The sequence below is a fragment of the Phyllostomus hastatus genome, unplaced genomic scaffold (assembly GCF_019186645.2).
Source record: "Phyllostomus hastatus isolate PE091 unplaced genomic scaffold, TTU_PhHast_1.1 phas_contig_38, whole genome shotgun sequence".
In the NCBI taxonomy this organism is placed as follows: Eukaryota; Metazoa; Chordata; class Mammalia; order Chiroptera; family Phyllostomidae; genus Phyllostomus; species Phyllostomus hastatus.
This window is the reverse complement of record NW_025333869.1, coordinates 16,601,073-16,745,251: the sequence shown is the minus strand read 5'-3', so window position 1 is coordinate 16,745,251 and position 144,179 is coordinate 16,601,073. Positions and strand designations below refer to the sequence as shown.

Genomic DNA, 144,179 nt, shown 5'->3' with positions numbered 1-144,179 from the left:
ATTACCTGTTTTTCTTAAATTTTAGTGTGGACAAGGAGGGAAAGATTTATGGAATTTAACCTGGAAGGGTATGTTGGTTCCAGAGTTATAAAGTTTTCTTCTATGTTATGCTATGGATCTGTAACATCAATGAATGTTTTTAGAGAGTGACTTAATGTTTTGTGTTAAAAATTCTAACAATTATAAATTTGGAAGAATTAATGCTTATTGTAATTTAATGTTCTCAGTCCAAATATTTAGAGGTAGTGCAGTATAGCAATACATTTTGTTTTTTGACTCATTTTGTCACTCATTTACACATTCAACAAATATTGATAAACATCGACAATATGGCAGATATTCTGCTACTCACTGCTAAGTAAATTTTAATAGGGATTATTTAACTGGGTGAAAAGCACCATAAAGTAAAACAAATTTTAATAATAGAAGATAACATAAATTATGATGTGGACCTCGGCTCGAGGAGTCCATGTGTTGTGGATGCGATGAACAAATTCACACAGACTGCAGAAGTCCTATGGAGAAAAAGGGATGGTATGGCCACTCTCTGAGTGAGAAAGGGCCCTGTCCCCTGCCTGGTCAGGCTTTTGTTGCTTTTCTGGGCACATTAAATTGAGTATGGTCCTCATTTAATATGCACAGGTTGCCTTTAGGTGGTTACCTTTTACAGACAACAAAGGAGAGGATGTTGCTAATTACATCAAAGAAGAAGGATATTTGCAAATGCAAAGGGAAAAGTGGTTGAACTGGTTACACTCCACACTTGGGAGGTTTAGCACAGATTTTAGGAAGTTACTATAAAGATATGCAGTAAACATTTGTGGCCTCAATTCAGGGTGAGGGAGTTTTAGCAAAAGCAAGACTCAAAGCAGCCTAGGTATAATGCAAGCCTGATTCCACACAGGAGAACCTATTCATGGCTGTGGGTTCTGTGTGCCCACCTTGCTTCCCACTGGTTTTCTGAATCAGGGGCTGGGCTACATTCTCCACACCACACAGAACAGTCCCCTATAAAATAATATTTTTATTTATTTATTTATTTTTATTTTTAAAAGATTTTATTTATTTATTTTTAGAGAGGGAAGGGAGAGAGAAAGAGAGAGAGAGAGAAACATCAATGTGCGGTTGCTGGGGGCTGTGGCCTGCAACCCAGGCATGTGCCCTGACTGGGAATTGAACCTGCGATGCTTTGGTTCGCAGCCTGAGCTCAATCCACTGAGCTATGCCAGCCAGAGCCCTATAAAATTATAATCGGAGAACTGAGTAATGAGAAAGAGTATGTAGGTAATATTTGTGAGAGGAAGACATTAAGCAAATAAACAGCAAATTCAAAGGCTCCATGTGGGAATGCACAAAGCAGGTTTAGGGAAACCTGGAGTAGCTGGAGCCTAACAAGAAAGTAAAACAATTGTTAGTGATCAAGGAGCCTATGATGAGATGAAGCTGGGTCATGACCATGATAAAGAGTTTGAGTTTTGTTCACACTGATGCCAGGCCATCGGAAGATTTCAAGTGGTAGAAGTTTTTTTACTATATGACCTACATTTTAAAAGAGCACTCTGGTTTCTTTGTAACAAATGGATTGTAGGAGGGTATGCAGAAACAGGACTCATTTAGGAAGTGATTTCAGCTACCCATCCATGACATGATGGTGACTTGGATAAAAGTAGTAGTGATGAAAATAGAAGTGAGTGGCTTCAAGCATAAATATTTTAAAGAACAGCTACAAGACTGGAAATGGGAAACTTGAGGGGAAAAGATGTTTAAAGAGAAAAATCAGGATTTGATGTGATTTTGCATTTGCGGTAATGTGGCAAAATTTGTCAAACTTCTCAGTTAGGATGTTTTATCTTACATATTGTAATCATGAGGTTCACTCACAAAAAATCAATTTCTCCTTTCATTTTAGGGAAAAGGTAAGATTGTGTCTTCTACCTTCTGTAATATTATGCATGGTCATATAATTTAATTTGACAAATGAATTGCAAACAGGGGTAATATGCATTACTTCTAGGTGAATGTTTTAAGGACCCTTTCACAATTTACCATGCCCTTTCATTCTGCTTTTGTGATCATACATTGAGTTTGAAGCCTCTGTCAGCCTAAATTCCAGAATGTCCTGGATGCATTCCCTCTTCACTTGTTTTTAAGCCATTGAGATTTTTGTCATTAGTATGGTACAATCTAGACTACCTGAATGACATACCATATTTAGGGAATTTCCATCTATATGAGTCCTGATTTTCCAGGCAGAAGTCATAACCCTCTTCACTTGCAGAAAGAGCCCAAGTGTGTGATTTAGGCATTGCCAATCAAATATACCCTCATATTTAGATCTGAAAGAGAATTATCTGAAGAGGGTGAACTTGTCAATATCCATTAATGACAAGAGGCAATATTGGTGTTGGTCCATGAAACAGTGTCTGTAACTAGCAGCAGACCCAGCAGTAGTGCTGCCCAGTGATAGCAATGGCAGAGTAGTCCAACTGTGAATATGTTGCTGATTCCCGGCTTTGCAGTTCTCATGTCTGATCCTAGAGCCCTCAAGAAGATACTGTAAGATACATTATATCTTTAATTCATTTCTGCTGATGTAGCTACAGAGGTTCTGTTTGTAACAAAGACCCCTGAGTGATACAGATACCTATTAAAAATATTGATAGAAATGCTAACTGGACAATTACATATACAAGTTTAGACTTTGGAGCATGATATATAAACTTGGCATCTGTATTGCAAATATAATATTCAAAGTCTTGGAACTGGGCGAGATTAGAAAAAAATGTAGATAGAGATAAAAATGGGGGTTCAAGACCAAAAACTTAAATATTCCAATTGGTCAAACAGGGGTGAATAATCTAACAAAGATGTCTAAAATGGAATGTTCAGTGTAAGTCAAGGAAACAAACCAAAAAATAAAACTGTCAAGACAGTGGATGATATGGAAGCCATAGAAGAAAGTAGTGTTTACAGAAGCAGTGAGAAGCAAAGTTTATGTATTGAGGAATAAGATGAGGAGAGGAGTTCTTTGGGTTTGGCAAAATATAGGCTGGTACTGATATATATTTCAACAGAGTCATAACAGGGATGGTGCTGGTTGGGAAGAGACTTGGAGGACTTTGACTGCATTCTACGGACAAGTTTCTTAGAAGAATTACCCATTACATAAATTACATTGTCTTAGATTTTGTTGTTTAACAAACAACTACAAAATCTCAGTAACATAAAAAGATAAACATTTACTTCTAACTTGTGAGTGTGTGGGTCAGCCAAAGCAGTTTAATTTCAGGATACAGGTCAACAAGTTGCCTGCAGTCACTCTGCCCCACATGTTCCCTTCTGGCAAAGACAGTGGTGTGGAAGTGATCACCTGAGGCTTAGGTCCTTGTGTAGGGAGACCAGGAGTTCCTGGTGTAGAAAGTATTGAGCCATGTAATATGAAAAATAGAGACATTTATTGAAGAAGATATAAGAAAAATTGTGCATAGGACAATGATGCCTCAGTCCCCTTCAAAGTAAGCAACTTGGGGCCTCACACAGTTCTCCCAGGGTCTCTTCTACTGGGAGGCTGCAGACTCCTTAAGCACTCCAAAACATTGCTGCTCTGTCATACTTTTCTGAATCTCACTGATGGTCTGAAATCTCTCCCCTTCCAAAGGTGATTTTAGTTTTGGGAAAACCAGAAGTTGCAAGACTCTAAATTTGGGCTGTGGTTGGGGGAGCCAAATCACCAGGGTAATCTGATGTTTCACCAAAGAACTCTGCATAAGATATGATTCATGAGCAGGCACATGGTAGAGGTGAAGCTGCCAATCACCAGCTGCCCATAGCTGTGATCATTTTTTGTTATTTGCATTTCTCAACCAATGAAGAACATCAAGGTAGTACTCCTTATTAAATGTTTGGCCTAGAGGGGTGTACTGATGATGGACAACACTTTCCCAATCAAAAAGCACCAGCAAGACCAGTTAAAATGGTCTTGATATTGCTGCCATATTTTCAAGCCTTCCAGGATGTGGATCACTTTCAACAGATTCTTGACTATCTTTGAAGCATTTGTGCCACACTTTTATTTGCACTGCACTCATTGCATCATCCCAGAAAGCCTTCTCAAACATCTGAATAGTTGGTAGTGGAATGTTCAAGCTTAACACAAAATTTGATGTAGATTAATTGCTCTACTCACTCAGTCATTTTGAGTGTGATGACCACACAGTACACATGCTCACTCAACTGCGTCTACTGCCCCCACTGACTAGTACAGTGAAGTCATCATTGTTCATGCATGTGCATTCCAGTCTACTCTTCCTTGGCTACCAGGTTTTACTGAAGCCATGCAAAGCATTCTTGTTATATTAACGATGGCTGGACTTTTTCTGGACAAACCTCATATATAATATTTCTTAAGATTAGACTCAAAATAGGCCTACTGTACTTCTGCCCACCACCTGTTAACCAATAGCAAGTCACCTCCAGCAAAGCTTAAACTCCAGAAAAGTTACTTGGGGAATGGTACAAATAATTGCTGAACAATAATTTCATCTACATTTCATTTAATTTACATTTATATTTAGCTTAGTAATTTAATTTGATCTGCCACAGATGTAGGCAAATGATGAATAATTTTCCTCAAGTTTTATAAATGCTAAGAGTACACTAATTACTTATATATAACTTTATTGATGCATTTGTTAATTTACTTAAATAGCTAAATATATTTATTATGCTATAACTACCAAAAGTAAAATGAGAATCAATGTAATCTAGGAGAGTTGAAGACAAATATATTTCATTTATTATGAAATCCAATGTCAGGGCAACATTTCCAACAGTGTGTTCTCAGAAATGTCCATTCTACAAGGTGATAGGTGTAATTCTACAATAGGTGTCCATTTTACAAGGTAATAGGTGTTAAAAGATAGAAAGTTTCAATGATCCAATAAAATTTACAGAAACATTCATTTTAAAAAATAAGCTTAAAAATGTCCTATTTCAAAAGTCTCTTGGTTTATAAATGTATATTATGATCCTCCAGAATATTGAGAGCTAGAAATCCTTGAAGCAGAGCTTGGGAAGTTGAGATATAAATCACTTTATATTAAAATTTTATATTAAATTTATAGATTCTGAGATATAAAAACCTCTAGTAGTAAATAATTTGTTGATTGATAAATTTTACCATGAACCTTTGTTGGTATATAGAAACATATTTGAAAAAAATAATAAACTATATATTTTCCCTCAGAGATATAGATTCAATCAACACCACCAAACAGGATTTTTATTGTTTGTACTAGACCATGTATCAAGAAGAAGGCTAGATAAAATACAAGTTTTCTTATCAAAGTAATTCTTTTTCTCTTAAGGGAGAGTATACAAATAAATATAATGTAAAAGAGTACTCATGTCCAAAGGGAGTTAAAGTCCATTGGGATTTTTGAGTCATGAGTGTGGAAAAAAAGAGTTTCTATGCAAAGTAACCTCGCAGGGAGATCTGATTATAAATTTCTAAGTGGGCAGATCATGTTGAGTAGTCATCTAACTTCTTTAGAAAAAGGCTTATCTTTGACTTGAGCAATCTGTTCATTGTTTCTGGCCATCCAAGGTAATGCACCTTTGAAAATGCCTGCTTTCAGACCCTTCCTTTTACAGCCTGACCACCATTGAGAGAGCACGTAATCTTAACTATCCTGTAATCCAGTCTCTACCATGCTTTCTCCAACCTCCATTAATCTTCCTTATGTTTCCCCCTTAATTTCAAATGCATAAAAGGAAATGCAAAACTGTCATTTTCTGGAGCATTCTAAACAATTGTCAGTTTGGGCTCAGATACACTCCTACAAAGATTCTCTACAGGTTTGGGCTTTCTTTCTTTTTTTAACATCAACAGAGGTGATTCCTCACAGCATTGGGGGAGGGTCACCTTTAGTTTAGAAGGAAGGATTTCTGGGCAACCCCTGCTAGGTTGGCCAGCCCATGGAGCTCATAAAATCCCGTGGGCTCCTGCTCTGAAGTGGATTGGCTGTCTGCCTTAGTGAGATTTTCATTTCTCCATCAATTTATTAAAAAAATCCTCACGTGCTGCTTTTATGCTTGTAGTATCTGCATGAAATATGGCCTTAGGCCTCTTGAAAGTGTAACTAGAACATTTTATAGGTGATCATGCTTCCCAGAATGCTGTCCCCCATTTTTTTCACTCAAATTTTATGTAATATAAGCTGCTTTAGCAAAAATTGACATCTTGCAGAAATTCATTTAATCTCTGACTATAAATGGACTACTTTAAAAATATATTCATGCCAATGACAGTTTAGTGAAGATGAGCCACATTGAGGTTGAAGGGGAGGAGTTGCCTGGGGACAGGTGACTGACTACCTAGCCAAACTTCCACCAGCGACCTTCACCTTCATCTCAACCTGGTATACAGGTTGCCTGTCAGCCTTTTAAGCCTAGGACCCAAACTTTTCATGCCCCCATAATTTTGTATTTTGGCCTCTTGGATTCTGGCTTATGCTTCAAACAGTTAATAAAATATATCATGTATTTTCCTCCTATTCTTCTTCCCCTCTATTCTCATTCTGTTCTTCCCTCCCTTCCCCTACCCCTATATTTCTTTCCTTACCTGGTTCTGGAAGCTGATAGATCAAGCACATTTCTCATGTCATGAATGACACATTGTGATAATTACTCTGCTCAAGACCTTTCTGGATTTTTTAAAAACTTTGTGTTCTTAACTTTACATTGTCTTTCCCCTTTATGCCTTTATGGGAAATTTTTCTAATTTAATTAATGTTTTTCTTCTTTTGGGGAGAGAAATGGGAGTTTTTTAAACTTTGAATGAATATGTTATTTTGTGCATTCATATACATCTCACTCTTATTTTATGTAGTACTGTGTTATTACTATGGAACAATGTTTGTACATATAATCTATTGCGTATGTTATATAGAATTTCAGAGTATATCCAACATATTTAACTCATCCAAATGATTGCTACTTACTTCAGGTTTAACTCTCTGCTCTCAAGCACCATAATGAAGATTCTTGTACATGTCCCCTTCTGGACGTGTATGAAACTTCTCTGAGACATGAAGTCTAGAGAAGAATGGCTGGGTTCTATGCATTTCACACATTCTCAAGCATGATATTCCTGTCATAGCACAGGAAATGATAAAAAAGAATGCACACTTTCTGTGCTTCTGGAGCAAGTTCCTGGAGGGCTTCAGCTCTACCAGGTATCTCTACTTGAGGTAATGGACAATGGAATAATCTAGAGGTTCCTAGAGGAATGCCCATGTAATATGTGGTAGCAGGAGGCAATTTAGGGGATTGAGAGGAAGTGGCTATTAATCAATCAGAACAGGAGCATTTCAGAATGTTGGCAACAGAGACATGAATCCCAGCAGTGTGCTCATGTGTTGACTCCACAGTGACAAGTGGTTCACTGGAATGGAGGTCCTAGTTCACACTCTCACCACAGGGCAAGGGGCCCCTATAAGAGAGACTGCATTTCACTATCACCAACTCTATCCAATGCTCTATTTTTTATCAAATCTAAAGAGGTACCTCAGTATAAAGAGGTACCTCATTGTTTTATTTTATTCCTCTAATTACTATTGTGTTGTGTATTTGTTATTTAACTGTGTTCATATAATTTTCCTACTCTTCTCTGAAAGCTCCTACTTTTTTTCTGATTGATTTTTGAGTTCCTTGTACTTTGTAGGTATAGACACTTAACGTGAAAAGTATGTTTTGTCATTATATAATTTACCTGTAATTTTATTTAAGGTGTCCATAACTGAAAGGAAGTAATTATTTTTTATAAAAATAAAATTATTTTTGCATCAGTTTGAGTTTCATTAAAAAAGTTTCAATTAAAAAGTTTTCATTTAAAAAAGTCAGTTTTCTCCACTAGTTCAAAAGGATAATATCCTACATCATACCTATTATCTTCATATGTTTACCCTCTACATGTAGGTCTCTAATTCACCAGGATCTACTTTTATATATTGTAAAAAATAAAGATTCACTAATACATTTCTCCATTTATTGAGGCAGTTTTCACCATACCTGTTTTTCTAAACAGGTCTCTTTTTTCTGTTTAATTCATGGGGCCAACTTTATTATATAAGTTTTCACATATGCAGGAACCTGCTTTTATGACCTCTCTTTTTATTCTTGGTTTATTTGTCTGTTCTTATACCAATATCTAATTATTTCTAGTGCTATGTAATATATCTTCTATTATGTTGTAATGTGTCTTAATCTTGCTGGAAAATTTCCCCACACTCTTTATTTTCAAGGTTAACATTAACATTGACCAAAATTACTATAGTCCAAGCTTTTTCCTAGAGGTTGCAAGCCTTCAATAGATGTCTGATTTCCAAAATCGTTACCTCTACAGATGCTGCCAGTGCAGCTATTATCTAGACAGGGAGACAGTTCCTGGTGCTTCCTGCTCCATCATCTTGCCTCTAGTGTCACTGTTGCTTATTTCTATGAGCTGCTTTTGTGTCCTACAATTGTACTAATTTCTCCTATGTTATCACTAGTCCATGTCGACAGCTGATGTTGTCTGTAAGAGTGGGAGTTTTCTTTCCTTACTATCTTTTTAACATTTATTTATTGTCCTACTACTATTATTATTATTATTATTATTATGTTGGCTCTCAGTTTTATATTCCACACTTGCTGTGATAGCAGGCATCCTTACTTTGTTCCCAGCCTCTAAGGAAATATATCAAGGTTTCTTGTTGGGAACTGCCCTACCTGGTTCCAGAAACTGTAACCCCTCAAGGCTAAGGCTGAGTAAAAAGACCTTGGGACCATAAGCCACTTAGAAAACAAAGATTATCTCCCTGGCAGGGGTGCTGGCTCTGCCCCCTTTACCTCACCCTGCTTGACCCCTAGTGGATGACCACTTAGCCATTGGTGGGTAAGATTCCTCAAAGGAAGGACAACCTAAAGCAGGCACAGTTGTGAAGGGGCCCTCAGGGAAGGACTTGGGGGATTATAGAAAATGGGGGTGATGGACCCTCACAACCTTGGCTTTGACATAGCCTGAGTCCTCATTCTGTCTGTAAGAAGTCTCTCAATCTCTTGGCTGCCTTACTTCCCCTGCCTGACTTAAGCCTGAAACAATGCTGATGGTGGGTGCGGCCCTGTGCTGGAAATGGAGCGTTCCCTGGGGCAATCAGGCCTAAGAAAGAATGCATAAAATCCTATGAAATCTACTTTGCTAATACCCTCAATTTAAATGATAAGGGTCTAAACATGAAATGAGTTTGCTTCCCAAAGTTTTATGGCCCTTTTGCTATCTGACACTGACTCAAAATAAGAGCTCAGAGTTCTTTGAATGTTATCTATTATTTGATCATTACTGCCTGGCAATGATTGATGAGCTTTACATATACACCCTGTATTCCTATACACATTAAACCCTATAAAAGCCCATTGAGGAATGGGTTCCTGGTCCTTCTCCTTTGAGAGAGCTGCCACCTTTCCTCCTCAAGCATATCATGTCTTAGTAGACTTATTCTCATCCACAATAGATGGGGGGCTCTGTGGGCAAAGCTCCCCCACAGTTTCTTCATTATTTTATTATATAAATTGTTTTATTATTATAAATTGTTGAATTTTATAAAATGTTTATACTTATAGAGATAGTCATGATTTTCTCATTTTAATCTATTAACATGGCAAATTAAATTGGTAAATTTTTGATATGAAATTATGCTGCACTGCTAAGTTATATTCTTTTAAATAGTGATGTGTTTCCTAAAATAAACTAGTATTTATTCATTAATTATTAGTTATCTAATATTTTAATTAGAGAATCTGCAACTGAATCTATGATTCTCAGTTCTTACATTCTTTATCTTAGTTTTGAAGTGAATTTCATTAGTCTAAATATGATTCCTTAATTTTTTCTTTTCTATGCTTCATAGAACATACTAGGATTGAGATTACCTTTTCTTGATAAATTGGTAAAGCTGCCTATAAAGGTCTCTAGGAACAGGAATTTTACACAGAGACAGGCTTCTGTCACCTTGTCAATTTGCTTTAGTAGTTTTTCAATTTCAATGTTTTCTTCATTTTTATTCCTTTGTATATTTCTAAATGCACTTGTATATAGTTATTTGATATTCTCTGTTTTAAAAATTTGTTTGTCTCTCCATAAATAGCCCTCAGAGTCCTGGTGGGAGTATTAATAAGAGTAGTCAAGGTACATGTTTCTTTCAAAGTTTTTCTTTTCTCTTCTTTTCAGAGGTAAGAACCATTATTTTCATTGCTTAAAAGAAAGCTCCACAACAAAATCATGTGATGTCTTATAGGAAATAATGTTGGAGAAAGAGGTGACATGTGAGGAGGACCCAAAAAATCCAGAATTATCTTCTGGAGGGCAGGCCCCTTGTAGTACAGGCTTTCCCAACTAGGTGAGTGTTCTAGGAACCCATCTATATCAGTGTGCTAGCTGGCATTGTTGTGAGAAGCTGCATTTGGCTTTAGTGAATGTTATTTGAAGACTCTTTCAACATCTTTGCCCATTTCATGCTGGGTGATTTATAAGCATACCTGCCCATACCACACTGAGTGTTCAGCAGTTTTTGACCAAAAAACATGGGGGGGCATGACCCCCATGCCTCACATTCCCTATTCACTCAATCTTTCCCTGGGCGACTATTTTTTGTTTCCCCAGATGAAAAAAGTCCTCAAAAAGAATATTTTACTGATGTGAAAGAGGTGAAACAAAAAATGGCAGAAGCACTAAAAGGCATCAAAATTGATGTGTTCAAAAACTGTTCTGAGCAGTGGAGGAAACATCTCAATAAGTATATTGCATGTACTTAGTACTTTGAGGGTGCCTGAAGTTTATGCATATAAGAAAAAACACAATTTTTAAATAAATAAATTCCAGTTTTTGGGTGCCCCCTATAGAGAACCTATCCATGTGGCATGGTGAATGTAGCCCAGCCTCTGATTCAAAAAACTGGCGGGGAGTGAGTGGCACACAGGAATGGAGCCCACGGATCAGTTTTCTTGTGGGGAATTGGGCCTCCATTGTACCTAGGTTACTTTGAGACTTGTTTTTTGCTAAAACTCCCTCACCCTGAATTGAGGCAACAAATGTTTACTGCATATCTTTAAAGTGACTTTCTAAAATTTGTGCTAAACTTCCCAAGTATGTAGTGTAACCAGTTCAACCAGTTTTTCCTTTGCATTTGCAAATATCCTTCTTTGTAGTAATTAGCAACTTCTTCTCCTTTGTTATCTGGAAAAGGTAACCACCTAAAGGGAGCCTATGCATAGTAAATGAGGACCATGCTCAATGTAATGTGCCCAGAAAAGCAATAAAAGCCTGTCCAGGCAGGTGTCAAGGCCTTCTCTCACTCTGAAAGTGGCCATGCCATCCCTTTTTCTCCACAGGACTTCTGCAGTCTGTGTGAATTTGTTCGTAGCATCCACAACACATGGACCCCGTTAGCCAGAGTCCACATCACCCCCCTTTTAGTGTTTTTGGTAATTCATTTCTTTTTTCCCCAAATTTTTCTATACATTTTTATTGTACTTTTTCCATTGCCATTTAGTCCCCTTATACCCCCTTCCCCCTGCAGTCATCACACTGTTGTCTCTGTCCATGGGTCCTTTTTCCCTTTTTTCTTTTCTCCTCCTTCTCTTGCTTTCTCTCCCTCTTCTCCTCTTGCCTCCTTTTCCCTCCTCATCCCCATTCTCTTTCTCATTTTTTGCTTTTTCTCCTTGCCCAGGTTTTCCTCTGCCAGTCTCCTATGCTGTACACAGTAGTAAACTCTGGTCACTGCACACAGCCGATCTCCAGTCACTACCACTGTTTCTGATAGGCACTGTGCTGTTCATCATGTCGTTTTCAGCTTCCAAGACTGGAAGATGTCCTGGTTGACTCCAGCTTTCATACTTAATACTGCAGCCCCAGTGGTCCTATTGCTTCTGCCATTCGTTTATGCTGTAGTGATATTACCACCTTCCTTCAGGTGTGACATTGCCTTTTTGCCACTGTACAGCTCATTCCTTCACTGTAGTGTTCATGCTGATGGTGGTCTGTGGTGAATCCACTGCATGTGACCCTCTGGAAAGAGTAATGAAGCAGTCCCACATTTGCCCCAGTGTCTCAGAAAGAGAAATATTTTTTTTGTGTGACAAATGCTAATGCTTCCTCTGAAACATGGGGTCAGCCTTGTGTGCCTAACATTTTAGTGTGAAGTTTTTCCATTCCTTATGGACTTGGACTTTTAGTAGACTAGTCTCTATCAGTTCAGCAAACATGCCCAGATCTTCAGCAGCCCTGGGATGTACATTGCTCCCTCTCCCCATTCCACCACTCCCAATAAGAATGCCATTAAAGAAAATAGCTATCAGATGGATAAAATGTTGGCAGGGGCATATTCAGAATATTTTTGCCTCCAAGTATGGCAAGTTACAGAGTAATTCAAAGTAGCCAGAAAACAGTGAAGATACATAACAGAAAACAGAGCACAAGAATAATTTAGAATTTCTAACATGTTTGTCACATGCTTTTATCACTGGGCTATATTTGGATGCATCTTGCCAATCAGAATTTATCAATGCACCCTTCTGGGAATGATTTTGTCCCTTCAGTTTGACGTCTCATATGTCTTTACTGATCTACTCAGTCTGCATTATATACCAAAATCTCTAAGGAACCAAAATGATACTTTTTATTTTCAAGTTCTTGAGAATCTTGCCTCCATTTCCCCATATATACAAGATATATAATAAATTTAATAATACCTACCACATAACTTTTAACATTTAACTTAAAGTTCATGCTGGAAGATAAGCAACACATTCTTCAGTTTTGGGTCATTTTCCTTATGAGAGAGCCCTCTATGAAGGCTAATGAGAATTATGTTGCATTATTCTTTTCTGCTTAAAGGAGTTATTTGGAGGGAAGGAACTCTGGAATAAGACAGAAAACTTCAGGCTGAGTCCCAGGCACCAGCTCTTCAGACTATGACTATCATCAAAGTATTTAAGCATTCTGCATACCCCACTAGGCTTCTTTTTCTGTTAAAATGTAAGATTATTGCTCTTGGCTATAATCATATGGTTATTGGATAGAAAATTGGTGTCAGAGTACTTTATTGTCCCTAAATTTTATGCACATGTGATAAAATGAGTAGGATTTTGTTTTCTTAACAACTAGTAAAGGCATTTTTCTTAGGGTTGAAGTCACTTTATTGGGTCAATTATTTGATGAACATGCTAAGGGTAGAAGTTAAACCTCTATCAGGGTGTCCAAACTTTTAGCCTCTCTGGGCCACACTGGAAGAAGAAGAGTTGTCTTGGGCTACACATTAAATACACAAACACTAATGAAAACTGATGAGCAAAAAAAAGGTTTTAAGTAAATTTATGATTTTGTGTTGGGATGCATTCATACCCTTAGGACACGAATTGGACATCACTGTTAGTTGAATAGGGTAATATAAAGATCAAAAAAGTTCGAACTTTCAACACAAGACAAAATTTGTAAATGGGTGCTGAGTAGAGGGCTTTATAAGCATCCTGAATATTGTTTTGTGAGTGATGTGATACCTCCACTTGACTCTCTCACTCATGCCCACCCTCAATATTTACAATGAATCAAGAAATGTTTGAATGTTTTGTAAAATCTGGTGGAAGGAATTTTTTCCTTTTATTGAAAATCACTTCTGAAAGAGGTTAGACCTCAAGCTGTATAGTTGGGGTATATTGCTCAAGTGGCAATGGCAGCTACATCAGATATATCTATATGAAATGAACTGACTGAGAAGAAAAACACAATTGATGAGTTAAATTTCTGTGGATAAGTATTTCCCACTCTTGTTACATTGTAAAACTTATGAGCAAATTTCACTATTAACAAGTAAATATAAACAATGCCAGTGCAGGTCAGGCATTCAAGAAGAAAACTCATTTCCCTGGTATAGAAACCTCAGACTCAGGACCTAGATAGAGTGCCTGGATATCACAACGGTGGCACTTTCACATGTGACAAAAAGAATAGCTGATGGGTGGGCTACCATCGCTTAATTTGGGCTATGGGACCAGGATTTACATGTGGCAGAGAAGGAGGGGGTATGAAGACATAGGCCTAAGGCCAAGTCATGAGCCCAGGGATGCCCTGTAATTAGGACATAGACTTGTGAGCAGCCACTTGGGGTCAAGACTGTGATTTCTTCAGTGTTTAACTAATGGGAAAACTCCTTCTCCAGGACCAACATCTTGAAGTTCTCAGGAGCCTATAGATTTTGTTGGAAGTTTGGAAATGTGGCCACAGTTGCTACAAGTCTGGAACACATAATCTAGAAAGTGGTGAGGTGAGAGATGGCAACTGCTAGATGTGAACTAGTTACCAGAAACACATATGGAATATAAGCAGCAAGAAGAAAGAGGAGCCAAGTCCTGAGGCTTTGAGCAGTAAGGGTGAGAAAGACTGCTTCAGCAGAAAACACACCTTTGCCCCAAACCCCAGAGGATCACCCCTCATCACAGCACACACAGAGTTTCATGCTCAAGTATCCTAGACCTCCCCAGGACAGAGGAAAAGGCCAGGTCCACTTGCAGGGGCCATTAGGAATTGTGGGTGTCTGGGTTACATAAGATATTCTTGGTTATACTCTCTCATCTTCCCACCTCAAACTTTCACATGGAAATTCTAATTTATTCTTGAATCAGTTTAGCAAATTCCTATGTGAACCTTCTGTAATGTTACCTATAACAATAAGTGTGAATCCACAAAGTCAGATGCAAAGGTTTACAAATGTCATGTCATTGAGAAGTACCTCCCTCTTATCAATAAGGCAATCTTGACGCCAGTTAAGAAAAATTATTTTAAAAACTTGAAAATAAAACAAAAGAACAACTACATTTTTTTAGTGTTATACTAGAACATTGTTTCTTAGAGCTACTTAAGAATTGATTAATTTTCTAGGATAATGTGCCTTACCTGGATTTTCACTTGTTATTGATTAGAATCCACACAATGTAAATTTACATACAAACTTTTAGGGATGGATAAATGATACTGATAAACAGAAGTGGACAGTATGTTTTTTTTGATAGTAAAGTATAATTCCAAAGATTCACAGTTTTATTTTCTGGTAGAATACTAACCAGTTGTGTGCCTACTTTAGCAAAATTATTTCACTATTTCACTTTTGCCTTTTTACATATATCTTTGTCCTTAAATGCTCTTATCAGCTTTACAGCTGGTTATGTAGCTGGTTTATGTAGCTGGTCTACTGGTTATGATATAAATAATAAGTGAAATTATCTCTGATGTGTTTGTGTGAGAAGCATCTTTTCATTTCTACACTGAGTCAGCAGAAAAGTGTAGGAATGGAGCCCCAGTGCAGTGACTGTCTCTCCTCCCCCAAGAAACCAGAACCTCAGCCACTTCTCATGACTGATTCATCTCCTTGATCTCATCCAAACACTGGCACATACTTTCAGATCTGAAGGCATTTATTTTCTTATTTATACCCAGATAATTTGAAGAAAGGATAAGAGGCTCAAATCATGCAGAGAAAACAATACTACTATTTTGGGGCCAACACTAATTTCCTAATGCATATCTCTCATCATTTTGAGGTTTCCTATTTAATACAATTACCTCTATCTCTGTTTAATGCTAGCTACTCAATGTTTACATTTGAAAACAAATTTTTTTTTGTGTTTATATATGAGGAGAAAGTGTTTGTATGCTCAAATGAGAAATATTTTAAAATATATGTTAGTTTACATTTAATATGTGTTGTATTTTGCTCACCTTGTCTTTCTCTTGTTCTGTGGTTCATAACACTTTGTGAGAAAATTGAGAGAATCTAATGAAAGTTCTAGACACTTCACCCTGGAAAAAATGGGCATATCCACAAAGCTTTGCAAACAAAATCAGGATTTGGAAGAGCCCATGGGCTTGATCATGACACAATTGACTCTGGGAATCACAAATCAAGACCACCCTGTACCATTCAGAAACATCCTGTCACTTTCTTTTCTGTTTCCACAACACCATGTCTGAATTTTGAGACCACATTCTGGGTTCTCTTTGTAACCAGACCATTTCAGTATTTTATTTTGTGCTACTCTGATGGCTCAATTTCTTAGCATTACATTTAGTTTTTACTATAGTAATGAATATATATATTTTTGGACATGAATTATATATTTCATAAGAGATATGGTCTCATCTTAGTTTCTTTTCTGTATACATTATTTTTTGTATCTTGTACTTAAACCATTTATCCTTTTGCCCTAAGTCAAATGTTAGTTAAAACTGTAGTAACACTCACTCTTTGGGACCAAATGGACAAACCTGAGATAAAAGTTATTGTAGTCTTTTTCATATTGTGTTTAAAGGGATTGTGTTTTCTACTATACTTCATGACCTTGAAAGCATACAAACATTTTTAGCTTTGAACCATTACGGTACTGAATAGATAATTGGGCATGGAGCAGCAGCTCATAAAATACTTGAATGGACACTGAATGATCAGATTTTTGAAAGATTCTTTTTCTTCAAGCAGATACTGTGTTTTTCAGTCTATGATTTAATTATTGTTGGTTAGTTAATAAACAACCCACACTCTCTTCCCAAGAGAGTGTGATTACTTACCTATGATTATTAGAAGTGTGATTAATAATTCTAATGTATAATCATGGAAGAAAAACCTGGAATTTTAAGATATAATAAATAGAAGAAATGCAATCAAAATTTTACAAACAGAAAGGGCTCAGACCCTTTCAGATAACATTTTAAGCTTAGAAACTGATGTATTTCTTTAATTTTTTTCTATGATTAGGTTTCCAGAAGCTAAAGCAAAACAGTTTGTATAGAGAGGTATTTATTGGTTCCTCTAATTTAAGTGTCCTTTCAGAAACATCACATGATAGAGGACGAGACATAGGCTTTGGAGTCAAAAAGATATGCTTGTACAAGGAACTAACTGTCCCCTACCTATGGGATCAAGGCAGGTTATTTAATGTTTATGTCTCATTTTCATTATCTAGGAAACTTGAGGTTATAGAATGCATAAGGTTGTCCACTTATTTCATAAGTGAAGTAACATCACATCTTCAGGCTGTGGCTTGCAATGTAGGATGTATTCATGAATGGAATCTATTAGTGTTTCGTTTCTTCACAGTCACATTGCACTGGGCAACAGCAGTGTCTTGCTTTTCATTTACATAGTGCTTTGTGAAGAGGCTGTAACACTTCCCATATACACATGTGTAGATTTGTTCATAACATAAAAACAATAACATAACTACAATATGGAAAAAGGAAGGAAAAACAGTTGAAGTACGGAGAGAATAAGATGTGCAAGCAAGTCTACTGTAGTGATTGAGGATAAAACCCAACCCAGAGCTTCCTGACAGTGGTGATGGCTAAAGGAACCCGTAGTGTACAGAAACAGTTTGCATGTGCTCCTTGTTATAAATGCTCTTGTAAACATTCACAACTAACCAGTTCTGTGGGGTTTGGAGGGAGTCTTAATTTATTATTGCCTTTCTATATTGACTAAATTTGCAGAGAAATTTTTCATCTGGGTCTTATACAGTGTTAGAGTGCTTACCTTTTCAGTAGTCTTGGTGCCAGTACTTTTTTGTTAAAATCTGACTCTCTCTCTCACTTTGTCTCTATCTTCTCTCAAGTTTATAGTAAACTCTCGAGTAATCACTTTGCCAAGTCCCACTCCAGGAGCTCAATAGTCTGTTTTCTATCACAGCCTAGACTTCTTTATTTTTTCTCTTTTATATAAGGCTATTTAAGTTATCTATTTTGCCTTTAGTGAGCTTTGTATATACATTTCAAGGAGTGAAATGTATATACAAAGGTATATACAGGAGCTCAATAGTCTGTTTTCTATCATAGCCTAGACTTCTTTATTTTTTCTCTTTTATATAAGGCTATTTAAGTTATCTATTTTGCCTTTAGTGAGCTTTGTATATACATTTCAAGGAGTGAAATGTATATACAAAGGTATATACAGGAGCTCAATAGTCTGTTTTCTATCATAGCCTAGACCTCTTTATTTTTTCTCTTTTATATAAGGCTATTTAAGTTATCTATTTTGCCTTTAGTGAGCTTTGTATATACATTTCAAGGTGTGCATTTCATCTAAATTTTGAATTTATTTTCATAAAATTGACTTGTTTAAACCACATTTATTTAAGGGTTGTTCCTGGATTATTCTGTTTCCTTCCCAAGAAGGCTTTTTCTTCATATGAAATCTCTTTTTTTTTCATCTATATTGTCCCATATTCAGTGTATTTTGTAGAATTTTATTATGACTTCAGGTGTTTCCTATTTATTTTAGTATTTTTGATAGATATTTTGGAAGAAGTTCCTTATAATTTAGATGTTTCCTGTTTGTATTGTACTTTGGCTTTTTTCACAGACATTTGGAAGATGTAGAGTTAAGTAAATGTGCAAATGTATCATTTTAGAGAAACAGTCCCTTCCTCTTCTTAGCTGTTAGGCATGTTAATAATCATGTAAGAAAGATCAAAGGTAACTATGTAAAGAGACATAAAACAAAAGCCCCAAACTCTGTCCTAGTCAGCACTGCCACCCAAAGAAAGTATGCGTCTGGGGTGCATGACAGAGACTCTGGCCTTCCCATTCTGGAGACTGTTTAAGAAAATGTGTGTTTCTTTTTTCCGTCTTTAGGGAGAGTGCCTGGTACACAGATAGTAATGTTCTATTTATGAGGTTATCTCCCCTGAAGTCTCTAAGATCCTCAAGGGTGGGTCTGTGCCTTATTCACCATTTTTGCCTGGTTTCTTGCCCCTTCTGTGTTAGTCAATACATGTTCACTAAGGGAATTTACAGAAATTAATTGTTTCCAATTTCAGTCTTTCCCTACAGCTAGAAAGAGTTCTGTTTATTATCTTTGAAAATGTTCCAATTACAGTTCTGTAATATGATCCATCCCTGTTCTTTTACCTCAGGGCTATTTTTTTTTTAAGCGGACCATGATGATAATTTTCCCCTATGCTAGTGTTGAGAAACATATCAACTTGTCCTAAAATGGTTATTGTAGGAATGCTATGTCAGGCTGAATTTACTCAAGAGCATATTCCTGAATCTTCCTTATGTGTGTGTGAACCAAATTTCATCTTTGGCCATATGTTTCCAGTCTCACTTTGTTCTTCTCTCTTGCTTTATCTTTCTCCAGTTTAAAAATCTTTTCCAAATTATTTCTTTCATTCTAATTTTCCTTTTTTATTTTTTCACCTTTGGTAAGTTTTATCCATTCAGGAATGGCATCTCAACAGACTGATGGAATTGTATGGCACAAGGCTCAACTCTGGTACCTATACCACTCCACATCTTCAGCAATAACACACACACACACCTGTTATTGCTTTTATGGGAAGTCATACAGCTGCTGTCCTAAATTCACTGAACAGTACCAAAAATGGTTATTAGTTAAAGGGAAGTATCATAAAGTTGTAAGCTATGATCTATAATCAAAAGGAGCAAAACTTTACCTTAGGCATGATGGTTAGTGGTGGGGGGAGCTTCCTTGTTGCATACACTGAACTTCATAACTCATCAAAGAAACAATTTTAGTTGTATAAGAGTTTAATATACTTAACATAATGATTGCCAATACTTACTATTTCTTTTATAGAGATTGTAGCTATCATCAGTCCACCGTTTTATGAAGACAAAGAATTGAGGGTCAGGGAAGCTAAGTGAATTGCCCAAAGAATAAACAAATGTATGATCATAATACAACTTTAATTCAGAGCTTTTAACTCTCAACATCACATTTTTACAAGAAATTTCTGTGGAAATTTATAGTTTACAAAACACTTTCACATAATCAACTTATTACATTCTTTCAATATTCTATGGAGTTGATATTTTTTATATTTTACTAATAAGAGACCCTACCAAAATGCTCCCAGAGTTGGAAGTAGGACATTTCCCAGGATACTTGTCTCCAAATCTATGAATTTTTGACTTTACTCAACTTTCTATGTTATATGATCAAGAGATGGTGATGAAAATGATCAAAAGTAATGTTGAAATTCTATTTTGTTTAAGTCAACATTATTAGTGGATTCTTGCATTGTGCTCATTGCAACTTCTCATTCCCAAATGATTTACCTGAGCAGATGACAAGTATCACCTGACAATTTGACCACTAACCAAAATGGTCAGAGAAATATGTTTTTGAAAAAGTTGTCTGTGATGAGAAGAATTGTATTCCTCCCCTGCCAAAATTTGTATGTTAAGACCTCACTCCCAGTACAAATGCAGCCTCAGAATGTGAGTGCATTTGGAGAAATTAAAGTTAGGTCATTAGTGTTGGCTCTAACACAATGTGACTGGTATCCTTAGAAGAAAAGGGAATATGGACACAGATGGATGTAGAGGGAAAATGATGTGTAGACCCAGGAAAGGGGTGGCAGCCCACAAGCCAAGAAGTCTTAAAATGCATCCCTCCTTCATGGCCTTAGAAGACCCTCACTCTGTCAGCTGTTTGATCTTGTACTTGTAGATTCCTAAACTTAGACTACAAAATTTAACAAAATAAATCTCCGTTGTTTAAATCACCCAGTTTGTGGTATGTTGTTAGGGAAGCTGTAGCAAACTAAACAATGTGTAAAGGCTCTTTAGTGAAGTTTGTTGTCTGGATTCTGCTGGTATTGCCATGAGGTTCATGAGAATCTAAAGTTGTCCCCAGTGATTAACTTTTGTATTTCCTGTTTGAGAGGGAAGAAGGGACACCTTGATAAATTAATATCCCACTTTTAGGCAAATAGGTGGAAGGCAGAGCTTTTCTTACTTGTTTCTTCTCAATTGCCTTCAGCTCAAAATATCATTATGTCAAAGAGGTCTATTTTGATGTGGCATGTACTGCTATCCTTCAGAAACTCCTCTGGAAATGAATTGGTAAGGAAGTCCATATGGAATTCATAGGTTTTGAGAGCTGCAAGGAGTGTTCATTCATCCAGCTAAATAATGTTGACCTAGAGTTGTACATCATAATTAGCTATGAACTGTTTAAAATAAAATATATTTAAATGCTTCATGTTTGATGGGCCTGGGTGAGCCTTGAGTGTCCCATAATCCCCTGAGGCAATTCTGTAACTCTAGATGCTCAAGGCTCATCCCATAACACAGACATGGCACCATATACCAGTTTGTGGGCTGTTTTGAAACCTGTATCTTAGGTCTTATTATGTAAATTGATTTGCTTGTATTTAGGTTTCCTGAAAAACTATGCTTATGGTTTCAATTTATTTTCATTGCTTAACAATACTTACTAAAAGACTTTCCAATTACCTCAGTGATTGGATAGTCCAGTCTAGTGGAAAGAACATTTCCATGGCAATCTAAAGACTTGGATTGGAGTTTAAGTCTGCATGTGAGAGGAAGGCATGATAACTTAAGCCTATCAGTTTTCAACTGCAATAAAGTACTTATAAGCTTTGATTCATGAGTTATTGGGAGAATAAAATAAAATATGCAAAAGTGCTTTGTGAATTTCATAGTGTGAAAATATAATGCTTTTCTGGTCCAGGTCCATGGACTCATTCATATGCTAGTTAAAAATGACACAATTAGTTTTCAAAGGCAATTTTCAAATTTCAATTAGTCTTTAAAAATATATCATAGTATTAAGGTAATTTTCTAAGTTTGTAATTACTGCCTCTTCTATAAAAAATAATGGAAACTGAAAAACTGAAAATTTAATGTAAATGTAATTGGATTTAATTTTTTGCTAATATCTATGGTTCTATGGTTTTGTACTACTGGGGTGATTGCCTGTCTATTTGTTACGCAATCTTTCATGTTTATGAAACAATTAACAGTTCTCTAGAACCATTTAGAAAATGTTATGGTCTCTTTGCTTTTTTCATGTTGTGTCTCTCCCAGTCTATTGATGGTAATGTTCTTGCTAGGAATGCCTGAGGTGTGTACCCTGCCTTGTTACTTGAAGGAACCCCATAGACATTTCCCTGACCAGGGCCAATGTGATGTCTTGGGGCCCTTGTAGTTCTTATCATCATCACTGAGGATGTGATTCAGCAGAAAACCTTTAAGGAGCTTTGAGGAACAAGATTTGTTACTACCAGGTCCTGGAGGGACAGCAGCATGCCCATGGACCACACAATAAGATCATTGAAGGTGTCAGTTATCTAGCTCACCCAGGGTTTTTTGAAAGGGGAATTCATGGGTGTTGGGGCTCCTTAGCTTGTTCCTTACCTAGTTGTTTTGCTCGTAGCTGTGTCATACAGCTGGAAACATGTTTACTCAAGAAGGATATCTTTTGAAATCAATACCTCAGCAAACAAAAGCTTAATGTCAGACATTTTCATTAGAATTTATATACAGACAGAGGTAGAAAGGAACTCAGAGATATGGAAATTTGAGAAGGGATGGTTAGCCCAAATTAAAAAACAAAATTCAGCTGAGTGCATTTGAAGATCTAATTGGCTTTATTAGGCAATTTATGAATTCAGGAACATTTCATCTAGCAAGTAGAAGGGCACTATCTCCAAGAAAAATATATATATTATAGTGTTTTAAACTATTTTTGTATTTTATATATATGTTTATATAGATATATACACATTTTACTTTCAGATAAGTATAGATTCACACATAGTTGTAAGAAATAATTCAGGGACATTCTATATACCCCTGAAATATTTTCCCCTAACTAGGTACAAAACTATAGTATGATATCACAAAGGAAAATTAACATTGATGAAAACCACTCATGTAATTCAGAGTTCTTAAATGTTTTATAAGGATACTATAATTATTTTGAAATATTTTACATCAAGACTATCTTTGTAGTTGCCCAGTTGAAATTTGAAATCCAGAATACATTTCTCTTTTTTCTTAACTTCAAGTGTTTCTTAATGAAATCTGGGTTTTATTTCTTTAAATTATTACATAATTGTGTTTGACCTATATATCTTTAAAGAAGACTCTTTAGCCCATGTTTTTTATTTTCATAATCATATTTGTAAAACTTAGAATTATCTCTATTTTTAAGTGGTTTGAGTTTATTTCAAAATTATTACTGTGATTTCCCTGCAATTTATCTCATTATTTCAATCTTTCTTTGATCATTAGAATATGTTTCAAGAATTTCTTTTAAACTGTGGGAATACCTGCTGTGCATTTTAAGTCTTTGAATATGTGAGACTATAGTAGGAAGTGAGACAAGCATGAGCAGAGTAGAAACAATAGGCTGGGTGTAGATATCACCAGGGTGGAAAACCCTGGGTGCCAATGAACAAAACTGGGAAAACAAGGACCTTGCTCCTAGGGTGCTCTTTCCTTCACCAGCATATAAGTGGTCCTGTGGTTTAGACTTCCTGACCTTTCATATCACTGGTCATGCAGTTCAGACCCTCCCCTGACCGTTTCACTCCTGGCATGTTGCTAGTCATATGATAGATCCTTTTAGAGGAGGAGCAAGGGGGCCCAGAGAATAGCCTCATATGACCCCCATATAAACACCTGCATGACTACTCCATTAAACCATAAGTCCTCAGGATGATGAGGTTCAGATCCACATCAAATAATGTTAGGAACAAACTTCAGGTCTGTGGACCACAGGGTTAGAGTATTGGTCACGCTAGAGAAAACATCTGGGCCTCAGTGGTGTTTCAGCACCAGGCCCAGAAAAGCATATGTGCACCTTTCTCCACCCTCTTATTTCCTCAAGGCATCTCCCTCTCTTTGTAGCACACCTGTGCTTTTCCCATCTCCTTCTCTGAGGTGCATTTTCTTTGCCTTTCTTTCTCCTAAGCTCTAAGGACTCTTTTGCCTCTGTAACTTATTTCCTGAGCCTATGAAGCCCAGCTGGCTCATCTTTTCTACCTCTGTGACTTTCTAAGTAAACTTTTGCTTGTATTTGAGTCTTCCCACTGAATCCTTTCTTAGCCAGAATTCAAGTAGCAAGGTTGCTCAACTAAGATCCAATTGTTGGTAACATTCTGGTGCCATTTTGCAACTAATGAGACTATTTTTTATTGTGCTAATACTTCCCAGTAACACATTAGTAAGAGTTACTTTTTATAGCAAATTAAGGATTTGAAGGATTTTTAAACTATCAATTTTAGCTATCATATCACCTATTTTTTTATAGATTTAAGTTAAAAGATTTTTTCTCCTTACAGTGCATTAAACTTTTAGTCTAACATTTAGGTCTGCTGAACTCAGACATCATGCATTGATGTAAAATCATATATATATATCTATAAATACATATGTAGTTATTGCTTACTTTGTTTCTGGTTGACATTTTACATAGCTATCAAATTGCATAATATATGTTTCAAGTATTGTCAACCAGTAGACTACAAATAATTTGATTGCACATATTTATCAGTGGAACTCTGAGCATGTACCTCAAAAATTAAATATTTATTTAACAATTTTATGTATGCAGCAACATTAATTCACATATTAAATATTAATAACATTGAATCTCTTTTCAAATATTTTTAGAAAAATAATTATAAACACAGGAGGTTTTCCTTCTGGTTCCAAAGTTGACTGGTGACTGCACTTTGGTTTTTTGTTTATTTTTTTTTAAGATTTTATTTATTTATTTTTAGGGAGGGAAGGGAGAGAGAGAGAGAGAAAGAGAGAGAGAGAGAGATATCAATGTGCGGTTGCTGGGGGTCATGGCCTGCAACCCAGGCATGTACCCTGACTGGGAATTGAACCTGTGACACTTTGGTTCGCAGCCCACGCTCAATCCACTGAGCTACGCCAGCTAGGGCTATCTGTTAGGTTCTAAGCAGAGATCCCATCTGACCTGTTACCACTGTAACCCACTTCTTTCACAGTGTCTAGAAGCTTTTAGGTGCTCAGTAAGTGTATGGAATGACTGGTCAGACTAAGAATGACTCATAATATAGTAAGTTTATCAATGCTGAGGTAGGTATTTGGAGAAACAAATTTATTTGCTAAGGTCATACAATCTTCATTGCAGATCAGTAATATTGCTACATTGTTTCTTTCCTGCATGGCCAGAGTTGTTAAGACGGTCCTGGGAAGGATGCAAAGTTCTCTGGCTTCTTATGGTAGCTTTCACAGGAATTGAGAGGGTAGGAGGGACGGAAAGGAATACAACCTTCCAATTTAATATACCCGAACAGATTCATCTCAGTTTAAACCTGTTCTTTGTATATACAAATAAAAACAAATGATAAACACAAGAAAACAAACCAGGCTATAATGTATGTCAAAGTCATATTTTTATACAATGCTATCTCCTTTGTAAGGTACCTATTATTATCTCTAAGTGGATTCATATATTTATATATCAATCTTATTTCTTCTTGTCTTCTAGCTATAAATAAACCTCTCATGTGACATAATTAGCATATACACATAATATAGAAAGACATTTAAATTTTATATTAAGATAATGAATACATCATATTGAATAATTTTATAGGTGTTAAATGAATATTATTAGGTTTTATATTATTAATAATTGATATCTTTAGCTTTCATTTAAAAATATCATTAGGATTATAACACTCCACAACTTGGTATGAAGTGTTGAGATAGGACATTCTACTGCTGGGGAAAAATAGTAGCGGCTTCATCTATCTGAGCACACAGTATAGCTGTGGTAAATGCAGTCAGTTTTATAATGTAAAGTTACTAAAGTGTCCACAAGATGGCAGACCCAGAGTCTGGGATGATTTATTCACAGGCACATATGCCCCCCTAAGCTTTATTTTGTAACACTGAAAGGCCATATTGCAACAATTAATATTAACATGCTTTAAAAAACTTTTTACTTTTTGTCTTTATTAGAATATGCATCATAATGTGTTCTTTAAGACAACAGCCAGCCTCTTGTACAGTATATTGGTTACTAACAGTAATCAAAACACAAATAAAATTGTTCAACTTTTCCTAATTATATCAAAATGAATCACTCTGGCTTTTATTCATAACTCATAAATATAGTTATGGTGGGACAAGATTGCTTCTCACAAAATACACATGAAAGTCACTCTTTTTAGTTTTTTTTTTGCTTTTAAAGTTTTTATTGCATTTATTGGGGTGATATTGATTAATAAACATATAGGTTTCAAGTGTGCAATTCTAAAATATAACCACCCAAAGTCAAGTCTCCTTCCATCACCATTTATCCCTTTACCTTCTTCTCCCTGCCCCTACCTCCTTTAATCACTATATTGTTGTCTGTGAGGAGTTTTTTGCTGAATCCCTTCAACTTTTACCCAGCCCCTCATCCCCTCTTCCCTCTGACAGCTGTCAGTCTGTTCTCTGTATCTATGAGTCTGTTTTTATTGTTTGTTTGTATATTATGTTCATTATAATCTACATATAAGTGAAATCATATGGTATTTGTCTTTCTCTGACTGACTTATTTCACTTAGCATAATACTCTCTAATTCCATCCATGCTGTTGCAAAAGGTAAGGTTTCCTTCTTCTTTACAGCTGAGTAGCTGTAAAATGTACCACAGCTTTATTTATCCCCTTATCTACTAATGGATACTTAGGCTGCTTCTAAATATTGGCAACTGTAAATAATGCTGCAGTGAACATAGGGGTGTATACATTCTTTTGAATTAATGTTTCAGGTTCCTTCAAATACATTTCCAGAAGTGGAATCATTGCATCATAAGGCAATTTTCAACATACAATAAAGAAAGTCTTTCAAAAAATGGTGTTTGGAGAATTGGACAGATACATGCAAAAAAAAAATGAAATTGACCACTTTCTTATATCCTACACAAGAATAAACTCGAAATGTATTAAACACTTAAATGTTAGACTTGAAACCATAAAAATTCTAGAAGAAAATATTGACAGTAAAATCTTGGACATTTCCCATAGCAATATTTTTTTTCTGTTTTATCTTTTTGGCATTGGAAACAAGAGAAAAATAAAATAAGACTACATCAAATTCAAAGGATTTTGTACAGCAAAGGAAATCAACAAAATGAAAAAATAATCCATTGAATGGGAGAATATATTTTCCTAGGATACATCTGGTAAGGGTTTAATATCCAAAATTTGTAAAGAACTAATACAACTCATCACCAAAAAGGCAAACAGCCCAATTAAAAAACGGAAAAAGGACCTGAATAGACACTTCTCCAAAGAGGACAGACAGATGGTGCATAGACATATGAAAAGATGCTCAACATCACTAATCATCAAAGTTGTTTTATCTATAGAGTTGGTAGAGAATTATGTCCTCTCACAGATTGCTGTGTAGTTGATAAATTAATAGATGGTTAAGTCCTATAAAAATGTTGTAAGATACTTACCTGGCAGGGAAGATGCCATGATCATGAAGGTGGTTTTCCAAGGGCAAGGCTTATCCATTGTACTCCAGATGTGCTGACCCCTGCAATTTCCCCAAATGTGGGAAACTCAACTGCATAATTTGTGGTATTGGGGGACTGTGTTTGTGCTCTCCCCTAAAAAAAATGTTGTAAGAATAGTTTGACGAACACCCAGATGAATCTTCATCTAAATTTCTGTCATTTAAATTATGTGATGCTATACTCTGATCTTGAAACCTCCATCTATATATACATAAATATAGATACACACATACACACTCCCACTCTCTCTCTATATGCACCCCCCATGTATACATGTACGCATACATGTGTATACACACATGTATGTATATACATACATACAAGTATGTGTGTATGTGTGTGTGTGTATAAATAAAAGGAGGGTATGGGTATTTTAAAGGAATTAACTGTAACCCTGGACTACTTATAATTCACTTCTGACTTAGCTTCTTTCTGTCCCAAATTGACCTAAATTTTGACATTTGAAACTGTCAAATTTATCTCTGTGTATACCCTTTGTGATTATCAATCTGTCTGGGACACAACCCCTAGACCTTCCTGCTTTTAGGGGCCATGGGCAAGATACCTTGTTCTTATAGTCACGTCTAAGACTTTGAGCTCCTCCAATCTCTGGCTCTGAGTCATCTCAGTAGGTCCTACCTGACCTAGAATTCAGACAGGTTAATACACATTTAATTGCTAAAACCTCAAAAGACAAGCCTGGTGTCTCTAGACTTGTCATAATAGACATGGAAATACATTGTTAAATGCTCATTATGTCACTAACAATATAATCATTCTTGAATTACTAAGGAATCCTTTTTTGAGGGTATTACCTTCAAAGTCTCAATCTTGATTGTTTTGAATGCCCTTAAATATTGGTACATAACCACCATTGCACAACAGATTTAATATTTGTCCTTAGTTATGAGTTATTCAGCATCAAATTTAGGGAATAACATGTGATCAAGTTAGAAATTGCTGTTTAAATTTTTTTAAAGTATTTAGATGTGTATAAGATCTTTTCCCCTCCAGGACCAGTAAGATTACTCTGAGGGCCATGTAGAAAACAGATCTATTACAAGATCCAAATGTCAAATTGCCCTTTTTGGGCAGGAAACACGCTTGTTTGACTTCATCTAGCCTCATCAGACAAGCACACCCTATCCTGCTCCAGGCCAGGCCCACGGTGCTAACGAAAGAACAACCTGACCTGGCTGGCGTATTGAGCTCGGGCTGGGAACCAAAGTGTCCCAGGTTCGATTCCCAGCCAGGGTACATTCCTGGGTTGCAGGCCATAACCCCTAGCAACCGCACATTGATGTTTCTCTCTCTCTCTCTCTCTCTCTATCTCCCTCCCTTCCCTCTCTAAAAATAATTATAAATAAATAAAATCTTTAAAAAAAAAAAAAAAGAAAGAACAACCTGAAAAGGGACAATGCTGCTGCTGAGAACTTGCTATTCCTTAACTATGCAAAGCTCAGGTAGACTGTGGATTTGTTTCAGGAAAAATTTTAATGCATATAATGAGTATATTCCCTAGCTATCAGACAAAATGTATGACAATATACTTGCTTTTCCTATAGCCTAACATCACAAAAGAGGAAGTGTTAGGTGTAAAAGTGTGGAAGTAAGTTTTAAACTCTCTGAGATTCACTTACAGGAAATACAATCCAAGCTGTGATTTCTGGATTGGAAAATATTACTTCTTTCAGCTTTATAATTCTTTGGATTTTTATTTATCAAGGTTTCCTTTTTGCATTCTTTGCACAAAAGCTGCCCTAGAGCAAGAGACAAGAAGCAGAGTCAGAACAGAGATTTGATTCTTGAAAAGAAGAGCATTTATAAGCATGTGCTACTCCTCTACTTGGGCTTCTATTTGTGCCACAGAAGAATAAGGGCAGAGTGATTTTATTCATGGAGTTCCAGGTCACCTGCATCCTGTACATTCTGCCAGTATTGCATTGTGATGTTTTGGAATTTTAGGAGTATTTTTTTTTTTGCTTGTATAAATAGGGAGAAATGATCATTCCTGACATATAGTGAAATTTAGGTCATGTCAACATGTCAGGGGAAACTTGGGGAGTTCAGAACTGGCTCACAATGAAATTTTCAAGGCAGCGAAGTATGTCTTTTGAAATATGAACTCAGGTTGGCCTTCTCTGAAATGATCTTTGGTGCTGGGCTGAGCACAGCTCTTGTCCTTGGATGCACATTTCTTATCCCTCTTTTAAATCATTAGATCATTAAATTGATATAAGAATCTTTTAAAGAGATTAGAGTTAGGTTGAGGGTATTATTAAGAAATGGATGTGGAGAAGGTAATGAAAACTCATATAAACAGAGAAATTTAAACTATCTCTTGCAAGCTAGTGTTCTCAACTTTGTTGAATCCATTCATGGGTGCGGGGTTTTTGGCATTATGAGGTGGCAGTAGGGGATTGGGGACTGAAGAGCCAAATAATTGAACCTGACAATGCACTTTCAGTTTCAAGAACATATAAAGCACTCAGCATGGGCCTCCCTACCTAGTAACTTTTCAATTCAAATGAATTGCTATGCTTTTTATAATAATTATCATTTCTGAATGGAGTTGAAGACTTTAAAAAGGACTTCAGTTTCAAATTGGAATTTTAAAAATGAGAAAGAAGGAACTCCTCATTCATTGAGCCTCTACCTATGCCAGAGACTATTCTAGGGAATCCTCCATAGCTCTATGAAAGATGCATAATTTCATATAATTAATGTTATTTTATAAATATGGGAACTGACAGAAAGAGATTAGTATATAGCCATATTCTTATTTAAATGAGGGAGAGTTCATAATTTGACCCAGTTCTTCTTGACTCAAGTTTTATTTTATTATGCCTTTTATTAAAGATTTTATTTATTTATTTTTAGAGAGGGAAGGGAGGGAGGGAGGGAGAAAGAGAGCGAAAGAGAGGGAAACATCAATGTGTGGTTGCTGGGGGTCATGGCCTGCAACCCAGGCATGTACCCTGGCTGGGAATCGAACCTGCGACACTTATTATGCCTTTTTAATAAGCTCTAAATCACACCCAAATCAACAGAAAACACCACTGTCTATTGACCAGTGATTACTTTTACAGTTATTTTCCAGTGTGTTTTAGAATAGCTGATCACAGTGCCAATCAACTATATGTCCCAGTGATGAATTTGAGTCAGGGTATTATTGAAAACTGCTGGCTGAAAGGCATGCTCATCAGCTTTTATGATGCCTGACTGGATCAGAAAAAACCTGTTTTTATCCCTTCAGATGTGCTGATAACTCCCATTTTTAGCCTCAATTTAATGCCTTGATTACTACTAGTACACAACGTGAAGTCTTACTCCACAGGCTTTCTCTACACCAGTACTCCCACTTTACTCTTCTGAGTAAAACTGTTAAATTACACTGCACCAGTTAGATTCTTATTCTCTGGAATGGGGGGTTCAAATTTGTCTATGATGTACTCATTCCAAAAAATCTATTATATATGCACTTTCAACATATGCTAGCTTTTATTCATCTTTTGTGCAAATTAGAAAGAGGTGCCTTTCCTTTACTTCTGTGTCAGAAATTTGTTTCAGTAAAATGGTTATAATAGAACAATTCACTTTTTTTGTTATCTACTTACTGAAATAAATATATTAACCTACACTGCCAGTAATATAAATGCCTTGTTTTTTTATGCAGTGCACCACCTAAACAGTCCAAAGGGTTGGCTACAAATAGTCAACATTTATTTATTGAACATCTATGTGTTATGTTATTTTCAGTGAATTAAAAAAAGACCAAATTTCTTTCATTCATGAAGCTTAGATTTTATGGAAATCATAAGTAGTAATAAAAAGATAAATGAGGAAATTATTAAGTTATGGCAAATGCTAAGGAGAAAAGTAAAGCAAGTGAAGTTAAACATAAACATCAGTTTCCAGAATTTACATATGTTGTGTACTAATATGTTATGGGCACATGAAATATACACAAAAATAAAAAAAAAAGTTTGGATGTGTGGTAGTTCCAATATAAACCCAATGGATGATCTTGTATCCCAGTGGACCATGGCTGAAGAGCAGCACTGTCCAACAGAACTTTCTGTGATGTTGGAAATATTCATTCTCTGCCTTTGACAGATTGAGCTTTTAAAATGTGTGTGGTGAGACTGAGAAACTGAATTTTAAATTTTCTTTAAAATTTAAAGAGCCTAGAGGCCTAGTGCCTATTAGACATCATGGTTCCAGAGAAAGAAAAGTTCTGCTACAGATACAGAGTCTGAAGCAAGTAGAACTTTATCCTTGCTCTTACCCTTTGACATTCATTTTACTTAGAGACCATACATTTATCCTAATTTGACCTGCATTAATGATATGCTTTTTCCATCTAGTGGCTAGCCAGCTTCCTCCTGAATTCCAGAATGCTTAACAAATTCTGCCTAATCCTGTTCAGTGCACCCCCCTGGGATGTTATCCTCTAATTTTATGTCTATGTTGCCCCTGGCTCCAACCATCTGGTCTCATATGTTTACTGGCTCCAGACATTGCTACGTTGGCTACCTCTCTACTGCTTCACTGAGGTTGTTCTCAGATCCCCTCTGTTATGACAGTGCTGTCCCCAGATCATTCTTATTTTCAACAATTGATTCTGCAACAGTTAGAGTGCTAGCCCTGGGATGGTGTTTGTGTTGTGAACTTGTTCTGCTTTTCTAAACACTCTCCAGAGAGTAATTAAAGAAAGTCTTATATTCTGGTCTCAAATTACTGTTTGAGGACAATACGTTCTATTACACAGCCATGTAAACTTCTCCTCAGAGAGCATGTCTATGTTTAATATTGAATTAAGTAGTCCTTCTGGATCTCTGTTTGCATCTCCAGAGCATAATGGTGCTAGATATGCAAAAATTAAGAGTTTCTTCAGGAAAGGTGGGGTGACCACATTAGGTTTAAGTAGGACGCTGCCTCAGGCTGTATGAAGTTAGGCCAGGCTGCAGGCAAGTCGCCTCGGAAGGGCACCTGAAATACACGGAGTCATCAAGAGCTTCCCAATAAGGTGTGAATAGTAAACAGTTTCAAATGAGGAGCTCTATATTCCCCAATGTTTTATGCACACTTGGCAAACAGCTCCATATCAGAAAGTGTTTTATTGCCAGTATATGACCACATGCATATCACACATCCCCAACAGGTCATCCAGGAACCCTAAATATAGCAAGCAAGATCAAAACTTCTGAATTCAGCATAGAGCTTGCTCAGCTAGAGAGCAGATGAGGCCTCAAAGGTAAAGCTCAGAATTTTTTCCCTATTAATTCACATAAGCCTGGCAAGACTAATGTCAAATAAAGGGGAAGTCTAAACAAAAAATATTAATAATAATGTTGAACAAAAATGTTACAGTTGAGAAAGAGGAATGTACAAAAGTTGTTTTTTTAAATCCTCACCGGAGGATATACTTATTGATTTAAAGAGAGAAGTAGAGAAAGTGAGAAACATTGATGTGAGAGAGAAACATTGATTGGTTGCCTCCCACATGCGCCCCAACCAGGGATGGAACCTGTAGCCTAGGAATGTGTCTTGACCTTGGAGGGAAGTCACAACCTTTGGTGTATGGGACAACCAACTGAGCCACCTGGCCAGGTCCAAAATTTGTTTTATTTTGGGGAGTAAGGCAATTAAAAATTGTGCTATTATAAAGCAGAGTAAAATACCAAGAAATCAAATAACATAATTATGTAAGAGAAAACTAATTAATTAGAATATAGTACAAAGAATAGAATTTATGACTACATAAAAGAATTGACTCTTTAAATAACTAGTAAAATAGAGGAATGTTTAATTAAAAATATTCAGAATGAGAAAATAATTATAATTCTCAAGAGGATATTATATAAAGTTGTATAATAATTATAGTTTAATATAATGATGAAATGAATAGCTTTGCAAAAACATATAAATTATCATTGACTAAAAAAGAAGCAAAACTAATAAACTAAAAAAAAAACAACTCATCAGAAATATCTACAAAAATTTAGTCCAGGATAGTTTTAAAGCAATTTCTTATAACCTTTGGGTAACAAACATTTCCCATGATATTTAACAAGCCTTGAATTTAGCCATAACAATTTTAGTCTTTCTGGGACTAAAAAATGGTGTAGGTGCACCTGTATCTCTAGCAGCACCTACAGCATCACATTGGACTGAAGACAGAGACAGCAGCTACTGTCTTCAGAAACACAGATCTCCTTATTAGGGCAGGTGAAGAATGAAAACAATCTGAATATGAGGGAGACAAATATATGTCATCTCCCTCATATTGTTACAGGGTACAGCCAAGAGGGGGGCCCCAAATAGGGATTTGGAACGGGGTCCAGAACTCAGGGTGTCCAGGAAATATTAGAATGTCCTCACCGCCCCCTGCAAAGGTGTGAGTTGGGGGAAGGGACAAATGGAGCAGGGCCATTGAGAGCTGTTTTGCATAGCAACAGCTTTGCAGCTAACATCTGGCCTGGTCATTTAACATATGTATAACCTTTAGCTGGTTACATAGATATGTTAAATAGCTGTGGCCATGCTCTGAACCAGGGGAATGGAAGTAACTTCCTCCCAAGATGTAGCTGGGGGGTGGTTCCCTGAGTTACAGTACCTGCATGGGAGCTTGGAGATGATTGGCTCCATGACATGGGGCCACATCTGCCCAGATTCATGATGGTAGCCCAGTAAAGCTGGAAGGATATGAGAGTGCTGGCAAGTGTAGCCAATTGTGGGAGGAATTGGAAATGGGGCTGCAGAGCAAGACTGGTGTGGGGATTTAAACCCAGACTCGGCAGTCATTGGATGGAGAGAACCACTCAGCTTTGCCAGAGTGGGGACTCCCATGGCCCTGTGAGAGAGAATCACCATGCAGCTTTAGCAGAGAATTGCCACTCGGCTTTGGCAGAGTGTTGAGCCGCCCCCGGCCCCCCCCGCCGCCCCCCCCCCCGCCCCGCCCAGCCATTGTGGGGAGAACCACGTGGTTTTGGCAGAGTGGTGACTCCTGCAGCCATTGTGCAGAGAGGACCATGAGGCTGTGGCAATAAAGGAGAGAACCACGCGGCTTTGCCAGAGTGGGGACCCCCACAGCTTTAGAAGGGGGAACCACTACCCAGCTTTAGTAGGGAGATCCTAGCGATACAGCAAATGATGCCGGGAACAAAGGGAGGCCTACCAGCTGAGACAGATTACTGGGAAGAACCAGGGGCTGCCTGAGCCACGGACTTCTATTTCCTTTCCTGAGATACAGTACCCCAGACTGGGCAAAGAGGGGAAGGAAGGACTGTGTGTGTTTGTGGGTGTTTTAAGGGACTTTGGGATTTTGATGAAGACATTAGGTCACTACTTTAAGTTTGTATAGCATTAAGTAAACATTTCCTTTTCTTTTCGTGAATCTCTGGCATTGAGAGATGTCTTTCCTATAAGGCAGTGAACATAATGAAGCTGGGGGTTCCTTTCAGGTAATAGTATATTGCCTTTGCCCCCTGCCTTTGTGTTCTATAACAATATTACCAAAATTCTGCACAAAATGAAAATGACCAGGACATATTTCAAAGGACTGTGACAACAGCAAAACTAAACTGATGTAAGAAAGATCATGACACCCCAAATTTCTGGCCAATTGAACCCAAAAGAAGGAATTTATAGTAATTTTTAAAAGGCAGGAACTATATGATATTCTCAAAAGATATGTCTAAAGTGATAACATGTTAATTATACAAGGATAAATAAGTTTTATAAAACGTATGTAAACAATAACAAAGGTTTTTAAAATTAGAGTTTATGCCTGTTATTACTGTTAACTTTAGAGGCATAAGCAATAGACATGTTGGTGCTTTTGAAGATTCTGGGGTCAGAAATCCCAGGAATAACTTATCTGTGCTCCATGATGTCTGGGCCTCAGTTGGGAAGACCTGAATGGCTGGACATTATTCATGCCCTGGGGCAGACACCATCTTGAGGCTCCCTCACTTACACCTGCAGAGCTTGGGTTGGGATAACCGAAAGACTCCATTGGGACTGTCACTGGTGCACCTACATGTGGTGTCTTCACATGGCTCTCTACTACATGTGGCTTAGGCTTCTCCCAGTAGGATGTTTGGGCTATGAGAGGAAATTCCCAAAAGCAAGCATTCCAAGAGAACCAGACTGAAGCTGTATGGCTTTTATGATCTAACTCAGAAGTCACATAATTACATTTTTATGAAACTGTATTTATTAGTAGAAGCAGAAGTGGGTCCATCCAGATTCAAAGGGAAAGATGTATACTTGATCTTTTGTTGAGGCTTTTTCCAAACCTCCACAAAAACATACAAGATGTGCAATCCAAAGCTAAAAGCATTAAACAGGCAATCATTTTATTTACTACAGAATACCTTCGACAATGAAATTAGAACTGTTAAGAATCTATTTGTTAAAAAAGTATATCAAAATACATAATGCAGAACATTTTCTCTTTTTAATGTTTCAAATAATTTCAAAAATATAAAAGACATAATTTCCATATAAATTAAAGATATATTTAATTCAAACTTTCACAAAGTAAGAAAAATGCAGATTTTTTCATGTGTCATTTGATAATTTTAAAATTAACATATGTTAGGTCACAAAGGAAATGTCAATAAAATCTTCAAAGCATAAATTTTATGGGCCATTTTCTCTACCTCTATACTTTCAGTAATAAAGCTTAAAAAGAAAAAATAAATTTAAAAGCAATAAGATGGCAATTTAAAAAATTTTCTAAATACCATGTGCCAAAGAGGGAATCAAAACTGCAATTACAGGCTCTTTACTAATTAGAGAAAATGACAACAACACATAGCAAAATGTATAGGCTACAGCTAGCTCTGAACTCAGAAGAAAATAAGTATACACAATTTTTATCCATGGATGTTCTAGAAGGAGAGTTCTAATAATACTATAATTCTTTCTATCATCTATTTATCTATCATCTATCTATCATCATCTATCAGTCTATCATCTGTACATCTATGCAGTGTTCACTCTGCATTTGTCTCCATGTATTACAATTGACATGGCAGGAAGTAATCTAAATACTTATCAGTAGGAAGGACATCAATACAATAAACAAAACATTATTCAATATGGAACTTCCATATAATTGTATGTAGCCATTATATAAACACAGAAAAATACTTAAGTATAGAAAAGTAAGAAAGAAGACTTTTAAAAAGGATACAGAACAGAATTTGGCTTATATGTAGGAAACCTAGAAGGATGTAGCAGAAAGAATGATATTATCTATGCCATCCTTCCTTTCTTCTTTCTGCCAGAGACCTAATTTTTTTCAGGTAATTCACCACCCACATAACCCTGTGCTTCACTAACTTAAGCAATGTAATCTCATCTCTCTTCCTAATGATTTCTTTAGGGGTTTATGTGTGACACAATTCTGATAAATGATTCGAGGTTTCTGGAAAATGTTTTCTTGTTCCTAGAGGGATGAAATAATTCCCCCTTTTTATTTACAACTTTTGTGTTTGCAAGTTATATTAGAAATTGCTCTAGCTGCCTTGGAACCCTGAAGAGAGTTGAGCCAACATGTTTAAGACTGTCAGTAGAAAAGGACAAGTGGCTACTTGGAACCAGCAAATAAACCTGTTTGGGATGTGGCCTTCCTTTGGAACTGATTAACTCTTCCTTCTATTTCAGCCATTTGAGCTGCTGTAGCCTCTTATTTACAGCTCAGGTCATTTTACAAAATACATAGGATATATATAAAAAATGTACTGGGGACAAGATTATGTGCATTCCTGATTGTTTTCTCATTTTTCTATGATGTATTTTGTAAAATGTTTAGATTTTAATTTGTCAATGTCTTTGATGAAGATTTAAAAAATTTTAATGAAATCCCTGCAACTCTTCCAATTTTAGATCAATTTCTCAATCTATTTATTAGAGGAATGATGAAAGAACTTTAATATTTGGTCAATGTAGATAAGGATGACTTTCAGTACTATGTACTGTGGCAGAATTATAGTTTATTTCACAGTAGATCCTGAGTGATCTTATCCCCAGAATTATAGAGGGTATAGTGTGCTGAGGAAAAAGAGGCTTCTAATTATATATCCTACAAAACAAAGCAAAAGTTGAATTTTAACTAATGCCTTTAATTATATAAGAAGGAAAAAGTATAAAAAGTAGATATTTAAATGGAAGAGGCCCAAATAATAAGAGTATAACCTAACTCTTGAAGATATTCCTCTAGCTTTTACTGAAGATATAGGAGGCAGAAATTAAAAATCATTTATCCCTTATCTAAGGCAAGGAAACATAATATAATATTAAAGGACAGTAAAAATTATTTTAAAAATGTTAGCCCTGGCTGGTGTGGCTCAGTAGATTGAGCGCAGGCCTGTAAACCAAAGTGTTGTTGGTTGATTCTCACTCAGGGCACATGCCTGGACTGTGAGCCAGGTCCCCAGTCAGGGGCACATAAGAAGCAACCACACATCGATGTTTCTTTCCTTTTCCTTCTCTCTAAAAAAATAAATAAATAAAATCTTAAAGAAAAAGAATTATTAAGAAAAAAGTGCCATAAATATCAGCAAGTAATTTGAGATGTTAGACAATGTGATTACTTAAAAAAATTACTGAAATATTTTTGACACTTGAAGAAACAAAAAGCATATTATACCTGAAGGAAGCATAAAATATACTAGCTTAAGTGAAATAAAAAAGTAAGTCTAGAATTAGAAATAAAACAAACAAAAATAAGCAAAATAAATAAAACAGCTTGGTTCAGTTTTCAACTTCTTCATTAAAGACATGGGAGATTTTTGGGATGCCAATCAGATATTTGTAAGAATCTATTCTACCTTACCCCAATTTTTCATGCCTCAGTTCTCTATGAAGTTGTTCTCACAAGAAATAGAGGAGTGTTCTGTGGGTTATATAAACAAGGAATCCCACAAATGAAGTTGAGCCCTGGCAAGGAGAGAGCTGAGATTAGGTTATCTGGATCCAACGGTGCTGTGCTCAGGAGCCAAAAGGGAAACACCCACAGTCAGGTGGGAATACTCAAGACCTGGAAACAAAGATTCATGAACATTACCTGAAAAGGCAAGGATCCAGATCTTTGGAGTTCCTGGAAACATCAGAAGCAGAAAGAGCAGAAATTTCTGGATCAGCAAAAGAACAAGTCATTGAAAATTGAGTGGCTAGTGTGTTTTTGGGCTTGGAGTCATTCCCCACTGGTAGTCATTAGTGAGACCACTATTTTTGGCTTTTTCTGTGGTTCAGAACATGGGGAATATGTTTCTAGTTCTGGGTAAAAATCTATATGAAAATGGTGAAGTGTCACTTGTGTATGAGAGCTTTTATATGTCTACACAACCAGCAATCTTCCTAAAAGATACTGTTCTATCAGTCCAGGTCCCTCAGTGAGGATAAATCAGAGAAGATGGCCCAGAAAACCTACAATAGATTTATAGTCTGAGGGAGAAAAATTGGTTTTTAAAAAATTAAACCACTGAGAATTTGGGGTTGCTCATCATTGCAGTACAATCCATCTTATGATGAAGCTACACTGATCAATACACCTTTTTCTACTGATAGAAGCAGAGGAAAATCCATTATAGAGGGTAACTTCTTCATGGAAAGTCTCAGATAAGAGCCAAAATAATTGCTTCAGATATCATAAATACAATTGCATAAAGAATGCCAAACACATGAGAAGGCAAACCAGTTACAAGCAACAGAAGCATGCACTAGCGGAGTTAAATCTCCAAGGACTGACAATTTGGAATTTTCATGATTAAAATATAAAATATCTGGGTATAGACTACTTAAAGAAATAAACTTACAAAAGGAACTAGAAAATCATCAGGAAACTAGACTTTAGAAAACAAAATTGAAGCTCTAAATGTAAACAGCATAATTAATGAAAACATATCTGACTCCAGAGATGAATTAAACAGCAGATTAGGTACAAAAGAAGAAAGGAGTTTGATGTGACTTCTCCAAGGTAGACATACAGAAGGCACATAGACATGTAGAAGGATGTTCAGCATCACTAGCCATCAGAGAGATGCAAATTAAAACTACAATGAGATACCACTTCTCATCAGTCAGAATGGCCATCATAAACAAATCAATAAACAATAAGTGCTAGTGAGGTTGTGGAGAAAAGGGAACCCTGGTACACTGTTGGTGGGAATGCAGACTGGTGCAGCCATTGTGGAAAACAGTATGGAATTTTCTCAGAAAACTAAAAATGGATCTGCCTTTTGATCCAGGAATTACACTGCTGGGATTATGCCCTAAGAATTCTGAAATATCAACTCAAAAGAATGTATGCACCCAAATGTTCTTAGCAGCACAATTTACAATAGCAAAGTACTGGAAGCAACCTAAGTGTCCATCAGTAAATGAGTGGATCAAAAAAACTGTGGTACAACTACACAATGGAATACTACACAGCAGAAAGAAAGAAGGACCTCCTACACTTTGCAACAGCATGGATGGATCTGGAGAGCATTATGCTAAGTGAAATAACCTGGGCAGTGAAAGACAAATACTATATGATCTCACTTATAAGTGGAACCTAATCAAGAAAAAAAACAAGCAAGCAAAATATAATCAAGACCAGCAAAATATAACCAGACACTGAAATAAAGAACAACTGACAGTAACTAGAGGGGAGGGGGAAGAAGGATAATAGGGGGTAATAGAGGAAGGGCCATCAAGGAATGCATGTAAAGGACCCATGGACAAAGCCAAAGGTGGTAGGTTCCCGGGTGGCAGATGGGGATGGGTGGGGTGGGAGGGGGGAAATGGAGACAGCTGTACTTAAAAAACAATAAAAATTATAAAAAAAGAAGTTTGATGTGAACTGGCAATATAGCTATAGAGAGATATCTATATCTCTAATATACATGTATATATAAATGTATTCTATTTCATATACACACAATTTATCTAGAATGCAGCAAAAAGATATAAGTATATAAAAAACTATGGAAGAAAAGCACAGAAACATGGTGAATAGAATAGACTGACATCACAAAAGATAAAATTCAAATGGAAAATAACTTTTATTTAGAAAATTAATACTTCCAATTTTTTTCCAAATTAGTGAAATTTTGGCCCAAGTTGAATAACTGAAAAGGTACTTAAGACTGAGCTAATGGTAATGAAATGATAGATAGATAGATGATAGATGACAGAGGGAATATCCTGAAAGAAGTCAGGTAGAAAGGAGATAGAAGCACCTACAAAAGGAATAAAGTTAGAATGACAGAATATGCTTGAGAAAAAATAGGGAAATGCTATTTAAACATTTATTAATTCAACAGTTTTGTATTTAGTGTGCCTTTGTACTAGGGAGGTTATAACAGTCCCTATGTCCAAGGACATAGTGATGAGAAAAATTGAAAAGACCTCTGCTTTTGTGAAACTCACATTCATACAGGAGCAAATAAAGTTAAATAAATGGAGGACATAATTTTGAAAAATTAATAATGTAAAAATAATATGCAGAAATAAAGTAAGGAGTTAGAAAGTGCATTTTTAAAAATTTTAGATAGTGTTTTCAAAGATAAACTTAATGGTGTAGTGACAGTTGAGCTGAGCTCTCCAAATGAGAGGAAACATCTATATAATTAAAAGCAATCCTATATGCCCTGAGGTAAGAATGAATGGACACAGAGGAAAGGCTTTGAGGACAGAAAGGGGATATTGGAGTGAGATAAGGTAGCAGAAGTAGACGAGAGTTGGAGGAAGACAGGATCTTATTTTAATGGTAATGAGAAGAATCTGCAAATTTTCAGAGAGGAAATAACATGAATGGAATTATAATTTCAAAAGGTCACTCTGTCTGTCAGGTGAAAAGTTGAATATAGTCAATTATAGAACCCTGGTGAACTTAACTTTGGATTTCTCCTCAAAGCTGAGGTTGGAGTTTCTCTTTTAGGACTCTTCTAGTTTAAGTAAGAGAGTTAGGTAATTTAAACTGGCTTAATTTTAAAGGATAAAAATTTTTGGCCTCAGCCAAACAAAACTTCTCACATTTGTAAGCTTCAGGCTTGGCTTGGTATAGAGGTTTAAAAGGAAAGAAATTTGACTTTGGGTGGTAAACATATAATGCAATATACAATATTGTAGAATTGTATTCTTGAAACCTATATAGTTTTATTAACCAATACCCATCTAATAAATTGAATAAAAATAATACAAAATAAAAAATAAGTTATTCAGGTTAAAATAAAAAAATATCAGCCCTGGCTGATATAGCTCAATGGATTGAGCATGGGCCTGTGAACCAAAGGGTTGCTGGTTCGATTCCCGGTCAGGGTACACGCTTAGGTTGTGGTCCAAGTCCCCAGTGTCAGGCACACAAGAGGCAACGACACATTGATGTTTCTCTCCCTCTCTTTCTCCTTCCCTTTCACTCTCTCTAAACATAAATAAATAAAATCTTTAGAAAATAAAAAACATCATTAGAGTTCTGCACCTCCATCTCTCAGACAAGCTTCTTCTATGTGACTTGCTTGATGACTTCTGGCAGCTGAGACTTTGATTGTGTTATCACTTCAACCTTGATACAAGAAGTAACCTGAGTGGGGAGAATTCCTATTTGTCTCCTTTTGATGGCATTTCTGTTCCTTAACTATTCCTTGCCCTGGGAATTTGGGGCCTCTGATTAAGGTCCCATACATGAGATCAAAATCACATACCTACTTCTGTGTATTTGGTAGGAAGTAATGTTAGTGCCTCCTAAACCACACAGTGTACCTTACTAGAGGAAGGCAGAAGAATGTCTCCCATGAAATAAACAGATATCAACAGGAAATTTGCTTAATTCTTTAATAAAGTTTAATATAATTTAATGAAATTAGTTCTCATGACTATATTTTTTTGGTCCTCTTGTCAAGGGAAATTCTCATATGGAAAATTAGTATGATGTTTTTCATGTACTTTTATTAGAAATAATTAATTAGCCTTAAAAGGGAGATGATGGGGTAGGTAGAAAGCATGATATTTCTTTCAAGTCAGGTTCCATACACCCTTTACTAACACCAGTTGCGTGAAAGGCATCCCACACACCCAAATCCAAACAATGGCCTTCAAAGACAGGATTCTATGGGGTACTGGGAGACATGTACTTTTCCTTTTTCTTCACTAGATCAGCTTTTTCTCATACAATAGCTCAGTTGTTTTTCTTTGACTAGTATCTAAACCTTGACTGCTCCTGAGTGGTCAAGGAAGGGAGTTTTATTAAATTTACCATAGAGATTGAATATGATGCTGATTGTCACATGGAAATATTATAGCCTACCATGAACATTGGACATTTGATATTATTTCACCAGCATAAAACTCATTAAATAGAGAAAAAGTTTTAAATTATTCATACTAAGATCTCAGAAGCATACTGAGTAGGAATAAATAGTTATGAAAGTGATTTTTAATTTCTGTTCTGTATCATTTTATAGTATGTTTGAGCCTTTAAAAACTTGTTGAGGCTGCATTGTTTATAATTGGTCTGAAATAAGGCAATATCAAATAAATGGAAGGTAAAATAGATTTTTTTAAAAGAGATGCAATTTTTTAAAGATTTTTTAATTTATTTATTTTTAGAGAGGGAAGGGAGGGAGAAAGAGAGAGAGAGAGAGAGAGGGAGAGAGAGAGAGAGATATCAATGTGTGGTTGCTGGGGGCCATGGCCTGCAACCCAGGCATGTACCCTGACTAGGAATCAAACCTGCGATACTTGGTTCTCAGCCCGCACTCAATCCACTGAGATATGCCAGCCAGGCATAAAATAGATTTTTTAAAGAGGTTAATATACTGGCAATGTCAGAAGGTCCTAATTTTTAAAGCTTTATAGCAAGTTGTTAGAATTTTAGGTATAATTGAATTAAATTACAGTTGAATTCAGAGCTAATCATTTCTTTCTAGAATAGGAGAACATTGCAGAAAAATAAATCTACCCAGTGCCATGTCTCAGAGAATCTTGAATGCATTTAGCATTATTTTATTATTATTGAAATTTTACATTAAAAACCTCAGACATTGAAAGGTAGCTTTCTGAACTCACACATTGATACCCCTGTTTCTCAACTTTCCACTGAAAAATAACCAATACAACAGAGATAAATTGGACAAAGTTTGTATTAACAGGGTTGTGAGGGCCATTTTGCTGCTTAGAGAAGAGGACTGTGCCCCATCTCAGGTTAAAATCTATGATAACCAACATGGAAAGAAACCACTTTCTATGTAGGAACTCTGCCACACAACTTTCTTCATTGAGTTTCCTATCCCATTTTTAACAGAATTAAAAACCATATCATACACTGCCAACTGTACTATCCATAAAATTAGAGAAAATATTCATGTTTTCCCCTTGTCTCACATCAAAGTTTTAGACAGTAATTCATCTAATATACAAAGAATTCTCTGAAATCTGGGCATGCATATACAAGACTTCCTTTAAAGTGCTAAGAAAACTTATTTAATACACTAAAAGGTACAATAATTAGAGCAATGAGATGTCTCATGAGTAAATTAGCAAGCTTCACTCACATCACCAAAATAAACATGCTGTATGATGCAGGAAAAAAAAACCCCAGAAACAAGATAATGATGTAATAATGTACCTTGTATCCTCAGGAGAACATTATTTCAGGAAGACATAAATAGCATTTAAGGAGCAAAAGCAATAAATCCCAGTGGATAGAATATTGACTTTGTAAGAAAACCAGATCAGTGAGTTAGAAAACTGGTGAATTCTTCATGACTTTCAGAAGAAAAGATTAAGAGAAAATAAGATTAATTAAAAATAAAGAATTTTGAGGATAGACTTAGTTAACTCAATATGTGTGCATAAACCCATTCCATAGAAGAGAAGAGACTCACTGACAATGAGGGATTTGAAAATAACAAGATATTATTTCCCACTTGTATGATGGGTAAAATTAAGAGGTTAAGAGGAAGTCTTAGAATATCAGGTGGTGAAAGAAAATTTATTCAATGTCAATATGAATACTAATTAGTATAATTACTTCAGAAATCAACTTGACAATACTAGGCTATGTTTAGCTAAAATATTCATATCCTACAACCCCAAAATTCTATTGCTATGTATATTATTCTCTATGTATATTTTCAAAAGCAGAACTGAAGATTAAGATTTCAGTGCAGAGTTTATTTGTGAGATAGTTTCAGGAATTGACAGTGTGAAAGTGAGATGGAGAGAGAAGCTGGTAAAGCATAGATTACCAACAAGTTAGAGCAGTGGGCACCTGGAGCTCCACCTGACTGTAGGAGCCAGGTAGAACATACACTCAGAATTATTCAAATCAAGGGTGGATAATCTGGGGGTGTTTATCTCTCAACCTTTTGTCCATCACTAGTTGAAAACTACTTCTAGCAGCATTGACTTTGTGCATTTCCAGCTTTCCTCATGTGTTGGCTGAACATGCTCCCAATAAGGAAACTGTCTTCAGTCTCTCCACAGCAGGAATATGCCCACAGAAAGTAGCCTTCAGCATACATGGAAGGACAATAGGAACAAGGGTAGGGCACTGACAGGGTCTACTAAAATATATTAATGAAAGTAGATCATGTGTACAAGGAAATATATTAAAATATATTTAATATTTAATAATTTATAATAGAAAATTGAAAGTAACAAATGCCTATAAAGATAAATAATAGAAAATAATCTAGACACAAGGAATAATCTACATCTCTATACATCAACTTTACTAAATCTTAAAATCAGTGAAAAATAAGCTACAGAATATAAACATACTTATAATGTAAAATATTTTAACAAAAGCCTAGGAAGGTACACAGAATATTTATGATGCTTTTTACTTCTTGGAAAGGAAATGGGATAAAGATGAATAACAAAACAAACATTATATTTATTCTTAACATTTTTTCTTTTATTAAAATATCAATTCTTAGATGGACATTTAGGGATCTCTCTCTGTAAATTTATTTTGATTGCCTCAAGATAAAAAGAAAATAAACACAGAAAATGGGACATGGAGAAAGCAATAAAATAAATATTGAAAGTATCTCTGAACTAAAAAATGCATTAAATGTTTAGGTATAAAACATTATAGGCAAAACAACTGGTGACATACTTGAATTTCATAAATATGAAAAGAAACTTGATTTATTCCTGATTTTAATTTAAATGTTTCTATATATGTTCATAACCTCTTATTAAAGTACTCGCTTAGTTGCAGGGCCTTATCCCTATTAGCCCAATTAGGTGGTCCACCAGCCACTGTCTGAATTTATCAGCAAGAATTATTTATCATGGACACAGTTGGAATTTAAACTCAGAAACTAGAGTTCTGGCCAATATGGAGGAGTAGGTAAAAGTGCTTGTCTTCCTCACACAACCAAAAAAGAAGGATAACAACCAATTTAAAAACAATAAACAAACATAAGTGCCAGAAAATCAAACTGCATGGAACTCTGACAATCAAGGAGTTAAAGAAACATTTATCCATACCAGTAGGAGGGGTGCAGCCAGGCAGCTGAGTAGAGAGGATGTGCAGCAAGGTGGCAGACCATGGGCAAGAGGGTGCTGTCTGGCAGGGAAACTGAAGACTCAAGACCTCTACCTGTAAAATACTGTGGGGGTTTTGAAGGCAAGGAGAAACTCCCAGTCTCACAAGAGAGTTCATTGGAAAGTGAGGCTAGAGCAGAGTGAACAGGCAACATTGTCCCCTCTCTGACCCGAACCCCCACAGGCAGTGCCACAATAGCAAAGAGGGTTGCCTTGCCCTGGTGAATATCTAAGGCTCAACCCCTTACAACAGGTGTGCTGGGACAAAGAAATATGGTCCAAATGAAAGAACAAATCAGAACTCCAGAAAAAGAGCTAAGCGACGAGGAGACAGACAACCTATGACATGCAGAGTTCAAAACAGTGGTAATCAGGATGTTCAAAGAATTAATGGAGCTAGATTGCAAAATGAAGGAAGAAATGAAGGCTATACAAAGTGAAATAAAGGAAAATATACAGGGAACCAACAGTGAAGGAAGGAAACCGGGACTCAAATCAATGATTTGGAACAAAAGAAAGAAATAAACATCCAACTGGAATAGAATGAAGAAACAAGAATTCAAAAAAATGGGGAGAGGTTTAGGAACCTATGGGACAACTTTAAGCACTTCAACATCCCAATCATAGGGGTCCCGGAAGGAGAAGAGGAAGAACAAGAAAGTGAAAACTTATTTGAACAAATAATAAAGGAAAGCATCTCCAATCTGGTGAAGGAAAGAGACTTCCAGGAAGTCCAGGAAGCCCAGAGAGTTCCAAAGAAATTGGACTGAAGGAAGCATACACCAAGGCACATCATCATTACATCACCCAAGATTAAAGATAAGCAGAGAATCCTAAAAGCAGCCAGAGGAAAGGAGACAGTTACCTGAAAGGAGTGCCCATAAGACTATCAGCTGATTCCTCAAAAGAAACCTTGCAGGCAAGAAGGGGCTGGGAAGAAGTATTCAAAGTCATGAAGGGCAAGGACCTACTTCCAAGATTACTCTACCCAGAAAAGCTATCATTTAGAATGGAACAGCAGATAAAGTGCTTCCCAGATAAGGTCAAGTTAAAGGAATTCATTATTACTAAGCCCTTATTATATGAAATGTTAAAGGGACTCATCTAAGAAATAGAAGAAGATAAGTATAGATAGTAAAATGACAACAAACTCATAACTATCAACAATTGAACCTAAAAAACTAAGCAAACAAGTAGAACAGGAACAGAATCAGAGAAGTGGAGATCACATGGAGGATTACCATTGGGGAGGAGAGGGAGACAGGGGGAATGGGGAGGGAAAGGTACAGGGAACAAGCATAATTGGTAGGCATAAAATAGACAGGGGGAGATTAAGAATAGTGCAGGAAACAGAGAAGCCAAAGAACTTATATGTATGACCCATGGACATGAACTAATGGGGGGGGCGGAGGGGGTATAAAGGGAGAAAAAAATTGAGACAATGTAAGAGCATAATCAATAAAATATACTTAAAAATAAACGCAGGAACTAGCAAGATATTGCCTCTACCATGAAGCCCATTTTGAGTAAAGAGACACCATCTTTAGAGAGATAAAGAGAGAGATCTTGGTTAATAAACATATTCAGTTTTAGGTTTCAGTTTTTTGTGAGGTGAGATTTCACTTCCTGACATTTGGCTCCATTGGATATTCTTGCATATTTACACACATTTATATTTGTAAATTCTTTCTACCAAGGATAATTTGCTGTTTTTACAAAAATTTATTTTTATTGAGGTATGGTTGACATACAAAAATGCGGTACATATTTAATGCATATATCTTGATAAGTTTGGAGGTAAGTATAACAACTGTGAAATTGTTACCATGTTATAATGTTATAAACTTAGCCATCACCTCTAAAACTTTCCTTACTCCTTTTGTGTGTGTGTGATAAGAACATTTAACATTGTTAATTATATGTACTAAACTATAAAATAGATCTCTAGAACTTATTCATCATTTATAACAAACTATGTACCCTTTTACCAACACCCCCCCGATTTCCCTTCCCTCCAGTCCTTGATACAATCTGCTTTTATAAATTTGACTATTTTAGATTCATGATATAAGTAGGTAATGCAATGTTTGTTCTTCTGTGTCTGGCTTATTTCATTTAGCCTAATGTTTTCCAAGTTTGTTAATCTTATAGCAAATGGCAGGATTTCCTTCTTTTTTAAGGTTAAATGATATGTCATCACACACACACACATGTGCATGCATGCATATATATGCCATATTTTTAAAATCAGTTTTGGGTAAATATTTCACTTGTCAAAATGTCCATTGTACCCAAGTAATTAACTGATTTAATATAATCTCTATCAAAATCCTAATGTTATTTTTTACAGAAATATAAAAACAATTCTGAAATTCACATGAAAACACAAAGTATCTCAAATAGCCAAGAAATCTTAAGAAGAACAAATCAGAAAGCATCACACTTCCTGATCAAAATATGTTATGAAGCAACAATAATCAAAACAACATGGTACTAGAATACAAACAGACATATTGACCAATGAAAGAGAATAGAGACCGAGAAACAAAGCCAATATTTATAGTAAATTGATCTTTGACAAGAGGGTCAAGGATAAACATGGGGAAAGAATAGTCTTTTCTTTTTTTAAAAAAATTTTTATTTAAACATTTTATTTATTTTTAGAGAGGAAAAAGGAGGGAGAAAGAGCAGGAAAGAAAACATCAATGTGTGGTTGTGTCTTGTGCACCTCTCGCCAGGAACCTGGCCTGCAACCCAGGCATGTGCCTTAGACTGGCAGTTGGACTGGCAATCCTTTGATTTGCAGGCCAGCACTCAATCCACTGAGCCACACCACTCAGGGTAGAATAGTTTTTTCAATAAATGTTTTTTTGGTTTCTGGATATACACATGGAAAGCAATGAAATTGGTCCTGTATTATACACCGTACACAAAAATAAAGTTAAATGTAATATCCAAAACTATAAAACTCTTAGAAGGAACATACAAAAAAGGTTCTTGACATTGGCTTTGGCAGTGGTTTTTTGGCTATACCACCAAAACCACAGGCAATGAAAGCAAAAATAGACAAATGGAACTATATCAAACTAAAAAGCTCTATATAGAAAAGCAAATAATAGGTGAAGTGAAAAGACAACCTTTGAAATGGGAGAAATATTTGCAAATGTTAATAAAAGGTTAACATCCAAAACATATAAGGAACTCTTACAACTCAATAGCAAAAAATAAAAAACAAACCCCACAATAACCAGATATAAAAATAGATAATTTCTCCCTTCCTCTTTGTTCTTATTTTACTAATTTTTTAGGCTCTTGTACCATACCAGATGGTTCCACCAGAACCACCAGATGGTTCTTGGCTAAAGTGTTTCAATTTGATTCTTGTCTCTCCCCTCTCCCTCCCTGCCTACCATGGTCTATCCTTCCTTCCTTCTTTTTGTCTCTGTTTCTCTCTTTCCTTCTTCCTAACCATTAATGCATCTTTCCTTCTTTTTTTCTGAGAGTGTATTTGTCTTTACATATTTATTTAAGGTAAGATAGTACTTAAATATTATTCTCTAGATATTTTTCTTTATTATAAAATATTTTCTTTCTTTAAATATGTATTTACTGTCATTAATTGAAGTTTATTAATATTTTTCTTAACTTGGACTCACTCAAATTGTGTTCCTATAAGGTATATTACACCTTGTAGCTCTATTCTAGAGAGGTTTATTTTTTCATTCTGTCTTTTAGAGTTTTCATGTTAGTCATATGGTAACATGGTAAATATTTGTAAAATTTTTTGTCTTACTATGGTCTTCTAAATTATAACACATTGAAAGTGTTAAATAATACATTTGGAGAACAGAATAGACCTATCCCTTTTTAGGGCAAAGCTTATTTTTCAATACCTTCATTTCATTTGTTAGTTAGTTTTATTGCCATTTCTATCATATTTTGAGTAATCTGAAATAATATGTACATATCTAGAAAACCATACACTTCATATGTTTAATAGCAGAACACTATAAACAATTTCATGATAACCATTCTTTTTACCTCTATATATAGTACTGGGACTGGAAATGAGAGTGAAGCAGGACTTTAATTTCATCTGTAATATTAAATAGATTTTACAAGAATTGTATTTAGGTAGTCCTGGTATAATTAAAATTTAGTGTTTAAAAATTGAAAACTAAGTAAAGGATTAAATTCAAAATAATGAATGTGTTCTATGTAATATCTCTGAAAAATCATAAGCATCCAAATTGTAAAATTAAAAATTGTAATTAAAACAGAAAATGAATATGATGATGATATATAACTAAAGCAATAAAAAGTTTAGCTTGAGTTATTAAGTCTCAAATGAATAAATATATAGTATTCCTAGAATAAAGTATACAATATTGTTAAAAAATCAGTTTTCTTCAAATGAGTTTATAATTTTATAATAGTCCTAATGCAAATAACAACATTTTGGAATGTAATAAAACCACTCCAAATACATTTGGAAAAATAAATATGTGAGAGTTGGCAAGAAAATTATAAAAATAATAATGAGGTTACAGTTACACTATCATATATTACATTATACATACTAAAAGGTAAAATTATTTAGCTAGTCAGATGGATATTCCAGCAATGATATCTCAGTGGATAAATGAGAATATCTGAAATCAGATACTAGTTTTTGTAAGAATTATGTGTATATTATCCAAAATAGAGAAACTATATTGTTCAATAAATATTCAAGATATACTGTTAAGATAACAGCTTTTTTACATAGAAAAGAAAATAAAAATTGCACTCACAATTTACACCAAATACTTTGCTGTATACTTTCATGTGTATTTCTTCTGATCGGAAAAAGCCTAACCATTGTTATTATAATGGGAATGGTTTGTATGATATCAATGTAACCTGGTAGCTGAGGAGAGTGGACTGGAATGTGCATGTGTGAACAATGGTGACTTTGCTCTGTAACAGGGTGCAGCCAGGGGGCCCCCCAAAGGGGTCTAGGAAATATTAAAACTATAGGATGTCCTCACTCCCACAAGTCTGAACTGGGGGATAGGACATATGCCTCAAGGCCATTGAGAGTTGTTTTGCATAGCAACAGTTTTGCAAATAACTTCAGAAATGGTCATTTAACATATTTATAACTTTTAATAGGTTTCATGGATATGTTAAATAGCTGTGGCCATGCTTTGAGCCAGGAGATGGGAGTGACTTTGACCCATGACTAGGAGGCAATTCCCCCTAGTTACAGTGCCTGCGTGAGAAGTTGGAGATGATTGGCTCCATGTCATGGAGCCACACCTGCCTGGACTTACTGTAGCAGCTCAGAAAAGCTGAAAAAAAATACAGAGATGTTGACAGGTGTAGCTGATTATGGGAGGAGTCAGAAATGGGGATGCGGAGGAAGATTGGCCCTGGGAATTAAACTCAGGCACAGCAGCCATGCAGGTTGGAACCATGAGGCATTGGGTGCTGCCTTTACCACATGGCTTAAGAAGCAGGAAATACCTTGAAGGCAAGGGAAGGGGTGAAAGGACTCTTGCTGATGGGCCATGAGAAGGTGCCACGTGGTTTTGGATTAAGAACTGGAGATCATGGTAGAGACACAGCTGATGGTGCTGGGAACCACAGGAGGCTTTCCAGCCAAGCACAAATTACTGGGAAGAACTGGGGCTACCTGAGCCACAAACTTTTATTTCTTTTCCTGAGATACGCTATCCCAGACTGGGCAAAGGGGGAAAGAAAGGACTGTGTGTGTTTGTGTGTGTTTTAAGAGACTTGGATTTTAATGAAGACATTAAGTCATTACTCTAAATTTGTATAACTTTTAAATCAATAGCTCCTTTCCTTTTTGCTAATCTCTGGCATTGAGAACTATAATCCCCTGGTGGCAGAAAAGGCAAACCTAGTACAGCAGGACCTGCAAGAAGAGGGGTCCATTTGGTAACAGTATTTTGCCCCCCCCCCATAGGTCCATTTTGTAACAACTCTACTTGTCAGTGGGGGCAATAAACAATGTTGAGTGAGCATATGTACTGTGTGGCTGTTGCATTCAAAATGACTGAGTGAGTAAAACAATAAATCTGCATCAAACTTTGTGTTAAACTTGAACAGTCCTCCATGGAAACTATTCGGATGATTCAGAAGGCTGCAGCTATGGACAATTGGTGATTGACAAACTCATCATGACAACACATCTTATGCAGAGTTTTTTGCATCACATCTTATGCAGAGTTTTTTGGTAAAACATCAAATCACCCAGGTAACTCAGTTTCACTACAGCCCAGATTTTGCACCCTGCCACTTCTGGCTTTTCCCAAAACTAAAATCACCTTTCAAAGGGAAGGGATTTAAGATAGTCAATGAGATTCAGGAAAATACGATCAGGCATTTGATGACAATTGGAAGAACTGTGTGAGGTCCCAGGCTGCCTACTCTGAAGGGGACTGAGGTGTCATTGTCCTGTGTACAGTGTTTTTTGTATCTTCTTCAATAAATGTCTCCATTTTTCATAGTATGTGGCTAGATATTTCCTGGACAGACCTCATATATGTGTGTTTCTCTGGGTGTATTTACACATATTAAATATTTAAATATAAATATATAGGTAAATGATAGTTTCTTTAATGTGGGAAATACAAAGCACCCATACTAATAACAGAAAGTACAAAAGAAAAGCTTAGTACACTTGAATGCATAAACATTAGAACATTTTTTGATGAATACATACACACAAAAGGAAAAAGACAAGCTAGGAGAAAGCATTTTTAGCATAACAAATACAGTGTTACTATCCTAATATAAAGATGTCTTACATTCTTAAGAAAAATATACCTGGAATTAATTTTTTAAGTAATATATATGCATAATTTACAAAAATGAAATATGAAAAAATATCATCACATGAAACAAACTAATAAGTAAGTTTATTGTCATTAGTTATTGAAGAAATGAAAAGCGAAGCAGCTGCAGGGTAACCTATATTACTTACACCCAGCAATGTTGAAAAGGTAGTCATGCCAGGAAACCAATTCCGCAGATGTACACAATTTACCTAAAGGAGAACTTTGCCTTTGTGTTTCAGACCCAGCAAGATCATCCCTCTACAATTCACCTGGACTTGAGAGCAAAGAGTAAAGAGTCTCCACATATCCTCCAACCTATCAGTTTGACATTTCAAACTGAACTGTTTGCTCTGTGTTTCATAAGGCACAACCTAGGCCAATGCTATCCAGTGGAATTTTTGTCAATGATGGAAAAATTTTATATTTGCATTGTCCAAGATGATAGCCACTAGCCCTCGTGTGGCTGTTGGACATGGGAGATGTGGTTAGTGTGACTGAGGAACTGAATTTCTAATTTTATTAACTTAATATTAATTTTAGCTACATGCTACATGTGGCTAGTGGTCAACCACATTGGATAGTGAAACTCTAGTCAAATATTACAGTAGTACCTCATTTATCCAAGGGAATGCATTCCAAGACCACCAGTGGGTACCAGAAACTGCAGATAGTATTATATAAACTATGTTTTTTCTTATATATATATATACCAACATATCGGTGTATATATTTTCATGTATACCTATGACAAGGTTTAATTTATAAATTAGGCACAGTAAGGGATTAACAAACAATAACAAAGTAGAATAATTAAAACAATATACTGTACTAAAAGTTATGTAAATGTGGTTCTCTCTCTCTCTCTTTCTCTCTGAAAAATATGAAGACAACTACTAAGTAACTCCAGTACAGGTGGCACATACAATGTGTATATACTGGACAAAGAGATGATTCACTTTCTGAGTGGGAAGGAGCAGTACAGCCCAAGATTTCATCTTGCTATTAAAAAGATCTTGCAATTTGAAGCCTGTGAATTGTTTATTTCTGAGATTTTCCATTTAATATTTTTTGGGCCACAGTTGACTGCAGGTGACTGAAACCATAGAAAGTGAAACCATGGAAAAGGGGGAACTACTATAAAAAGTTTAGTAAAGATTGAACTAGTTACTAACAAAGAAAAGAGAATCTACCTTATTTGTTTTAAAAATATAAGACAGTAAGTTAGACGCCCTGGCTGGCATAGCTCAGTGGATTGAGCACAGGCTGTGAAATAAAGTGTCACAGGTTCGATTCCCAGTCAGGGCACATGCCTGGGTTGCAGGCCATGACCCCCAGCAGCTGCACATTGATGTTTCTCTCTCTCTCTCTTTCTCCCTCCCTTCCCTCTCTGAAAATAAATAAATGGAATCTTAAAAAAAGATAGTAAGTTAGAAAACCACAGAATAGTACCTTGAAACTACAGAAAGAAAAGTACTATAAATAACATATATTTAGCCAACATAAAATTCATGTCACATAAATACATATGTTCATAAGTCTAAGTCTCAATATTTATAAAGTTGATTCATAACAAAATGATCAATATTTAAAACAAATCCACTGAAAATAAATGGATTATTTTAAGGAATTTGACACACTGATTCCAAAATTCACCAAACTAATATAAATGCAAGAATATTCAAAATAATTTTCTCAAGGAACAATCAAAAGCATCTTTTACTATCACTGATCGATTAATATATGTTTAGAATTTTCACTTTTGAGATGATAAAATAGCTTGAACTAGGAAAAAAATGAAGAAAAACAAGAAAAGACCAGATATAAAAATATGTGTTTCAGTCATTATAAAGTTAGTGAAGCAACCAGGATTTGGGATTTAGGATTCTGGAAAGAAACCTACAGAAAGAAGAGGTGACATTCTTTAAGAATCTTCCTTAGGAGAATTTGCCAGTTTTTAGTGTGACACCATACTGATGGAAGAGACCTGGTTCTTCTTGTAAAGAATTACATATCAGCAAATCTAGTAGTATGTAATCAGTTTATTAGTGGCCCATTCCCATGGAAGAGAACAGGACTGGGTAGAATAGGGGGTAAAAGACAAATTTTCAGAGCAAAGCAGGGTGACATAAGCAAGAGCAGCTGAAGACCAGGGTGGCAAGCCCCTGGGCAGCCTGAGACTGGGTGGCCAGAGGCCCAGTGGCTGGAGAGCCAAGAGTACCCTGAGCCCCCAAGAGAGCAAGTCCTTTGTTCTGAGGATTTATATAGTTGGTAGGATAGAAGGGAAAAAGTTACATATTGATTAACAGGTAAACATGGTGCCAGCTTTCCTGGGGGAACTTGACTACCCAAACTTAGGTATGTGTGGGGGTCTGTTAGCCCAAATCCTTATCTTTCTCCAGGCCCGATTTGTTCATCTTGTTGTAAAACAAATATGTTACAGGAGGCAGTTAACTAAAATTGGGGCACTTTCCAAAGTTATTTATGGGCTCTTTCTTTGCGCACTGGGGACACTCTCCCACATTCAGATCTTGAGATGAAAGCACAGTTTCAAGGCTTTCTTTCTCACATAGTGGAAATGCTACATAGAATTTCAAGGACTTCCCTTCTTTCTTGCTAACATGTTTCTTGTGATGTTGGAACACCTGGCACTATTATCAGACCAGACTCAGAACTGCTGAGTTAGCACGTGAGACTTGTCTCCTTCCTCCTTCCTGTCTCAGTTTACTGTTTATTCTACCTGATTGGTAAAACACATTTCCTGGCAACCAGGGTGCTAAATACTGGCCAGTGACAGTATTGCTGTCTCAAAGTTCTTCCTATGTTGTCTCCTGCTTCAGCCAGAGGCTGCAAATGAAGCAGATGGCTTTGGCTAGTAGGCAAAGAAACCAGCAGCTCTTCTGCCAGTCTTTGTGGTCAGAGATTTAAAATGTTTAAATTTAGGATTGCTGAGACAGTAAGAATTTAAAGATCCAACCTCTCAGAAAAAAAGAGAGGAGCAAAGAACTAAAGCTAACATTCTGGTAATTATAGCTTGAAGTACTTGTTTAATTTTTAACTATGAATGGCAATAGACTAAGAAGTTAAATTGAAAACCAGAGTAGAGTTTTTAGCAGTCTCCCAATGCTGAAAAAACATAAGCTGAAGTTTAGGACATAAGAGAAAGTGGGGGTAAGAGTAAATTTCACAGGTTCTCAATTGGGATCCTTGAAAGTCATAACTCTAAATAAAAGGGCAAATTATTTACAGAGTAACTCAAAAATCCTACAAGTAAAATAGGTGAAAAAGTTTTGAAAAATCAGAATAGAGCATCTAGCAGTTTCCCAGTTCTGAGAACCCCAAAACTGGAGTTCATAATTTGCAAGGAAGACAAACCATAATACACTCTACAGGACTGAAAATCTTTGAAATCTTCCTCTCAGGAGCAGAATAAATAGAGCTTGATGAAACCTGCAGCCTGACAGTTGCTGTCAGTACCTAATTCAAGGTGATTCCCTTGCCATGACTAATCAGAAGATTGGACTTTTTAAGACCTAAAGTTTTTTTACATAAAATATCTGGCATTTAGTAAAAAATTCAGAGGAATTGTAATGGTTGCAGAGCTCAAGGTCCCTGATATTGGGATGTCCCCCACTAACCTGGCCTGGGGAAGGGGAAGCAGAGCAGGGACATTGAGAATTAGTTTGTATATCTAAAGTATTCGGCCAGTGCTTTAGTAATGCTAATAGCCAGGGAGATAGGTGTGACTCTAATGCAGGAGGTAGCTGGGAGGCACTCCCCCATTACAGTGCTTGTACACACAGCTTGGAGGTAGTTTCCTCATCACAGGGCCACACCTGCCTGGACTAACAATGGCAGCTGAGAAAGGCAGGAGAGACCAGAGTACTGGCAGGTGTAACCCATTGTGGGAGGAGTCAGAAATGGGGTTATGGAGGAAGGTGCATACCAACAACTGGAAGAAGTCAGAATGTAGATAAAGAAGCCAGAATATACAGGGAATCTCCCCAGCTAAGTTATAGACTTCTATTTCTTTTCCTGTTAGACGGTATCCCTAATTGGCCTAGTTTGGCAAGGGGAGGCAAGATTGTGTGATTATGGGTGTTTCTTTTGTTTGTAAGGGAGTGGGATTTAATGGCAGAATTCCACCATTGTTCTAAATCTGTCTAATTTTTGAATAAATACCTCCTTTTCATAAGACTCTGACATTGGGAGTCACAGTTTTTGGCCGCGGGCAATAGAACCCAGAATAGAATCCAGAGTGGTTCTGTTTTAGCATGACAAAGAAAAAGTAGGAAATAGATACATTCATGGCCCAATTATTGGAGTTATCAATATGGATATAAAAATACTGATATTAATACAGACAAGAAAATGTTCAGAATTTTATTAGACAATTGAAATCTATATATTAAATAAAGCCCTGGAAACTGTATATTTCATTTATGTAATTATAAAGATTAAAATTTTAATGCATGTGATTGTCTTTACAATAAAGGTAGGATGAGGAGTTTAGCATATTCTCAACAGAAAATAAGTACAAAATAAAACTAAATTATTCAAAGCAACCTTTTCTGAGAAACATCCAAAACTAGGCAACAACTCGAAAAGTGTTTACTCATAGAAAACTGCTAGAGAATTGGTTAAGAGCAACATTTATATTGTTCTTCTCTGAGGACATTTCTGGAAGTGAGAGAACCATCAAAAGGCTCACATATCCTTCAATGACTATTACACTATGTTAGGGAGCATAACAAAAATTGAAAGCCTAGAGAAACTTGCTGTGCTATTGCTATGCTATTTTTGTGTGTTCCTTAACCTAGACTAGATCAGAGAGCACAGAGTGATCTTACAGACTTCAGGTGTGAGAATAATCTCTGAAAATCATTGACTGACTGCTAAAATACAGATAGGTCCAGCAGAGACCCCTTAGAGAAAAAAAAGAGAATATAATATTAGTGTTGAAAGAGGAGTCATTTCTACAGATTTTAAGGATTAAAAGAATAACAAGGGAAAATAATCTATGAATATGTTAGTAAATTTGACAGTAGATTAATTTCATGAAAAGTACAAATTACCAAAACTAGCTCAAGAAGTGACAGGACATCTCAACAAGCGTAAATCAAGTAAAGAATTTGAGTTAGTAATTTAAGATAACCTGAAAGAAAAGTTCAGGTCCAAGTGGATCCTAGAGTAAATACTATCAAACATTTAAAAGAGAAATAATATTATCATTAAAAAAATCTTTGAAACTATAAGAGAAGAACACATCGCAACTCACTCTATGAGGCTATATGATGCTGACCCCAAATCCAAAGTCATCACAAGAAACAAAATAAAAGAGCAAAAGTCTTATAAATGAATAGTCCTTATAAACATAAACCTAGTTTTTAAATATTAAAAAATTCAATTCAGTGATATATAAGCAAGTGGAGTTTATCATTGAAACATAAGACTATTTTAACCTCTGAAATCAGTTAATATTAAACATATTAATAAATGAATAGAATCATATGATCATCTCCATAAATGTGGAGGAATCTTTTGACAAAATTCAAATTTATGAAAAGTTTTCTGATGAACCATAAACAGAAGGGCTAGTATTCAATCTGATATGGGTATCTATTAAAAACCTAACAGCTAATATTATACTTAAGGGTGAAAGCATGATGTTTCAATTTAATTAAAAGACCAAAAAGGCATAAGTGTCAACTCTCAATACTTTTTGTCAGAAATCTTCACCTTACTGATGCAGGCAATCTGGGGGTCCTGGGACCAGAAGGTCTGTGATCCACTGTGGGTTCTCACCTGCATGCAGGAAAGGATTCAAATATGAGCCAACATAGTTTTTGAAGTAAAAGAGGGTTTATTAATAAAGCAGTGAGACAGAGATTGGCTACTCCATATACAGAGCAGCCCCTCCCTAGTGGGATTTACTTCTTTCATTGAGACTCATTTAATCAAGGGGTAAGGCAATCAATAAGGAGGAAGAGTATTCAGGATGTTTCCTGGAAAGAGGTGGAGGTTCCCTGGAAGAGCTCAGTAGGCCATTTTGTGACTTTTTATGGGCTTCCCATCCCTAATCTTGGTGACATGATTTATGTCCTTCAGTTGCTTTTGTATTACAATAAGTATATAATGGGGCTAGGTGTCACCGTAAGGTCACATTAGTGGCTGTGTTGGATCAAGTTGGTCTCTATTGGTTCTGAGGCATAAATCCACTGGGGTTTGGTCTTATTATCTCTGTGACAGTCCTTGTATTACTTATCAGTGCAGCCCTTTGGCCACCTACCCTAGACCTGGACATTTTATTGTGCTCTGATAATTTTGTACATAGCCAAAATGAAGATAAATTTTATAGAGCATTTTACTAAGAACTTTTACCTTGAACCAGCCACTATGGTAATTTCTTTATATATATTATGTTTTGTTTAATTCTTTGATAATCTTAATGATATACTTATATATTTTAGTAAGCATTTGATAAATCTTTATTGAGGGGCAATGATAACAGGGCTCTCTTCAGGGGAAGCTGCTTCAGAAACCTGACTTGTTAACACCCAAAATGATTGTCCTCTCACCAGTAGATTCACACCAACCAAAGTTCTAGGCAGTGAGATCTAAATCGTAATGCAAATTGATTACTCTGTCATGTTATATGACACTGTCAAGGGAACAAATCTCTCCTGTCCTTTACTTAATACTGTATACACTTTTTTTTATATTTGGGAAATATTGATCCTCCCAAAAGTTAAATTAGCTTAAACTCATAGAACTTGTTAGAGAGGAAGCTAAGATTCTAATTCAGGACTCTCTGACTCCATTCCTGTAATTTAATAAGCAGTTTTAGAATTTAAATTCCTGAACATTTTAGTTGTTTTTCTTTTATTAATATTCTTTGTTAATTAAGATTTATTAAAACACTCTTCTTAAGGTAAATAACTGCCCAACTTAAAAAAGTTGTATGATAAATGACCACAGATTCTTTGAAACTTTTACTATCAATTCATAGTAAGAACTGTTAATTGATGCAAGAAATATTATTATCCACTTCCTAAAATGAGAAACATGTATTATAGCATTGCATAATAAATTTGAAAGAATAGCTCTTTAGTAGTCACTGCTGCTAAATTTATCTTATGTGTTTCCACATTCTGTATTTCTAAGAATTAATAAAGGATTCTTTCTTTTGTATGCATAAGATTTATTCTTCTCTGGGGAATATCCTACAGCTCTGATGCAGTTGACATGCTCCTCAGTGGATATATACTAATTACTGCTTCTATATCCCTAAGAGTACAAATAAAAATTGTCAGGTTTTTGGCTTTTTGGAATACAGAGATATTTAACATTTCATATATTAACTTTATTGTTCCATCCCACAAATATCACAGAAAATTTTTGCCCTGTGTGACTCAGCAGAAAAAGTACATTTTATTATTCTTTCGCCATATACTAAATTGCCAATTTCTGTTAATGAAGAAAATTTCTCCAAACCAATTTTATTTTGGAATAACATTTTAAAATAAAATGAGAAACCAGCAGTGATCCAGGGCTTAAGATGACTAGCTCTCACAGGTAGTATGACCATACATATCCATATATTTATCTAAAAGCGGTATAGGGTTCCCTTTCATATTTAATTTTTAATACACATGGGAATAGTAGGTGCTGTGTAAGAAGACATGCAATTATCCATTACCATTTATCAAAAAAACAATTCTCTCAGCCCTGGCTGGCGTAGCTCAGTGGATTGAGCACGGGCTGGGAACCAAAGTGTCCCAGGTTTGATTCCCAGCCAGGGTACATTCCTGGGTTGCAGGCCATAAACCCCAGCAACCGCACATTGATGTTTCTCTCTCTCTCTCCCCCTCTCCCTCCCTCCCTTCCCTCTCTAAAAATAAATAAATAAAATCTTTAAAAAAAAAACAACAATTTTCTCTCTCCCCCACATACCACCCCCAATGATCTGCTGATTTGTAGGGTAAACTTTGCTTATTAATATGTATGGGTCTTTTGGGGGGGGTTTTCATTATCTCCCATCAGTTTGGTTGATCTATCTGTGCATTCATAAATAATGTCTTAGTTCCTACAGTTTGAGGTCTTCCAAAATGTGCTTTTCTGAGGCTGTATTTGACATCTTACACTAACAAATACAATTCCAATCAGCTTGTCAAGTTCCACAAAATGTTTGAAATTTTTACTGGGATTGTTTTATATCTATATATCATGTGTATCATAAAATACATTGTCAAAGTAGTGAAGTAATTTCCTTAATAAAAACTCAGGTCCCAGCTGACTTCATGAGTAAATTTTACCAGTTTTTCAAAGATTAACTATTTCAAATATTAAACAAAATTTTAAAGAAGTAGAACAGGAGGAAACATTCCAAAACTCAATTTATGAAACTTTCATAATCTTATCTCCCAAACCCAAAATTATACAAAATACACAAAAAATGACATTTTGACTCATAGATACAGATACAAATATTCCTAAACAAAATATTAGCAATGCCCTCTCTAGTAGTATATGAAGTGTTTAATAAGTTTAAAAGATGTTTATACTGGAATTAAACTTGTGTTTAATGTTTGAAAGTAATTAACATCAGTCAATAGATTTAACAACTCATAGAGAATATAAATATATGAGTATTGTAATGGATGTATAAAATACACTTGAAAGTTTTCAACACCTTTTATAATAAATAATGCAGTGAAATTTGGGGATTCATGATGAGGACTAATTAAGAAAAAGACCTTTTAATGTGATAAAGGTAGTATAATAAAATAGCAAATTTTAAACTTAATATTTACAAACTGAAAGCCATCACACTGTAGAAGTTTTATAAATTAGGCAAAAAAAATAACTCAGCAGGAAAAAAGAGCTAAAAATTTGAAAGTTCTCTTTATAAAAGGAAATATAAACATATATATGAAAATGATCATCTTCATTAATAATGAAGCACCTGAACATTACTATGACAGTTCTACACATATCATATTTGTAAAATTATAATTCTGACAATATCAAGTGGTAGTAAATATTTAGTGATGTGGAGATTCTTACACAATGTCATTAAAGTGTAACTTTTTACACTGTAAAGGCATTTGGTATTACAGAATGATTTAGAAACTATTCATATTCTATGGCTCAGCAAATATGATTGTTTCAGATACTTTGAGATATTTGTGCACATTTTCACCAGGAAATACATATAAGAATTTTCATAGAGGCATTTCTCTTAATAACTCCAAACTAGAAAAAATTTAAATATCCAAAACACTAAAATGTGTACATGAATTAATGCATATGGAATTCTATAAGCAAGTAAAATAAATTTAAAAAGTCACAAAACAAGTATGAATCTGAGACCAGCCAAGATGGAGGCATAGGTAGACTCACTGTGCATCCTCACACAACCCAAATAAGGACAACAAAAATTTAGAAACAAAAAAACAATCAGTACTGACAAAAAATTGAACTGTATGGAACTCTGACAACCAAGGAGTTAAAATACAGTCATCCCTTGCTATATGGCGGTTCACTTATTGCGGCTTCACTATATTGTGGGTTTTTTGAAAAAAAAAATATATCTAATTTTGTATTGTGGAGTTTTCACTATATTGTGGGATTTTGCAGTATATAGGTATTCATATAATATTTATGATTTTAATTATTTTTGCCCCCAAATTTTAAAACAATATAAAAATATAAAAAATGTTAATTCAAACATATGAAAAGAACATTAAATTGAAATAAAGTACAGTATATATTTCATCAGTGGATTAATACCATACTGTACACAATGGAAATGCAGTATGCCACTACCACTTGTGCAAATTTGCCAATGTGAGATTGTACACAGCACACTATTGGCTGATGGAATGGAAGGTGACCAACCACAGCACTGTGTTCTGTATCCTGGGTGCTAATTGGCTCAGTGACCATAGCATTGGTCTGTTTGCTCTCCTGCACTGTGCCCATATGTTCTGCATCTCTCCTTGTCCACTTCACATTGATGTCTGATTGCTGCACGTAGTGTTGCTCTGTGGTCTTGTGTTTTTGTGACATTTTTGTAAAAGTTATCATTTATTTCAAGCCCTACAATGCCACCCAAATGTTCTGTGCCTTCTAAGGCTTCTGGCAGTAAACCCGAGAGCCAGAGGAATATGCTTACCATAAAAGAAAAGGTGGAACTTCTTGACATGTTAAAGGAAGGCAAAAGCTACATAAGATGGCTTCACGGAATCAACAAATCTACTGTTCGCTACATAAGGAAAGTTGAGAAGAATATTAGGTCTACAGTAACAATGACTTTTAACAAGACTGCAAAGAGGGTGGTCACTTCTCACAATAAGGTCATTGTGAGGATGGAGACTGCATTGGCCTTGTGGATAAATGACTGCAGGAAGAAGAATATTTTGCTAGATACCAACACCATCCAGACAAAGGCTAAGAAACTTTATGATAGTTTTGTGGAAAGCACGGACGTTCACGGCGGTGATGAGGATGAAGACAAGAATGATGACGCAGAAACAGGACCATTGAGTGCTTCTCCCACTGGGCCAACCCCATTCAGGGCCAGCAAGGGCTGGTTTGACTAATTTCAGAGACACTTTGGACTCAAGAGTGTTTCTCTACATGCCAGCAACTTCCCATAACTATGTTTATCACTCAGATGAAGAGATCAGTTACGACTACGCCTTTAGTGGAAATAGAAGTTACAGCCCAGGGTGAAGATACTGTACCACCTGATGAAGTGCCTGATAAAGTGGTGCCTTCAGAAGATCTGTAATGTTCTTCTTGGCTGTGCAGTACATTCATCTCATCATCATCACCTTCATTGCCATCAGTACTGTGCAGCTACATACTTCATGATCTTCATCATTCAAGTTGTAGTATACTTCACTGGTGAGTACCCATATAAAATTTTATGTCATTAAAATTACATAGGTTTAAGAGTGTGGAAAGTGTTTAAGAGCATATGAAGTATTTATAAGAGCATGGGAAAAGTTAATAAGAGAGTGGGAAAAGTTTATAGCAGTGTGGGAAGAGTTTAAAAAGACTTAATAATATATAAATAATAAAATAGATATAACACCACTACTTCTCAGATTTTCACCTATCTCTGGGGTCTCTGGAACATAACTCCCATAATAGGTGAGGGATCACTGTAGACACATTCATTCAGACTGGTAGGAGGGGTGGAGTCAGGCAGCCAGGCGGAGAGGGGTTGCATCAAAAAAAGTGGTGGCTGGTGGACCCCGGGCTCAAAAGGCTGCAGCTGAGGGACCCCAGGTAAGCAAGATGGCAGCGGGTAGACCCTGGGCACAGGGTGGCAGTGGGTAGACCCCATGAGGAGGTAGATTGTGGAGCTGCACAGGGCACAAGGTGGCTGGCAGACCATGTGGTCCCACATTTGCATGCAGATAAACCAGGCAAAACTGGGGAGCAAGACAGACCACACAGCCCAGGGCTCCAGCCTCAAAACCTCTGGGTTTTACCACAGGGAAATAAAGCCTCAAAACTACAGGGAAATAAAGCCTCAAAACCTCTGACTGAAAAAAACCTGTGGGGTTGAGGTGCAGGGAGAGACTCCCAGCCTCACAGGAGAGTTCATTGGACAGACCCACAGGGTCCTAGAATGTACACAAGCCCACTCACACAGAAATCAGCACCAGAAGGGCCCAGTTTGCTTGGGGGAAGTGGTGGAAGGGACTAAAATCTAACAGAGAGCTGAGAAAGCTCCATTGTTCCCTCTCTGACCCTTGCCCTGCATACAGTATCACAACCCAGGAACAGGGTTGACCCACAATGGTGAACACCAAAGGCTCCTCCCCTCACTACGTAACAAGTGCATCAAGACAAAAAAAAATGACCCAAACAAAAGAACAGATCAAAGCTTAAGAACAAATACCACTGAGTGATGAAGAGATAGCCAGTCTGTCAGATGCACATTTCAAAGCACTGGTGATCAGGATACTCACAGAATTGGTTGAATTTGGTCTCAGATTAGATGAAAAAAATGAAGGCTATGCTAAGTTAAATAAAGAAAAATGTACAGGGAACCAAGAGGGATGGGAAGGAAACTGAGACTCAAATCAATGGAGTGGACCAGAAGGAAGAAAGAAACAACCAAACAGAAAAGAATGTAGAAATAAGAATTCAAAATAATGAGGAGAGGCTTAGGAACTTCCAGGGCATCTTTAAATGTTCCAACATCTGAATTATGGGGGTACCAGAAAAGGAAGAGGAAGAACAATAGGTGGAAAAGTTATTTGAACAAATAATAAAGAAGAACTTCCCCAATATGGTGAAGGAAATAGACTTTCAGGAAGTTCAGGAAGTTCAGAGAGTCCCAAAGAAGTTGGACCCAAGGAGAAACACACCAAGGCACATCAGAATTACATTACCCAAGGTTAAAATGAATGAGAGAATCACAGAAGCAGCAAGAAATAAGGAGACAGTTACCTACAAAGGAGTTCCCATCAGACTGTCAGCTGATTTCTCAAAAGAAACCTTACAGGCAAGAAGGGGCTGGAAAGAAGCATTCCAAGTCATGAAAAGCAAGGACCTACATCCAAGATTGCTCTATCCAGCAAAGCTTTCATTTAGAATGGAAGGGCAGATAAAGTGCTTCTCAGATAAGGTCAAGTTAAAGGAGTTCATCATCACCAAGCCCTTATTATTTGAAATGTTAAAGGGACTTATTTAAGAAAAAGAAGATCAAAAGCATGTACAGTAAAATGACAGCAAACTCACAATTATTAACAAGCACACCTAAAACAAAAACAAAAGCAAACTAAGCACACAACTAGAACAAGAACAGAATCACAGAAATGGAGATCGCATGGAGGGTTAGCTACAGGGGAGTGGGAGGAGAAGTGGGGGAAAGGTACAGAGAATAAGTAGCATAGATGGTAGGTAGAGAATAGACAGAGGGAGGGCAAGAGTAGTATGGGAAATGTAGAAGCTAAGGAACTTATAGGTATGACACATGGACATGAACTAAAGAGGGGGAATGTGGGTGGGAGAGGGTCTGCAGTGTGGGGGGGAGTGAAGGGGGAAAATAGGACAACTGTAATAGCATAATCAATAAAACATATTAAAAAACAAGTACGAATCTATAAAAGTTAATGTTGATCAAAAAAGCAAATAACAAAGAAACCCATACAAAGTATTTTCATTCATACAATGCTCACAGCAGATAATACTAACTGCATTGCTTAGGTATAGCTACATGACTGGTAAAAATATAATGAAAAGAAAGCATTGTCAAAAACAATGAAGATGTAAATACCTAATAACGATTGAGAATTATCGGGAATATATAGGATATATATACTATATATATGTGGGGTATATATATAGTATATATATTATATATATAGCATGTGTGTATGTATGTGTGTGTGTGTGTATATATATATCTATATTTATTTATTCCCAGCATTACATGGGGAATATATATATAGTGTCTGTGTGTGTGTATATGCTATAGGGAATATATATATATTTATATATGCACTATAGGGAATAATACATACTATACTTTATATATACACACTGTAGGGAATATATAATGTGTATATATACCATATATATACATGTATGGGAAATACTTTTAGTTTTTGTTAATTGAATATGATTTTGGCAGTAGGTATTTTTTGTATATGGCCTTTATTATGTTGAGCTATACTCCTATTCCCACTTTGCTGAGTGTTTTTATCATAAACGCTAGGTTTTAACAAATGCAGACTGGTGTAGACACTGTGGAAAACAGTATGGAATTCCCTCAGAAAATTAAAAATGGAACTGCCTTTTGACTCAGCAATTCCATTGCTGGGAATATACCCTAAGAATCCTGAAACACCAAATCAAAGAACTTATGCACCTCTATGTTCATTATAGCACTATTTACAATAGCCAAGAGTTGGCTATTGACCAACAGCTCAAGTGCCCATCACTAGATGAATGAATTAAAAAACTGTGGTACATTTACAAAATGGAATACTATGCAGCAGAAAGGAATTCCTACCTTTTGTGACAACATGGATGGAACAGGAGACTATTTTGCTAAGTGAAATAAGCCAGTTGGTAAGAAGACAAATACCATATGATCTCACTTATAAGAGGAATCTAATGAAGAAAATAAACTAATGAGTAAAACAGAACCAGAGACATGGAAACATGCAAAAAAAAACTGACAATTGCCAAAGGTGGGGAGGATAATGGTGGAAAAAATGGGAAAGGATTAGTTACAGAACATGCATGAATGACCTATGGACATGGACAATGGTGTGGGGATTGACTGTCACAACAGGGGTGGGCTGGGCAGAAGAGGGCAAAGTGGGGGAAATTGGGAAAACTACAATAGAATAAAGAAAAATAAAAAATAAAGTAAATTAAAAAATTAAAAAATCTTCAGATTAAATTTAAAAATAAAATAAAAAAGGAAAGCTTGGAAATCAAAGCAACTTGTCTACCTACATGAAGACTGTAGTCCACCTTCTCAACAAGAAATAGCTCCGCTATAAAAAAGAGATTGACTTATTCATGAAAAGGCAAAAAATAATAAAGAAAATTTGAGAATTATGAGAGCTATTGAATCTATTTTTTAATCTTTAAACAGACAAATGAGAATCATGAGGTATTTGTAGAAAATCAAGAGTTCTAGAGTGTAGAACTAGAGAATAAAAACTGATGTGAAAATTGATGTTGAAGAGAATTTAAAAAGGAGAACATTATAAAATTAATAATATGATTACCAAATAATCAGAAAAAAGACTGAGAAATAAGGTTATATATTTGAAATCATGTGGAATAAAGAAAAATTTTTATATATCTCTCTGTAGGAGATATAAATTAAATTAAATTAAAATGTTATAAATTCTAAAATGAACAGTGAAAATGTAGGGGAAGAAGCAATCTTGTGTTTTTTAAGTTTATAATTTTGGCATTTTTGTATAAAATTATATCATCTTCAAATATTGAATACCTTCCTGATGCTTACCAATTTTCAATGATCAGGTTTTTTTTTCTTATCTTTATCTATTGGCTAGATCTTCCAGAATAGTTTTAGGTAATGATGGTAGTCATATCCATGATTTCCTTAAACATAAACATTGATTGTTGGCTATGAATAACTTTTTGTCCTCTCTTTGAGGAAGAATTCTTCCTTATATAGTTTTCTCATAGCTTTTTTTTTACATGATTTATAAATCCATAAGGAATGTTGAATTTTAACATGTCTCCTAACAGCATTTATAGTACTGATCATACACTTTTTCTTACTTTAGCATTTTGATGTGATAAATTATACTGATACATTTCCTTTCATTGATTTATTTAAATTTTTGAAAACTATGCTTGGTTTACAGTATTTAATTTCATGAAAAATCAATATGCAGTCCTGAGCTAGGGTAAGAATCTTGCCTCTTGTTGAGGCAACTGGAATTGTATATCCTTATCTGTGGAAGCTAGCCAGCCAGAGTCTGTGTATTTGATGTTAGAGGGCATTAGAGGAGCTTCCCAAAATTGCTAATCCTGGAGAGGAATTATATTGGAATTTTGAAAAGCTTCTTGATGTCATAGTTGGGAGCAATAGCTTTTTACCCAGAAGGAAGTGTGTTCATGGAATATTAATCAGCCAAGGTAGAGGTTTAGGTAGATATGCTTTGCTTCCTCACACAAACAAAAGAAGGACAGTAAGAAATTTAAAAACAAAAAACAACCAGAACCACCAGAAAAATGAACTGTATGGAACTCCAATAACTAAGGGGTTAAAGAAGAAACATTTATCCAGACTGGTAGGAGGAGTGGAAATAGGCACCTGATGTGTGGGTCACCGGCCAGCAGTGATCACGGAACGCTGCGGATGGCTCGCCGATAACACGTGAGAAAAAACACACATGCACAGAGACAGACTAGTTTCTGTGGAGAAGTAGGGACGGAATGGCCACCCCCTCTAGTGGGGAGCACGCCAATTTACCATCCAAACCTGCTTTTATTGGGCTCGTTTTTTGCATAATAATTCAAGTAAAGTACAGTACTCATTACGAGGAAGTAAGGAACCATAGAAAACAAGGAAGTCTGAGGGTCTATTTTGAGTCAGGGTCCATGAGCTGTAAGACTTTGAGGAACAAGCTAATTTCCTCCTTGGACCCCTCTCATTCAACTGAGAGCATTCTAAACAAAGAAGGTTTCACGGTAATTTACATGTTCTTTCTTATGCCTGATCACCCAGGGAATCCGCCCTTTTCAGTACAGAGCTGCACCACCCTGTCATTGTTTCAGGCTTAGGTGGAGCAAGGGAACTAAGGCAACCAAGAGATAAGGAGATTTTCTCCCAGACGATGAGAACTCAGGCTGTCAAAGCCGAGGAGTGAGGGTCTATCACCCCCTTTTGCTGTAGCCCCCAAAGTCCTTCTTTTGGGGGCCTCCCACGTGATCGTGCCTGTCTTAAGTCATTCCCCCCTTGGGGAATCTTACCTGTCTTTGGCTAACCGACCAAGCTTTGGGGTTCAGTTATGAATGAAGCAGCAAAAGCAGCGTTCCTGACAGGGAGATAAGCTTTCGTCTCCTTGATGGCTTATGGTTCCAAGGGCGTTCCTTCAGCCTTAGCCTAGGTGGGGGTTACAGCTTCTGATACCAGGCAGGGCAGTTCCCAACAGGCAGCCAAGGTGGAAAGGACTTGCAGCAAGGCAGCAGACTAGGTGGGACAGGTAGGGGCTGGCCGATGGGGATATCCCACATTCACAGGCAGATAAGTCAGGAGGAAAAACTAGAGATAGACTGTGCAATTCAGGGTTCCAGGCAGGAAACTAAAGCCTCTAAATGTCTGGTGGTAAAACCTGTGAAGGTTGCAGTGGCAGGAGAAATTCTAAGCCACACAGGAGAGATTGTTGGAGGGACCCATGGCATCCTAGAAGGTACACAAAACCACCCACCAAGGAACCAGCATCAAAAGGGCCCAACTGGCTTGTGGGTAGCAAGGAAAGTGACTGAAAGTTGGGTGAGAGCTGAGCAAGCATCATTGTTCCCTCTTAGGCCCCTACCCCACATACAGTACCACAATGGAACAAAGTGGGTTGCACCACCCTAGTGAATACCTAAGTCACATCCCTTATGATATAACAGGTGTGTCAAAGCAAAGAAATATGGTCCAAATGAAAGAACAGATGAAAACTCCAGAAAAATAGCTAAATGACAAGGAGATAGACAACCTATCAGATTCAGAGTTCAAAACACTGGTAATCATTATGCTCACAGAAATGATTGAGTATGGCCACAAAATAAAGGAAGAAGGGGAGGCTATACAAAGTGAAATAAAGGAAAATATACAGGGACCAATAGTCAAAGGAAAGAAACCAGGACTCAAATCAATGATCAGGAACAGAAGGAAGAAATAAACATACAATCAAAACAGAATGAAGAAACAAGAATTCAAAAAAATGAGGAGAGGCTTAGGAACCTCCAGGAAAACTTTAAACATTACAACATCTGAATCATTATGGTGCCAGAAGGAGAAGAAGAAGAGCAAGAAAGTAATCTTCTTCTTTTTGAAAACTTATTTGAACAAATAATGAAGGAGAAGTTCCTTCATTAAAAAAGTCTTCTTTTTGAAAACTTATTTGAACAAATAATGAAGGAGAAGTTCCCCAATCTGACAAAGGAAATAGACTTCCAGGAAGTCCAGGAAGCTTAGAGAGTCTCAAAGAAATTAGATCCAAGGAGGAACACACCAAGGCACATCAGAATTACATTACCCAAGATTAAAGGTAAGGAGAGAATCTTAAAAGTAGCAAGAGAAAAGGAGAAAGTTACCTACAAAGGAGTTCCCATAAGACCATCAGCTGATTTCTTAAAAGAAACCCTGCACGCAAGAAGGGGCTGGAATGAAGTATTCAAAGTCGTGAAAGCAAGGACCTACATCCAAAATGACCCTATCCAGTAAAGCTTTCATTTAGCATGGAAGGGCAAATAACGTGCTTCTCAGATAAGGTCAAGTTGAAGGAGTTCATCATCACCAAGCCCTTATTAGAGTAAACATTAAAAGGACTTATCTAAGAAAAAGAAGATAAAAAATATGAACAGTAAAATGACAACAAACTCACAACTATCAACACCTGAATCTGAAAATCAAAAACAAAAACAAACTAAGCAAACAAGTAGAACAGGAACAGAATCACAGAAATGGAGATCAGATGGAGGGTTATCCATGAGGAGTGGGAGGGTAAGAATGGGGAGAAAGGTACATGGAATAAGAAGCATAATTTGTAGGTACAAAATAGACAGGGGGAGGTTAAGAATAGTATAGGAAATGTAGAAGCCAAAGAACTTATATATACAATCCATGGACATGAACTAAAGAGGGGAATGTTGGCAGGACAGAGGGTGCAGGGTGGAAGAAAATAAAGGAGAGAAAAAATGGGACAACCATAATAGTATGATCAATTAAATATACTTAAAAATAGAGTATAATAATAGTTTTTCAAAGTGGGGTAATATTTGCCCATTCATTGTTGGTCAACCAGAACTGACATAGCTCTGTCTGCTACTGCTTATTCTGTTGCCACAGTTTCAGAGCTATCAGTAGGCTCACCTGTGTGGAAGCTAAGGGACCACACAATTATGAGTAAATTCCATAGGGGATCTATAATGTAGGAATAATATCAATCTGACCTATAGACTCCTAAAGGAGGTGTAAAAAAAACAGTGCCTCTCTCAGGAGACTGAAGGTCCAACTATTATAATCTCAACCATTTCAGCAAAACCAATCTTGTTCCCTGTATTCAAAGTTACAAACTTAGGGAGCTGGCTGCAAAAGATGAAGGGATTAAGAAGTACAAATTGGTATTTTCAAAATAGTCAGAGGAATGTAAAATAATATTGTAATAAGCATTTATGATATCAATAATATTGTAGTAGCTATTCATGGGATCAGATGGGTACTAGACTTACCAGTGAGATTCCTTCACAAGTTACATAACCACAATGCTATACACCAGAAACTAATATAATATTGAATGTCAACTGTAATTGAAAAAATTTTTTAAATAAAATAAAATGGCAAACCCTTATCCAATTTACCTTGCATTTATGCCTTTTGACTTACTAATATTTATTTATTATTTATAAAGCTTAATATACTGCTTCTTTCACTAGTCTATAAGCACTATAAGGATAGGATTTTTACTCTTGTTCACTGTTTAGTCTCAGCATGTGGAACAGGGCCTGGAACATAGTAGATATTTGTATAAATATTATTGATAACAGTAAATGAACATACTACCCAAAGCAATTTATAGATGCAATGCAATCCCTATTAAAATACCAATGACATATTTCAAAGATATAGAACAAATATTTCAAAACTTTATATGAAACAATAAACAACTCCAAAATGCCTCAACAATTTTGAGAAAGAAGAACAAAATAGGGGGATCACAATACCTGACATCAAGCTATATTACAAGGCCACTGTAATCAGAATAGTCTGGTACTGGCATAGGAACAGACACACAGATCAATGGAACAGAATAGAGATCCCAGAAATAAACCCATGTCTCTGTGGCTAATTAACACTTAATAAAGAGGGCAGAAACTTAAAATTGAGTAAAAATAGTCTCTTAAACAACTGGTTTTGGGAGATCTGGGCAGCTACAAGCAAAAATGAAACTCTACCACCAGCTTACACCATACACAAAATAAACCCAAGATGGATAAAAGATTTAAATGTAAGTTGTGACACTATAAAAGCTCTAGAGGATAACATAGGCAGGAAAATCTCAGATATCCCATGCAGCAATATTTTCACCAATATTTCCCCTAGAACAATGGAAATAAAGGAAAGAATAAATAAATGTGACTGCATCGAATTAAAAAGCTTCTGCATGGCTAAAGAAAACTTTACCAAAATGAAAAAGGAATCAGTCATGTGGGAAAATATGTTTGCCAATGATACCTTGGACAAGGGTTTGATCTCCAAAATACAAGAACTCATGTAAGTCAACACCAGGAAGAACAACAATCCAATTAAAAAATGGGCAAAGGACCTGAACAGGCACTTCTTCAAGGAAGGCATACAGAGAGCCCAGAGACATATGAAAGGATGCCCAACATCAACAGCCATTAGAGAGATGCAAATTAAAACCACAATGAGATACCACTTCACACCAGTCAGAATGGCCATCATAAATACATCAATAAACAACAAGTGCTGGCAAGATTGTGGAGAGAAGGGAACCCTAGTGCACTGTTGGTGGGAATTAAGACTGGTGCAGCCACTGTGGAAAACAGTATGGAATTTCCTCAGAAAACTAAAAGTGGAACTGTCTTTTGACCCAGGAATCCCATTGCTGGGAGTATACCCTAAACCCTAAAATACCAATTTAGAAGAATCTATGCACCCCAATGTTCATAGTAGCACAATTTATAATAGCTAAGTGTGGGAATAGCCAAAGTGTTCATCAGTAAATTAGTGGGTCAAAAAACTGTGGTGTATTTACACAATGGAATACTATGCAGCAGAAAGAAAGAAGGAACTCCTACACTTCACAATAGCATGGATGGAACTGGATAGTATTATGCTAAGTGAAATAAGTGAGGCAGTGAAAGACAAATACCATATGATCTCATCTATAAATGGAACTTAATCAACAAAACAAACAAGTGAGCAAAATAGAACCAGAGACATGGAAATAAAGAACAAACTGACAGTTACCAGGAAGGAGAGGGGAGGGTGATAATGGGGGAACAATGGGGAAGGATGAGGTCTAGGAAGACATATAAAGGATCCATGGACAAAGACAACAGGGGGAGGATTGAAAGTGGAAGGTGGGAGGTGGATAGGGCAGGGGAGAGCAATGGAAGGAAATAGGGGATGACTCTAATTGTACACCAATAAAAAAATTAAAAAATAAATAAACATCAAACAGAAAAAAGAATACATTGATAGAAGTGTGCATTACTAAAAAATTATAAGATTATATACATGTATGTATATATACAAGTATGTATATATATTCAGATGAACACCTATTACATTTATATCTTATTTTATTTATACTGTTATATTTGTACTGATCATCTAATGTATGTAAATGTCTGATAAACTATTTTTATTATTTGTGGTACAATTTAAACCAAAATATATTTTAGGTCTGACTTAACCATAGTCAGCTGTTCATTGTCCCCTTTTACCAATGGAGAACACTATAACAAAATTCTGTAGAAAAAATTACCTGAACATTGGTTGATGTATAATTTTGTTTATTTTTGCAATAATGCATTAATAGCAAATCAAACTTTAAAAAATCCTTCTTCTAGGTCTGTGGGAATGATCATTAAGATGTGTGTAGAGATAAAATCCTGTCATTTTTAAAAGAAGTTATACTTATTGTAGGCTGAGGGAGGAATGCTAATCAAATGATCTTGAAGAATTTTAAAACATGGGTTACTTCAGGAAGGAATATTCCATAAAAGATAGGAGGGAATGGAATTAACACAACAGATAACTCTGGTAAGAGGGCTCACTTCATTCTCATGGGCAGGAGAAACATTTTTCAAATGGTCAATAAGCAAATGTATGAGTAAATAAAAGCTGTGTCTGATGTCTTTATATCATACTATCCATTTGAAAAATATTTCTTACCCTCTCTTTACAAGTTTTGTCTTCCCAATGGAGAAAAGTTTTAGTTTAATTACTTTCCCCAAAATTAAAAGTAAGCAACGTGAAGTCTACAATAAGCTTAGTGAAGATTGCATTAATCATTTGCCCTTATTTCAATATAGAAAAAAATTGAATGAACTTAAGCTCTTACCAATCTGTCAGGTCTGTGCACTCAGCTTAATGTACCTGAGCAGGCATACTAACTAATATGCATCTGAGTGGGTCTCTAAAATTAAGGTACTTCCGTTTACATATTTTATTTGAATGCATTTATTTATTTATTTATTTATTTATTTATTTATTTTTGTAATCTTAGTCAGTAAGCTCGTTGGTTCAGCAACCATTGTCCTATAGCCTCTCTCATTACCTTAAAACTGCTTTGGCTACCCATCATTTTAATGAGGCAGGATTGATTAGTGATAGCTGCCTAAATGAAAAGGGAAAAATGCTACCCAGATTTTATTGAGGAAAAACAAAAAGTTGTTCTGCTGTGTATCTTGCTAATACCTTTCCCCCATTTTCCCTTTTGTTTTCTCCATTTATGGACATTCAATATTGGCACTGTAAATACATATAAGGATTAATACATTTAACTCATTAAAAAACAGAATGCTGGAATTGTGTTTCTGTTTCACTATTTTTATAATAGTCTTTCTGCTTGGTAATTAAGTCACTATTGTCCACAGCAGGGGTTAGTAGAAGAGATGTGACAAATTAGGTTTTGTATGGAGCCATCACATTTAGAGAAATACTCACATTTAGAGATAATTAACAAAATAATTTTTCCCAATTTGTAAAAGTGAATAGAACAATAAAATTACTGAGTTTGTTTGAATTGTTTGTTTGAGTATGAACAGTTGAGTGTACAAGAGGTCCATATAATGGGTCAAGAGACGATGTTACACTGAGCAGCAAAGTAATATTTGGCAAAATCTGCTGGACATTAAGACTCAAATGGAAACTGGACATCTGATCCAGATATGAAGGAGGATTTATCCATCACACAAATGAACACAGAGCAGTGAATAGGCCCACATTCTGTCTGTTGATAAAAAGAAAAAGTAATTTATTTAATTTTTGGTAATCAGAAAGAACATTTTAGAAAGAAATAAAAACATGGAAAATTAATTTAAATATAGTCATAATATCAGAATCAGAGTTTGAAAAACCAAACATAAGAACATAAATTATGAATAAAAAGTACCTGAATAATATAGTAAGATTTATTTAATGGGCATATATTGAGTTTATAGTCTAATAACCAGAAAATATGTTTTAAAGAGTATTTTTAGAGATTTCTAGAAATTCAGTCACTAGGGAAAGTACAGAGAAATAATTATAATTTATATACCATATTATCTGAATATGGTGCTGAAAAAAGACTAAAGCAATAATATAATAAAAATAAATCAATTACAGTAGAACTAGGAAATAATATGTCAAGAAGACTATAACAAGTTGAATTAAAAACTAGATAATTATGAGAATGGACCCTGTTGATGACTATAAGGGAAGCCCAAGTGTGCTCTAAGGAAAATTAATAGTATTAAATTCTTTCATTAACAAGGTACAGTAATATAAATAATATAAATTTAAACTGAAGAATTAGGGAATGTAACTGACTTTTTAAAAGCTAAGTAAAACAAGAGGAACAAATTTAGATGTAGTTGAATTGACAAAATATTAAGTGATTTATTTTTAAAAAGATCCTAAACTGTAGTGTCATCTTTTCAATGTTAAAATTTTTGGCAAAATTTTTTATACTTCCTTTAATTTTAACAGCTAATCTCTTTTTTTTTCCATCTTCTAAAGTTTTGAAGAGTTATACTCTGGGTGTTGCTGCTTCTAAATCCAGAGGTAAAGCAGTCAGGGTAGACAGAACCACCTGAAAAGGTGCCCTACGAGAGTTAGTGGAGACGGTCCCAAGTTCTAGTTGCTATATTCCCTTCTCATGTCCACAAGTGAAACACAGATATGTAGAGATGTTTTTTAAAGTAAAACCTAGTCATACCATAAGGTGGAACAGCACAAGTGTTTATCAATTTGATTCATTGGAGATTCCATAATTACTCATAAACAAGTTGACTTTTGGCCTCTGTATTCATGAATATTCTATTTTAAGATTCTTCCATGACATAATGAGAAAGTTTGAAGAGGTTACATTAGAAATCACTGGTCTTATGGGAACAAACATTTTTTAATCCTTTTATAATCAGTAAATCAATACATATTGATTTTTTTTTGTATGGGACTTGAACCTACTGAAGATTCACTTCCCATTTGAGTTCTTATTTAAATTCTACATGATAAATTCAGGTTCTCACAATGGCAATCAGTTTTGAAAGTCATTTCTCCAACTGAATTATTTCTTTCAGGCATACTATAATTTCACCCTGAAGTACTTGTTTATTACAGATTGAGAGAGCATCATGTTTTAGGCTATCTAAGTAGTTCTAGTTACAGAAGAAAGCTAATACAGTATACTGGCTCATTCAATATAAGAAAATGAATTTCTTTGTGAAGTGTAGCTCCTTTAGTGGTGGTTCTAGAGAGTCACAGGCCATGATCACAATGACAGGTGCAGAGGCTCACGTGGGTATAGGCAAACCAGAGCAAAATATTGTGGAGACAGTCAATTGTTTCATGGTATATCAGAGACATCTTCTTCTTGACAGATTGGATAGGGATCAATACTGATCTGTTGAAAGCTAGACATTTTACACAAAGACTGCTGTCTCTTCACACTGAAAGCAAAATGATATCTCAGGTAAAAATATGATCATGATATCCTGCTTAAAGACCTTCAGTGTTTCTAAATACATCAAGATAAAGACCAGCATCATTATTGAGCATGCTGAACTTCATTGAGAATTGAGCCAATTATTTTAGTGTCTGAGTTACATATATTTAGCTTTCATGTTATTTTTAGCATTCACATTGTTTGAGACTTTTAGTGTTTTCTTAGAAAATTGCAGTGTAGAGAGTCTCACTGAGTGAGAACATACCTAAAGAACAGTGAATAATACACAGTTTTTCTTCATTGAAGGAACTGTTTGCTTTCTGATTCTGCACAAGCTACATCTATCTGTGCTGCCCTATTGTAGCCTATTTAAATAGCCACATGTAACTATTTAAATTTAAACTAATTAAAATTAACAAAATTTAAAACTTACTCCCTTACTCTTGTTTTCCAAATCTGCTCCATTTTGCATAATGACTTTCTAGTTCTGACTAGAACTAGAACTTCTTGAACTTCTCTTTTAGTTACACATACTTTTTTCCTTGGTTGGACTTTATTCTCCAAATGATTTTGTATGAGTTTCTCTCCAACAATGGATTGCCACTGGAACATGTTGATGCATCCTCTACATTTTACTTTTCATCTAACTAAGCTAATATCCTATAAGATATGATGTGTCTATATTTTATTACACTTGACCCTTTCTCATCAAATATTTAGCAAAATTTTTGCATAACTGCTTTGGCCAGAAGAGTACTATAACTCTATTTTTATAATATTAGGAGTTCCCAGAAGGTATTTAATCCACATGAAAGATAAACTAGTCAATTACTATTCATAAACACTTAATACAATTTTAATAAATATATCTAAAACTTTGAGTAGAAAGTTTTAGAAAATGAAATATTCTTACCAATTGCTTTCCTAAATGTATCCACATTTTTGATAATCACATAATTATGTGAAAATTTATAGAAAATTAGAAACATTATAGAAAATTTTATGAAAATTTTCTAAAATGTAATTAGTTAAAAAATTTGCCTTAGCAAAATGTGCTAATATTGATTATACTAGATGAAATTTGTGATAATTAAAATTAATTTTAATAAGCTTAAACATACAGATGAGTTATCTAAAAGATATTGTCAACTAACATATGTTCTCCTATACTAGGAAATACTGCTAGTTTATATATAATTGTTTGGTTATGATATTAGAAATAGTGCTTCCAATATTAGATGTTGAAAATTTCTCCTAAAAAAGTTTCTTCTAAATCCCTTCACCTTTTCTACTCATCCTTGCAACACCTCTCACATCTGAAAATGGAAAGTATAGCACAGGGAATATAATTAATAATATAACAATTATGCATGGTGTCATATGGGTACTAGATTTACTAGAGTGATCACTTTACAAGTTATACACATATCTAATCATGGGTTTGTACACCTGAAACTAATATAATATTGTATATCATGCTCTAATTTAAAAAAAAAGTAAAAAAGTTTTCTTAAGAGATGTGAAAATTATTGATGGTAAGTCAGCAAATATCACATTAATTCCCCCCTGTATACTGTTGGACCAAAGTTTTCCATCCCTATATAGACTTGTGTTTAAATACTTAATTTTTCACTAAATTTTATCACAGTTAGCAGATATATTTGAGTTCATGCTTTCTTTTTAGATTATCTTATTCTGGATATTTCATATCCATGGAATTATATAATAGTAGCCTTTTACATCTGATTTTTCCCTTAACAAACTGTTTTCAAGGGTTTATTCATAGTGTAGCATGTATCAGGTTTTTATTATTTTTTAGGCCTGAATAATATTTCATTGAATGAATATACCAAGTTTGTCCATCCATTCATTAATTGATGGATACTTGGGTTGCTTGCAATTTTATGAAATATTACTGTTCTAAACATCCTTATGCATCCTTATGTTTTTGTATGGATGAATGTTTTTAGTTTTCTTGATTATATACCACGAGTAGAATTGCTAGGTCATGTGATAACTGTGTAATTGCACTTTTTGAAGAATTGACAGGCTTGTTTCAAGGTGGCTGTATACATTTACATTCCCACTAACAGTGTATGAGGGTTTTAATTTCTCAAAACCTTGTCAACATTTGTTATTTTCTGTCTTCCTGATTATAGACATTCGCTTGGGTATGAAATGGTATCTCTTTGTGATTTTGATTTGTTATTTCCTAATGACTAATTATGTTGAGTATCACTTATAAATACTTATTTGCCATTCATATGTCTTCTTTGAAGAAATATTTATTCAAATCCTTTGCTCATTTTGCTTGTGATTTACATGTAGGAAATCACTGCTTAATTCAAGACCACAAAGATTTACATCTTGTTTCCTCTAAGAATTACTAACGTTAGCTTTCTCACATTTAGATATTTAACTAATTTCCATTTTTGAATTAATTTTTGTACATGTATGATGTAGAAATTCAACCTTATTTTATTTTTTGACCCCACTCTTCCATTTATGGATTTTTTCTATCTTTTTATTTCATTTATTTCAGCTCTGATGTTTTTATTTACTTCTTTTGGTTTGTTTTGGGTTTTAGTTTGCTCTTTGTAGTATTTTTAAAATGTATTTGTATGCTTATATTTCATAAATAATAACAATGTTCTTAAATATTTTTGTTTACTTGATAAACTCTTTTAATAGACCTATACAAATTCACTCTGGATTTTGTCTAACTTAATGATGAATAAATATGCCACATTTTAGCTTATGTCTTGGTGAAAATTTACTTCCATGTATATTTCCCTTTATGGATCTTTGGGAAACTTTCTCAGGCCTAAAAATTCTGAGAGTGGGATTAGCATAGCTAAGTAATGAGCAAATGTTGATTGCTCTCCTCTGTACCAGTTTATATTCCCACTAGAAATACATGTGGCGTTCTTTCTGTTTTTTTACATTTTGGCTAGCAATTGAATTTTGTTATTTATTTTATATTATGTTATTTCTTAATTTATGTTGCTATAAAGGTTGTAGATTCTCATTCTTTTTTTCTGTCTGTATATCTCAGAATATTAGCAAAGATGAACATTTATATGTATGATTATTAGCCTTTAAATTTTTCTCTATTTTGAATTTTTATTTTTTCCAATTTTCATATAAATTCTTATTTTCATATGCTTTACCAAGGGTCACTGAATATTTTTAAATTTTTATTTTGTGTTTTAATTACAACTGTCTTCTTTAAATCCCATACTTAATTGTGCCTATGGTTTTTGTTGTTAAATTAAACACTTTAAATTTTATGTAAGGAAATTCATTATTTTTCTCTTATACAAAAATTATTCTTTTCCCTCTAATTATAAAGATATCTTCTTAGTTTTTCTTCTACTTTTGTAGTTTTAGGTCTTTTCCTTATATAGTCTGAGAAATCTGACTTTATCCTATATTGTTATTCAAGTTTTAAAAATCATTAAAAACATCTGGCATTTTTCTAGTGATTTATGATGCTAATTCTATACCATATCTAGTGTTTAGTGTACATCAATCTGTTTCTGGGACATCTATTCTATTGATATATTTTATACATCTTTGAGTGACATGCCACATTTTATTTATTTATTTATTTCTGAGTTGAGTGAAGTTACAATTCTGTAATATGTGGTATCTTCCTGTGGACAAAACCTCTTTCCTTACTCTTCCTTTCTAATTGTGTTAGTCATTTGTGGGTGGCTATTCACTCAGAAGAGTTATATTTGGCTTCTAAATTACTCTATAGTCTTTCATGTGCTTTAGCAGAGCTTTGAATATACGATTAAGTATAGGTGTAAACACAAAATTAAGTTATGTTTCTGAGATTTTCTGCAGTTTTACTTTTTCTGCACTATGGTTTAAAAATATTTTCCTGATAGTCATTTTTAAAAATACAATGTTAAAAATAAACAATGAACTAAAGAAAAGTTGACCTGATATAGAATATATACCAGGGTTGCAAATAACTGATTTATATTTTCAGCAAAGATTTGGATGTGTTTTCACACAAGTTACATACTACTGGCTGAGAATTGCAATAATCCAATCATAAAACAATTTTTTTTGCCCTGGTAACTGTGAATACATTTACAGAAAAAATTTTTAAAGATTTTTATATGTTTATTTTTAGAGAGGGAAAGGAGGGAGAAAGGGAGAAAGAGAGAGAGAGAGAGAGAGAGAGAGAGAGAGAGACATCAATGTGCAGTTGCTGTGGGTTATGGCCTGCAACCCAGGCATGTACCCTGGCTGGGAATTGAACCTGCGACACTTTGGTTCACAGCCCGTGCTCAATCCACTGAGCTACGCCAGACAGGGATTTACAGGAATTTTTAAAAGATCATTTCAAGTAACTTGACACAAGCTCATTTTAACTTATTTCTGTGTGATGAAATAATTTCTTTTTCTCCACCACTGTATATTGCACTGTTTAGATAGATGACTGCTTTAAAAAATAGGACATTAAATCCACAAGTATTCAACAAAAATGTAAAGATAGTTAGATGTTCTTCTTTTTAGAAATTTAGAATGGTTATGCATTGTATTATTAATTTAGTGAATGGTGATTGAAAAAATTAACTTTATGACTCATAAAGATGCAAGTGATGTATGCTTAATAATTGATTTTTTAGTTCTGAAAATATACATCCTTTATTGACTACCGTACAAGTTAATTTTACCTCTTATACCTATACTTATGCCTATACCTCACTTACAACTATAAGGTCTGTCCAGAAAGTATCTATCTATGTACTATGAAAAATAGAGACATTTATTGAACAAGATACAAGAAACATTGTTCTTAGGACAATGACATCTCAATTTCCTCAAAGTAGGCACCTTAGGAACTCATACAGTTCCCCCAATAGCCATCAGGTGCCCCGTTCTATTCTTCTGAATCTCATGGATGGTGTGAAATCTATTCCCTTTCAAAGGTGATTTTACTTTTGGTAAAGATGATTTTAGTTTTGAGAACAACCAGAAGTTGTAGGGCACCAAATCTGGGCTGTAGGGGGGCTGAGTCACCTGGATGATTTGATGTTGCACCAAAAATTTGTACAAGATGTGATGCATGAGTAGGTGCATTGTTGTGATGAAGCTGCCAATCACCAGTTGCCCATAGCTGTGGCTTTATACCATCCAAATAATTTCCATAGAGGAATGTTCAAGCTTAACACAAAATGTGATGCAGATTTGTTGCTCTACTCATTCAGTAATTTTGAATATGGGGACACACAGTACACATGCTCACTCAATGGCGTATACCACTCCCACTGACTAATACAATGAAGTCGTTATTGTTTACACATGCACATTCCAGTCCACTCTCCTTGGCTGCCAGGTTACATCGATGTGGCACAAACCATTCTCATTATATTAACAATGGCTGGACTTTTTTCAGATAGACCTCATATATCTATATCTATGAAAGCAGTGCCTACGAAACAGTAGATTCTTGGAGAATATAGAAAAGTGAATAAAAGAAAGGTACAGGCAAAATATATTTCCTATACCATGATGTCTGAGATGAGTTTATAATAATGACTTTTAAAAGATGCTTCATGTGTGTCACTGAGAAAGCAAAAGATAATGTAGAGCCACAAGCTTGGATAAAATTGGATCCTACAAACTTAAAAGTGGAATAAGAAGTTTAAAAAACTTAATTCCCACTTCATACTCTTTAATATATTTTAAATAGAATGCACTACTGCAGGTTATTTAGTCACTCTTTAAAACTACCTGAATGGTACATTTACTTATATAAAAATGAGGTGAAACCTATTATCTTCAGTGAAAATATTTGAGAAGCAGTAACAAATGTTATAGACAGTCTTGAATCTCTTGTCACTATCTTTAATTTAGAGAAACATTGCTTTTGTAAGCACCATTTAATCTGTGCTTGAGCTGCATCTATTTATCTACATGGATATATGTGTGTTCTAGTTCAGACAGTGACTCACTAGAAGTCAAGAACTAAAAAATCTGAAATTTTCAGGAAGGATGAGCAGGAATAACTTTCATATCCTGCTGGAAGATCAATCATTAAAAAGGAAATAAGAGGGATTTAGAGAGATTTTCCTGTACTGTGATGCTGAATGCATTACATATTTTATCTAAGATGGAATGGCTTAAACTTTGACAAACATAATGTTTGACTATTTTATTGGTTAACTTATTTTAACATTTGTTTAGAGTTTACTACAAACTATATATTATGCAAAGTGCTTTATATGGGTTACCTGATTATTACAAAAATCATAAATAGGAATATTTTTAGAATCTTTCCTTTTAATATGAGAAGAGAACATTTAAGTAACTATCTTAAATTCTCAAGCTGGACAATGATGGAAACTTGATTCAAAACCAGGCAGTCTGATTCTAGAACCTGTGCTTACATATATTACACAGACTGTTTATTTTTTAGAAAGAGTCAGCTCTTATTATAAGAAACAAGGACCAGTGAAATTAAGTAAAAAGTGGTTCAAGAAAGAAACCATTTTTATTATGAAAATTTAAAAATATTATATTTTCACAGGTATTTATTACCCAGATTTAAATACTATCAATAGTCGTCAATCTTGTTCCATTTATATCCTCCCTCATTTTTTGCCTCCCCTATACTTCCATAAGTATTATATCTGAAATAATTAACAATAATAATTTCTTAATTACATTATATATAATCAATTAAAATTTATCTAATTATTTTATTTAAAATATTTGTTTTGTTTACATCTGGATGAAAACCCAAAGAAGGAATGTATTCTTTTTCTTCACCTCATTATGTTTCCTCTAGGGATACTTGAGGACACTCACAGGTTGTGTAAGTGAAATACTCACTGTCCAATCAAGACACCCTCTAGGCTAGACAGGGGAAGACTTTCAGGGTTTTAGAAAACTGTTGACCTCAGAAGGAGTCCTATCTAGTAGCTAATTGTCAGTTAATTACTGTGAGTGATCTTATTCTGTTATTCCTGAATATTAATTAACACACACAAAAAATGGCAACCTCATCTCTACTAAGTTTTGTGCCATGGGAGACGGAGTCTCTGTTCTAACTGGACCAGAATGTAATGTCAAAGGTGTCAGAAACCCAGACTGTAGTAAGTAACAGCATGAAGCTCAAGGATAGTAAGACATTAACAATAATGAGTTCAGTAGTCTGCACTACAGAAGAAAATGGGTGGTTGATAGCCAAACAATCTGGAAAATACAAGAACTATTTGAAATCTTGTAAAGGCACATTTGTATCTATACCTTCACCTAAGGACTCAGTGAGAGATATGATACATAAAGAGTTAGAAGATGAGAACTTCTAATTTCTCTTTATTACAGGTAGCATCACTTGTTGTATGCCTGTGAAGTCTGAATATATGGACACACACCTTTGCAAGATAGTTATGTAGGCACTTTGAACTATATCTGTATGTGTATATGACTTATCAATCAGTCATCTAACATCTATATATCTGTCTCCCTATTTGTCTCTGTATCTATTTATGTATATATTAAATTTATCTATAGAAACTCCAGATAAGATTGAGATATTCACTATAATATTTACAGATGTAGGACCAACTGATGTGCTGGTCTTTGCAATTTTGTGTCTTTTTAAAATAAAACATCAAGAAACTCATTGCGTGTGTGTGTTTCTTTTGGTTGTTAAAATATATTACTTAGAGAATAACCAGAATGGCAGAAATGTCAGAAAATGTTATTAAATTATTTTGCACAATTCTATAAATATTTGGAAGAGTGTGGATAGTCTGAAAGAGAGGGAAAGAAGGAATACAGTTGACACCTGAACTATGCAGGGGTCAGGGGTGCTGACCCCACAGAGAAAAAAATTGGCATATAACTTTGACTTCCCCAAAACTTAACTATTAATAGCCTACTCTTGACTGGAAGCTTTACTGATAACTTAAATTGTAGATTAACACATATTTTGAATGTTATATGTATTATATACTGTATTTTTATAATAAAGAGTTACAGAAAAATTGCTACGCCCTGGCTGGCATAGTTCAGTGGATTGAGTGCGGGCTGTGAACCAAAGTGTCACAGGTTTGATTCCCAGTCAGGGGAATCATGCCTGGGTTGTAGGCCATGACCCCCAGCAACTGCACATTGATGTTTCTCTCTCTGTCTCTTTCTCCCCCCTTCCCGCTCTAAAAAATAAATAAATAAAATCTTTAAAAATTGCTATTAAGAAAATCATAAGGAAGAGAAAATGCATTTACAATATTTATTGAAATAAATGCACCTATAAGTGGACCCATGTAAATTAAACTTATGTTGTTTAACGGTCAACTGTATAGGAAAGGAGATAAGAAAATTGAGAATCATTGAGAGAGAAAGGCCAGTATGATAACAAGATATTGGATTGGAGGTGAGGAGTTGTTGGTCAGGATTGTAGACAATAGGCTTTTATAGATGAGGACAACTTATACTTACTTTAAATTATTTGCTGTACTCTAACTAGGAGGAAATCCTTTGAGTGATATGTTGAAGTCTACAATACTATCTAGTGCAGTTTTTCTGAGAAATCAAGGAAATGGAACATAGACTCACATCAGAGTTCTTGTAGAATGGGTAAACAGTAACAAAATCAAAAGGTTAGATGTAGAACAACTCTAAATTCAATCAAATTACAATAATTTGTCCTGGAGTTGGCTGGGTGGAACAGAAGCCTGTATTTTGTATTCCAGGTTATATAGGAAGGAATAGGTTTTTAGAGCATCTCACATTACTCTAAGTAGCATAGATGGTAGGTAGAAAATAGACAGGGGAATGGTAAGAATAGTATGGGAAGTGTAGAAGCCAAAGAACTTATATGTATGACACATGGACATGAACTAAAGCAGGGGAATGTGGGTGGGAGGGGGTGTGCAGGGTGGAGGGAAGTGAAGGGGGGGAATGGGATAATGGCAATAGCATAATAAATAAAATATATTTTAAAATATATTTTAAATTCTACTCACAGTAGTATTGGGGAAAATTGGGAGGGGCATATTCTGCCCCAATTATAGCAGTGATTTAGAACTTAATTTAAAAAATAGTAGGAAGGGTAAGTCCTGATGCTGCAATATTGTGCTGTTGACATATTTCCAGCTTTGTGGCTCACTCTATGTTTCTCTGTATTTAAATATAACCAGAGTAATATATCATACTACATCTACTCAAACCTGTTCTTTAAAATAGGAATCATATTAAAATAAAAATTAAAAGATCAATATTACACCTTTCATTTCAAAAGTCTCCGAATTTCTGTTCTAATAAATATATGGATTCTTGGTGGTTCTTCTGAATCAGGTTTCTCACAGAATCATGGAATTGTATGGAGGATTGTATGTGTAAATTCCTTATGCAAGTTCTGAAATCAGAGGCAAGAAAAGAAACCAGAAGGAGTGTGCCCAAAACCACACATGTGGTCAGGTAGTGATGGTAATAAGCTTTACATGTAACTCTGAAAGGAATTTGGGTTATTTTTATCAAACTACATTACTCAATATTTTCTAAAATGTTAAGGTCATTTTTAAGGTGTGTAAAATTACTAATTAAATACAAGACATATCATATTGGAGATAGATATATGATTTTTATATTTCAGATGCATAGAAACCAACAAAATGGATGAATGAGGTGTATATTAATAGTTTATATTTTTGCTGCCCTGTCCTTTGTATTCTAAGAGCTTTTCTGAGGTGAGGCAGAATTTTCCATCCATCATTTCTTGATATTATAAGAATTATAACAAAGGAAGAAGAGTGTGTGCTCTTTTCTCAACAGAAACACATAAGATTTCAAATTATACTTATTCCTATAGGTTTCATGTAAATCAGTGAGGTATTATTTATGAGTGTTAAAATTTATAAGCTAACTTGATGCCCCCAGCAAAGTGAGTTGTTAAAAGAACTATGGGCATCAATCTGATTGATATTATGCATCAAGAAATAGTGAATATTTTGAAGACTCTGTAAGGAAACTGAAATGAGGATATAAAGAATTATTTTGAGAGGTTTATAAGAATTTTGACTCATTTCATTATTAATCTTTGATATTGTTTCTGCAGTCCATGTGCACTTGAGAAAAATGTACAGTCTGATTTTGTTGAGTGGAGTGTTGATCATATGTCCAAGTCTAGCTGTTTTACAGTGTTGTTCAAGTCTTCTGTTTACCTGTTAATCTTAGGCTCAGTTTGTGTGCAGGATCACAGTTGTTTAACATACTGAAAACTAACAATAAACAAAAAGCGAAATTATGAAATCCACATAATTTCTTTACAAAAATTAGATTTTAAGAAGAGAAAGGTAGCCAGAATAATAATCTGAAATAAATCCAAAATAAATATGGAATAATAATCCAAAATCAATCCACCATAAATATGGAGTTACTGAAAGGGCATATAAAAAGACATAAATTGTAGGCAAAAAATTTACCATCCACTTTATTTCCATAGAATATCAAAGTTATAAAAGCATACTATTCCATCTGTACCTGAAAATTAAGAAAATGCCTGGTTCTCCATATGTTTTGCTTTCTGTATCATAATGATTGTCTGAATGATGTCAATACTTATTATAGTCACATGCAATTATATATAGTAGCCTGTAGGGTACAAGAAATAAACCCAAATTTGAAGCTAGAAACCTTAGGTAGGCACCCTGTTTGTTACATGTTATTGTTTTGAGCAGCACTCTCAAGCTTCTTCAAATAAGTTTTTCTTTTAACTAAATTTTTAATTATTTGTTCTAATGTTTTTCAGTTGCTATCACAACCAATACTACCTAATTAATTAGTAGCAAAATCAATTTAATGTATGTATTTGTATGTGTACACATATACACATATATAAACACACACATATATAAATATATATTTAAATATTAAATATTTAAATATATAATATATAAATAATAAATATTTAAATACTATACATAAATATATAAATATATATACATTTTACCATGTATATAATATTACCAAATAATATTGTGATGCTGCCAAAGTTGACATATTGTGGATGATATTTTAGGGACATTAAGTGAAAGTCTGGTATTTGATCAAAAAATGAATCAATTTGATTTGACAGAGACATTTTCTTGATTTAGAGGGTTTTGATAATAGAAATGTCATCAAAAAGAATTTTTTTCTTTGTTTCAGGTTTAGGTGACAAGTAAACCATTAAAATATTATCTGTCTAAAACTGATAATTTTATCAGATATTCCACTTCTATATAGCCTTTATTTATTTTTAAATTATATTTTATTGATTATGCTATTACAGTTGTCCCAATTTTTCTCCCTTTGTCCCCACTACCCTGTCCCCTCCCACTCCCTCAGGCAATCCCCCCATCCTTGTTCATGTTCATGGGTTAAGTTCTTCGGCTACTCCATTTCTTACACTGTTCTTTACAAACCCGTGGCAATTCTGTTAAGTTCTATTTGTACTTCTTAATCCCCTCACATCTTCATCTATTCCTCAGCACTCCCCTCCCATCTGGCAACCATCAAACTGATCTCTGTATCCATGATTCCATCTCTGTTCTTGCTTATTTTTTAGATTTAGTTTTTGATTGATACGTATTTATTGCCATTTTATTTTCATAGTTTTGATCTTCTTTTCCTTAAATAAGTCCCTTTAACATTTCATATAATAATGGTTTGGTAATGATGAACTCCTTTAGTTTTTTCTTGTCTGAGAAGTTCTTTATCTGACCTTTAATTCTAAATGATAGCTTTGTTGGGTAGAACAATCTTGGCTGTAGGTTCCTGCTTTTCATGACTTCAAATATTTCCTGCCAATCCTTATAGCCTGCAAAGTTTCTTTTGAGAAATTGGCTGACAGTTTTATGGGAATTCTTCTATAGCTAATGAACTGCTTTTCTCTTGCTTCATTTAAGATTCCCTCTTTATCTTTAAACTTTGGTGTTTTAATTATGATGTATCTTGGAGTGGACCTCTTTGCATCCATGTTCTTTGGGACTCTCTGTGCTTCCTGGACTTGCAAGTCTAATTCCTTTAACCAAATTAAGGAAGATTTCATTTATTATTTTTTCAAATGGATTTTCAATCATTGATGTTTTTCTTCTCCTTCTGGCTCTCCTATGATGTGGATATTAGAATGCTTGAGGTTGTCCCAGAGGCTGCTTACACCGTCCTCATTTTTTTTATTTTTGATTCTTTTTCTTTTATTGCTCTGATTGTTTGCTTTTTCCTTCCTTACATTCCAAATCATTGATTTGATTCCCAGCTTCATTCAATTTAGTGTTGTTTCCCTATAAATTGTTCTTTATTTCAATTAGTGTATCCTTCATTTCTGACTGGATCTTTTTTATGCAGTTGAGGTCTTCACTAAGTTCCTTAAGCATCCTTATAATCCGTGTTTGAATTGTGCATCTGATAAGTTGCTTATCTCCATTTATTTAGTTCTTTCTCTGGAGTTTTGATCTGTTCTTTCATTTGGGCCATGTTTCTTTATCCATTCATTCTGGCAGCTTCCCTGTATTTTTTTCTATGTAGTAGGTAGAGTTGCTATGACTTCCTGTCTTGGTAGGTGGCCTAATGTAGTATGTGTACTGTAAGGTACAATGTCACAGTCTCACATATCATCCAAGCTGTGTACTCGAGGTACACATGTTGTATGGGCTGAATATACCCCTCCTTTTGTAGTTGAGTCTTGATTACTGTCAGCAGGTCAATGGAAGGGATTTACCCAGGCCAATCAACTGCAAGGACTGGCTATAATTGCTGGTGACCAACTTTTGCCCTCTGTGAAGGGTTAGCTGGGTAGTGGCATAGGGTGGTGGTGTTCCAATGTGTTCTGTAGCTGCCTACTGGGTGCGTAGGCTCTGTATTTTTCCAAGTGGTGCAGGCCAAGGTCATCCCCCTCCTGTGTTCTGTCAAGGGCCACTATGCATGAGGTATAAAGTAATGTGAGAAAGCTGCTACTTCTGCTGAGCTTGGATTTCCCCAGGCAATGCTAAATTGTGAATCTAGGCTGGCTGCTGCTAGTGCCAGGCCTAGGGCCACTTAGCAAGGGTAAGGTGGCTGGGGGTTACTGAGGCTGGCTGCTGCTCATTTGAGAGGATTAGGAAATTGTGAGACATGAGACAAGACCAGCCATTCATATGAAAAGTCACAGTTAACAGCTTGGGTGAGCCTATAAAATTGGTGGGACAGAGTCTCAGGGGATCTCCATAGAAGGGCAAACAGTGTTAGCCAGGCTGATAGAGTCTCACATATGGCACCCCTTCCACCTTTGTGGCTCTTTGGGTAGACAACTCAAAAAAGGGACAATGGCCTCTGCCAATATTTCTGTGTTGGAGAAAGCCATCCCCTAGTTCTTTCTGCCTTGATGCCAAACACCTCAGTTCCTCCATGTGTGCCATGGGTACCTTTCAAACTGCTACCTCAGTGCTAGAGCTCAGAGGGAATGAGTCTGAGTAAGTCCACATGTGGGTTCTTTAAGGGCAACTTTTTGAGACTACAGAAATTTCTTCCACAGACTCAATCCCTGCTGGTTTTTGCAGCCAAGCATTATGGGGACTTATCTTCCTGCCATTGTAACCCTGGGCTGGTGTCCTAGTGTGGGGCTGGACTCCTCCCTCCCAAGATATCCTTCCTAAATTTTTATCCAACATGCTTGGGTGTGGGACCAGCCCATTCCACATCTCTGCCCCTACAACCAATCTGTAAGGATATGGTTTTTTTTTAATTCTGTAGTTACTGGACTTCTATTCAACTCAATATCTGACAGTTCTGGGTGATGGTTTCCTGTATTTTTATGTTGTTGTATGTTATTATGATATTTTATATTTTTAGTTGTATTTTGATGTGACTGTGCACAGAGGTTTACCTATGCTTCCTTCTGACTGGAAGTCCTTCATAAACTTTATAATTATGGAATATTAAGCCATTATTATATTGTCAATAAGGACTTGAACTTTGGTTCATGCAAAACAGACTCAGGAATTCTATGTAGTGTTTACATGATCACCTAATTGTTATCTCTATGTGCTTTCAGAAATACTAGAGAATTGTAGCCGTATTTGTTTATTTAGTTAATTAATTAATTATGATTTATTAACATTCACACATGAGGAAAACAAGTAGAGGTTTATTAGAGATGATAATAGAAAGGCTGTTATGCACAGGATCACAAAGTTTCTGGCTTGTTACACCAAACACTTTTTATGAACTGTATCTGCTGGGAAATGCAGCTACAATAAAGAGATATAATTAAATAGATTTTATTTTAGAAGTTTATAAACCTGAAATATGGGTTAATGAATAGATTGATGGAGTACAAGCAGAGAAATATTGGTTAGGAGAATGAAGCAGTAATTAATATTTTTAAAAAAGAGATCATTACATTCACTATGATTCTAGCAATCAATGAGATAGATGAAATGGAAGGTTTTATAGTAGATTTCTACATGAGAAGTTCAGAGGGAAATAACTGGTCTGGCATATTTTATATTTCTTTATCTGACAACATTATTTCTTATTCTACTTCTCCCTTCTCCACGACAGCTGATTTTTTATTTCTATTTCTTTCATTGTTGTATCTACAGATGTACAATAATTCCTATTTCATATATGAATGGATAGAGGTAACAATCTGGGGGATAGAAGACTACATATAATCAAATCTTATCTATTACCATTTATTAACTAGTTTTTTTCTGGTTTTATCTCATATAATTTTTGAAGTTTCTTAATAATTATATAGGCCAAGTCATAATTTAGTTATTCCTTGACTTCTTTTTTTTTTAAATTAAAAGTATACTAGCAGAATTTCAATTTCACCATTTACTAATATAAGGCACAATGCACAGGTAATCACCATTGTGTGTGTCGCATGTCTGCATGTGTGTGTGTGTGTATGCATCTTTAAGGAACATTATGGGAGGAATGGAATTACATGGAGTTTAAAACACATACTTTCTGAGTTTAAAAACCAACTTTATATTGAATTAACTCTTTGATTTAGGGCAAATTATTTAATCTTTTCATGCATAATTTTTGTCATCTCAAAATTAGGTAACAGTAATACTCTCCTACAGTTTGTTATGAGGATCACATTTGTTAATTAAATTAACTATTGAACTAGAGTAAATTATTTAATTTTTATAAAATATTTAGAAAGGTGTTACCATCTTTTGGTCAAGATGGCAGTATAAGTAAACATAGTGCTTGAAACTTCCCATAATCATATGAACATTACAACAAAATTATAGAACAACCATCATGGACAACTGCCTGAAATCTAGCTGTACAGAAGAAGCCACATTAATACTGATAGAAGGGGCAGAGACACCAAATGAGCTGGTCCCACACTGACATGTGGCAGTTAAAAATTGTGAGAAATATTGCATCTGTGGAGGTCCCACCTGAGGAGCTGAGGGTTCCAGCCCCACACAAGGCCTACCTGTCCAGTATTTCAGTACCAGAAAGAGAAGTCACCATGAAGAGGGTTAGCAAGAAACTAGAAAAATTGTCTGGCAAGTGGAATGAGAAAATAGACAAATGTTTAAACAAATGGCCTGAATGCCTGACCAATTATAAGACTCTATCCTCCCTAACCAAAGATACCTAAGAGGAGATGGTTTAAATCACTTTAGTCAGGGAGATAGAAAGAAAAACAAACAAAAAACCAATTAGAGCTAGACTAATTCAAGATAGAGGTGTGTTCCAGGGAGGGAAATCCATGACACAGTTAAAAAACGCTTGATCAACAGATAACGAAGTGCTAGGAAGATTGCTGCTGGACCTATACTTTTACCCAATTAACATTTTTTCTAAACACCTTACTTACCCTTCCTTCTCCTTATGAAAACGTCAGCTTGAGATGAAATATTAAGATGGTTTTTGAAGGTACATATCCTGCCATCTTCTCAGATCACTGTCCATCTGAATAAAGCACCCATAAAAGTTCAATCCTTGTCTCTACTTATTGGTTCTGTCAGTGACAGGCAGCACAAATGCTGACTTTTCTGGTTTCACTTTCTTTTTATCACTGTCCCAAGCTTTAATACATCCACTCTCATTGTAACAGAGTAGCCAAGCCAAATCGCTGGAGAAGGCAGGGGGTGGGGAGAAAAACCCCAAGGTGGAAGTGAAGATAGAAGTGGCTTGCACCCCAAGAAGGGAAGGGCCACCAGAGAAGGGAGATCTCCTGAGGTAACCAAGCAGCTCATAACTCAGCAAGAGGGAGATTGTACAGAGTATGTGTAGTTTAAGACTTTGTTCCCTTGCTAAAAACATGGTGTCAGGAAAAAGGGCAAAAGTAAATAAGGCCAACACTGACCCTAATTTGACTGAGAATCTGGACAATCCCACTGGTTTCTGGAGTGCATGATATTCTGGGAGAGGACTTTAAATAGAAGGCCAGCAGAAGCTCATTCTCTTGGCTCTCAGCCTCTGGGCCAGCTGGCCTTTGGGTTCTTGAGCTCTTGCTTTGCCCCACATGGGTGGGAGTGGCAGATGTCAGGACCACCTGAGGTTTAGGACTTGCATGATTGGAAACCAGCTCCTAGAGGCAGAGTCCCACCATGGGATGTGTCCCTCACTGGACTCTAGCCCTTGGGATGCTACAACCCGGTGCAGCACAGTACATGGGTCCTGAACTGCTTCCACTCTCACTCCTTGAGAGCAGCACATGGAGGCATTAGTTGGAAAGTTCCTTGTAGATGGGACATCACCCACATGACCATCTGGAGTGATCTGGCAAGGCACCCCAGACCCTGAGAGAGGGAGAAAGAGCTGCTGTGATGGGATGGTGGTTCTGGCATCAGAGAAAGAGCCTAGAGCTGCAGAGATGAAGACCCATTTGAGTAAAAACTTTTGGCCACAGATGAACAATAATGAAGAACACCTGGATGTGGATTTGGACTTTGATCTCCATGGGGTTTTTGGTGCTTCGTGGAAAAGCTTGGTTGAATTGGCTCAGAGCAGGAAGTTCCCAGGCCCCTCAAATTGGGAACATCGTTAATAAAAACCTATTTTCTTCCCCACAAATCTTTGTGTTATATGTGTACATGGTGACTTGTGGCTGGACCCCATGCTGCCTGTTTACATTACTTTCACCTCGATTCCTGTCTTGAATATTTTCCTGCATGTCTCAAGAACCTGAAGGTTGCTTGACATGGGTGAGGTCCCAGACCATGCTAGGGCAGGGCCAACCCCAGGTGATGAAGAGGAAAGTAGTCCTTTAACACCCATAACATCAGGTTGTAAAAAATAACAGGATTGTTACAGAGAGAGACAGAGGCTTCTGAAGTCCCAGGTCTTCCTCTTAAAAGGCCCTGACACAGCATTATGCTGACTCACTCACTCTGAGCTCTAAGCACTGGGGCAACTGCACAAAAGGCACCAGGGACTTACCAGGAGGAACTGGATTGTCTGGCTTCAGGGTGAAGGCTGGAGGAGAGGCCATTGCCTCTTTGTTGAACCTGCCTCGCACAGAGCTGCCAGGCAGACACCATGACTTAGTTTCCATCAACCTGGCTATCACTGTTTGTCCTGGCTTGGCAATTTCCTGACATGATGCCCCACCCAATTTGAGGGCTAACCCAAGCCCTTTCTAGTGGCTTTTCCTAATAGTCATGGATGCCAGAATTATGGATGATAATTTTAGGAATCTAAAGGAAAAAACAATAAATTGTGCATGGAGGCTTTTTACTTCCCTTTTTGCTTATTATCAGCACCTGCAAACAATGATTGGAATCAGTGGGATACAGGTTGTTCATGTAATCAGAAGATCCATGTTTTATTAAAGGTAACATGAAAGCAGTGTTTTAACAAAGGAAGAGAGTATTGAACACTCTGTTTCCATGGAGAAACTTTTTTAATCCCCATATATAACCCAGTCTAACAAACCTGCCTGTACCATGACCTTTGTTTCATATTATTACCCATATCTTTTTTTTCTCTATTGGAGAGCAAATAAATACATTTATGATGTACTTTCTTGATGTGTATATAGGGATTTGGGGTTGGGAATAGGGTCAGTAAAAGCAGTTTCTATTTGGTAGAGAGGATGTAAGACCTTTTTTCTGATTCAGTTTACTAGAGTATAACAAATTAATAAATTATGTTTGTTCTGACATAGTCCCAATATTTATAGTATGCCAACTTGGTACTGACTCAATATTTCCTATATTACCCTGTTTAAATTCAAGTTCTGTAGAGAAGACTAAATCTCTTCTCAGCACATATTCCTTAAATTCATTTCCCAGAGACCACAAGGGAAAACCTTTCTCATGCTCAACAAAGTTTACTTGCTATTCAGCTTTGCTGTTGTCCTTAAATTTCCCTATAATGCTCTAATGAGAATTTTTATTATTCAAACTAATAAAAACATAATCTGATATAACTGAAATAACACTGTTAGTACAGAAATTTGTTGTTTTTGTGGTTGTTGGATTTCTCTTGTTTTTCCTTAATTCTTTTTATTCCTAGCTTCTACATAAAGATTTTTTAAAAATTAGGTTGTTGTGGAAAATCCACCCACACGCGGGGAGATAACGAAGCACAAACTTTATTACCCAGGGGCCCAGAGGGGGTGGTTAACATCCAAATCCTCTGAGCACCGATCCTCACTCTCCTGGGGTTTAAATAGTCCTGGGCTTCCTACCTATGTGGCAAAGCAAGGTTACAGAAGCTGAATGCGGTAGGTCTAGCTACCTTATATGGGAGACAAAGAGAAAACGCAGGAGGGATTTGTAGAAGCTACAGAGCACAGGAGCTTATCATGGGAGTCAGTGTACGACCTTGAGTAACTGGCTGTTGCTTTGGTTACGACTGGTCAGCTTCTACAGTCCTGTGTGAAATTTTGCAAGTGTTACAGTTACAGAGCATAAGAAACTTTTGGAGTTTTCTTTTCCTGCCACAAGGTCACAAATTTTAGATGTTGAGGCAAGTTGCTATGTTACATAAACATTACTTTAAATATGTTTAGACTGTTTTTGCCTTTTATTATCAGGGATTAGCTGGCATTTGTGAGTTTTAAATGAACTTATGTTCAACATAAAAGGACAGAGAATAGAGAATTCCTGTCGACATGTCTCCGTAACTTCATGTTATAAAATAACTTTTTAATCAAAATAAATAAAAAACATTGGTAAACTATAAGAAGAGAAACTTTAAAATGAATTAATATACATATATATGAATGTGTATATATGAATATATGTACATGCTGTGTGTGTATAGTCTCAATAAACATAAGATAAACATATTAAGAGACCATGAAGAGAAAATAAAACAAAAAGTTGTACTTGGAAACAGCAGAATGCAGGAGCCTTCTAAGAAGGCTCTAAGGAAGAGCTAAGGTTCGAAGGAAGAAGTACCTAATGGATGATTATACCAAAGAGTTCCCATGTGAGCTGGTCTCATTGCTGAAAACCATGGTCTGGGACTGGGCTTGTCATTCAAGAAGTAAAACTTGAATTATTGGTTTTATGAGGTTTCAGCTAAAATAACATCACATGTCTTGGCCTGAGCGTAAAAAAGAAAGCTATATTAAAGCTGGCTTGTGCCCTGAAGGAAGTTTCCATATCTGACTAACCTTCAGCTTTACTTTCCACTGGTTGTCAGGTCTTAGGGAATAGCGTGAGATATCAGGACCCAACAAGTAGGTGCATCTAACAAGAAATACTCATCACAAAGATAGGACCATGCAAAGTTGAACTGGCTGTAAATTTACTTACCAGGAAAAGTTAAGAGAAATTGATTTGCTGGAAACTTGGTTGCAAGTGGAAGAAAAAAAGAGGAAAAAACCTATAAATTTTTCATGAGTTTGTAACCATAAACAGCCTTCATTTGGGTCTGCAGTCAAATTAATACTGCCTGAGTAGTCCAAAATGCCTTAGGGCAAACACTGAGTTTGAAGAAAATTCTTTTCTGTGATGTCTTCAAGTGTCTTCAAGTGTCTGGAATTTGTAGATAAAAGTTTTCTCTAGACCCATCTTCAATACAAGTCATAAAGAATTCCCACAAATAGGCAATGACATGTCAATGAATAAATCTTGACAGGCAATAGGCAACTGGATCTGACATCAAATACTATAAATATCAAGACAAAATATAAATTATATCATATTTTATACATATCCTAATTATATAGTAAGATGACAATATATAAGCAAAGGGCAATAACAATTAAAACAAAAGAAAAAATAGACACAGAGAATATAAAATTCTAAAGATTCTAAAAAATTCTAAGAGATTCTAAAAAACATTACTGAAGACTCTAAAAATAAGACCGATATTTAAAATGTTTGGATGTATATAAGCAGAATATGCATAGTTAAAGAGAAAATTCATAAACAAAAAGATAGAGATTAAGAATTTATCTAAAAAAATGAAGAGATGAAGATATGGAAAGTAATGAAAAGAAGCAAAATGCAATAGATGACAGACTGCTAAATTTTAATTTCACAATGAAGAAAAAATATATGGGGATGCAATACATAAAGAAATACTGGCAAAGAATTTTCCATGAACAATTAATGATATCAAGTCTCAGATCCAGAAAGCCCAATAAATCCCAATCAGGCTAAAAATAACTCACTAAATATATTATAATAAAATACATAATACAAAAGATGAAGAGAAGATCTTCAAAGGAACTCATAGAATATACAGATTATATACTTGTACAAATATAAAAATTACAATGATGGTTTTTCATCACCCAAAATGAATACTAATGAAAAATACCTATAACATGCTGAGGAAACAATTGCTTATATATCATACATTTATATACCAAACAAATGTGTGTTTTAAGAATGAAAGCGAATAACCTGCAACATGGGTACTTTCAGTACTTGTTTATTACAAGTGCCTAAATCAAATGCTTTGTGATCAGACCGTGATGTCTTCATCACGTGCCCTTTGAGATGTTTCAGCCAATCTTGGCATATATTTCTAGTTGCTTCCCTAGTATGTCATCTTCTATGTCAAGAATACCCAATTTTTGTCAGATTAGGAAGGTGAACTATTTTTAAAATCTCTTGTCAGTCTTACAACTAGGACAGTCCATGTTTCACAGCCTGGTCATTAATAAATAAGCAGATGTTACTTAATGGGCTCTGAGAAGACTCTTGAAAAAGAGGGTGATTCTTATCTGGATTGTTTTCCATGTGTTTCATTTTTACTTTTTGCTCCTCCTCCTCACCTTGCAAGGGGATGCAGTACCTAGCAGTAAAAGAACCATCTTGTGACTATTAAGATGCAAGGCACAGGCTAAAGAGTATCTTGCAGAAAATTCACAAATGATTCTGGCCCCCTTAGTGGCTTCTTTGAGTGTCTATATTAGCCTTGAATTTGTTATTTCCAGACTTCCTAGTACATAAAAAAAATAAAACTGATTATTGGTTTAAAAAAAGAATGAAAGTGTGTAAAAAATTTCTGAGAAATAAAACTGAAAATAGCACCAATAAACTTTTATCAAAAGAAATTCCAAAAGATATATTTTGCAGGGTAAGAAAAGTACTCTCACAGTCCCAATGGGTTCTTATTAATAAGAGATTCCCGATATGACCCATGAAAAATGACTTTTGTGTTCAAGTAAATTTAAGGAAAGCCAAACTCATTCAAGATTTGCAATAAAAGAAGGATGTGACAAATAACAGAAATCTGTTAAAGTTAAATTAGCATTCCCCAAATGTAATACATAAAGCATTTTTTAAGTCAATGAGTCATTGTTAATATCTCACAGAAAATACTTCTGGGAATGTAGAACTATGCTTTCAAAACAATAACTTAAAATATTTCTAAACAAGAAAACAAACAAATAAAGCCCATAAGGAGAGATCAGTAGACATGGAAAATATGCACACACACAAAAGAGCAAAGTTGTGCTCCTAGATGGCAAGCATCGTAGTGACACAAATTCCATACTTCCATAGATGTAAACATTTAATATTAATCAAATAAAATAATAAATCATGCTCCATATGATTATAAGCAAACATAAAAGACACTGAAAACCGAGAGAGATTAAAGTATTTACTATATAAATCTTCCTTGCAATTCAGAAAGAGAAAGTAATCATAAAATTTAGTAAAGGGAAAAAATTTAGATTTAGACAGACTTTTATCTATTCAGCCACTTTTCTAGTTAGAAGTTAAAAGTTAGAAAGTATTATATTAACTTGTTGTTTGTAGAATTCAGTGAAGTAAAAACAGATTTGAATTCTGTGTTCAAGTTCAGCAATCAACATAATTCAGCTCTATAACCTAATTTTATTTTCCACAACTAAATAAATGATAGAAAAACTACCAGAAATAATTATTGTATTAGGAAATCATACACAATTGTTCACAAATATACAAGTGTTCTATAAATAGTAGAAGTGAAATATTTTTCAAATGGAAATTTAAATTATAAAGTTAAAAATATAGCAAAATGTATAGTGAATAATATAGTAAAATCTGTAATCTCACATATCTTAGAAGGGAAGAAATTGTGTATAAATTTTCTATGGAGATATTTGGCTTTATATATTGAATAATTTATAATGTATATTCAACTGACCCCAGAATTCCAAATTTATGAATTTATTTAGACATATTTACATAGTTGAAGATAGCTTTATTTTCAGTAATGTGTATTGCTTTTTTTTTGCTGCAAGAGATACAACTTCAGACACATAAAGAAATATTTGTAGTTATGTGTATATACACTAGTTAGTATAGATACATATTCTAAGACCTAAAATTTCAAGTGCTGCCTTGACACCCTGGGGTCCCACAGAGCCCCAAATAATTATGAGATCCCCAGGTATGACCTCACAAGCCAGCTAGTTCCCTTATTAGCCAGACCAACAGCACCTCATCTGTTCCCCATTCTACCAGGTTTTATATAATTGCCAGCTTGTGGAATTAAACATCCTCCAGTAAAACCGGGGCACAACTTATCTTCTTGTTACTATAAAATCTATCTCCCACAGTCTCTGTTCACTTTGTTCTTAAGCAGAAACTCTGTGTGTCCGGAATGGTGTCTGTTGTCCTCTCCAAAACTGTATGGAATAAAGAAATTGCTGTCAGCCTCATTTGCCCAGTGTTGGGTATTGTGTAGTCAACATCTAATATTATTTATGGTGAAGGGGAAATCTCTTTTTTTTCACTTGTGAGGTGAATACAAAGCAAACAGAGCACACATATATTTTTTTACTTTATTCACTAAAAAAACCTAGAAACAATGACACCTTGGCAGCAGTCAGCAAACCCAACTCTCAAGTCTAGGTTTCTAATACTATTCAGCAATAAAAGGAAGCAGGCTTCTCTGGAGAATTTGCTGATTCTAGGGCTGGGTCAGGAAGTGTACAAGATGTATCTAGAACATCTTGTTATGCCAGAAAGAAAAAAAAAAGGAAAAAAAAATTTGCAGTGTAGAAACTTAGGAAACATTGACTAGGCCAGGTGATCAAGATCAACACGGTCAGTGATATGCCATGTTTGTAGCATGTACTTCTGATGAAAATAACACTTCACTTCTGTGGTCTTCCTGCCAAGAGTTCAAAACACCAGTATAATCATGATAAAACCATAACTGACAACAAAATTGAGGGACTTTCTACAAAATACTTCACTGGTATTCCTTATTCTGTCAAGTTCATCTAAAACAAGGAATGTGTGAGAAACTGTCATAACAGGAGCTAAGGAGCCTAAGAAGACATGATAACTAAAGTGATGTGGTATCCTGGGTGATATTCTGAAATAGAAAGATGATATTTGGAAAAAAACTAAGGGTATTTGAATAAAATATGGACTTTAGTTAATAATGTTTCAACATTGATTCATCAGTTGTGACAAATACATGTTCCTAAGACAGTGTTAAAAATAGTGGAGACTAGGTGTGGAAAGTCTCTGTACTACTTTGCAACTTTTCTGAACATCTAAAGTAATTCTAAAAAAAATTAGAGTATTTAAAATATTGAATAAGATGTTAGTCTCAATAACATTACAACAATGTCAATTTCTTGGTTTCGATAGTTTACTGCGGTTATGTAACTAGGTGAGACTATACTCCTTTGGCAACTCTCTGAGTGTAATTATTTCAAAATTTTAAAAAGTTTCCTGGCTGGCGTAGCTCAGTGGATGGAGCGCGGGCTGGGAACCAAAGTGTCCCAGGTTCGATTCCCAGCCAGGGTACATGCCTGGGTTGCAGGCCATAACCCCCAGCAACTGCACATTGACGTTTCTCTCTCTCTCCCTCTCTCTCTCCCTCCCTTCCCTCTCTAAAAATAAATAAATAAAATCTTTAAAAAAAAAAGTTAAATGTTCTTTCTCTAAGGATATATGTAACTTAATTTTTCTGTAACAGACCTTAACTGTTAGGCTAAATCCTGTGAAATTACCTATATTTGATTGTTATTAACCTATAGACCTGGCAATTCACATTCATCACATAACACAATTATGAGTTTCTGTTTGAATAATGGAGTCTGACAGGTAAATGTGGAGCTCTCCAACCATCCCTTGTTATTGTAGGAGTTGTCACACTAAGTCAGAGGGGAAGGAGGCTTTCTTTTGCCCACCTTCTGAGACTGGTCTTCTCAACAGCTATTTCTTTGGACAGATCTTGGACTTGCAGTCAATCCAGTTAGTACCTGAATGAGTTGCTCTTGTTCTTGATTTAAAGGTCATTCTTTATGGTTCTCTCTGCTAACTTCAATGCAATGCTCAGAGAACCCTGTATTATTCTTTGGAATAATAACTGTACTGACCACAGGAAAAATCATAGGGCCATGTATACCCTTGAAGTACACAGAGAGAGTTCCACTTTCCCTGGGCCAGAGTACAGAATATAAAATGGCAGTTGGTCTCAACTCTCTATTACTAGTGACAAAATAAGATTATGTTCTGGGGCTTTGCCTCCTTCTACAACCTTTATAGGCAGTTGAGCATGATATCAATCTGAGATTTCTGGAAAAGTCCACAACAGGAGGGGCATACAGTATCTACCCAATTTTTGTCTTTCCTTTATATTTCCTCCTCCTCACACCATTCTCAGGATTTCACCCAAACAGATGTAGGAATCCTACCTCTGATTAATCATGCTACCTTTTTGTGTGTCCTTTTAGGGACCAAGCTTTTGAAAACCACAATTCATTTATTTGGTACTGTTAATTCTGTTCCCTAAACAATGGATACCTCCTGATTTATTTGCTGGAATGCAGTTGGGTGGGTGCCAGAAGCATAGAGTAACTAGATATAGCGGCAAACCCCATTATTCAATAGTTCAAACGTAGAATGTGCTATATTTGTTCCTGTGGTAAATATTCATATGGCAACAAGAAAAATCTGCTCCCCCCCATATCTCTATTCCCTTCCCAGGCTCTTATGCCTTAAGCATGCAACTCTATTTCTACCTCTTCTCCCAGGACTCAGTCAGTTTATTTTCATCAGAAAATGCTAAAAATTACATTTGTCTTTTCTTCCTAAAATCTGACAGTTTCCCTTGGTGGGCAGGGTAGCATGGGAACATAAACAAATATTTCAAAAGCATTGTTCTTTGGAAGTATTCTTAGTGAGGGAGAAAAAAGCCCTTTTTTCTGTCTCTGTAACATTAAAACAATAGCAAGTAAGTTTTAGTCTCTGTTCTCTGTTTCTTGGTCTTGATAAATTACTTTTATTGAAGATCCAGTAAAAATAGAATATTGATTTAGGCCATAAAGAAGATGCTTCCAAGGCTTTCAAACCCATAAATTTTGTTACATTTAGCAGTCTGAATGTTTCATAAATTTTATCTAAAATTGACTAGAGACATTAATATTTCAGCTAAACCATTTGTTCAAAACACTAAATACATTACTATTTTGTCTTCCAAATTTACTACTTTTATCAATAGATTTTAATATTTTAAAATTCATTGGTTAAATTTCCACAGCTTTGCTGTAAAACTAACTATATAATAAAAATAAAATCACCATGCCTCAATTTTTAACAAGAAAATACCAATGACACTCATGAAAAAATATTGAAAAGTCCCATCTGTGTGATTCTTATTAGATGGCAGTGATTTTGCTAGCTGTAGCATCATCCCATTCATGCAATTAAACAAGTATCACTGCTGGTCTTTTTGCCATATTTTCTCAAGCACTTCTTTGTTAGCTTAACTCTATGTCTAGAGGATCAATTTGCAGCCTTTTTCATACCATGGAACACATAAACCAATTATTAAAATTCTGTGGCACACCAAAAATATATTTTTTGCCAATCTGACAAAAAACATATATAATTTTGAGTCATTCACACCAGAGAGCTATTGTTGTGTTGGTTGTTGTTATTTTTTAAATTGAAAAATCTAAGAGAGAAGATGGTTGGTCTGTGCCTTTGACTAAATAAACAAGTATTGCTGTTTTTAAAAATTTTACAGCATACTGGTTGAAAATTCTGGTCTACTAGTTGCTTCAAGTTGGGCTCAGGGTAAAGATAACTCTTCCAGTTCTTGTATATTCAAATAATATGTATAGCCTTTATATTTGAAAGAGTTTTGGCTATCTACAAAACACTTGGGTTAACTTATTTTCATCAGGATCTTGAAGATATTCCACCACTCTATCTTAGCATTCAATGAAAAAACAAAACAAAACTTTGAGGTCAGCATGATCTTTTCTTCTAGCTACCCACATTATTATAATTTATTTCTTAAGATCTGTATATGTATTAGAATATTTTAAGAATATTCTAATTTTAAGAATATTTAAGAATTTTAAGAATATTTTAAGAATATTCTAATAAATATTTTAAGAATATTCTAATAAATATACATTGTTCTAAATCAGTTTGCCTAGCACTGATGGTGAGATCTTTATGTTTATAGATCTAAGCCTTCTTTTAATATATCTTTAAATATTAGTCTCTTCTATTATTTTTTCCTTGGGAAAGAAGATTCTCCTTTGTGCTGGTTCTCCTATATCTATCCTCTTTATCATCAGCTCCCTCATACTTTCCAACTCTTTTTCATATTTTGTATGTTTGTATATTTTTTCATTTTGGTATAATTTTGCGTATTTTTTTATTTCTATCCCATATATTTCATGACATATTTTCCACAATGTGTATTTTCCCTTGCATTTCTTGTGATTTTCCCCCTCATTTCTGGGATGATTTTATTTCTACTTCCTCCTAAGTTTTGCCAGTCCATGTTTCATCTCTAGTTCTCCTACCATCTCTTTCCTGAGATCTTGTTTTTTCAACTTTTCTTCTGAAAGGCAATCATGCCACTTTTATTTTTTGTATACTCTTGGTGATATTATTTGTATGAATTATATCTTCTCAATGATATACTTTTCAATGAAAAGTCTACTGTTTTTAACCTTTTTAAAAATCCTCATTTTTGATGTATCATTTCTATTGATGCTGTACCAATTTCTATTTCATTACAGATCAAGAAAGGACTTGAATTTCCTGGACCTGCCATTTATGTAAATGGTGGTGGTGAAGGAAGAAAACATAATGGCCAAGTGAATCTTCTAGAAGAACTGATGTTTATACCTAAGCACTAAGCACTCTTTCCTCTTCCTTCTCTACTTTCTTCTATCAAAAGAGATACCAATACGATTACCCCAGTCCTCATACCAATGTTGCCCAAAACAAATGCCCTTGCATCCCACCACTGTAGCAGAATATAAATGCCAGTGCTTAGATATGCCTTCACTTTGATACTCTCATCAGTCTCTCATTCTCTCCTTCCTTGTTCCCCCAAAGATTCTTCCGACCTAGTTACTTTTGGCACATGTGTATTTGGAAATCTGTGGATTCTGGTAGTTTCACTAAGTATGCTATTTTCAGGGTTTCAGGTGTTTTTTTTTTTTTTGCATATGGATTGTGGACAAAAATGGTGGTTATAAGGAAGATAACCTCACAGGGTGATCTGATCATAAATTTCTAACTGGGCAGGTCATGGTGGGTAGTCATTCTCCAGGCCTATAACTTCTTTAGTAAAAGTCTTATATTTGCATTAAGCAAGCCCTGTCCATTGTTTCTGTGCATCTAAGTTAACACACTTTGAAATGCCTCTTCTAAAGGATGACCACCCTCAAGAGAGTTAATTTCGTTAACTGCTTTGTAATCTGATCCCCACTTCGCTTTTTTACATCCTCATGTAATCATTCTTACCTTCCCTTCTTAATTCCAAATGCATAAAAGAAGCTGCAAATTGTTATTTCTTGGAAGCAATTGTCTCAGTCTGTTGAGATCTTGCTTCCAGGAGAATCTTGTTTGGCATAAATACATTTTGTAAAAATTCTCCACAAGTTTGGATGTTCTTACTTAACAGGATGATTTCTAGGCAGAGAATGAGAACTGCTGAGTCACCCAGTTATGTTCCTACCCAAAGTCCCAACAGTTCCCCTTGTAAGTGGGGAGTTCAAATATAGAAAAAAAGGTGTACATCTATAAAATATGTATATATAATATATATGCAGTGTAAATATGTGTATATATACATATAAAAATATATATGTAAGATTTCCAGTCTTTAAAATTCATGTAGAGAAATATGTTGAAATAAGGAAATTAAAACATATCTTAGAAAAAACTGGTTTCTGAATCTTTTCTATATGCAACTAATTATGTAAATGTATAAAAAGTTTTGAGTTATACATTGATGGTAACATTGATCTAATAAATTGTTTTAATTTTTCTTATATGTCTGAATCATATACTTTTCAACAATAAAATGTATGACTTTGTTTGAAAAAAGTTACTTATAACAGAATTTTATATCTAAACTAGTTATGTATATTTTCTTAAAGCTGTATTTTCTAACTTAATTTTATTATTTTCTTTTTTCAATTTAAGAAAGCTATTTGTCATTCTAAATTCAGGTAAAATTTTAATTTCATATTTTAATTTTGGCAGTTTCTATGCTTTAATTCTTAAATTTAACTCTGTGAATACTGTTAATAATTAAATATCCCAGCATCATTTTGCCCACTGAATTGAAATGCCACTTTATACACATTAACAGTGATTCTCAAATTTTGTTTTTCTCTGATGTAACTGTTATGCCATCAGAAATGCTACGGCACTATAGCCTTCTGCATGCATAAGGCAGTTCCTGTGTGTGCAATAACTGCAAGGGGTACTTACTATAACTCCTTTGCTTTCCTCCATGATCAGTGATATATAATAGTTGAGAATCTATGGACCTGGTTTTTATATATTTTGTCATGTTTTTGTTTTCTAATTATGTTCCTATCTATTAAATCAAATGTGCTTATCATATTTGGTAATTACTATAAATTAATCATATATTTTATATCTAAAAGAAAGATATCCCCTTTATTTTTTTCAAAGATTTTTTGGTGAATTTATTTTTCAAGATTAAATTTATAATTGTTTGGACATGTTTTTTATGTTTGAGATAGACCCATAATTTCCTTTATTAATTTAACTTGTATTATGTTATATATACAAGGTCTGTTTGGAAGGTGTCCAGCCTTTGTTAGTATAATGAGAACAGTTTGCACAACATGGATGCAAACTGGCAGCCAAGGACGGTGGAAGGGAATATGCATGTGTGAACAATGATGACTTCACTGTACTAGTTAGTGGGGGCAGTAGAAGCCTTTGAGTGAGCAAATGTAATGTATGGCTGTGCCATTCAAAATGAATGAGTAGAACAACGAATCTGCATCAGATTTTGTGTTAAGCTTGAACATTCCTCCACAGAAACTATTCAGATGATTCAGAAGGCCCCAGCTATGGGTAACTGGTGACTGGCAGCTTCATCACAACAATGTGACTGCTTATGCTTCACATCTTATGCAGAGTTTTCTGGTGAATCATCTAATCTCCAAGGTGATTCAGCCTCCCTATAGCCTTGATTTGGCACCCTGCAACTTCTGGCTTTTCCCAAAACTCAAATTACCTTGGAAATGGAACAGATTTCAGACCATCAGTGAGATTTGGGAAAATCTGATGGGACTGCTGATGGCAATTGGGAGAATGGTGTGAGGTTCTAAGATGCCTGCTTTGAAGGTGACTGAGGCATCATTGTCCTATGTATGTTTCTTATATCTTGTATATTCTTTAATAAATGTCTCTATTTTTAATATTGTGTGGCTGGATACCTACTAGATAGACCTCCTACATGTACATAAACAAAATATGTAGTTTTATATACATATTTATAAGTGTGTGTTTATATGCTTTTTGGACAGTCTACTCTCAATCTGGGCCTTTAGACATTTACCCAAAAGAATCTTACCCAAAAGAAGTCTACAAAGCAGAATGATCTACTCAGGTTTGCTGTTTCATTTGACCCAAGGAATTGAAAGGAAATAGATATCTAATAGCCACTAATGGATGAATCAAGAAATATCAACCAGAAAATTACCACTGGAACAAGCTTCCTGTAAATGGCACAGTAGATAAATGCTGTGCTTACCAACTTTCATGGCCACATCAAAATGACAAGTTATGGAAAAATCAACCTAGAGATCCATTTGAAGACTAGCTGAACAGAAGTTCTATAACTAAGAATATAAAGGAAAAAAACATGTCAGATTGGTAGGTGGGCAGAGATGAGAGACAAGCTGGTTCCACACCCATTACGTGGTGGCTGAGGATTGGGGGGGCTCTCTCAGCTGCATAGGTTACCTGTGAGGAACAAGGGGTTCCAGCCCCACACCAGGCTCCCCAACCTGCAGCACCAATGCTTGGAAAAGGCTCCACAACATCTGGATGTGAAAGTAAGCATAGATTCCACCTTTTAAGGTGAGACAGAGGGCTGTTAGATCCCAGGTATTCCCTTAAAGGGCCCACACACAGACTCACTCACTCACAGGCACTCACCATAAGCTCCAGCAAAAGGACAGCAGCTTGAATGGTGCCAGAGACAGAGAGAAAATGAATATTGTGGCTTCAGGGTGAAAACTGTAGAGGCAGCCACCATTATTTCTGTAGTGAGCCCTCCTTCCATGTGGCAGGCTGGCACCAACAATCCTGTGTTGAACCCTCCCCCACATAGCTTGCAGGTGCAGGTAGGCATCAAATCTGAATCTGCATTAACCTGGTGAATATCACTCACCCTACTCTGATTACTCCTTAAGACTTTACCCCAGTCAGCTAGTATACCACTGGCACCTCTTTCAGCCAGCAAGAGAGAACTGGTTTCAGGATACCCGGTATCTTTTGTTGAGGAGATCCAGGCTGGATACTGGTGGCAGACAGCTTCAGATCTCATTGTGGCATCTTCCATGTGTCTCGCTGCCCAGCACAGGAAGCTACCAATAGCAAATCATGTTGTAGCTCCTATAAGGTAGAGTCTAAAAATGATATGAAAGATCACTAAAACCAAGAGCTTCTTCTTTGAAAAGTAAACAAGGTTGCTAAACAAAAAACAAGTTTTGATGAGGGTGTGAAGAAAAGACAGCCCTCATGCACTGTTCGTGGTAATTGGTGCAGCCAATATGGAAAACAGTATGGAGATTCCTTAAAAAATTAAAAATAGAACTGCCTATGACTCAGCAATTGCACTTCTGTGTTTATCTGAAGAAATCTAAAATATTAATTAAAAAATATATATGCATCCCTATGTTCACTGCAGCATTATTTACAATAGCCAAGATACGGAAGTAACTTAAATGCCCATCAATAGATGACTGATTTCACTCATATATGGCATCTAATGAGCAAACTGAACTAACACACAGAATAGAGACAGACTCATAGATAGGGAGCAGGCTGACAGCTCTCAGGAAGCTGCAGGGAGTGCTTGATAAAAAAAAAAAAGAAAGAACTCATGGATACAGATAACAGTTTTGGTGATCATGGAAGTGGTAGGTGGAGGTAGAAACAGGCATAAAAGGGATAAATGGTAATGAAAAATATAATAAAAATAAACTATTTAAAATAAATAACTGAATAAAGAAGTGGTACATAGATACAATGGAATATTACTTGACCATAAAAAAGAATGAAATTTTACCATTTGTGACCACATGGATGGTCCTAGAGAGTATTATGCTAAGTGAAATAAATCAAAGACAATACCATATAATTTCACTTATATGTGGAATCAAAAGAACGAAATAGAATCAAAAGAACAAACAAAACAGAAACAGATTCATAGATACAGAACAAACTGATGGTTGCCAGATGTGAGGAGGATTGGAAAACTGGTTGGAAATTATGAAGGGATTAAAAATACAAATTAGGGAAAAGGTACAGGGAAGAATAAGCAGAACTGGTTCAGCATTAAATAGATGGGGAGAGGTAAAAAATGGTATAGGAAACAGAGAACTTAAAGAACTTATATGTACAACCCATGGACATGAACTAAGGGGAGAATGCTGGAAGGTTGGGGGATGCAGGGTTGAGGGGGGATAAAGGAGGAGAATTTGAAAAAGCTGTAACAGTATAATCAATAAAATATACTTAAAATACAAATTGGCAGTTATAAAATAGTTATGGGGATGTAAAGTACGACATAGGAAATAGTGTCAATAATATTGTAATAAACATGTATTGTGCCAAGTGGGTATTAGATGTCATAAGTTATACAAACATGCAGTTGCTATGCTGTGCACCTAATATTGTATGTCATCTGTAATTTAAAAACACACAAAAATTTTAAAAATTAAAAAATAAATTACCTTAAAGCAATATATATATATATATATGGTAAAATTGGAATAAAGTAATAAATGAAATACAAAAAAAAGAATGACATATTTCTTTCACCAACAAGTTAGCCCAATTTTGATATCTCTGGTGATTTTGTTAAAGTGTGTCCTCAAATATTTATTTCAGATATAGAACATGTTGATTTAATCTGAATCCTAGAATGTCCTAAAATGTCCTTGGTCCAAAATAATGAACAATATTTTAACCATATAGAAAAATTTTGGACTGTGTATTGTTTCTCTCTGTAAGTTTAAATGAACATATGTGTATATTACATCAGCATACATGTAGAAGAATATAGAAAATTATAGCACTCTGTGATGACTAAGCTTTCATGTGAGAAATTCATCCTATATTCAAACAGTTTTCTTTGTAATAATAAACTTGGTTAATATCATACTGGAGTAGATCCTAGTGTTGGGGACAGCCTATAATTCCAGTGTTCCATCCAGTTACTTACCACTTTTACATTTAAAGCAGTCTGACTTTGATCATAAATTACATGGTTACTTTATTTACATGTTCATTTCAGGACATTTTTCTTGTATTACTTCTTTAAATATTACATTAATGCAAAAATTCTGAAATTTTAATAAAAATTCTCTTCTTGAATTGCCTACATGTGACCTCCAAATCACTAAGGTTTTTATTTGCTTTCATGATATTCATTGTTTGTATTCTTTTGTTCTTTGCTTTTTTGTCGCTGGTATGTGAGGTTTCAATAGTAACCATACTACTTTTTAAATATCCTATTGAACAAATATTTTAACTCATAATACATTTTTCCCAATCTTTCTTTGGTGCTCTAACTATATTTTCCTTACAGTTATGATTAATTTTTAAATAAAATTTTGCCATAAAAATACCTTACAATTAATAAAAGCTTCTGATGTCTGTTTCCACATGTAAGGACCTTGAAAGTTTTACACTCTATTCTAACTACAGATAAAAAGCTGAAAAGCCTGAAAAATTAAACTCCTCTTAGATTCGAGGACACAGGGCAAAACACTGCCTTTAAGACTAGAGTCTTAGCCTATCTAGGCAAATACAGGGAGTAAAGTTTGCCAGAGTAGAGAGACATAAGTGAAAACTGTGGGAACCAGTGTTGGATAGGAAAACCTAAACTGTAATTGACAAAGTAGGGTCTCAGTGTGCACAGGCCTGAGATTTAAACTCCAGGGGAAAATAAGCATAGACCATTTCACAATATTGTGAGAATTACTTCAAGGAGCTCAGCCAGTTTCTGTGTGTAAATATTGGAAGGAATTCTCTCTTGCTTCCTCCAAGCAGAGGTGAAAACGAACCATTTTGAAATATACCAGAACCCTCTGGGTTTTTTTTTAAATCCTCACCCAAGGGTATGTTTATTGATTTTGAAAATGTGTGTGTGTATGTGTGTGTGTGTGTGTGTGTGAGAGAGAGAGAGAGAGAGACAGAGACAGAGAGTGTGAGAGAGAGAGAGAGAGATGTGAGAGAGAAACATCAATCGGTTGCCTTTTGTACATACCCCAACTAGGGATCAAACCCACACCCTAGGTATGTGCCCTGACCAGGGATCAAACCTGCAAACTTTTGGTACATGGGACAGTGATCCAATCAACTGAGTCACCTAGCCAGGGCCTGTTCTTTTTTTAGAAGCCTTATTTTTATTGTTGACACTGTTAAAGATGTCCTCATTTTCCCTATTCTTAACAAGATTTGCTCTCAGGGGAAACTAGTTATCAAAAGCCTAACCTGCTGGGATATCATCAGAGCCTAACTGACCTAGGGAGGGGAGGGAAGCATCCAACTGCAGTCTATTCTGGCCACTCTAGCCATTCTGTACTGCTTAAGCGGGGAGGAAAAAACAACTGAGAAATGCTTGTAAAATTCACAGTCCAGAGACATAGACTCACTAAAAGACTAAGACCTAATCATAGGTCTATAAAATTCTTTTCCTATACCTATACAACACCACCACATTATTAAAGGCCTATTTACATATTTAACCTAGTACCTTTTACCTAGTACCTCATGTTTGACTATCAAGAAAAAATTACAGAGCAGACCAAAAGTCGAAAAACACAATTTGAAGAGATAGAGAAAGCATCAGAACCACACCTGGCAGATATGTCGGGATTATCATACCAGGAATTTAAAATGACTATTATTAATATGTTAAGGGTGCTAATAGATAAAATAGATTGCATTCAAGAACATATGGGTATATTATTCTCTAAAACCAAAAAGTGAAGAGAACAAAGATTGGGAAAAAACAGAACAGAATATCTAATAACTGTGGGAAAAAAACTATAAAGGGTGTAGAATATGCAAAATAGAAATAGCAGACAGAGGAAAAAAACAGGAACTGAAGAAATATTATTAAAAATGATCGAGAATTTCTCCAAATTAATGTCAGACACCTAACCACAGGTCCTGGAAGCTCAAAGAACACCAAGAATGATAAATGCCAGTAAAATTACAGCCAGACATAATATTTTTAAATTAAAGAAAATTCAAGGTAATGAAAAAGAAATCCTGAAGAAGCTAGAGGAATATAACAACTTGCAAAGATAAATGCATCCAACTTCTCATTAGAAACCATGGAGGCAGGAAAAGAAGGGAACAGAATATGTAAAGTGTTGAAAGAATCCCTGTATCCTTGAATTCTGTACCCTGTGAAATGAACCTTCAAATGTGGAGAAAAAAAGACTTTCTCAGACAAATAAAAATTGAGGTCATTTGTAGCCAGTAGACCTGCCTTAGAAAAAATGTTAATAGATGTTCCTTTTAAAAAATGTTTAAACATTTTTAATTTTTAATTAAGTTAATATCCAATATTATATTCATATGTACACCCCAGTGATTAGACAGTATATAACTTACTAAATGATCATTCCAGATAAATCTTATACCCACCTGGCACCATACATAGTTATTAGAATATTATTGACTGTATTCTTTATGCTATACTTTACATCCTCATGACTATTCTGTAACTACCAACTTGTACTTAATCTCTTCATCTTTGTCACCCATCCCCCTAAATCCCTTTCCATCTAACAACTATCAAAGTGTTTTCTGTATCTATGAGTCTGTTTCTGATCTTATTGCTATTTTATTTAATTTTTTAGATTCAATTGTTGATAGACTTGTGTTTAATATTTTATTGTTCATACTTTTTTTTTCTCATTCATCTTATAGAAGACCCTTTAGCATTTCATGTAATAGTGATGAACTCCTTTAGCTTTTTCTTGTCTGGGAAGCTTTTTATATGTTCTTCGATTCTAAATGATAGCTTTACTGGGTAGAGTAATCTTGGTTGTAGGTCCTTGTTTTCCATCACTTTGAATATTTCTTGCCACTCCCTTCTGGCCTGCAAAGTTTCTGATGAAGAATCAGCTAACAGTCTTAGGGAAACTCCCTTGTAGGTAACTAACTGCTTTCTCTTGCTGCTTTAAGATTACTTGTTTACCTTTAACTAATTGTTTCCATTTCAATGATGAAGTGTTTTGGTGTGGGCTCCTTTGGGTTCATCTTTTTTTGTCTACTCTACGCTTCCTAGACTTGTATGTCTATTTCCTTTCTAGGTTAGGGAAGTTTTTTGCCACTATTTTTTCAAATAGGTTTTCAGATCTTGCCCTCTCTTTTCTTCTTCTAGCACCCCCATGATGTGAATGTTGGTATGCTTTTGAAGTTGTCCAGAGGCTCCTTACATTATCTTCACTTTATTGAATGCTTTTTCTCCTTACTGTTCTGTTGGATGTTTTTTGCTTCTTTATATTTCAAACTACCGATTTGATTCTTGGCTTCATCTACTGTACTGTTGATTACTTTTAAATTATTCTTCATTTCAGTTACTGTATACTTCACTTATGACTGTTTTTAATTTTTTAAGTCCCCTTTTCATGCTGTTGAAGTTCTCACAAAGTTCCTTGAGCATCCTTATAACCATTGTTTTGAACTCTATATCTGGTACTTTGCTTTCATTTCATTTAATTATTTTTCTGAAAATTTTCTTGGCCTTTCATTTGGGATCTTTTTCTTTGTATCCACATTTTGATTCCTTCCCTATGTCTGTTCCTATGTGTCAGGTTATAGCAGCTACATCTCTTAGACTTTATAGAATGGCCTTGAATGGTAGGTGTTCTGTATATTCTAATGGCATAGTCACTGAGCTGGGAGTTCCAGGTACACTTCTCTGCAAAATGTATGCTCTGTCCAGTTGTAGTTGAGTCTTGATTGCTGCTGGTATCACTGAAAGGGATTGATTATCAAACTGATCAGCTGTGAGGACAAGCTTTGACTACATTGAAAGAGTTGTTGTGCAGGAGTTGACCTTACAGAGCAGGAGTTGCTCCAGTGGGCTTTGGTAGTCTCCAAGTTTTCCCCTTGAGTGTGTCACTCCTAGGGGTGGTAGGGTTGTAATCCAGCCTGTTCTGAAGCTGTCAACCAAGTGCACTGGCTCTGGGCCCTCCCAGGAAGTGCAAGGTCAGCCACTGCCTGTTCTTCGCTGTGGCCACACAGCATGAGCTGGAAAGTGATCTGCAGATGGCTGCTCCTTATGCTGGGCTTGGAGGTACCCAAGAGAAGTCAAGCTGTGAACCAAGGCTGGCTGTTGCTAGTGCTGGGCCTAGGGCCACTTAGCAAGAGGTATGGGGAAGACTGAGGCTGGATGCTATTTGTTTGCAATTTGTGAACCTTTGAGAGATTTTAGGAAGGGCTCCAGCAGGAGCCAAGACAGGCAGTTTGTATGGAAAATACAGAAGTTCTTTACAAAGAAGAAAAAACATATGCTTTAAAAACTTAGATTTACATGAAGGAAAAACATTTAAGAAGGAATAAGTGAAGGTAAAATAAAACTTTTTATTTTTCTTATTCTTAATTGAACAGATACCAATTTTTTTCAAAAATAATATCAACAATGTATTTAACTATGTATGCTTATGTATATATTTAATGTATATATGTACTTTTGCATGCTTATACATAATTGAAAAAATGACAGCAATGGCACAGGGGTGGGAGGAAGAATCTAGGCATATTTTATTATTATAAGATATTCACAGTACCTATGAAGTGGCATGGTATTATTTGACTTGGCTTAGTTGTAAATATATATTGCAAACTCTAGGGCAATTAATAAAACAATGAAAAAGAGAAGTATAATGGATATCCTTAAAAGGAGAGGAAATGGAATTATATAAAATGCTTAAATAAAAAACCTCTGGCACTAATAAATCATAATAACATTACAGGATACAATGTTAGTTTATAAAAATCAATTGATTTCCTATATTCCAGAAATGGCAAGTGGAATTTGAAATTAAGAACACAATATTATTTACATTGACATCCAAAAATGAAATATTTATATGTAAATCTAGAAAGACATACAAAATCTTCATGAGGAAACTACAGGACTCTGATGAATAAAATCAAAGAAGAACTAAATAAATATAAAATATTGCATGTTCATGGACAGGAAGACTCAATATTGTCAAGCTGTCAATTCTTTCCAGATTCAGTGCAATCTAAATCAAAATCTCAGCAAGTAATTTTTGGATATCAGTAAATTGATTCCAAAGCTTATATGGAAAGGTAAAAGACCTAGAAAGGCCAATCCAATATTGAATATGAAGAACACAGCTGGAGAACTAACATTAGCCAATTTCAAAACTTACTCTAAAACTACAGTAATCAAGACCAGTGACATTGGCTAAAGAACAAATAGATCTATAGAATGAAATAGAGAGCCTATAAAGAGATCTTTGTAAGTATAGTCAACTAATATTTGACAAAGGGGCAAAGATAAAACAATGAAACAAAGTCTTTTCAACAAATGATGTTGAAATAACTGGACATCCAAATGTAAAACAAATAAACAAACACAGTCTTTATACCCTTCATAAAAATGAACTGAAAATGGATCATTAACCTAAATTAAAAAACACACACAATTCTATAAAATTCCTAGGACATAACCTAGAAGAAAGCCTAGATGACCTTGGGCAGTATAATGACTTTTTAGATATAACACCAAAGGCATACTCAATGAAGAAATAATGAATAGGCTGGACTTCATTAAAATTAAAAGTTTCTGTTCTGTAAAAGACAATGTCAAAAATAATTTTTTGAATTTATTAAAAACATCTTGTTCTAGGTGGCATAAGTGTTTTAAGGATAACAGTTCATTTATTCTTCATAATGACATAACATAAGCATTGGTGCCTTCACCAGAGCCAGAGCTCTGGGAGAAAATATTTGAAAAATACATATTTGCTAGAAGACTATTATACAAAATATACAAAGAACTTGCAATACTTAATAATAAGAAAACGATCAATTAAAAATAGGACAAAGACCTTAAAAGACTCCTCACTTAAAAATGTAAATAATAAGTAAGCATACAAAAAGCCAGTGAATAAATAAATTGTGGTACATACAGAAATGGAAAATTATTCAGCATAAAAGAGTTAACAAACCATGAAAAGACATAGTGGTAAGTTAAATGCATATTACTGAAAGAAGCCAATCTGTATGATTCCATCTATATGACATTCTGGGAAAAGCAAAACTATGGAGACAGTAAAGATAATTTGGTTGTTGAGGATTATGGGGAAAGGGGGGATATGTAGGTGATATACAGAGGATTTCAATGGCAGTAAAACTATTGTGTATGGTACTACAATGGTGGATATCTGTCATTATGCACTTGTCAAACCCATAGAATGTACAACACTAGCAGTGAACCATAATATATATATATGGACTTTGGGTGATTATGATAAGTCAATGTAGGCTCATTAAATGTACCATATTATTGAAGGATTTGGATAATGGGGGAGGCTATGCATGTGTGGAGGCAGGGCTGCATGAGAAGTCTCATTTTACAGAGAAAAAGTTAAGGCACAGAGATATTTTTGAATTGTTTCAATGACATCAAGATAAGAAAATAGATTATTTAGTATCATTATATTAAACCTAAGATAAGTAAGGCTCAGAGAAGTTTTATGAATTGTCCAATACCTGACAACTAGTAATATATTCCCTCAGCTTATTTTTCTGATATAAATAAAGGGTCTGGTTCAGAAACAAACTCTGGCAGGTGTGGATTAAACAAACCTTTGTTTTCCTCTTAGCTTTAACACTTCATAGCTATGAGAATGTTGTCAAATAATTAAGCTTTCTATGTCCTTATAGCCATTTCTGGTGGAGGCAACAGTGCTTATGTTACAATCATTATGAGGAATAAATGAACCATTTTACCTTTAAAACATTTATTATGACACCTAGTACAAGATGTTTTTAATAAAACCTACCTCCCTCATCTCTTTCTTTCTCTGCAATCTTGCCATGAGACCTAAGAAAATAGGAAATAAAAGATGTCATTGTCCAAAATGGAGGCAGTTTTGCAACAAGGACTTGTTTAGAAAAAATTATAAACATGAATAAAATGCTTTTCCTTGAGGTAGATATTCCCCGTGTTTATTATTTTTTAACTTGTTGAAGAAAAAGTATCTCAATTTAAATTCAAACTGTGGATTATAACCTTTAGATAGTGTTTATACAAATAATACCATGCCTGCTAGAAGAACAAATAACATGACACTGATATGCATGATTACCATTAACCTTAATCAGGCATGGCAAGCTCAGTATTCTGCATCTTCAGAAAACTGTTTTCTGATTAGCTCTACTCAGCAGCTGGTCTCTCCTAGGCTGCACATTAATTGTCACAGCCATCACTGAAGGTAAAAGGAAAGTTGAGGAATTTCTTGTGTGTCAAAAATAGATGATTATGAATGAACTAGCCACAGCATCTTAACAAATATGGCACATTGATTGCATGGCTGTCAAGTAGTTTTGATAGATTATTTTTTCTTATTTTTGTTTCAGAAAGATGTATTAGTTCAGCTCAATGCAAAACATTCAGCCATGTACATCACTCCTCCCTCATTAAAACACACTGTCTCCTATACTGATCCATAGATCAACAACCATACATATTCTCAATAATTTATCCCAGAACAGTTTATGGTTGACTGGTCCTTTTTTGAAAAAGATATAAGCTTATCTAAAGAGACATACCTTTAAAGATTAATTTCAACCCTTGAAAACTTGTCTGAAAAATGTGTCTACACCTTGTGACTAGAAGTATTGTGTAATAAAGAATAGTGACAGAAGAAATTTCCAAAATATTTAGTTACTTCTTTACCTTAGTAGGAAAATACAGACTATAAAATACAGACAAATGACCTGACATGAATAGATTTGGGCTCTAATTCAGGCTTTGTAAATAATCCACTAAGGCGCAATAAACATCCTTTCCCTAGGGCATTCTAACTTTATTTATGAAAATCATATGGTAAATTAGATTATTTTAACTTCTAAGTTGTCTTTTTATACATGTGTTCCTATAAACCTCATATTTAAAATATTTGATCCTCCAGGGAATGTATATTTATTAAGTATTATTAAACAAATTCTTATTAGGTTTTACTAAGTTCTCTGAACTAATGAAAATTTAACCTTGATCTTTATTTTTCCTATAAGAGGCTGGTCTTTTGACCCCTTTTAACTCTGATGATGATTTTTCTAAGAATGGAATTCATTGAAACCAAAAAAATAGAGTATAATTTGGGAGGAAAATGGTGTGAGAAAGAAAACAAAAGAAATGAGAAGAAATAAGGGCTTCATTTCCTCAAAACACCTTCTAAATACCTTTAGTAATCTGTCAACTTTACTTATTTCTTTAATTTTTAAAGCAGCATGGATTCACCTTAGGGTTTGTTGTTGTTAACCATTTTATTGAGACATGATTGGTTTGTTAAAAGATATACTTATATATTTAATGCACATAACTCAATTAATTTGCAGGTAAGTGTACATCCATGAAGCCATCTCCACCATCAATGCCACAAAAATAACCTATCATCTTCCAAAGTTTTCTGCCATGTTGGGAACTGCCCTGACTGGTATCAGAAGCTGAAACCCCCGCCTAGGCTAAGGCTAAGGGAACACCCTTGGAACTGTAAGCCAGCAAGGAGACAAAAGCTTATCTTCCTGGCAGGAATGCTGCTTCTGCTGCTTTATTCATGACTGAACCCCCACAAGCTTGGTCAGTTAGCCAAAGACGGGTAAGATTCCCCACGGGGGGGAACGACCTAAGACAGGCACGATCACTTTGGGAGGTCCCCCAAAAGAAGGACTTGGGGGGCTGCAGCAAAAGGGGGTGATGGACCCTCTCTCCTCGGCTTTGACATAGCCTGAGTTCTCAGTGTCTGGGAAAAAACCTCCTTGTCTCTCGGTTGCCTTAGTTCCCTTGCTCCACCTAAGCCTGAAACAATGACAGGGTGGTGCAGCTCTGTACTGAGAAGTGCGGATTCCCTGGGGTGATCAGCCTAAGAAAGAATATGTAAATTACTGTGAAACCTTCTTTGTTTAGAATGCTCTCAGTTGAATGAGAAGGGTCTTAGGAGGAAGTTAGTTTGTTCCTCAGTCTTACAGCTCTTTGACCCCCCACTCAATACACCGGCAGAGTTCTTTGTTTTCTATAGTGCCTTACTTCCCCCTAATGAGTACTGTACTTTACCTGAATTATTATGCAAAATGAGCCCAATAAAGGCAGGTATGGACGGTAAATCAGGGCGCTCCCCACTAGGGAGGGTGGCCATTTCGTCCCTACTTCCCCAAGAAACTAGTCTGTCTCTGTGCATGTGTGTTTTTTCTCGCGTGTTATCGGCGAGCCATCTGCAGCGTTCCGTGGTCACTGCTGGCCGGTGACCCACGTGCAACACTGCCACCTATTATTATTATTGTTGTTATTATTATTATTATTATTATTGTGTGTTAAGAACATTTAACATAAGATCTCTCCTCTTTGCATTTTTATTTTTACTTTTTTCTTTTTCAAAAATCCAATGTATATGTGTTATATGCAATTCTCTACATCTTATTTCTCTCAATTCATCAAAGATGATGAAAATTTCTCCAAGTTAATCAATATGGATGTGGTAATGTTTAAACAATTTGAACACAAAATTATTATTCATGTAATAGGAGTTACCATATACCTGGGTACTTTTATGTTTTATAATACTGTAACAATTACTTTATTTTGAACAAAGTAGTAGTTGAGAAAGTAAAATTTAAAGAGAACTTAAATAAATTTACTAAAGATTGGAGAATTTTCCAAAGAATATAACTTTGTGATTTTAATTGTTGAGAGAATAAAACACAAAGTTTTTGAAAAATTTAACCTAAAGTGCAATACAGTAGTTATTTTTATTGTAGAGCTTTTGCCTTGAGAAAAAAATAGTTAAAAATTTGTTATTGAGTTATAATTGACAGACAACATTATATTAGTTTCAGGCATACAACATAATGATTTAATATTTGCTTATATTTTGAAACGATCATCATAATAAGTCTAGTTAATATCCATTACCATAATAGCTAGAAAAATTCTTTTGCATGTAATGAGAACTTTTAAGACTTCACTTAGTTATGTTTAAATGTGCAATACAGTGTAATGCTATGCTGTATATCAAATCCCCATGGCTTGTTTGTTTTCTAACCAGAAGTTTGAACAGTTCGACTCCATTCAACCCATTTCGGTCACCCTCCCCCACCCTCCATCTCTTGCAACCATCAATCTATTCTCTGTATCTATGAACTTGTTTTTTTTTAAAGTATAATTTAAAAAGAATACTATATCTTGAGCAAAATGAACAAAAGTAAAAAGCATAGGCTCTGCTTCTAGGTATATACGCAAAAGAATTGAAAGCAAGACCTTAAAGAGATATTTGCACACCTGTGTATGTAGCAGAACTATAGTTACTAGCCAAGAGGTGGAAACAACCCAGGTGTCCAAATGAATAAATAGGTAAAATGTGATATATACATACAATGGAAGGTTATTCAGCCTTTAAAAGGAAGGAAATTCTAACATGTTACAACATGGATGAACTTAGAGGATATGATGCTAAGTAAAATAAGTCAGTCACAAAAGAGATAAATGGTATATGATTTCCCTTATATGACATATCTAAACTAGCCACATTCTTAGAAACAGAAAATAGAATTATGGCTGCCAGGGGCGTGGGTCTGGGGGAAATAGGGAGTTTTTTAATGGCACAGGAATCTCTTGCTTTCTGAAAGTTCCCATCAGGCCACCTCAATTTTATAAAAGATCTACATTAGTTTTCACCTGTTTTCAGCCTTAATGTCTTTAAATAAGTTTTCTGCCCCCCTTTCTTTCTCTTCTTCTCCTGGGACTCCCATATTGCATATATTGCTTCCCATGTTCATGTATGGGAAGAATCAAGATTGTTAAAATGTCCATACTATCTAAAGTGATATACACATTTAATGAAATCTCTATGAATATCCTAACAGCATTTTTTACTTAAATAAAAAGATAATCCTTAAATTCATTTGGAGCTACAAAAATACCAAATAACCAAAACAGTTTTGAGCAGGAAGAACAGAATGAAAGAGACCTCACTTTCTGATTTCAAAATATATTACAAAGCTATAGTAGTCAAAAGAATATGGTACTAATATAAAAACAGATATATAAACCAAAGAAAGGGAGTAGAGAGCTTAGAAAGAAACCTATGTATATGCACTCAATGAAGTTTTGACAAGATAGCCAAGAATATGCAATACAGGGTAGGTTTTTTTTTAGAAATAGTATTGGGAAAACTGGATATACACATACAAAAGTAGTGGGGATACTGTACCCTTATCTTACAATATATACAAAAATCAACTCAAAATGCATTAAAGATTTGAACAAAGGCCTGCAGCTATAAAACATCTAAAAAATATCAAAACGGCATCTTGACACTGATGTAGCAATAATTTTTGTATATGGTATCAAAAGCACAGGAAACAAAAGCAAAAATACTCAAATGGAGTTACATTAAACTTAAAAGCTTCTGCACAGAAAAGGGAACAACAAAGTGAAAAAGCAATTTATAGGGAGGAATATATTTACTAACAAGTATATTTTGATAAAGAGGTAGTATCTAAAATATATAAGGAACTCTTACAACTCAATAGCAAACCCTCCCCCCAAAAAACCTAATTAAAAATAGTAATATCACCTTTGGCTTACCATTTTCACTTATCACTGTATTATAATAAAAATTGTTTTTTTGGATAAAGATAAAAATGGGCAGAGAACCCGAACAAGTATTTTTCCAAAGAAAACATAGAAATTCTTAAAGGCATATGAAAAGTTGCTCAGCATCTTTAACCATCACAGAAATGCAAAACAAAAACACAATGAGACATCACCTCACACATGTTAGAATAACTGTTATTAAAATATATAGTGAGAATATGGAAGAAATACAACCCTTGTACACTATTACCAGGAATGCAAATTGCTGCAGTTACTATGGAAAACAATTTGGTGGTTCCTTAAAAAATTAAAATAGAACTACTACATGATCCAGCAATCCAATTTCTGAGTACATATCCAAAAGAATTAAAAAAGAATCTTAAGCCCATTCATTGCAGTATTATTTACAGTAGCCAAGACATGGAAACCTAAATTTCCACAAATGGATAAAAGATAAAGAAGAAAAAATATATATAAGATACACATCCCCTTTTAGTGTTATATTATTCATACTTAAAAAGAAGAAAATCCTGTCATTTGCAACAACATGAATAAACTGGAAGGATATACTAAGGTAAAAAAGTCAGACATAGGAAAACAAATACTACAGGATCCTTTAAAATAGTAAAACTCATACAGTCACTGAGTGATGATTACCAAGGACTGGTGTTAGGGGAAAATGGTGAGGTGTTGGTCAAAGGCCACAACGTTGTATTTATATGAGATAAATAATTATTACAAATATATTGCATAGCATAGTGCCTAATTATTCACAATGCTGCACTGTGTTCTTAGAAATTTTCTGAGAAGCTAGATCTTACGTTAAGTATCCTTATCAAACACACACATATGCACACACAAACAAAACCTAGATAAGGCAAAAAATTGGTGTTATAAATACATTCATGGCATTGATTGTGGTGATGGTTTTATGGATGCATATATATCTAAACTCATCAAGTTATACATAATGAATATGTACAACTTTTGCATATCCAGCATATGTCAATAAAATCATTTTTTTTCTCTCGTGTCAGGAGTTTTTTTTATTACTGCTTCAGTTTCATCAGTCGTTATTAATCTCTTCAGGCTTTCTGCTTCTTCTTCATTCAGTTTTGGAAGATTGTATTTTTCTAGAAAATTTGTTTATTTCACCTAGGTTTTCAAAGTTCTTGGCATATAGTTCTTCATAGTAATTTCTTACAATACTTTGTGTTTCTGTGGTATCAGTTGTAATCTCTCCTCTTTCATTTCTGATTGTGTTTATTTGGGTCCTCTCTCTTTTTTTCTTGATGAGTCTGCTTAAAGGTTGTTGATTTTTTTATCTTTTCAGAGAACCAGCTCCTGGATTCATTGATCCTTAGAACTGTGGTTTTAGTTTCTATGTCATTTAATTCTGCTCTGATCTTGGTTATTTCTGTCCTTCTACTTACTCTAGGCTTTACTTGTTTTTGTTCCTTGAGTTCTTGTAAATGTAGGGTTAGGTTGTTTATTTGAAATGTTTCTATCTGTTTTAGGTAGGCCTGTATTGCTATGAGCTTCCCTCTCAGGACTGCCTTCACTGTGCCCCATAAGTTTTAGACTGTTGTGAGTTAATTCTCATTTGTTTTCAGAAACTTTTTGATTTTTTCCTTGATCTCATTTTTAGCCCATTCATTGTTTAATAGAATACTATTCAATCTCTATGAATTTGAGTGTTTTTGAGTTTTTTCCTTGAGGTTGGTTTCTAGTTTCAGGCCCTTGTGGTCACAGTCTAAGTGCCTATCAGTAAGTGAATGGATCAAAAAGTTATGGTACATTTTCATGATGGAATACTATGTAGCAGCAAGAAAGAAGGAGCTCCTACCATTTGTGACAACATGAATGGATCTGGAGAGCATTATGCTAAGTGGAATAAGGCAGGTGGTGAAAGACAAATACCAAATGATCTCACCTATAAGTGGAACCTAATCAACAAAACAAACAAGCAAGCAAAATATAACTAGAAACATTGAAATTAAGAACAAACTGACAATAACCAGAGGGGAGGTGAGAGGAGATAATGGGTGGAAAATGGGGAAGGGTTGTCAAGAACATGTATAAAGTACACATGGACAAAGCCAAAGGGGGCTAGGATTGAGGATGGGAAGTGGGGATGGCTGGGGTTGTGGGGAGTGGTGGGGAGAAAATGGAGACAACTGTATTTGAACAACAATAAAAAATAATAGTAAAATAAAATCATTTTTAAAAAAGAAATACCAATATTTGTTTATACTAAAGTTCTGATTTGACTTTAAATATAAAACTTTGACTTTTTATGATATTCTTCATTGTAGTCCAGTTTTCTGTATTGTGTATTATAACATTTAAGACTTCATTTTTTATTTTATCAATGCTTTATTGTATGCAGTTTAAATGTCTTTTAAACTTCTTGATGTGTTTTTCTCTACTTTCACATCTTTCCATATCTTAATAAATACTGAACTCTTACAAATTTTATTTTTCTAGTTACAGAGAATCAGGAACTCTGAGCCAAGGGGTAGAATATTATTTTTTCATGATCCCTTACATAAGGTTTATCTCATGACATGCTGAATTTAGTAGTTAATTCAGCTGGAAGTTGAAGGTATAGCCTTCTAGTCCCTTATACTAAATTTTCTGTTAGTTTCAATATTGTTAATTTTTTTTCCTTTTTTGCTTTATCCCTTTTGTTTGTACTCTACCTTTATTTTAGTATAATATTTGGATATGATGAATGGTGAATATCAAGTCAGATACTTTTAGAATAAAATCTGGAAAATTATTCTGTAGAATATTAATTACTTCCTCATGATATTTTATCTTCTAAAATTAGGTGATATGATTAAAATACCTATAAGAGTGCCTAGCAAATGACATAATGATAATTGATGCATATACAATTCATATATTTTATTTTATTTTATTCCATTTATTAAGATATGCTGTACCTCAATTTTGCTACAAGAAACTTGCGTAGAATTATCTACTGTCCTTTGCATAATAAACTGATGTTTTGTAAATCTCAGGGTTTCTTACAAGAAAATTTTAGCAATCACTTATTTTTATAGAATGTCCTTAAATATGACTTTAATTTTTTTTCTACATTCCCACATGAACACACTTGGAGTTTTTGTCTTTTCCTTATTAATGAACTCTCATAACATTATTGCCCAATTAACTATAATAATAGCTATTATACTTATAATCAATCATATATTTATATTTTAATTAGTACTAAGTTAATAGTATTCTCACAGCATAGCAATAAGTTCCTCTGTTTGTTCTTTCATTTAAAAGGAATGTCACCTATTAATGAAGAAACATTACATTGGCTAATGTTGAGATAGCCAGTTAGCAATTTGTTTATAGTTAAGACTGGACAACAAAAGCTATAGCACTATTTTGCTTGTACTTGAATATTTTTCATATATGTTGACTGGTTTATGGACCTTGAATAAATAGCTATACATTTCTTAAAACAAGTGCATTACTTTTAGCTGGTCCAAAGCTTGGTTCATTTTAGAGCATTCTTTATTCTTTTTAAAAATATTTACCTGTGACTGCAGAATGGCCACCTTCCATTTAAAGGTGTTTAGTGCCATTCTTCTCATTTAGCAAGCAAAGCACTTCTTTGCTAAGGCTGAAGATTTTTACACATGACCTCACTTAGCTTCTATGCATAAAATTAAAATCTGCCCTACAATTAACACACCAAATCAGCAGGTTGGTAAGAGAAAGAACATATTATTGACTTCAAACAGCCTGTGCAACTTGAAATATTTTGGCTTAATTTATCCTCTACTTTTTTTTAATTTCTTTTTGTCACCACTGGACTCCTGGTAACTCTGAAGTCGTTGCTTTCATTTACTTGACTTCATGGAAACAAGTGTTTCACATCTTTGCTGGTTCTCTAGAGAAGAAATCTGCAAAAAGCTGATGATTTTGTTCCATGGTTCTGTTGTTAGGAAGATAGCCTAAGAATCCTTAGACACAAGCTCAAAAGAATTTCTGTACTTATTTTTTCATAGCAGTCCTACTTAAACTAGCCAAGTTCTGGAAACAGCCTAAGTGCCCATCAGTAAATGAATGGATCAAAAAAAATGTGGTACATTTAAAAAAACCAGGGACTTCTGGCCAATATGGAGGTGTAGGTAGACACACTTTGCCTCCTCACACAGCCAAAAGAAGGACAACAAATATCAAAACAAAAACCAACCAGAACTGCCAGAAAATCAAACTGTATAGAAGTCTGACAACCAAGCAGTTAAAGAAGAAACATTCATCCAGACTGATAGGAAGGGCGGAGATGGGCTCCCAGGGTGGAGCAGACTTACCACAAGGCAGCAGCTGGAGGACCAGGCGAGATGGTAATGAGATGGTAACTGACAGAGTGGGTGGTTCCACATTTTCATGGAGACAAACTGGGAGGAGCAACTAGGGAGTGAGACAGACCATGCAACCCAGGGTTCCAGTGAGGGGAAATAAAGCTTCAAGACTGACTGAAAAAACCTGTGGGGGTTGAGGTGACAGAAGAAACTCCCAGTCTCACAGGAGACTTTGTTGGAGAGACACACAGGGTCCCAGAACATACACAAAACCATCCACCTAGAAATTAGCTCCAGAATGGCCCAATTTGCTTATGAGTAGAGGAGGAAGTTACTGAAAGCCAGCCAAGAGCTGAGCAAGTAGCATTGTTCCCTCTTGGACCTCTCCCTTACAGACAGCACCCTAAAATAGTGATGTGGGTTGCCCCACCCTGCCAAATACCTAAAGCTCCACCCCTTACTACATAACAGGCATACCAAGATGAAAAAAATATTATGGCCTAAATGAAAGAACAGATCAAAGCTCCAGAAAAAAATACAACTAAGTGATGAAAAGATAGAAAAGCTATCAGATACAGAGTTCAAAACAATGGTAATCAGGATGCTCACAGAAATGGATGAGTAAAGTGTCAAAATAGAGGAAAAAGTGACGACTGTGAAAAGTGAAATAAAGGAAAATGTACAGGGAACCAACAGTGACAGGAAGGAAACTCAGACTCAAATCAACAGTTTGGAGCAAAAGGAAGAAATAAACATTTAACCAGAACAGAATGAAGAAACAAGAATTCAAAAAAATGAGGAGAGGTTTAGAAACTTCTGGGACAACTTTAAACATTCCAACATTTGAATTATACAGGTGCCAGAAGGAGAAGAGGAAGAGCAAGAAATTGAAAACTTATTTGAAAACGCAATGAAGGAGAACTTCTTCAGTCTGGCAAAGGAAATAGACTTCCAGGAAGTCTAGGAGGCTCAGAGAGTCCCAAAGAAGTTGGAAGCAAGGAAGCACACACAAAGGCACATTATAATTACATTACCCAAAGTTAAAGATAAGGAGAGAATCTTAAAAGTAGCAAAAGAAAAGGAGACAGTTACCTACAAATAAGTTCCCATCAACCAGCTGATTTCTCAAAAGAAACTTTGCAGGTGAGAAGGGGCTAACTGTAATAGGACAATCAATAAAATATTATTAAAAATAAAAAAATGAGAATATCCAATTGGTCACATTCTTAGTGAGGAGAGTAAATCAGTAATCACAATTTTCCCAGAACACAAAAGTCCTGGTCCAGATGGCTTTATTAGTGAATTCTACCAAACATTCCCCTAAATTTCAATACCTATCATTCTCAAACTCTTTCAAATAATTGAAGAGCAGGACAATGTTACCCTGTTTCCAAAACAAGACACAGATACCACAAAAAAAGAATATTACTGACCAATATCTTTCATGAATATAGATGCAAAAACTCTCAACTAAATGTTAGCAAGTTGAATTCAACAATACATTGAAAAGATCATACACTCTAATCAGGTGGGATTTATTCTAGGCATGAAAAGATGGTTTAACACCTATAAATTAACCAATGTAATGCACTACATTAGCAATTTTCAGCCCTTTTCATTTCATGGCACACATAAACCAATTACTAAGATTCAGAAGCACACCAAAAATATATTTTTTTCTGATCTGACAAAAATTAGATATATTTTTAATTCATTCACACTGGACAGCAATTGTTGTGTTGACTAATGTCAATTTTGGGGGGTAATCTATGAGAAAATAAGCCAGTGACCCCAACTAAATCATCAGGTATTACATGTTTTAAAAATTCTTGTGCTGCACCTGTTGAAAAATTTTACACTACATTAACAAAATGAACTATAAAAATCATATGATCATCTCAATAGATGCATAAAAAGCATTTGATAAAATTTAACATCTCTTTGTGATAAAAAATACTTTTTTAAATTTTTTATTGTTTTTAAGGATTTTATTTATTTATTTATTTTTAGGGAGGGAAGGGAGGGAGATAGAGAGAGACAGAGAGAGACAGAGAGACAGAGACATCAATGTGTGGTTGCTGGGGGTTATGGCCTGCAACCCAGAAATGTACCCTGGCTGGGAATCGAACCTGGGACACTTTGGTTCCCAGCCTGCGCTCAATCCACTTAGCTATGCCAGCCAGGGCTTAAAAAAAACCCACTTTCAATAAAGTAGACATAGAAGGGACATACCACAGAATAATAAGGAGCATGTATGACAAAGCCAGAGTTAACATTGTACTCAACAATGAAATGCTGAAAGGCAATAATGCTCATTCTCACTACTATTATTTAATGTACTATTAGAAGATCTAGCCACAGCAATTAGGCAAAAGAAATAAAAGGCATCCAATTGAGAAATGAATAAGTAACTTTCACTATTTGAAGATAACATGCTACTATATACATAAAACTCTAAAGACTCTCCTCCCCCACACCAAAATAAAGTCTGTACAACTAATGAGTGAATTCAGGAAAACTGCAAGGTATATGAACTGTATATATGTCTATGCCTATATATAAGGCAGGTTACTTCATAATTTTTAAATAAGTCACAAGGAAGATAAATTACTACTAAAATTCTCTGCACTGACAACACTTCAAAAAGTAACATATCCAACAATAATTCAAAAAAGTAGAATATCAGAATAGTTATCTACAATGAATAAAATTATAACTGTTACTATAAAACAATTTTCAGGGGGCACTGTAGACATAAAATTTATCTGTAGGTATTGTTACCTGAGAACATAAGAAAGCCTATGAGACAGAAGGAGAGAAAGAGGGAGGGGAAAGGGGAGGGAGAGGGGAAAGCAGGCAGAGGTGGGGAAGACATTGAGTATGACACAAGAAAACAGGGAACTTGCACTGGTCATATATGGGACAGAGTTAGAGCCAAAATAGTTATGAAAAGTGATGTATTTTACAACCCTTTGTAGGAAAAAGTAAAAATACATATGAGGTGAGAAAACATTTTAATCAATAAATATGTAAATAAGTCTTTCAGATGGTAAGCAAGTAATAAGCAAATAAATAAGGGATAAGTGTACATTCATGCTTACAAAATGGTTAATGCAACTGGTAATGTTGGAGAAAATGAAGGACTTGGAAGCTGTCATTTTGCAAGCATTATAGCATGGGAAAGTTTAAGAAATAATCATCAGTAAGTGCTAGACATAGGAATAAATTTAAATGACTATGAAGGTATTTCATGCCTTTAAAGTATCTATTCACCGGTTGCTTACTAATTCCAAACACAGAAATCAGATAAGCCCATAATGAAACCAGTGAGGAGCAGATGGATATTTGCTCTCTATATCTTTAATGTCCTAGAAACACAATATCACATATGTAGTGTTCTGACCTGGGATATATTATACATCACCTGAATGTAACCACAAGAAAACATTTAACAAACCAACAAGGAGAAATATTCTATTAAAAGGAAGAGAGAAAAAAGGTTATCTTTAAAATATTAACATCCCAAAAGCCAGGTTTGACTGTAAAAATATATTTTTTTCTAATTTTATTTTAATCATTGTTCAAGTACAGTTTTCTGTCTTTTCTGCCCATCCCAGCCCACCCACCTATTCTTCCCCACCTCCATCCCATTTCCACATGCTTAATTTTTGTCCATGTGTCCTTTATATTTGTTCCTGTAAACCCTTCTAATTCTCCCCTGAAACTCCCCTGAAATTCCCTCCCCTCTCCCCTCTGGTCACTGTCACACTGTTCTCAATTTCAGTGTCTTTGGCTATATTTTGCTTATTTGTTTATTTTGTAGATTAGGTTCCTGTTAAAGATGAGATCATATGGCATTTGTCTTTCAATGCCTGGATTGTTTCACTTACCATATTGCTTTGCAGTTCCATCCATGCTGTCACAAAGGGTAGGAGCTCCTTTTTTCCTTCTGCTCCATAGAATTCCATTGTGTAAATATACCATGGTTTTTTGATCCATTCATTTACTGATGGGCACCTAGGTTGCTTCCAGCACTTGGCTATTGCAAATCGTGCTGCTATGAACATTGGGGTACACAGGTTCTTTTGGATTGGTGTTTCGGGGTCCGTAGGATACAATCCCAGCAGTGGAATTGCTGGGTCAAAAGGCAGATACATTTTTAGTTTTCTGAGGAAGTTCCATACTGTTTTCCACAGTGGTTGTACCAGTATGCAGTCCCATCAACAGTGCACTAGGGACCCCTTTCCTCCACAACCTCTCCAACACTTGTTTGTTGCTTTGATTATGATGGCCATTCTGACTGGTGTGAAGTGGTATCTCATTGTGGTTTTAGTTTGCATCTCTCTGATAGCTAGCAATATTGAACATCTTTTCATGTGTCTCTCGATCCTCTGTATGTCCTCCTTGGAGAAGTGTCTGTTCAAGTTCTTTGCCCATTTTTTAATTGGGTTGCTTGTCTTCTTAGAGTGGAGTCGTTTAAATTCTTTGTATGTTTTGGAGATTAAACCCTTGTCTGAGGTACCATTGGCAAATATATTTTCCCATACAGTTGGTTCTCTTTTTTATTTTAATACTGTTTTCTTTAGTCATGCAGAAGCTTTTTATTTTGATGAGATCCCATTTGCTTATTCTTTCCTTTATATCCCTTGCTCTAGGGAACATGCCAGTAAAAATGTTGCTGCGTGAAATATCTGAGATTTTCCTGCCTATGTTCTCCTCTAGGAGTTTAATGGTGTCATGGTTTATATATAAATCTTTTACCCACCTTGAATTTATTCCTGTGTATGGTGTAAGTTGGTGCTCGAGTTTCATTTTTTTTTTTTTTTGCACGTCGCTGTCCAGTTCTCCCAACACCATTTGTTGAAGAGGCTATTTTTACTGCATTTTATGTTGCTGCCCCCTTTGTCAAATATTAATTGATAATTGAGACTTGGGTTTATTTCTGGGTTCTGTATTCTGTTCCATTGGTCCATGTGCCTCTTTTTATGCCAGTACCAGGCTGTTTTGAATACAGTGGCCTTGTAGTACAATTTGGTACCAGGTATTGTGATCCCTCCTACTTTACTCTTCTTTCTCAAAAATTGCAGCAGCTATTCAGTGTCATTTATGGTTCCATATAAATTTTTGATGTGTTTGATCTATGTTTGTGAAATATGCCATTGGTACCTTAATAGGTATTGTGTTGGGTGTGTCAATTGCTTTGGGTAGTATGGACATTTTGATGATGTTAATTCTTCCAATCCATGAACATGGTATATGTTTCCATTTGTTTGTGTCTACATTGATTTCTTTCTTCAGTGTTATGTAGTTTTCTGAATAGAGGTCTTTTACCACTTTGGTTAAGTTTATTCCTAGGTCTTTTATTTTTCTTTTTGTTATATTGAAAGGGATTTTTTTCTTGATCTCTGTTTCTTCTGTTTCATTGTTGGTGTACAAAAATGCCTTTGAATTCTGGATATTGACTTTGTATCCCGCTGTTTTGCCAGATTCATTTATTAGGTCGAACAGTTTTTTGGTGGAGTCTATAGAATTTTCTATGTACACTATCATGTCATCCGCAAACAATGACTGTTTTGTTTCCTCCTTTCTGATTTGGATGCCTTTTATTTCCTTTTCTTGTCTGATCACTGTGGCTAAAACTTCCAGCACTATATTGAATAGAAGTGGTGAAAGTGGACGACCTTGTCTTGTTCCTGACCTTAGTGGAAAAGATTTTAGTTTTTGCCCATTGGATATGATGTTGGCTGTAGGTGTCTCATACATGGCCTTTATTATGTTGAAGAATACTCCCTCTGTTCCCACTTTCCTGAGTGTTTTTATCATAAATGGGTGCTGCACCTTATCAAATGCTTTTTCCGCATCTATTGATATGATCATGTGATTTTTGTCTTTGCTTTTGTTTATGTGGTGCACTACATTTACTGATTTGGGAATATTGTACCATCCTTGCATTCCTGGGATGAATCCCACTTGGTCATGATGTATGATCTTTTTAATGCATTGTTGGATGTCGTTTTTCAATATTTTGTTGAGGATTTTAGTGTCTATGTTCAGCAGCCATATTGGCCTGAAGTTTTCTTTCCTTGTTGTGTCATTGTCTGGTTTTCAGATCAGGATGATGCAGGCTTCATAAAAACAGTTTGGGAGTCTTCCATCTTTTTGGATTTTTTTGGAGTAGCCTGTGAAGGATATGGGTTAGCTCTTTCTTAAATGCTTTGTAGAATTCTCCTGTGAAACCATCTGGTCCAGAGCTTTTGTGTTTTGAGAGTTTTAAGATTACCGCTTCAATTTCATCTGCTGTTATTGGTCTGTTCAGGCTTTCTGCTTCTTCTTCATTGAGTTTTGGAAGATTGTATTTTTTCTACAAATTTGTCCATTTCACCCAGGTTTGCAAACTTCTTGGCATACAGTTCTTTGTAGTGATTTCTTACAATCCTTTGTATTTCTGTGGTACTAGTTGTAATCTCTCTTCTTTCATTTCTGATAGTGTTTATTTGGGTCCTCTCTCTTTTTTCTTGAAGAGTTTGCTTAAGGGCTTGTTGATTTTGTTTACCTTTTCAAAGAACCAAGTCCTGGATTCATTGACCCTTAGAATTGTGCTTCTGGTCTCTATGTCATTTAATTCTGCTCTGATCTTGATTATTTCGTTCCTTCTATTTGCTCTGGGCTGTCTTTGTTGTTTTTCCTCAAGTTTTTGTAGATGTAGCGTTGGGCTGTTTGTTTGAAATGTTTCTATCTTTTTTAGGTAGGCCTGTATAACTATGAACTCCCCTCTCAGGACTGCCTTCCCTATGTCCCATAAGTTTTGGGTTATTGTGAGTTCATTTTCATTTCTTTCCAGAAACTTTTTGATTTCTTCCTTAATTGCATTCTTGACCCATTCATTGTTTAATAGCACACTATTTAATCTCCATGATTTTTAGTATTTTTGTTTTTTTTTCCTTGGGGTTGGTTTCTAGTTTTAGTCCCTTGTGGTTGAAGAAAATGGTTGGTATGGTTTCAATTTTCTTGAATTTCTTGAGGCTTGCTTTGTGTCCTATCCTGTGGTCTATCTTTGAAAATGTTCCATGTGCATTTGAAAAGAATGTGTATTTAGCTTCTTTGGGATGCAGGGTCCTGTATATATCAGTTAAGTCCATTTCATCTAGGGCATTGTTCAATACCACAATATCTTTGTTGATATTTTGTTTGGGAGATCTGTCCATTTTTGACACTGGGGTGTTAAAATCCCCCACTATAATTTTGTGGCTGTCATTCTCTTTCTTGAAGTCCTCTAAGATTTTCTTTATGTATGTGGGTGCTCCTATGTTGGGTGCATGTGTATTTACAGTGTTTATATCTTCTTGTTCGATTCTTCCCTTTGAGTATTATGAAGTGGCCTTCTGGGTCTCTTTTTGTGGCCCTTTTTTGTAGTCTATTTTGTCTGATATTGAGTATTGCTACTATGTCTTTTTTTTTTCCTGTCTGTTTCATTGGAAAGTTTGTTTCCAACCCTTCACTTTCAGTCCATGTATGTCCTTTGTCCTGAGGTGGGTTTATTGTAGGCAGCATATGTATGGGACATGCTTTCTTATCCATTCAGCTATTCTATGTCTTTTGATTGGAGCATTTAATCCATTTACATTTAAGGTTATTATTGATAGGTACTTTTTTCATTGCCATTTTTGTGCCTGTGTTCCCCTCCCCTCTCTCTTTTCCTTCCTTTCCTTAAAGCAATCCCTTTAGCATCTCTTCCAGAGCTGGTTTCATGGAACTGCATTATTTTAGACTTCTGTTGTCTGGGAAGCTCCTTATTTGGTCTTCTATCTTGACTGAGAACCTTGCTGGGTAAAGTAGTCTTGGTTGCAGGCCTCTGGTTCTCATTTCTTGAAATATTTCTTGCCATTCCTTTCTGGCTTGGAGCGTTTCCATTGAGAAGTCAGCTGCTAACCTTACCAGGGCTCCCTTGTATATTACTTCCTGTTTCTCCCTTGCTGCCTTTAAGATTCTTCCTTTGTCTTGGAATTTTGCCATTTTAGTTCTGATGTGTCTTGATGAGGGCCTCTTTGGGTTCCTGTTGATTGGGACTCTCTGTGTTTCCTGGATTTGTGTGACTTTTTCTCTCATCGAATTAGGGAAGTTTTCCATCATTGTTTTTTTAAATAGCTTTTCTATCCCTTGCTTTTCTTCTCCTCCTCCTCCTGGTATCCCTATTATACAGATATTGTTACGTTTCATATTGTCTTGCATTTCTCTTAATCCCTCTTCATTCTTTCTGAGCCTCTTTTCCTTTTCTTGCTCTTTCTGGGTGTTTTTTTCTACTTTGTCCTCCAATTTGCCGATCCGATCTTCTGTTTCATTGATCCTGCTTTTGATTCCTTTCACTGTGTTCTTCAGTTCAGAAATTGTATTCTTCATTCCCTCTTGGCCATTGTTGATAGTTTCTATTTCCTTTTTCATGTTGATATAGTTTACAGTGAGTTTGTTGGAGTTTCCCTGTAGTTTCTGGTAGTTCATTGTGAGCTCATTGAGCTTCCTGATAACCTTTGCTTTGAACTCAATATCTGATAGTTGAGTTGCTTCTATTTTATTTAGCATTCTTCCTGAGGCTTCCTCCTTTCCCTTCATGTGGGAATTTTTTCTTTGTCTTCCCATTGTTTGTGGGACTCTTCTTGTTAGTCTCAGGTTCTTAAAGTGATCTGTTCTGGTTCCTTGAGTTTATGGTGTTAAGTTCAGTGGTAGTGTACCTCTGAGATTCGGTGGTGCGTTCTCCTTCAGGTATCCTGGTGTTCACATATTCCCCCTACTTTTTTTTTTTGTGATCTGTTGGAGGGGTAAGGTGAAATAGTTTAAGATATTAAGAGAGTATTCTATGGTATTTACAGTAGCTACCAGCAGAGAAGAAATAGGATATCCTTTGGCTATGTATAGTGTTAACCATGATCTTCCACCACACTAACCACATTTTAGAAAGATGGAAAGAAGATAAGATTCTTTTGGGGGAGGGAAGGATTTTGAGTTGGATGTAGAAAGCAGTGAGGTTGTCATAGGTCAGATTCTGAGGTAGGGTTACAATAAAGAATAGTAAATAGGCATAGTGTGTGGGAGAATAGAGTTAACCACTACAGTAATAGAGTTTAGGAGACTATGAAGTGGGCTAATGTCCTGGAGTGGGTGTTGTGTAGTATTTACCATTGTATGGAATAGCTATTATTTACAATAATATTAGAGCAAAAATCATATGACAGAATCTATGAGATATAGATAACAAGAATAGGGAGTATAGAACATTGAGTAGTGTACTAATGGAACACAAATGAAGGACAGTGAATTAACAATGCACTATGAATGAGAACAGCAGAAACCAGTCAAATGATACAATATAACCAGTCAAGGGAAGAAGATTATACAGAAAGAAGAGGAATACCAAAATACTATTAAAATGAAATTGTAAGAATAATGAAAAAATGATAATACAAATGTGCAATAACTTGCCAGTTTAAAAAAAAAAGAAGGAAAAAAAGCAGAAGATGGAAGGAAGAAGAGAAAAGTTTTAAAGAAAGGAAGAAGGAATAACACTAGAAAGAAAGAGAAGCATAAGGAATTGAGAGGTATAAAAATAATAAAAATTTGTTGGGAGCCACCCTGACTGGAATCAGAAGCTGAAACCCCTGCCTAGGCTAAGGCTGAGGGAATGCCCTTGGAACTGTAAGCCAGCAAGGAGACAAAAGCTTATCTCCCTGGCAGGAATGCTGTTTCTGCTGCTTCATTCATAACTCAACCCCAAAGCTTGGTCGGTTAGCCAAAGACAGGTAAGATTCCCCAAAGGGGGAACAATCTAAGACAGGCACGATCACATGGGAGGCCCCCAAAAGAAGGACTTTGGGGGCTACAGCAAAAGGGTGTGATGGACCCTCGCTCCTCGGCTTTGACTAGCCTGAGTTCTCATCGTCTGGGAGAAAATCTCCTTATCTCTTGGTTGCCTTAGTTCCCCTGCTCCACCTATACCTGAAACAATGACAGGGTGGTGCAGCTCTGTGCTGAAAAGGGTGGATTCCCTGGGTGATCAGGCATAAGAAAGAACATGTAAATTACTTTGAAACCTTCTTTGTTTAGAATGCTCTCAGTTGAATGAGAAGGGTCCAAGGAGGAAATTAGTTTGTTCCTCAAAGTCTTACAGCTCTTTGACCTTGACTCAAAATAGACCCTCAGACTTCTTTGTTTTCTATGGTTCTTTACTTCCTCGTAATGAGTACTGTACTTTACTTGAATTATTATGCAAAACAACGAGCCCAATAAAAGCAGGTTTGGACAGTAAATCGGCCCGCTTCCCACTAGAAGGGGTGGCCATGCTGTCCCTACTTCTCCACAGAAACTAGTCTGTCTCTGTGCATGTTTTTTCTCATGTTTTGATGAGCCATCTGCAGCATTCCGTGATGACTGCTGGCCGGTGACCCACGCATCAAAAATTAAAAAATAAAAAGTTACTTAAAAAAAAAAGACAAAATCAAACAATCAAACAAAACAACCTCTTGTTGGTTTCAAACTGGCCAAACCACTTTTTTCTTGTCTTGCTGGCTTCAGTAAGCTGACGGGTGATTGATACCGCTTTTCTCCCCTCTCGTGCAGCAGTCAGGCAGCTTCTCCCCAGGGCTAGCCACACGTTCTCCCCAGATCCAGTCCAGTGCCTCTCTGCAGGGTCCTAGGTGTGGGATCTGGGCCCTCATAAGCATGCTCTCTGGAGCTCACGGCCTGGGCTCTCAAGATCCTGTGGTGTGCGCTCACCTTCCCTGTGATCATGGCTGTGTGCTCTGGGGATTGTGCAAAGCTACCTTTTCCTGGTTCACACTTGTGGGCTCAGGGATCCTGAGGGGCACGTACTTCCCCGAGTTCATGGCCATGTGCACCAAGGATTCTGTGGAGTGCCCACGCCTTTTCCGTGTTCACGGTTGTGGGCTCCATGTCTTCCACAAAACCACACTCTCTCCAGGTTGAGTGTGCGGGCGCGGGGCCAGGTCACTGTGTAGCATCCAGCAAATGCGAGAACAAATATCGGAGACTTTCAGGGTATCAGAGATGTTACTTTATTGGCCAACTTTAACCTGAGCAGGGGCGAACTCTCAAAGTGTCCAGCGACACAGTGCCCACAAGGAGCTACAAATGAGAGCTGCGCCCAGCGCTTACAACTGTGTCCTTATATAGGGGTGGGCAAGCAAGTGTTATACAGAAGCAGACGTGGCAGTTAGCAATTCGCTTACAAAGACCGGGTGCAGGAATTTCAAACCAAGCATTTTTGCATAAGGTGGGAAGGCAGGATGTTTGTTCATTAACCTAGTAATCTCCTGGTTCTAGCTAGCTAGGTTCCTATTTTCTCATTAAAACTACAAAGCATTGCTTATCTAGCCTACCCAGGGGAGAGCATCTGCTCAACACAGGATGTTTGCTTAACTGCACTATGTTTCCCTTATCATTTCCTTTTAGCTACAATGTGGTTCTTGTCTACTAAGGTTAAATTTAGTTCTTAATTTCCTTATTCCCAACAACTGCTTGTTGCACAGGCTGGAGTGCACACTCTTCCCAGGACCCTGGTTGCTCACAGCCCCTGTGTGATTGCTACTCAGTCCTCACTCCCCTCTCTGTGCCTTCAAGCAACCAGGCCTCCCTGGTGCTGCTCAGTCCTTGTTTGCTGGGGAGAGACCCATTGACTCAGGTCTCTCCCAAGTGCCCTGAGGCAGACCTGAGAGTGCCAAACCTGAGGCTGCAACCTCCCTGGTCCCTGAACTGATCCATGGGCCCTTATTATCCTGACGTACCCTTCTTACCATCTGGTTTTTGAATGTCTGCTACAATTTTTAATCTCTTATTTTCACATATGTTGAGATATTGTTGGCCGTTTGCTCTGTTCCTCCGTAGACTGGCTAGGTTTTTCTCCCCTGTGTAGGGGGGAGTGGAATCTGCTCCCTCCTACCATGCCACCATCTTCTCTCCAAGGGAAATATTATTAATTAAAGGAGTCTAAAATATTATGATAAAGAAATACAATAACTGGTTATAGACTGAATCCAGTATTGAAGTAAAAGCAAATTGTGTATAGTTATATTATATAAATATATAATATTATATATAAATATATAAACATTATATATTTATATAAATATATGTAAATATATAAATTATATAAAGTACATATAATATAGAGTACATATAATATAAAGTACATAATATAAAGTACATATAATATAAAGTAATATAATATAGTACAATGTATTTTATATTATATAAATATATAACATAATATGTAATATAATGCATACACAATATATTATTTGTATTACATTATATATAATACAATACTAGTATTATATATTTATATATTTATAAATAAATATATAACAATACAGTAGGTGGTTACAGACTGATTCCTGTATTGATGTGAAAACGAATTATATATATTTATATTATGCATAAAACATAATAAACAAACAAGCAAAATTTAACCAAAGACAATGAAATTGAGAATAGGCTGACAGTGATTAGAAGGGAGAAAGGAGGGAATTTTAGAAGAAGTGGGGAAGGGTTTGAAGGAACAAATATAAAGAACACATGGACAATAACAAGGGTAGGGTGGAGAGGAGAGGGAGGTGGGGAGGGTTGGGGAGTGGTTTGGGGTGTGGGTAAACGGCAAAAAACTGTACTTGAACAGCAATTAAAATTTAAAAAATAAAACACAATATAACAAAAAATATATATTCACATATATATGTATGTACTTGATATATAGTTCAAATGAACTTTCAGCAAACTCAGAATAGAGAATAACTTTACCAAAATCTAATAAAGTGTATTTTAAAAAACAACAAAGAAAATTTTAGAGCAAAGATTGTATTTGGTTAAATATTGACCATATTCTAAATTAGGTAAGAGAAAATGTGACTACTATCATCATTATTTACATTGTATTAGAAGTAGTAATCAGTATGATAAGGCAAATAGAAACAAAAGACATGAAACTGAGGAGGAATATATAAACCTGCTATTTTCTTTTTTTAATTATAGTATTGTTTTATGTTTAAAGATTTTATTTATTTTTATTTATTTTTAGAGAGGGAGAGGGGAAGGAGAAAGAGAGGGAGAGAAACATCAGTATGTGGTTGCCTCTCACACACCCACTAATGGGGACCTGGCCCACAACTCAGGCATGTGCCCTGAATGGGAATCAAACCAGCAACCCTTTGCTTCACAGGCCAGTGCTCAATCCACTGAACCACACCAACCAGGGCTAAACCTGCCATTTTCACATATAATATTTTTATAGAATATTCCAAGCTGTAGAAAAATTATTAGAATTAATAAGAAAATTCTGCAAACATGTTAAAGAAAAGACCATTAATGAATTATCAATTGCATATTTATATATCAAAAAAGACATTTAAAATTAACTTTTCTGATTCTCTCAGATATATAAAATCTTTTTTAGTATGTTTAACAAAAGATACATAAAATTTCTTCACAAAAATTATGATTCACATCAAGAGATATCATATAATTAAATAACTGTGAGAACATGGAACATTCATGGTTAGAAGACTCAATATTGCAAAGACATTCTACACAATCCAATAAAAGTCTCAATATTTGTGTGGGTATTCAACTTTTCAAGCTGATTATTAAATTTATACAGAGATATAAATTACCATAAATGAGAACATTTCTTTGGAAAATGATTTGTTTTCTAAGTTATGAAACTCTAAATAAAGCTACTAACTGTGTAGTATTAGCATAATAATAGAAAAACAGATCTATGAAATGAAAAAGAGTCCATAGTTAGACTGATTTACATTGGACACACAGTATGTCACAGTCTAAAATTTTATAGCAGTCTTTACAAACAATGGTACTAGACCAATTAAATATACAATTTAGAAAATGAAAATTACTCCACCTTACATCAAAAATCAACTCCAATTGATTTTAGATATAAATGATAAAGAAAATAATGTTTTAGGAGAGAATATAGAAGATTATATTCATGGACTTGAATCTGGGAAAACTCTCCTAGGTATGAAGAGAAAAATGGATAATTTGTACTACGTTAAGTATGAGAGTGTATCTTTATCAAAAGACATTATTCAGCAAATGACTGTTAAGTCAAAGTACAAAAATATATTTGAAATACATAAAATTGTGAAAGAGATATGCCAAGAATATATAAAGAACTTACCCAAATAAGCAATTGAAAAATAAATATCTTAATAACAAAATGGTAAAAAAAAGTTGAACATTGTCTCCACAAAAAAGATATCTGACATATGAGAAGTGTTTATTTGTAATCAAGGAACTAACAAATGCATATTTCAATGATACACAACTGCTTACCAGTTAGAAGAACTAAAATTGAAATGCCTGGCAATGCCAACTGCTGGTAATCACCTAGTGTGGTTCACCTGTAACACATCTTCAGTGCTGTGAAAGTGTCAACTGCTAGAACTCTTAAAAATGTGTCATTATCTACCCTGTGACCAACAATTCCACTCATTAATATGTACTTATGAAATGCATGTCTGTGTACTGTTTTATAAGGCAGTCACAAAATACTAAATTTGTTAACATTTATGTGAAACTAAAAAATAACAAGAACAAAATTCAGTGTTTACAGATGCATGCATTTTGGTAAAATGCTAAAGAAGAACAATGAATGAGTTGCTACAAAAGACATGAAAATAGATACCTCTCAGGAAAAGAGGAACCTAATGACTAAGAAGGTATCTCAAAGTGGCTTTTGGAAGGCTAGCAATATTCTCTTTTTTGACCTGAATGATGATTGTTCTAGTGGTTTAAAGTTGTAGATGCTTGCTTCAGTATATTATTGTTAGGATCTACAGCTCAGACAATGCTATGTATAAATGCAGTAAAAATAATCATAAACATCATGATATTTTAGTTTTGCTTTTTTGACCAACATAAATGGTTTTATTAGGAAAACATAGAAAACTATAAGGAAATCAGCTATTGTAGCACAATTCACAGGGCACATTCACCTCATGTTAATAGTTATTTTTTGCCATTTAATACACTATTACACTACTAGGAAATGTGATGGCCCTAAAGAGTAAATGACAGATTTGTGAACAACCTATCTAAATATGATAAATACAATATAAAATCTATCTTAAATGATTCCAGAAATGCAAATGTAGCTGAGAGGCCTTTTGAAGTACTTTTACTATTTTCTTTATGTTATAGAATTTACGAATAATATGCAGTACTTTTGGGTCTTCTAGTTAGAATATAAAGGTTATTTCTGTAAGAATTTCTTTTAACTGATGTTTCACCTGGAAAATAGAATAAAGTAACTTACTGAACACAGAAAGACAATTGGGAAGCATAGAGGAAGAGGGCTGTGATGTAGGAGGAGCAGGCTTTACTCTCCCCTACACTCGAGAGAAAAACCTAGACAATATACAAAGAAACAAAGCAAACAATACCCCAGCATATATGAAAATAAGAGACCAAAAATTGTAGCGGACACTGAAAAAACAGACGGTAAGGAGAGTGCTTTAGAATAATAAGGTCCCAGGGACCAGTGCTGAGACCAGGGCAGCTGCAGCCCCAGGCCAGTTGTGCACCAGGTCTGCCACAGGGTCCTCAGGAGAGAGCTGGGTCAACTGCTCCCTCCCCAGTCAAACAAGGCTCGAGCAGCACCAGGAGAGACCTGGTTGCTTAAAGTCACAGAGAGGGGAATAAGGACTAAGTGGCAAACACACAGGGGCCGTGAGTACCCACAGAGTCTGTGGACGCTTGCTTAGGAGAGTTGAGAGTCACGCAGTGAAGTGCCTTGATCTAGATAGTTTCGGTCCAGATGGAGAATTGGGGTGTGGGGAGAGGCAGGCTTGAGGAGGAGGAATTTCTCAAAAAGAAAAAGTGAAAAGAAAGACACTAGTTGGGGAATTCTCCTGTAACAGCTGCTCCAGCCTCCTCCCCACCCAGCTGGGCAGTGATCCTGAGGTTGCATGGAAGGTTGCTCTAAAAGCCCTGCGCATCCCCATAGCACTGGGAAGGGTGCGCGCCAGAACCCAATGGGACCGAAGCACCCTGGCCGAGAGCTTTCATGCCTGCATCCCAGCCCACAGTGGTAACCCCCAAAAAAGAATGCTCTGAGGAAAGCCTGGATCCCACACCCAAGGCGCCAGGGAGAGGTGACAGGCTAGCTCGGGGGAGAGTGTGCATGAGGATGACTGAGTGCAAATCAGAAGGGAGAAAAGCCATACCAATTGCCTCTTAGCCTGTTGCATCCAGCAAGACCAGAAAAACTGGTTTGGCCAGTTTGAAACAAACGAGAGGTTTTTGTTGTTGTTGTTGTTGTTGTTTTTTAAGTAATCTTTTATTTTTCAATTTTTATTATTGTTTTATTTTTCAATTCCTTTTTCGTCTCTTTCCTTCTTTCTTGATTTATTCTTTCTTCCTTTCTTTCCAATTTTATGTCTTCCTCCTCCCTTCTTCTGCTTTTTTTTAAATACCCACAAGTGAGACAAAAAAACCTGAACCGTGAAAACACTAGAGTTGGACTCAAAGAGGGGACATCCCAGCAGCTGAGACAGTGAGACACATTTTGCTTTGCTATTACAGAGAACCTGAAAGTTATTGCATATTTATATTATTATTTCTTCATTACTTTTACATCTTTTAATAGTATTTTTGTATTCCTCTTCTCTCTGTATAGTCCCCTTTGCTTGGCTGGTAATACTGTATCATTTGACAGGTTTCCCCTGTTCTCTCTTTCATAGTGTATTGCTAATTTACTCTCCTTCACATCACTTGTGTTCCATTAGCACACTACTCAAAAGTCCTATAATCCCTATTCTTGATATCCATATCACACAGGTTCTGTCATATGATTTTTGCTCTAATATTATTGTAAATAATAGATGTTCCAAAAAATTGTAAATAGTTCACAAAACCCCTCCCAGATCTTAGCCCACTTCACAGTTTCCTGAACTCTATTACTGTAGTGATTAACTCTATTCTTTCACACATTACACCCATTTACAATCCTTTACTCTCACCTTACTTCAGAATCTGACCTCCCACGACCTCACTGCTTTCTAGATCAAACTCACAATCCTTGCCTCCCCAGCAAGAATCTTATCTTCTTCCCATGCTTTCTAAAATTTGGCTAGTTGGGCAGAAGATCATGCTTAAGACTATACATAGCCCAAGGATCTCCTATTTCTTCTTTACTGGCTGCTACTGTAAATATCATAGAATGCTCTCTTGTTGTCTTAAACCATTTTGCCTTCCCCCTCCAACAAATCACAAAAAAGAGTAGTTGGAAGTGGTGAACACCAGGTTACCCACTGAAAGAGGAAACCCAACAACAAAGGAACCACCAACAGATACGAACAGAAGAAGGTGAAGGAAGAAGTGGAAACCACACAAACCTCAATCCAGAACCTATCTGGAAATAGAACTAAATAGTGGGGACCCTACCCAGTACAAACAATTGAACAAGAGCAAAAGAGAATCCCCAAAACCTTGTACACACAGAAGAACCAGCTTCAACACAACCTGCCCTCACCAGCACAACAAAATACAACAGGAGGTGGACAGAGTGACCCTCAGTTAACCAGCTGGAGGAAAAGACCTGCCAAAGAAAGACCAAACAACAATCAAAACCCAAAGACAAACAAAGAGCCAATTTAAATGACAGCCTAAGACCAGTGAGCTCAGGAGATCTGGGAAAAGGCACCAACAAATCTCACAGGTATTTTACCACAGAAATTTACACCATGAACCCAGGCAGACAGAACAGATCACTTTAAGAACCTGAGACTAACAAGAAGAGTCCCACAAACAATGGGAAGACAAAGAAAAAATTCCCACA

General features: G+C 35.4%; 1 non-coding gene across 1 annotated transcript; it reads left to right on the top strand.

Annotated features, from left to right (window-relative positions):
* Window positions 1–27,335: 27,335 nt before the first annotated feature.
* On the top strand, window positions 27,336–27,499 carry LOC123821233. Its single transcript, XR_006786084.1, has one exon. It is a non-coding gene; the product is annotated as a U1 spliceosomal RNA (small nuclear RNA).
* The last annotated feature ends 116,680 nt before the right edge of the window (window positions 27,500–144,179 follow it).